Below are 144,179 nucleotides of genomic sequence, written 5' to 3'. Positions count from 1 at the left end.
ACTTTAGAACAGAACATTCATATACAAGTAACAATTTCTTTGACACTGTCAGATATCATCTCAAGTTACACTGATTTGCTTTATCTTAATGTACAACATAGGAAAATTGCTGTTATATGGTGAGTCACAAGCAAAATATTTCTAGTTACCTGTGAAGGAGAGTACTACCCCCGTAAACATCAGCCTGGAACTTGCAAACAGAACAGCCAATTAAGGAGATTACCTGATCCACCCTAGTGACTAATTAAACAGGAAGGGAAACTGAGTAGGAGGAGGTGAAAGGGCCTGGGTTGAAATAGGGAAAGGGGAAAGTGTTAGAGGTGGGACAGTTGTTGTGACTGTGGTTGCAGTGCTGGGCAAAGATAATTCTTTCAGTGACGGGAGAGAAGTTTAGGATGCCTATGGTGATTGTAGGACCCTAATTCTGATTGCAATCAATGGGAGTTAGTGGCTTAAATATCATCGAGCAACTGGGTCTGGGTGCTTGTAATGCTTGATTTCCTCCCTGTGAAAGTGCCTAGAACACAGGATAAGTGCTTGGAAGTCTTAATTTTTTAAGAAAAGTTTTATACGTCTTAAATAGTTTTTTAAAAAGACATTGGTAGGTTTAACTCTTAGTGGCTTAGATTCTGCTCTCATTTGTTCCCATATAACTAATGCCATGGACTTCACTAGAAACCCACTGGTTTTGCTGAGGGTTAGATCCACAAAAAGCCTTAAGTTATAGTTACACAACCCGCAGTAGCGAGTCTCAGAACCTGGGTTGACAGACCCCCACCCTTAGGCTTGAGAGCCTAAGCCACAGAATCTACACAGCTCTTTTCAGCTCAATAGCATGACCCCCACAAGAGTGAATCTGTTGACCTGAGCTGTGAGACTTGCTGCTATAGACTGTACTCACTGTGTAGACATAACTGCAACTTCTTAAGGCAGAGTCCAACATGTAGGTGCCACTGAGCTCCTTAAAATCTCTGGTGAGCTACCACCTAATTCTGGAGGCACCTAAAATCCCTGGGTGCTTAAATTACTTCTGTTAAAATCCCGTAGGCCTGTAAAGGCTTGTCTCTAGGGGACACGCAGGAAAATTAATCTGAATTAATTAAAGGTATGATTTAAAGTAGATTAGTTAAACTGCATTGAGCCCTTATGTGGACACTCTCGTTCAGAACAAAGTGGCCCTTGATCCACTTTGTGGATCTAGCATTTCACTTTGGAAGTGAATTAAGCTAAACTGAATTAATGCCACTTTAATTCTGAATAAGAGTGTCCACATGCGTTTAATACAGTTTAACCAATGCACTTGAAATTCACACTTTTAGTTAATTCGGATTAATTTTCCTCAGAGTCCCGTGTAGATGAGGCCTAAGTTTCAACATGCACATGGCCGCCTCAGTCTAGGTGCCTGGGAATCTAACTCACAAGTAAGACCCAGCAGGATCCTCAGACTAGGCATTCCCCCATCTGATCCAGTAGGCAGGCTCAGAGCATTCCTATACCTACACAACACAGCCAGTGATGGGCCTTCCACTAGAGTACCCTAAACTCTGGGGTGTGCAGTATCCTGGTGCAGGCCTCTCTCAATTTCCACGGTCAATGCTGTGTATTTCACTGTGTATAAATAATTAAATATTCATTGGAGAACCTGGGTCTCCTACATTAATGCCTTAACCAAAGGGCTATAGACTCATTTTCACTCTCTCTGGCCAATGCAGTCTCCTGAGAGGGGGAATCATGAGGTGGGAGACCCAAGTTCAAATCCTGTCTCCACAGCAAGTAGGCAGGAGGACCCTGATGCTATTCCCCTACATCCCAAGTAGGTGCACTAAAAGATGTTAGGAGGCACCACCGCCACCTCCTCTTCCATTTCTTGAAAAAACAGCTGAGGTGCCAAACTCCAGGAGAGGGTTCAAGGCTGAGAATCCCATAGTGCCTCCCTCCAGCCTCGATTTGGGCACGTAAGTACCTTTGAGAGGCAGGCTTAGGCCACAACCCACACATTTCCTACTGGTTAGCTTAGGCGGTTCCCTGCTCAGTGTGCTGGCTTTTGAGGATCCCAGTCTTAGGTCCCTAACTCTTCCCAGGCATTGTACATAAGGAGCCTAGGTGTCTAACTTGGGGCATGGATTCCACTGGGTGGCAAGGTGCCAAAATTTAGGCCTTTCAAAGCCTAAATCCCTTTGTGGATCTAGCCCTGAGACCTTGCCCCCACCCACATGAAGCTCCATTGCTATTCGTGGGGTTTGTTAACATAGGTAGGCTAGAAGGATTCTAGACCTATCTGCACCCCCAGAACTGCCCGGAATATAACTTATATACTTGTGCTGGGAAATGATTTGGTGCCAAGGCCAAAGGCTTAATGTTAAGGATGTTCTTTGCTGCATATAACCTATGGGGCTGATGCACAGAGCATGGAACATTTACGCCGGCCTTAGGGAACTGCTCTGTTGTACAATTGAACCATTACCCACCAGTTTCCAGGAAAAAGCAGCTGTTGGCATTTTACCACTGAAAGAAGGTTGTGTGTCTTCCCAGTTCTGTTTCTTATTCTTCAACCTAATTGTTATTCTAAATGTGATTATTCCCCCAAAGCCTGCTTTATAACAAAGTAGTTTGACCTTGGGATGCCATTTATTTTGACCTGAATTGAAGAGCTTACTCAGACTTAATTTATAAACATCTGTTTCATATAATCAGCCAATAATTCAGGATCTGCAATAACTCATGAGTATTGCCCAGACATTAGCTTTATCAAATCATAATCAGCTTCTAAAAAGCTAGTCCCGTTCAACCCTTCCATTATGACCATTAGTATGGTCATAACACACTCTGCAAGCTGATTATAGTATAGCATGGCATAAACTGCATAGCATAGCAGTACTCACATATATTATAGACGAGGTAGGCTATGGGAGAGAAAAACTCCAATGAGGAGACAACTTGGATGTAAAGCAAACATTGAATGAAGTCTGGTCTCCCAAACTTCAAGTGCTTGATCTTCCATTCCACAGAAATCATATTGACTTCAGGGAGAATTCCCTTCATGGGACAAGGGAAGTGACAATGTAACCAATTGACTCATCAACAAACACTGGGTCTCCACAACCCAGGAATTTTCCAGTCCTGGAGAATCCTGAGGTGGTGGTGAGTTAAAGCAGCTTCACAAGATATGTCTACACTTTGGGGGAAGGGTATATCTCGCCGCTTGAGGAGACATATCTGCGCTAGCTCTGTTGAGCAAGCATGCTAAAAATAGAGTGTCGCTATGGCAGTTCAAGCGATGGGAAGGGCTAACCACCCTGAGGAGCACAACGGAGCCTCAGTCTCTTTGGCAAACATCCATCAGAACCTTATGAAATTGTCTTATTGAAGGCAGCTCGGACTCACAAGCTTACAGGCAGCTAATAACCTTCCCCATGTGTCTCTAACTACAAGAGATTGTTCTTTGTTCTAGAAAACACTTTGGGCCTGGTGCTCAGCTGACGGGAACTGCTGTGGGACCATTTAAGTGGAGGGTCTGGTTCTTTATCTTGAAGTCTACAAATATATTTAGGCAGGCGGCTCCGTCTGCTGATTCCCTTCTGAGAAGCGATGCCTATATAATGCCTAATATCATGAGGTGCTGAATACTCCATCCCTTGCTGGAGTGAGTGGAAAGCATTCAACACCTAAGGGTCAACCCGTTAGGTTCAGTTCCTGCCACACACCATGAATTCACTGAGAGACAGACAGTAAACTAGATTTTAAAAGCCTTGGACAAACCATTGCTGAAAAAGAGGCTGCTCTTCTAACTACTTGGGTATACTAGAGTAAGAAAAACACTCAACAGAGAAGATGGTTGGGCAACCTTCCTTGATTCATATTTCAAAGGGGAAATTGAAAACACTCACAAGGGATGTAGCCATTTATCACGGGAAAGATGTTCTTATAAACAAACTAATACAAAACATATTAACGTCGTGCTGTTCTTGGGCTATTCCAGATCTTCCAGCCTATCACTAACTAGTAAGATATCAGAATAAACAGGGGAGTTTGGAGTGTTTTCCATGCAGTTTGGGGATAAAAAAGAGAGAAAGAGAGAGAGAGAGAAGGAAGAATAGCACAGCTGTAGCAGCTTTCCTTAGCTTTCCACATATAAGAGCCATGAAACAGGTATTTCCCATCAGCAACAGGTGCTTAAGGGACTCTAGCACAGGAATTATATCTAGTGGCATGATTGGAAATGTGAAGGGCCAAGAAAAGATTATTTCATTTAATGGGCAATTAAATATTGATCATCCTTAAATGTACTTCAACAACAATTTCTTCATGCAAATTCAGCTGCAAAGATAGATTATTAACAATGAAGTAGAAATCATTAATGAAATCATTTGCAACAATGCTAATATCTCCATTTGTCTTCTTAATTGCTGGCATTCTCATGATTTTTCCTTTGCTTATACACATTAATATCCTCATCCTCTATCTACTGAGCAAGGAATCTAAACAAACTAATAAGCCAGATTCACCACTCTTATTCCAATTTTACATGAGTGTCAAACTCAGGTAAGGCAGAGGTGAATATGTTACCCAGTTTTAAATATTCTTGGAACCTTCCATGTTAAATGCTTTAGTTGACTTTAAATTCTACTTGGTATTCCCTTTTGTTTTCCCTCATGTTCAAAGAGGTGAGGGGTACAGAATTATTAATGGGCCGTGTGCACAGTCCTGAAAGGCATAATTAAAGTGTCGTGTGTACAATCCTGAAGGGATGTGTGCATAAGCCAGAGTATCGTGTGCATAGTTAGAGGAAAGGGTGCAAAGGCAGGAAAATAAGAGCACACTGGATTGGCTGGGATTTTTGTATCTCAGGCTTTCAGCACCACTCACAGATGCTGTCCACCCAGGAGACAGCCACGTGTTCCAGTTTCATTGGATCAAGAAAGAAGAGATTGTGTAAGAGCGAACCTGTCTACTGTTCCTGCTCGTGTTCCCAATCGCGTTCCCACTTCATCCATTTCAGCCTCGAGTCTGGGTCCCATGTTCATCTGCTCAATCCTGTGTGTCCAATCGTATCTCTGCATGCCTAAAAGACATAAGGGACAAAGACTTCATTTAGTTCATGTATCCCTTTTACCGCATTTTGTAAACTTTAGGCCCTTTGGGTGCATGGACTTGTGTTACCATATTAATAAATCATTTTATTTGTTTCACTAATAGGTTTTTTGGTGTTCCCTGGTGAGTCCCAGACCATAGAAGCCAGAGAGGGTGAAACTGAAGAGGTCCTTTGATAGTTATTTGGACTCAGTTATCAGATTGGTTTTGGTGGGTAATAAGGACCATTAACTCTGGGTGGGAGCGAGGGGCCTTTGTTCAATCCTAACCCCTTTTCAGTAACAAATAGAGCCTGATGTCTCCACTTTCCTATCATTCTTCCCTGGGTTTTGGTTCAGGCACTTAATTATTTTCACTTAGTTTTGCTTTAGCTGAATTCTAACGTGAACTAAACGTTCTATTTCTGTTTCTGCTTTCGTTCAACCCTAGATGGAAATGAGCCCTCTGCTCCCCAAAAAAGACAAGATAATGACTCCGGGCACATGTGTTTAAGAAACAAGATGGACAGGACATCTGAGGGGTTACTTGAATGGATCCAGCATAGATGAAATGGACTGATGGGCTGGTGTGCATGTTACAAAGAATATTAACTTCCAGCCTTAAACTAAGGAACAGGCAGGAATAGACGCGGAGGTACCCCTAGGAATGACCACTCCAGTTCCTGGTGAGGACACATTAGTGGTAGGCATGGCCTGGAGAAAGATTGCATTGTATCTGTTGAACTTGTTCTCAGACTTTAAGGTCAGAAGGGACCATTATGATCATCTAGTCTGATCTCCTGCACAACACAGGCCACAGAACCTCACCCACTCCTGTAATAGACCCCTAACCTATGTCTGAGTTACTGAAGTCCTCAAATCATGATTTAAAGACTTCAAGGTACAGAGACTCCACCAAAGAATTCACCACCAAGTGACCCATGCCCCACACTGCAGAGGAAGGCAAAGAGGAACTTCAGTCTCCACAATAATCCTTTCATAATATTTCATTAAAAATATATGCTCAGCACAAGCACAGGTTATTGAGATCAATACAGGAATTAAGAGATGAAATTCTATGGCCGCTTGTATGCAGGAGGTCAGAGTATGTGTTCACAATGACCCCTCAGAACCTATGCATAAAAATAAATATTCAAATGCAAACTTCAATATTCTTCTCCCCTCTTCCCTGTAGCTATATTTCCATGAACAGAAGCTTAGGTGGCTTTTTCTTTACTGTAGGGCAAGAGGCAAGTGTGTTTAAGAAACGCTATGCTATAGAAAAGGAGTGAGAAGCTTATTTATTTAAAACAAATACCCAGAGACAAATTGGTTTTTATCACTTAACATCTGTACAACAGCTGGACTTATCCTGGGCTTCATCCACCCATTATATCTTGTTACTGGACTTTCTGTTATTTGTAACAAGCATTAGAACTAAAATCAAGAAAACATTTAGAAATGGAGGGGCGGAGATGCATTTGCTAAAGCTGATCAGTCTGTGCTTTGGCCACCTTTATACTTTGCACCCCTGGGGAGCCAAAAGGCAAACAGTAAAAGCCACTTGCTGGAGATGCCATGTGAAGTTTATATGTTTCCATGCCCATTAATTCCATGCTGTAGAGACTTTGATGTGATTCTGGTTGATTCTTTCTGGGCTTTCCAACTGGAACAGGAAAACATCCATCAAAATTTACATTATTCACAGTCATTCCTCCAGGTTCTTGTACTGGACTCTGCGTAGGCAGCTTTTATTCTAACCACTCTTGGAAACAGGGTTTGGGTTGCTGTTCACGACATTATACGTCATCTTTTGTTAGTGTGCTTTTCAGAGACTCGTGCTGGAGGACAAACATATGGGGCCAAATCTCCAGCTGGGGTAAATTGATGTAGGATCACTGACTTAAAAGCAGCTGCATCAATTTATTCTAGCTGAGAAGCTGGCCACATTTATTTTATTCTACAATGAACATTGAGGATCCCATTCAAATGCTGAAAATTGTACTTACGTGTTCAATCATCTGGAATTTTAGAGAAAGAAATCCTTTCCAGGGAATGTATTCAGGTGATCCATACACCAAGTCTCCCAAAACGTAATTTTATTAACTGTCTTTCATTAGGAAAAGTCCTATTAAAGTGAAGGTCTCATTTTAAGTGGTAACCTAGCCAAGTTAGCTTAGGGACTGCAATATCACTGCCGTTTTTACTTAACTGATATACATGGCTGAGGCCCACAGGTGACCCGGGAAGCAGAGCGTGTGCCAACCTCCATCTGGTGAGCGGACGTATAGCCTCTGTGGGAAGGTGGGCCGCCCATGCATTGGGCTCTTTTCCCACACTACAGCCAAGCATCATTGACTGACTTTGTTGTGTTTCCTTTCCTCTCTCAAGATGTTGGATGGCCATACATACCATACAGGACTAATTATACAAGCTCACCTAGATATTGAAACAAGACAAAAAGGTTCCTATGATCACCAGAGAGATCATGACTAATAATTACACCTAGAATTATTATAATCAAAGCCTGAGGAAGCCCAAATGTGTGCATAATACAAGACCCACCTCTTCTCAAAAGCCAGAACCTCAGTAACAAAGGCTGAAGAACAGCAGACATCATTTCACCTAGATAAATCGTGATGAAGAGAAGGAGGCAACATGTCCAAGGGGACTAGACGAAAAAGACTGCAGTGACAGCAGCTGCAGCACATTCTGAAGAAGTGTAGAGTCCTTTTTGGACACTTTCAATGCCATTCTTAATTTTGTGGCTGATGCTATGATACTGTGGTGGGTGCATTGGACATGACTGAGATAGAGGAGGCAAGAAAGAGACCAGAGCTGGCTGGAAAATGAAGAAGTTTCCACAGAAAATTTTGACCAACCTCCCCCCCCCCCCCCCCATTAAAGTTTTCATCAAAATTTGAAGACAAACAAATGTGGCTAGGGGAGGCAGTGAATAGTGGAAGCGGTTGTCTAGGCAGGAAGCCCAGCTCATTGAGAATGAGGTCATGAAGCAACTGAACTACTCCCATGCAGCACTACAACTGCATTTCCAAATTGAAATAGTTTGGTTTTCAGATGCCATATTTTGAGTTTTGGATGCTCAGACTTTCAAATGGAAAATCAAATTTGCCTTGAAAACAGCCACTTCTCACCAAAATATTTTCCAGCAAAATGAATTTTAGCCAGCCTCTTGATAAGACATCATTATCACAGTAGGCATAAAGGCCATACAAGTGACGGTATATTTCTCAATATTCCTTTATCTACTGGATACATCATGCTCTGCTCTGCATTGACCAAAATCCAGTTGTTTGCCTCAGGCTCATGGTTAATGAGCTGAAAAAGAATCATAAGTGACATCTGCTGGAGCAATGTTACGGGTTTGCCCCAGCCTATCACATTTAGGGAGGCACTACCAGGAAATCTGATCTTACTTCCTGAAAGTACAATAGGTCAATACTGATTGATATTGTGTAACAAAACCCTGATAGAAAAAAAATAGTACATAAAACAGTTAAGGTCAAATATGCTATACATAATTACTTATTATTTGCATTACATTGTATCTATGCACAAGCTCTTGCCATCAGCTTACTTTTTAAAAGTATGGGGAGTTTCGAGCAGAAAAAAAGACAAATTTAAGGGAAAAGCTTGAGAATCTGTCATGGTGATTTGATAATAACTGCGGGTTTACTATGAAAATGCTGCATCTCACTCTCCTGACCAAGCTGTGATTCAGGATCAACTTCCCTTGGCCCAGATGGAGTTGAGCATAAGTAAAGGGTCAGTAAGAAGTGATTAACTTCCCTGCTTTGTCTGGCTTTTTTCTCTCGTGGCATGCTCATTAAAGAATAGTTTAGTTTCTTTGACGAAAACTGTTCATATTTGGGCACTGCTCTTCTGGGCTCACATGTATCTGATGGGCTGTGACTTTTTTATTTGAAGATATTGCCATCAGATGTCCCAAATCATGAAGACTGTGTTGTAAACAATGTTAAAGAAAATATTCTAACAATTTTCTTCACCACTGTCTTTCTTGTGTACCTCCTGCTGGATCTTTGCACCCCACTGCCCACCCCAACTGTTTTAACTGTAAGTTAAAAAGCAGGAAACTTTTGTCTCTCTACACTCAGGTTAACACAGGCAGAGTAAGGCGTTGCTATCTTTAGCCCCCTTGCTTTCCGGTTAAGAGAAAGCATCTCTACAGAACCACTGTAATGCTAGTCCACACTGGCAGATGGCACTGGTAGGCAGTTTTCCAGGCAGCAATAAAGCTCTGTCTGTTTCTTTGGCATGTTACTTTAATCAAATATCTTTTGCCAGTACACGTTCATTCTTTGTAAAAGATCTTCCTATGCTCCCTTGTATTGTTACCCTCATCGTAAATATTTATACACGTAGCTCTCAGCTACAGCCTTTAACCACCAGCTGCAGTGGCAACAGGAGAACACACTGTACTGTCTGGAGACTGCCAATTATCTGACTAGTTTGCTTTCATGCCCTATACCTACCAGCCAAGTTGAACACTTGCCTTCAATCAGAGAACATCCCGCTTCCCATACCTCTGTTCGATTCAGAGTAATAAATATCCAGTAACTATTGCATGTAACGATCCAGGATGCCTATGTCACTGCCGGTTAAAACACTGAGGTGTTATTCATGGCATCGAACGACGAGGCACCAGAATTTCTGCTTGGGAAGCAGTCATTTCACTCTGTTGATGCAGTTTCAAGAGACCAGCTTCCTAGCCACATCACCGGTCCCAGCAGATGGGTTTAGTTAGGAATTAATGCAATTACAAATAGGCACCACCGTACCCGCAGGGGAGGGATACGCTGTAGACAGTCAGCCCAGATCCTTGGTGACTCAGGCCCTGATCCTGTCTCATTTAAGTGAATGAGAGTTTTGTCAATGGAGAGGCCCAAACCAGAAACCCAGTCAAACAAGCGAGTACAGTCAGAGATACTGAAGGTTTAGTAAGTGCCTACGATACAAGTGGCACAAAAATGGCAAGCAAGGAGATTTTTAAAGGTACAGTTACAAGTTAGAAGCCCAACTCCTATGGGCGTTGAATTCAATCACATGTTACTGCCCTCTTCATAGTCCTCCATTTGTGATGACTGTGCTTAGACAATTTCTCCTGCTCCTTTTCTTTCCTTCCCTGCCTCCTCCACACAGGAAATCAGTTAACGCCCCCCCCCCTTCCGCCCTTCCGTATAGTCTTCATTCTGTAAATGGTTCCACAATCGTTTAAGATTGCAAGTGGTTCCCTTGACTTCCATGAAGTCTTACTCTCTCAGGAAGGACAACTGAAAAAAATCAGGGTGGTTAATAAAACGCACAACTCCAAACAGGACATGGACACAAGTTCCACGTCGACATTCAGAAGTGAAACCAGGACAGGCTCTGGAGTGTAGGCAGGATTAAAAGTGCCACCTATAGAACAGAGGAATGCAGGACGGCAAGCAACACCCTAACTTGTGTGTGGGGAATTCTCATTTCTAACCTGTTGGATGAATTGGGGAGGAGGGGGGTGATTATTTGCTGGGAGTCAGAATGCATTTGTATATGGAACCTGGAAACAAAGACAAAGAAAGCGACCTAATCAAGAGACAAACAGCAAATCAGAATGTGTTGGAGAATCAAGTATGACGCTGTCCCTGCTAAAGTAGTTGCTAACAGACATCAATCGCGTATCAAAGTGACCTGATAAGAAAAACTAAAGAGCTGTTGTCTTGTAATACCACTGAGGAAAACCGGAGGATTGGGACCTTTGGGCTCCTGGGTGTTCTAGGGACACAGATTTTTTTCAAAACTCAAGTACACGTGATTCCAAAACCGGAACGTGATATGTTTAGATTTTATCATGTTTAAGTTGATCTAAGAGACTCCCCCCATGCCACTTTCCTAATCCCTCTAAAAGCTCCAGATCAAGGCACAGAACTCCAGTGGTGGACCTATTACCGGGGCCAATTTTACAGAACGTTTCCCTGGTTTACGTGAGGTCAGCCACAACTGGGCTGGAAAGGAGGTATACACTAACAAAACCAGTCAAACCCAATAAAGGAAAACTAGTTACGAAGTCTTCTGAAAATCTACAGGTAGCTTGGACGATTAAGAGGTCCAATGCAGTTTCTTCTGACATGAAATTATGGGTCTGTTAAAGCAGCACTCTGCCAGCGCTCAGCAGAGTGGGCAGAGAACTATGATATTCAGCAGTGAGACAGCTTTCCCCAAACTATGCCTCCGAGCTGTATCAAGCTCATTTTTCCAAAGCACCTTCCTCTGAAGACTGCTAAGTGGATCAAGGTCACTCCAGCTCAGGACTGGCGACGGCAGTTCAGTCATCGATGCTTTCGGCTTGGAGTCAGGCTGGGACCGAGCTGATGGAGATGCAGAGAAGAGCCCAGGGAGATAAGTCTGCCTCATGAGGACTGAAGCAGTGCATGGCACCTGCAGTCCCAACCCACCGTAGAATCTAAAACTGGATGGTGCAGTTGTAAAAATAGGCAAGGCTTGCCAGGGGAAGGGCATGGTCTGATTGCCTGGGTGATGCACTGAAGCTGGCATAATCCAGGTAGCCTTCCCTAGCTTCCTACGGAATCCAAGCCACACCTTCACGCTTAAATGTCACCAGTAGGTGGTGAATCCTTGCTGGGGTGCAATAACCTAGTTTCTTCCAGAAGATGAAAGTTGCCTTTCTCTGCTTCAACTGGGATGTATCAAAGCCAGAGTGTTTTGGAGCCGTTACTTAGAATACAGTTACACAGCTTTATGATGTTCAGCTGCAATTTTGCACCCTCTAGCTTTTGCAGGCACAAACCTTGGATTTGTGCTTGCAATTCCATGTGTGCATGAAGACCAGGGAGTTAGACATCGAGACAGGCATGCAACCTTGGGGCACACATTAAAAGGTTGCCTTGAGACCTGTTTGAAAATGTATCCGAATAAGATGGATCGCTACTAAATCTTGAATGCACGTCTTTGATAAGGCCTATCTGTACCTGTGACATTTTCAGTTCTGATCCTGGGTCCATCCTACAGTCGGAACGCCTATGAGAACCAATGGAACTGTTTGGTGCACTATACATTCTCATTAAAAAGGAAAGCCAAGATTTCTGGGTTTTTTTGCTTTTGTCTTCCACTAGTTTTCATGCAGCCCTATTAGGCATGCTCGCTACCAGTCACATCACTACATTTTCAGGTCACAGCAAAGATCACAAGACAGCTTCCCTTCTACAAATAATAAAGCAAATAAACACAACCCGTGCCTTATAATCTAGCACTGGTGTGGGGAGAGACGTGTATCTATAGGGAATTACAGATTTGTTTGGAAGAAGAAGAAAAAGAAAAAATTTGCTCTCCCACAGGTAAAATTAAAATTAAAGGAGAGAACCTATGTATTCACACTGTCCCCGGCCTCCTCTGCAGAATATATAAATGGATTCCTTGGGAATAATAATAGGAGCAGATGGAGCCAGCTCCTTTTAAACACAGATGTTTTTGTTTGAATCTTGTAGATCAGCAGTGCAATGTAAGCATGGCACGCCCCCGAGAGAGCCTGCAGACACAGTGGCAGCAAAGTCTATTAATTTGTGAAAAACAGCTGATTACTGCTGCGCCGGTCTGCACCCCGAACCTGGTCGCGATGAGTCAGTGTAGCTCCGGGTGCGGGTGAGGGGGCTGTATGCAAAGACGGGAAGTGTGTAAATTGCAAGGCTTCCCCAGTTGTTTTTAATTAAAGGCCAAGATGACAAAAGGCTGGAAGGGAGGGTGATAATAATAAGAAGGGAAGGGGGAACATCAGCCCGGCGCGCTTTTCAGCTTCGCTCCGTGAGGCGCTGATGAAAGCTCAGCATCTGCCAAGATTACAGCACCCAGAGGAGAGATATATAGTTCTTGCCCTTCCTCCCTGTGACCCGCCAGCAGCCACCACCACGGGACTTGCCGCCATCTGTTTCATGTTCAGAGCAACTCCCACTGGTGCTGCTGGGCTGGAGGCTTTCAAAGGCCTTTGTGTGTAATAGAAACATCCCTATATTGATAGATGTGTCTCCTGCTGCGAAAGAACCCATTTATGTGGAACATGCAGAGAAGTCAGCGGCGCACAGATGCTGCTTCTCCTTTCTGCGCACTGCGGCTTTGAGCATCCTGAGCTACTCTGCTCGGCCACTCGGTCAGTTTGGAAGTGCATTCACGTGCAAGTAGCCCACACTGTGCTCTCTCTCTCGTTCTCAGCCCCCGCCCCACCACACACACACACACATACACATTTATATCTTTTTTTTTTTTTGCTTTGTTGTTGCTTTCCTAACTCTCAAATTAAAACCAGCCAGCCAGAATGAACATTTCGCTCTGAATATGGGAATCCAAACAATTTGCATTCCTTGGGGCAGGAGAAAAGTCCTAGTCCTTAGCAAGGGGGTTGTGACTCCCTCCCGCTCAGATGGAGATGCAGATTTGTTCCCTGTGACAAGAGGTGTGAGCATAAGACCCCCACCGAGCCTGGACAAGGAAGTACAAATACACATGCACTACACACCCGTTCTGTTGACTATGTCCCCAGTCCACTGGAAAGACTCATGGTGATTTAAGTGGGCACAGGACCTGGCCTTTAGCTTACTAAAATGGTAGAAGAGCTGCTGCTGTCTTCTCTGGAGAGGACTTGTCTTTAAATGCCCGTTTTACTTGAGACCAACAATGGGAAATGCATCGTACGGTATTTTATAGTGGACGATGTTCACGGTGAAAGGTAAAGCTGCCATGAGTCCCTCGTCCTCATATTGTTTCAGGGAAGAAGAGTCACGCACTGCCTGGGGCCCTCAGCTAGTTCCCAGCATAAATAACATGCCCACAAGAGCCACAAATGGCGAGTGGACAGAGTGGGTGTGAGAGAAGTAGCCTATTTCAGCACTACACTAAATCACACGAGGGAATTCTTAGGGCACCCAGCAAAGTCTATGTGGGCCAGTGTGCAACACATTAGAAATCACACCCCTGTAGTGTGCATTGCCACATGACGTAGACAAACCCTTAGGGTTTCTCCCTTCTTGAGCTGCCCAGGACCCGTGGGGTAAGAACAGGTCAGCGCCATGTACACTTGCTAACATCCCCATGCCAGCACGGCTCACAGCTCTGTTAGGAATGAATATTTATCCTAGAGCTCACAGTATGTCTTTTCTCTGCACGCTGGAAAGACTCCAGAGACGGAAAGAAGAAATCTGTTAGTGACTATCAAGCCCCAGTTCCTGGAAAGAGGCCTCCACCTGCCCTGCTTTTCTAAACTGAAAAATAAAATTCAGCGTTTCAGACCCAAAACCCCGTATGCTAATTACTGAATCAAATGCTTGGAGCTAAACGCTTTCCCATGCACATGGAGTCCTCACTAACGCTCGGGTCTGAATGGAGGGGTGAGGAGCAAGCTGGAGAATAGGAACAAAAAGCAATTTAGGGCCACCTAAGTGGCAGCAGAGTCCTGCTCCAGGCCCACTGCCTGCCCAGTTAGTAACTCAGCCAGCTAGAGAAAGAAAGGGAGAGCTCTAAAGCCGCTAGTAAAGGGAGAAGTAAATAGCCACTGGTGAGGAGATTCAGTCTTTTAGAGCAGGGGAGAAATAAAGGTCTCTTCTCTTTGGAAGAAACAGGAAGACAGGGGTTTGCGGTAGGACAAAGCATCATCATAACCTCACCCCTTTTCTCAAACAGCCCCAGGGCCCAAGCATAATTTTTTCGGGCCCAGTACAAACTTTTAACATGGGCCCCCCCCACACACACATACCACAATCCCTCATCCCACACATACATTCTCATGAGCCATGAAAAATTTTTTCCTCATGGTAATGGGGGTTGCAGCCTGGGCCGGGCCCCCCAGGCCTCTAGGCCCCAGAAATGTGTACCCTTTTTTCTCTCCATGTGGGGGCCTGAACAACCCCACTGGCTTTTGAGGACTGGCTTCCCATTCATTTCGGTGTCCATTTCAAAACTGCCCTCATTGTTTTCACAAAACTTCTTAGACTTACACCAGTCTTCTTTATGGTCCTCTTTTCTCAACTAGCACAGGCTTCCTCTGTCAGAGATTCTGGTCCTGTTGGTACAAGAGCGTCTGCTCTGCAGCTTTTGCTGTCTGGAATCGCTTCCTCTTTCACTGACTCTCCATGTCCTTTCTAATTACAGCAGAAAACTTTTCCCCACCTTGCCGGTACTGCACTTGAGTTTCTCACCCACTCCTCTGCCATTAATCATTATTTAAGTCTGACACTTAGAGCTGGTAATATAAATATTGTCCGTGGGACATTTAAAAAATTGTCCATTTCTAGAAATTTTCCATATACATTTTTCAGTTTTTTCAATAAAAATCTGAAAGTCATAAGCATTTCACTTTTTGACAACTGCTTTGGGGAAAAAAAACTGTTTTTAAATCAATAAAAACCAAAATGTGAAAACGTTGACCAAAATGGGAAAAAAAAGTTGGTCAAAAAGCCATTTTTCATCCAATAAAAATGTTTTGTTGAAATAATTAAGGTGATCTGTCCCACCAGCGCATTACGTAACTCTATAACAGTGCTTTGGGGATCCAGTGTTTGCATGAAAGCCTATGGTTGTGAAAAGAAGGGGTCAGATTGGAAACAAAAGCTCTTCTATCTACAGAACAACTACAATGTACATTGGATTCCCAAGAGCACCCCACCACTGACCTTCAAACTGACTTGGATTGGCCAAGGCACGTTGGTCTCTAGTCCTTGCTGCTTTCTGTACAACCTTTTTCTTCAGGAGAACCTGCTTAGTTGTGCCAAAGTCAGCTGAATCTGACATAGTTTTTCTCCACTGAAGGCTGTTGCCTCCTAGGGATTGGATTGAGCCCAACCAACATAGCTGACCTGAGACGTTGGGTCAGCTCACACTGGCACATACACGACAAAAATGAGAAGAAGGAGGAACAGATGTACCTTTCTATATTACTGCACACGAAAAGGCTGGCCTTAGAAATGCCACCAATATTTATTTTTCCAGTGTATGAATCACTAATATTTAGCTTTTGGCATCATGAATCTGTGGCTCGCTAATATTTACTTTTTATAGCATTTGACTGATCTTGCTGGTGGAGGAGCTAATGGAGACACCTGTTGTCAAACAACTAGGGAACCCTCCCTGAGCAAACTTTTTTGGTTGCCATTTCAACTGGTCTGCTGGATTCTTTTATACCCCTGAATGTTTAATGCTACAGTATATTCTCTCCCAAGGGCTCTGCTGAGGCAAGACTAGTTTTAAATCTGGCTCTCACAGCAAAGAAAAAAAAAACGCTTTTTTTTATTGGCAAATCTGTGTTCAGACTACAGGAGTTGACTGCAAGTGAGACACACACAATTTCTTTATTAAGGACTGAGCATTAGTTTTTTACCTGAGGTCGTATATTATCAAAAGTGTGGGTGTGCATGAACTTTGACCCGATCAACACAAAATGTTCACATAATTTTTCATCAAAAAGTTTGACATCATCAACAGGTTCCTGCAAAACAATTTGATTTAGTCAAATCAGCCGTTTCCAACAGAAAGCCGTTCCGTTGGAAAATTTCCCACCAATTCTACTTATAAAGCACTTCTCTTTGAACAGCCCATCTGTCCTCCTTGACCCATTTAGCCTAGCTTTATCTCACACTTTCATCTTGAAAGGAAAACACATCCTGGGTCCCTAGCTGGGTCTTTGATGCCAAGATTGTTTTCTGTTGAGTAGAAAATAGATTTCCCTGCTTTCTATAAAAAGTTTGTCCTCAATTTCATTGGGACGGTGTTAATTCCCTGGCACTCTCAGCTGCTTCCTCCAAGCTACAGACATCGCACTCTTGGATGGGTGTGGCAAACGCATAGGTGGGCAGCTGTTAAAAAGTGGTCCCCACGCAGCGACAGGTACCTTGCTCTATGACCTCTCTTTATATCGCTCCCAGGCCATTTGTTAACATTTCAAAGAAGCAAACATCATGCTTTTTTCCAGGCTACCCCCTCATGCCTGGCAAGAGCATCCACAAAGCCATTCATGTTCCTCTTGAAAATTCTCCCTTGCCATGATGCCTACAAAACATCTTGACCATGGCTAGCCTGCCGGTGTTCTGAGCCACTGCTTCCCATTCTGACTCATATTGTCTCATTGTTTCTTTGTGCTTCCCTTGTGTGTCCTCAGTCTGTTGTCTTTCATCTTATAGTTGGTTTGTAAGCTCTTTGGGGCAGGGACCAACATTTTTAGACTGTTTCTGTACAGAATCCAGCCCAAGGGGGTCCTAGGTGCTACTAGAATACAAATAATAATAATTTTTTAATCTGCCTTCATCCCTTCTTTGGCACTTTAATAATGACTCAATCCTTGCGCCACCCCTGTGAGGTGGGTATTTGCCTCAGTTTACAAAGGTGAGCCAAAGAGCTAGGCCGCTTGCCCAAGGCCAAAGAAGAGGCAGTGTTAGGACCAGGGGGGCCCCTCAGGAATTCCTAGTTCTCTGCTCAGCATGCACTTGTTCCCCCAGGGCCAGATTTTTAGAAGAGTCCCAGCTCTCACGCTTGTTCTACGATGGAGTGACTGGGGGCTGCGCTCTTTTGAAAATCAGCTCCTCTGTCTTGTTGGCATGGTACATAAGTCAGCTGTGAGAGTAACACAAGCGTTCCCGTCGTTATCTTATGGTGTATCACACACCACGCACGGGACTGACAAAAAAGCGGCTGACATAAGAACCTCGATGTTAGAGAATTTGGCCCACCACTTCTTAGTAATAGATTCTGGGTGTTTGTCTGCCGCTTCCTCCTTGACTGATTTCCCACAGCTGTTAGCAAGAAGGGTCCTGGGCCCGTGATGGACAGTGTTTTTGTGATATCTGCAAAGAGCTCCTAAGTATTTAGTTGGTTTTGTAAGCTTGGACCTCGATCATCTTTAGTTCGTAGCTATAATGTTCCTTCTGCACTCTGACTTTTAACCCCACCATAAACAGGCTTATATTTAAATCTGACATTTAACAGCACTGTGATGTGCTTGGCTCTGAAGGAGAGGGGAGATGAGGGAAATTGCATGCAGCATTTGACTGCACACACACAGCGCAGCGTGTGATGAGCAAACACTCCAGAAGGGGGGTTGTATAAGGGATACCTTGCCCATTGAGTCAACTTAGCAACCCTATTTTAATCACAATTGAGAAGATGTGGAGGCTGGTTTCCATTTACACTGGGGCACCTTTACACTGCTCTAAAGTGGCATAAATGTCTTTTAAGGGCCTTAAAGGGAAGCTTTAGTGTCAATGAGAATCAGGCCCGTAACTGGCAAAGTGGTTTTGAAAACCTTGCCCAGCTACAAATCATTGCAGGGCTCAGAAAGAACACACTTACATAGGGACGCACAGTGCTTTATATTTATAGCCTCAGAGTATTTCAGCACATTATGAAAAAGAAAGTCATGGATGGTTCAGAGACACTGCAATGTGCCATGGAGCCTTTTGCGTTTAGACTGCCTGTTTGACTCAAGCCCAGAGAAAAGCTTCTACCAAGGAGTCACACCCCCTACGACTGCAATTTAGTCAGCAATCTCAGCACAGGTGAAGAGATGATCAAACTACAGAAAGTAATTATCTTCTTACCCCAGAGGGCGGGTGACACATTCTGGGATGTAATCCAGACCCGTGAGGGGTTGAGTCACTGCCTGCCCCCAAACTTGGGTGTCTTGTAATGCTTTGCTGCTGTAGCTCCCAACCTGGGCCACTCACAAACAGTTTGCCAGCATCAGGTCACACCCTGTGTATAGCTAAAACCCTGATCCAGCAGCAATGACCCCAACAGCCTGTCAGCAACACTCCAGTCACACTCTGACTTCCACCAGCCTTGGCTACTCCTTGCAGGGTGACCCCAACACACTCCCAGTCCTGGATTTTCCCCAAAACATGTGTTCTCCTCTGTTCAGTACTTTCCTGGAGAGTTCAGACATGAAAGGTCCGTTGTCCCTGTAAAGGGTCAACAGTCAGCAGTTTGCTACTTTAACTGGAGTTACCCAAACAGTTCAATTTAAACACAGCACTGGGTTGGTTTAGATTAAAACAGTGAAACAAATGTATTAACAAAAGAAGATACTTGATTTCACTTAAAATCCTATCAGGTATTAAAGTCAGTAATGGTTACAAGAGAAATAAAGATAAAACACTTTCTAGTAGCTAAAACTTAACAAGCTAGATGTGGCTAGAGGTAAAATTCTTACCATGTGTTCCCAGCAACAGGGCTGACCAAATTCTCAGGTCAGGATCTGCCCCCCCGAGTCAAAGGGCTGCTTTCTTTGTTATCTTAGAAGAAAGAAAGAGAGAGAGAGAAAGAGCGAGAACCTGGGGTGTTTTTGCCCCTCGCTTTTATAGTCTAGTCAACCTTTGAAATGCATTTTCCTGAGGGTTGCCCCTAGATAAAGTTCATTCCAGTTGTGAGGAAAGAGACATGGACAAAGAGATCCTATGTTGTTGCTTGCTCAAATGCAAATTGATTTCTTCCTGGCCTCCCTTTGGTGCCAAAAAATGGCCACTGGACCAGTGATTGCCAATCAACTTTGATAACAGCTGGCTAGAGGCATCAGCTTGTCTTTTGTCTTTGAGAAACCAGCTTACAGTGGTGCTTTCAGTCACAGGGGTTGTTAGTTTTCTCTTTCAGTTTGCTGAGCTTTCAGTTTTTAGGTTCAGCTTCAAATAACCCTAGGAACCAAAAGGCCAACTTTTTTCCATTGTGCATGATGACGATATGAGGAAACATGACGAATCAGGAAAATGTGTTGACTTAGCCATCTACACTGTTCACAGCATCCTATCCTGAATCACATTCATATAGATTCGCTCCACAATTCACATATCAACACTTACCACCATCTTCCATAAAGCCCTCAGAGTAAAAACATGAAACCAAATCAACATAGGTTCCTGGCAAAAATTCTCCCCAACAACCATTCTCTTCCCTTCTTTTTTGACCTGTGGATTTTGTCCCAGGGCTTTACTCATCTGGCTCATACATACAGCCCTGAGTAATAGGCAGAAACTATGTAGAACATGTATCTTAAGCAGAGATAAGAAGACAGAAAGGCAGAAGCTCAGTTGGTGCTAGTTGTCATAGCTTCATTGAAGGCAATAGCAACTGACACCAGCAGAGATTCTGGTCAGAGATATCAGTGAGCGAGTCATAAGACTACGGACAAGGCCCTGGGTTCCCCCCTATGGCAAGCTAGACCTCAATTTTACATCAAGGGCCTTGGGTGTTTTCCAGTACCCTGGTGCAGCAGACAGGAAGTTCTACAGCAGCTTCATTTAAATGAAGAAATAGAGGTTTTTTTAATGGATTAAATATAGAAATGATTATTCCAATCCACATGGTAGCCCATGTGTATTTATTTTGCTATTACACATTCAATTCAGATAATCCTGCCCACATTTTCAGTTCTTGGCATTGACCGTAGGTTTTGGGAACGGAAGAGGAGGACAGTCGGGGCTTTTGTATCTGGGAGGCATAGGAGGCAGTTTGGGATTGTGGAATAAGCACATTAGCTACCAGAAGTGTTTTGCTAAAATAATGAGCATTGAAATAGTTAATACTGTTGATATTTCTGGTGTCATTTTTTTTTTAACAGTAATAGCCCATAAAGATGATTGGACAATTCATACCTCCCAGCGCTACTGTGTCAAGCTGGCTGCAGACTAAGACAAACTTCACTATGGGCTTGTCTACCCAGGGCACTCAGGAAAATTAATCCAAATTAAGTAAAGGTGTGAATTTAAAGTGGATTAGTTAAACTACATTAAGGCCCCTGTGTGGTTGCTCTTTGGGCATGTCTACACTGCAGCAGCTGTCCCTCTGGAATGCCAAAGTGTAGACATTTCCTACAGCAAAGGAAGTTTGTCCATCAATGTAGGTGTGACACTAAGCACATTACTGTAATAATCTTGTACAAAATATGACGTAAATTATCATTTGAAAACTAATAACTCACTGATCATTAATATTTCTGTATGATATATGTACGCAGTGGGTATTAAAAGTTATGGGTATCTGCTAGAATTATGACTAAAGTGTGTTTAAACAAGGCATGTCAGGGGAAGTTGGTAAACAGGTCTGCCCTAGACAAAGAAACGTGTGTTTGATTCTCTGACCAACCTGATCTTCAGGCAAAAAATGACAACAGGCCATTTTTACATTTTAAGTAAACAAAGCTATTAACCTAACAAGTGGGGGAAGAAACAGCATGTAGCTTCTGTCACCACCAGACTCCATGTCACCTTCCTCACAGCTTGAATAGTAACCTCCAGAAAAACCCACTGCCAAGGTTGACCCGTCTGTAAAGGCGGGGGGGGGCTGAACCTCAAGTGATACGCAATTGAATCAACCGACTTATACACTATGACAGCTTTAGAAGAGTGAAGTCTTTTCTGAACGCTAATGAAACACTGATGATGAATGTCATCGTGAAATGTATGTGAATTTATATATATATGGATATATATAAAAATAGAAAGACGTTATGTTTTAAAGTCTATGGTCAAACGGAGAAACAGTTTCCTGCCCAGACAGAAGAGAAGACAGCAGCTGAAAGTGTCCTCCTGTGGAGAAAGAACTAAAGCTGCGATCCCTAGAAACCAGGAAAGATTCAGCTACCAGTTCAGCAGGTGCAGAATGACTGTTCAATGTGCTTTTGGAAGATTTAAAGGAAGCTGGCAGTGTTTACGCCCTAGATTAGATCTCAGTGAGAAAAAATCCCAATGGCTGTAGCTGCCTGTTGAGCCCTGCATAATATCTGTGAGGCAGAGGAGCAGAAGCTGCCTGCAGAGTGGAGGTGGAGCAGCTGTCTGCTGACGCTGAACAGTCAGACACAAGGGCCATTACAAAAGCTCAGTGAGGAGCAATGCAGTTGAAGGCGGCTGTGAAAGGCACTTTAATGGTTAGCCACGGTCGTGTTCTGTGTTGGAGTGTTCTCTGGGCCCGAAGCTTTGGGTGCTGTGAGGAACTGTGTAGTGCTCACTGAAAATTTATAAGCACGACTGAGTTTTACTGCAACTGTGAGATAGGCAGTGCTTCCCGTACGTTTATAAATACGGCTGGGTGTTTTCTTGAACCTACGCGTTCTTTCTTTGGTGCTCTACCTTTACAAGTTACTGGGTGTGTGGGGTACTTTCAGCTGATGTTGTGAACGATCTTTCAATTTGCAAAAAATAGAAATGTATTGCGTGGCAAAAACAGTGCAGAAAAAACAATGCACAATTAAAAAACAAAACGGCAGGTAATGCACTGCAAACTTTTAACATAGCTTAATGGGATGGGACTTTGAAATTGAAAAGGCAAAAATTTCTCTCCATGTCAGTGCATATACAAGACCATTGTGGCTCTCACAGGTCCGTGTATGTGCAGCAGTGGTTCTCCTTGCTATCCCCCGGGTGGTGGGGTAGGGTAGGGATGTGCCTGGGACGTCCTGTGGAATGCTGAAAGGAGTAGGGAGCTACTACCACGGTGTTCTCAAAGGACAGAAAAGGGTGGCAGGTCTGGGATTTTTGGACCTGACGGTCACCCTGGGTCTGCTGCATTTGGGTTTGCTGCCTGAGAAGCCTCATTATGTCCTGCTGCATCTCCTCCTCCCATCTTTCCCACCTCCTCCTCCTCAGTGTTCATGGCTGGGGTCTCTGTCTCAGGCACCTCCAGGGTATCCATGGTGGTTTGTGGGGTGCTGGTGGGGTCTCGGTCAAGTATGGCATGCAGATTGTTGTAAAGGAGGCAGGTCTGCATCAGATCAGTTGTTGGCCTCCCTGGCCTTTTGTGACATGCCCTTCTGCAGTTCCTTCACTTACATGTGACATCACTGCTGATCCCTGTCATACCACTTTGCCTGCATCTCCCATGCAATCTTTTTTGTAAACGTCTTCATTTCTACAGCTGGTCCATAGCTGACCTAGCACGGCCCCTTCTCCCCCACAGGACCAGGAGAACCAATAGCTCCTGTCCACTCCAGGCATGAATGTGTCTAGTACAAGGAGCTGGCATGGTCAGTCAGGCTGTTGCACATAACAAGGGAGCACTACTAAGTATGCTCTACCAACATCGGCAGTCAGGAAAAAGACATTTCAAAAACACATGGGAGGTTTCCAAGGGAGCCTGTGGGTTCCGTTTACACCTGCGGACAGAGCTGATGGACAACCGTTAGAGTCGGGACGGGTCATGCAGAGTCTACATTTACATTGTGGCGACTTAGGTAGGCCAACTAGGGCTCCACACCCTTCGGGAAGGTGGTTTTCCCGCATTGCTGCAATGGGGCGCTCATGTTGGCTGGAGATAAATTTGAGTGTAGACACAAGTCAATCTAATTTTGTAGTGTAGACCAGGCCCATGTACTGTATTTACCTACTCTTCAGGGTGTATTACAGATTCATAGATTCCAAGGCCAGAAGGAACCATCGCGGTCATCTAGTTGGACCTCCTGTATTATACAGGCCACAAAACTTCCCCCAAAATAATAGAGTCCCCTCTGTGCCCGTTCCACACAAGATGTGAGCCTGGTACAACCCCAGCTACACAGCCTGACCTCTCAGTTCAAGCTGTAGAGATTTATGCATTCAGGTTTGGAAGTCCCTGGTTCAACCTACAGTATGCTGGCCAAGATGGCAGCTGTCACATTTGCACAGCACGAAGCACGATAGGGTCTTAATTGGGGTGTCCAGATGCTAAAGTAATATAAAGGCACAACCCCGCCCCCCAACATTAGCTATCCCAGGCTCAGCTTCCTCAATAAAGCCACTGAACAATTAAACATTAAAAGCCAGGAGTTGGCATTTGGTTTTCGGATAGGTTTTGTTCCAAGCACAATTCAGAAACCAGACCAAAGACTTTTTTTTACTTTTCTGCATTTAGAAAAAATGATAGTTTTACAAACAAAAATACAGCCCCAGAGAGATCGTGTACAGGCAAAACCCATTTTTACAATACACTTTTGCGCATAGAAAGTAGTAAAAACAAAAACCCGTTTTCCATAGAAAAAAGCAAACACATGAACTGTAGGCTGAGGCAGCCTCTGGTCAGTGTCTATTCAAATCAATATCTGCTTCAAAGCCAGGTCAGAGAAACAGAAATGCAGCTAATTAGGAGGGGTTTTTAATGACCTAATTCCCAACTTCAGTTGCTTTATAATTTAGATGTGACACAAAAATAAAAACCAAAGTGACTTCTCTTTTGTTTGGGGGGGCAGGGGGTGTTTTTCACACCCCTTTGCTTTTGTCCCATAGTCACACTCACCATAGTGAAGAAATCAAAATAGGGGCTCAATTCGGACACACTAAATCATGCTGAGTAGCACCTTACTCTGTTAATGGTCCCATTGACTTCAGGTACTATGCGCCAGATTGCTTCCAATGCATGTTGACTTCAGTGGGACTACTGATAGGGTCCTGATTCAGGAAAGCATTTAGGACAGCATTTAAATAATTGCTTAACTTTCAGCATGTTCTTAGATCTCATTGTCTTAACTTTAATCATACGCTCAAGTCCCAACTCAATGGTCCTGAATCAGGGCTGAAACGAGGAACTATTCAACTAGAGGGAGGATGTGGGACAATAACCCTAAATATTTAGAATGCCCAACCAACAAAACCTGAAATGCTGCAGACTCTTCCCAGGATGCTGGCTGAAATGCCACTGATTTCTCTAAAGAAAACCAAGTTATCTGCAACAAAAGGCATTGCACCACGTACCAGCGAGGTGAGAGACACTTAAATCAACATGGCCTCAGTGTGTGCAGGCTTTTTTCTGTCCCTCTGACCAAAGAACTAGTTATGTTCTCTGGAAATCCAGCATGTGGAAATGGATTCTTTTCAATGGCAGTTGTGTGACATGATGTTTCTCATTGATTTTATTGGTGCTGAAATGAAACTTACTAGCCAGCAATGATAGTCTAATGAGGCCTCAGTTCAGTAAGGTGCTTAACGCCGAGGTCTCCTGGGCCCAGATTTTCCTAAGTATATCATGCCAGACACCTGCTGATCTCAGTGGTACTGTACTTAGGTACCTAATTACCTTTAAAATATCTGACCTCAATGAGGCTACTCACATGCTTAAAGTCAGGCATGTACTTAAGTTCCTTGCTGAATCAGGGCCTAAATCAGGACATTTGATAACATAAAGACAAGGACACACTGCACCTTAAAGCTCTATTGAACCATTAGATTGAAAAATGCTTTGGTAAAACAGAGGTAAAAATCAGTAAATATTTGGCTAAAAGCAGAGCCTTTCCCACCTAAATATGGGCAGCCGGTGTATACCATAGAACATAACTAAAGATACGCGACCCTTCCTAAATATGCTAGAGATATTATTTAAACTAATAGCACCCAGGACCTCAAAGAACAATTGCTCTTCGAAGTCTTGATTTATCAGTTGTACAGGATACATGAAACTAAACAGAGCCACAGATTTACATTAATACCAGTTACCGAAAATCCAAATTGTTTGGCTGAAGGTTATTCGAGTTACCAAATGATTAGATAATTTATTTTATAAAACTTAACTTTTTTGTGTCAGGGTATTAACTCTTTCTCCTTCCTCTTATGTAAGAAAGATACATTCCAGGTCAATTCAATTTGTATATATGCTGCTTGATGATTCTCAGATCTTCCTGTTACTCTATTCCAAATTTCTTTCCATCCTTCTACTGCAAGGAGAATGATTCTCACTGACAGAGTAATGGAGCAATGATATTCTACCTTGACTGGGATATACAAGACAACTAAACACGAGCCCAATCCAACACTCATGAAGACAGGCCATTGACTTCAGTGGACATTTGATTCATCCTTATTATGTTTTCCAGTTCTATCCTCTGCTATTGAAGGTGTAACTCCTATCTGGCCTATGGAGGCCACAGATTCATTCTACAAAACTTGGTAGGATTGAACTGAAGTGTTTGCTATTATATTATTCATAATGGACAAAACAAGGAACCTGACTTATCTCATTGCCAAAATTTCAGTCATTTCCAAACAGGTACTTTTATGAGATCCATTCCAGTTGTTTTTCACATCAATTTACCTTGAAAATGTATCTGGTTTTCCTTATAATAAAACAAACGCAACATACCTTAAAAGAGCACATTAAATAAATAAGAATGTGTGTTAAATTAATTTACCGTAACCATTCCAAAAGTAGGTTTGCAGTGTGTAACTTCTTGAAAACGTGCAAACCTGGTTTTAAATGTTATGAAAGGTCGCTTTCTAAACTCAGATTTCACAAGGAATGGAAACCTCAGTTATGAAACAAACAGACTGACACATGTAATTTCCTTGCTGATTTCAAGGGGTTTAAAAACTAAATAAAATAAGTGCTTATCCAGATAATGCTATTGATCTACATTTTGGAATAGGTTTATAGCTGGTTTTCGTATCCCTCTAGATTAAATTAAATACAGCCTGAATATCGAAAGGCTATGGAGAGCCATGAAAAATCTGTGTAATAGATTGGGTAAATAATTGTAACAGTGTGTGAAATATTTCCCATATGTTACCTACTACAATCGAGTTACTGAGTGAAGGGGCTCTCTCTTTATATCAACCAAAGAGCTAAAGGTTCTGCTGCCTTCTCCATAGTAATGGAAGTTACTGTATGTCTCACCATAGAGGGGAAAATAGATTTGTGCTTAGACCAATGCTACTAACCATCTAAAAGTTGGGGAGCCAATTAGCTTCAACCATAAATCACAAGATTGCTATGTTGTCTTACAGAGCAGTTTATGCTAGCCTGATTCTGTGGCGAGTTTTAATTCCTTCCAAAGCATTCTATGTAATTTATTTAAACAGCTGTTAGGAGCAGAATAACTCAAATTATTAAATATAAATTCATTAGAACACACATACATTTTAAAAACACAACACTTTGGATTTCAGATGCTCACAGACACAGTCATCGTGTTGGAAGTTAAGATCTGTGTATGATATTCATTGTGTGCAAGCCAACAATCCAGTCCCATTCCGTACATTTAAAGCCTAAGAACTGTACAAACACAAAACTTCATAAAAAGATAAAGTGAACACGCTTTATATAGATGCACCCATTTTAAACAAAAATAAGATTAACTTTTTATCACTGCTTAACTACTACAAATAAAACCAGCACTGCTGAAAAAGAACAATACATTGCATTTTACTGTAAATAAAAAAATGGTGTGTAGCAAAATACAGAGATGTGCCAGAACAGAAGCCCTAATTCTTCAACTTCCCATAGGTAACCCAACTTCCTAACTATCTGCTAATGTTTGGCCAGCAAACACCAACGCCCCATTTTTGGTTGGCTGGGGTCATCATTTTTCATGGGTGGGGATCTTCACCACCTTTTCTTACTTTCACCACATTTTCCAGACAATCTCATCTCCGGGAGTCCTTCAGGCAGCCACGGACATCCAACCACGTTACGTCATGACACCACTTGACCTAATGCAATATGCCACAGACCTGACTCAACGTTTCCTAGGCACACGCGAGCTGATTAGGAAAACAACAAGTTTTTGCTCTTAAAAATAAGCAAAAAAACAAAACAAAAAAACTAAGCCGCTCAAAAAAGAGTTTGAAAGAAGTCGTATTCCCCACCCCACAAAAGGAGCAGCGTTAAAACTATTTTTTTAAATGGGCCGACCATCCGCACAATATTTCACTACATATTCCACTTGCCAACATGGGTTGGCACTTCCCTGGGAACAGGTACTTCAAAACCTAAAGCACTATTTGTGGGCCGGCTGGGGGTCCCGATGTTTGCTGTAAATCAATCCACACTCGATGCTGTTCACCACACCGCTTTTGGAATTTGAAGTTACAACAGTCTGAATGCCCCAGAATTTTTAAGAAACTGAACTGATACAGATGTGATGTGGACATGTTGAGTCAGAGATTGTTGTCATTTTTTTTTTCCTTCCCTGAAAGTAATTGGCCAGGAGAGTGTGTCCAGAGCAGATGGCATCTAAAGAATGTCCCCGTCTCTCACCATCAGTGGATTGTTCTCCAAAAGAAACTTGCACCTTCCTCGGCAATTTATTGCCTCACAGAAAAAATTCGGAAAGCCTTCCCTTCGCTGGGATTCTTCAAGCTGAAAAAGAACATTCATTATGAGCCATAGAGAGGTGCAGCAGTCGTGTCGTTCCCCCCCCCCCCAACCACCACCCCCAGTCACTTCAGTAAGGAAAATCAGTGGTTTCAATTATTTATTTGATTTGAATGCGTGTCAGTTTCCACATCTGCATTCGGAATTTCTGAAGCACTTGCGTCTCCGCTATTCCCATTACCACACTGAGCCCTGACACTTGTCATTTTCACAAAAATGCACTGATTCATAGGTGGTGAAACTTAAGAGTGCATTGAAAAGCTACTCCCACAAGATCTAAGATGGGAGACTGGTGAGCTGTCACCGTGACAAGGGAATCAGCCAAAAATCAATGCAAGCGGCAAGGAGACAAGAAGTACCACAGCAAAACCAAAAGCATAAAGGTTGAGGGGCATCACGGGGCCTTTCCAGATGGGTTGTCGTCCCCTTGGAGAAAAAGGCAGTGGGGTAATTCCTTTTGAGTTTACCGAACCCAAACCTTCAAGGGAACTTGTCCTTATTTAAAACAAATACTGCAGAATATTACTGAAATGACCCCGGATACTGCAGTTTCACTACCGCACAATGTCCTGCTTGGGATCATTACCACCAGGTAGTCCGGCACTTTATAAGGTGAAAGCGTTGCTTCATGGCCACCTGTCATGAACTGAATAATGCCAGGCTCAGTTCACAAATGCCATTGTGAACCGAACACTGCAGGGCGTGGTGCAGTTTTAGAGAGCGCAGTTCTAGTCCTGGGGTCTGGCTTTAATAATGCAAGTTAAAGGGCAGATGCAGCTAAGACTAAATTTCTGTGTGTGTGTGTGAGAGAGAGAGAGAGAGAGAGAGAGACCAGAGCAAAATTCAGCAGAGAACAGATTTTTTGTTCCCATTTAATTTTTCTAGGCTGCTTAATGCTTTTGGCTTCCCGCAGGTGCACCGTGAGCTGCTTGCATAAATATCTTCCCCCTGGGTGCAGAGACAGAGTACACAGTATGATAAAGAAATAAAGAGAAGCAAAGAGAAGAGTCAGAAATCCATGTTTATTTTATCATTTGCAGCCAGCTCTTCAGTGCTGGTGCCAACAACTCAAGGGAGCTAAGCAGTAATGACAGCGATGGCCATTATCCAAAGCCCTCTGCAGCAGTTTATCTGGAGGTTAATACACAAAGGGGCGTGCATTTTCCAAAGAATAACGCCCTTTGTCTGTTGCAGAGAAAGCTGACAGATTCCTTCTCCAGGAAGGGTGACTCCTGGAGTTAGCACTAGTGCAGTTCAGGTAAAATGAGGATGGAAATGAAACTCCATCCATAACCTGAAGTCCAGGTTCACAGAGGCCCCCCATGAGCTTTTATTCTGATCTGTTTCTTACTGCCAGTTCCTGTTCCCAGCTAGGGTTGGAAGTGAAACCCAAGGAGAAAGGCAGAATTTATGTATACCCCAACCAGAATCAGGAAGTACAGAAAACCTCATGAGAACCGCTGGCCTCCACTTCCCTGCAGTATATTTTCTTTCGAGTGCTTTGTCTGAGGTAGGTTTCAATGACCCAACACTTCAGACTTCCACCGCTTCTTCTCAGAGGCTAGCCCGCAGTCTACCAGACCTCACCATTAGGAAAACATCCTGGCTAGTCAGCCAACATTTTCCTTTGCATAAATTCATTGTGTGGTTTCCCAGTGCAGTAATTTCTTCTGTTCCAACCCCCTACTAAGCCAGAACCTGGTACTCAGATCACATTCCACCCCATCGTAGGGTTTATTATCAATAAGACCAACTTTTGTCATCCGGTAAGTAAAATTATGCTAGCAATACAATAGATAAATGGCGGGAGATTAGTTCCTAAATACCTTTAAAAATCTGGGTCCTTTTGTCTTCTTACATCCTTAAAAACATTGACCTTAACAGAATTACACTGCAACGTAATGCCTAAAGCCCATTGGTCATGGCTTTTTCTGTGACTTGTTCTGCCCTCCAAGGTTAATTTAGTAAAGTAAAAATAGCAAACTGTTTTGGAATCTGTCATTATAATTAAAAGAAGAGAGACTGGATGAATCAGAAGACTGGGATAGACAGCCTTTTTCTCATTTACAGCTCAGGTCCAGGTAAAACCCAGTAAGTGGCCAAAAAATATCAACATCTGATGGCTGGGCACAATGGTTTATGTGAAATCATGATTATTCAGTGCTTCTGTGAATTGGCTCCGATATCCAGTTCCTCGTGGACAGGTCTGAAAAAAAATATGTACCTCAAATGGCATAATTGGTGACTGATATGTCAAGGCCTGAACTGAGACTCAATTTTCCCTTTCTTCAGAGGTGGGTTTCTCTTAAAGCATGCTCAGGGCACTTGGGTGGGTGTTATGGGTGAAATTTGCACTGTCAATGTCTATGCTGTCCCTGTTGTCAGGATAGAGAAGTCAACTGTCTATTTATCGCGCTTACATGCCCCCATTATCGTAGTATCTAAGCATGTCACAGTTTTTAATGTATTTACCCTCAGCACCACTGTGAGGCAGGGCTATTATACCCATTTTACATATGGGGAACTGAGGCACAGAGAGACTAAGTGACTTGCTCAAGGTCACGCGGAAGCAGGGAATTAAACCTGCCAGTCTAGAGAGTCAGTCTCTCTCTCTTGCCCAACAAATATTTAATTATTTATAGGAAGTAGAAAAAGTCCAACATCAGAGAATAAGATAAATCCAACACAAAAGAGCCAACAGCCTGGTGCGATTTGGGCGCTCCCCTGGGAAGTGGGAGACCCAGGTTCAAATCCCTTCTCTGCCTGATTTGGGTATCCCACATCCCAGGTGAGTGCCCTAACGACTGGGCTCCAGATTATTTTGGTCTCTCTCTATCTCTATCTCTCTCTCTCATTTCATCCTGAAATTTCTCACAAATTCCTGAGAAACCTCCCAGACTAAAGTTTCATTGAAAGCGATCCTTTCTCACAAAAAGTTCCTGTTTCAACGAATCCGCATTTTCTGAGGAAAAATTCCCAACCAGCTTTAGTTGGGCCGTCACTGGCAAAAGAAATGTACAAATTGAAACAAAAAATGTTTGCACAGCATAACTGCAAAAAAATGTATGCTGAATGATAACTGTACCCAAACTGACTCCCAGGTAGCTCACATCCCTGTTTTAAAAAGATGCCAGCTTTATTCCATGCATCTCCTCAATTACTTTGTAATTGAGTCTGTGGCATACACAAGCAAAGTTGGACCAATCCCCCTGCCACCTCCCCCAAAAAAATCAGGAGTTCTCACATGACGGTTCAACCCACTATTCAGAAGTTCTGTTTTGTCCTCTCATGAGAGTGTGCTGGCAGGTTGATTGACTTAGATTTCTTTCAACAAGAACAGAGAAATTACTTCTAGTCAACAAATTCAGGCCACTGAATTTGAGCTAAAGGAACAACTGGTCTGACACAGTATGGCCATTCTCATGTTCTTATGTTATTAAATATATTAGAGTTCCCAGAACGCAGTGGAATTCCCAAGTGAAAACTACAAAGCTGACTGTCTGATGAAAGATGCAGTCCATGTGTTTATCTTTGCAATGGTGTTAATTTGCCAGAATTTTTGAGAAAACAACTCATGTGAATCCGCTCCCCCAACATTAATTACTAATGACTTTGCTAAAAAACCAAAGTAAATTTTAAAGTGTGATATATGCAGTGACATTTATTAGCAGTGTATTCATATTTTTAATAATTTAAACTAATTTATAAACTAAGGAGAAGCTTAATAATATTAAATCCTTAATATACAGAGTCCAAAAGTAATGCATTCAGTTCCAAAAGGCAAAGAAGGGATGCCATACTCTTCTGTTTTGTTTGTTTGCCTCTCTGAGTTTAAAGTGAGATGTTAGAATCACATACCTTGTGTGTGTGTGTGTGTGATGTGTATGTATATATGTATAAGTATGTTCAATTCCTATCATCCACAGTTTCTGACTGACATTATCATGAAACTGATGGGGAAAAAAAAAAAGAAAGAAAAGTGACTCTACCTCTCAGATTGTACGCCATTCTTCAAAGAGCCAACATAGTTTTTCTTCTTGTCCACGGACATTATATCCACATAACCCCCCTCCTCGTCTTTAATGATGCCAGCATGCACAGCCGTTTTGCAGATACTGGAACTCTGAAAGATCATAAAGTACATGGATTTAGCTGGGGTTCCAAGACCTTTTTCTGATGACTAGGAAAATAAGGAAGAAAGGAGACTTATGTGAATGAGGGACACATGGGAACGTTCTGTTTGTCTTCCAGCCTGAGCAGTGAGAAAAGACTCTGCCCATCACAGAACCATAGAATGGAGGGCTGGAAGGGACCTCGAGAAGTCATCTAGCCCAGCCTCCTGTGCTGAGGCAGGACCAAATAAACCTAGATGAGTTCTCACAGATGAGGCATTGCCCCTGCTACTAATTGCAAAGGTTGAGAATCCATCATGGCTGGTACCGGGAGGTGTAATAAGAGCCCTATGGAGGGGAAGCAGCATTACCACTGCTCCTCTCCATGGACTTCTGTCAGCAGGCTGGTCAAACTGCCCATTGGTCTCCAAAGAAGCTCTGCTATTGGGAGATTATCCCCATAGAATGGCTGAATCAATGGATTTACCAGTCACCCAGGCCCTGTCCGCTTTACAGCCAGTGCTTCCTCTTTTGTTGATGCAGTGGCACCTCATGACCGCTTCAACCCTGCTCTTGTCCACATGAGACGATCTCAGCAATGTAGCAGAGGCTCTGCAACTGTTTGCTGGTGTGAAACAGCAGAGACCCTTGGTGAATTTGGACTAAAGAAATAAATGACCATTTGCCTGAGACGCATTAGGTCCCATCTTCCCAAAAGCTAAGGTGAGCTTCATTCACCAATGATCTGGTTTTCAGAGGTGCTGAGAACCCACAGCTGTACTGCACTCGCCTTCTGTTTTTATTTTATTTTGTTTGCTGCAGGAACACAAGATACCAGCCACTGATGATTAAGCTACAAAAACATCCAGGAAACAAGAGAACTCGAAGGCTCAATATAAACTTAGACGTGAACCTTTTAAAGGATTTATATGCTGGTAGGTAGAACAACAAAAAATAAAATCAGCTCTACTACCAAACACTAGAACAGGTGAAAATCCAAAATCCACAAACTTCTTGAGCTTTAAAAATCAAACTTCCACTGCAAAACCTGCAGCATCACTGTGAGTGCCAAAGAAACCCATTCCGGTGGCATTTGTGTACTATAGATCATGATCTCTCTCTCTCCAAAGCCATAAAAGGCAGGTTTTCCCCATCCCCTATATATTTATCACTTTGGATTGCCTATCTCTTGGCAGCTTTCGCAGTTTTAATTGCCAGTTTGGTTTTGCTTCTATATATGGTCAAGACTGCACGGGAACACTTTGTTTGGAAGATATGCTTTGAATTTGCCCTAGTATGCAATGGGAAATCTGTAAATCTAAAATTGGCTCATAAAATTAAACTGCACACGGCTATTTGCAATACTCTCCACTGGGACACATCCTTAATCATGTTCTTTCCAAAGCATTCCTTTTTTCCAGAACTTGCTGTTCTTCTGTCTGCTCAGTCTTTGGCCATTCTACTTTTTACACACCCCTTCTCCTATCAGCCTATTGGTTTCCTGTCCTCTACCTTGCCAGCGAGTGTTTGCAAAGTGCTCTGAGGACGGGAAGCACTCGGAGGAAGGAGGATTTCTCTCCCAAAACGAAGGGCACTAGCACTTCAGGGATCACACAGCAAAAGATAACCACAGAGGAGGGGCTCTGCTTCTGCCTGAGTGCCACTTTCTTGGGATGGATCCTAGAACGTCTGGAGTGAGTCCCTCCCTGCAGAACTGGGATCTCTGAGACACACTGCAGTCATGTATTCCGAACGGCCCTGTCTGGCACCAGCTGCATCAAACTATTGGAAATGAAGCAGGCCTACAAACTAAGGCCTGGTCTACACTAAAAATGAGGTTGACCCAGCTAGGTCACTCAAGGGTGTGAAAAAGCAACTTAGTTAAGATTTCTTCTGTTGACCTAGCTACTGCCTCTCAGGGAGGTGGATTATCTATGCCAACAGGAGAAGCATTCCTGGTGGCATAGGCAGCATCTAAATGGAAGCTGTGCCGCCATAGCATTTCAAGTGTAGACAAGCCATAAGTCACCCTTCAGGTCCCCATTTAGTGTGACTAGCCTGAAAACAAAGCTGTGTTTCTCTGTGGGGGCTCAGCAAAATGCGGTGGTTTCCACTGGTGATAAGAATCGGCCTCATTATGCAAGCTTCCTCCTTCAGGAAATCTCTCCCCAACTAATTGCCTCACAGATGAGACTAAACTACCTTTATCTCACAACAGCAGAGAGCCAGTCTCTCTCTCTCATCTCCTCAGGGTTCCTGGACATGAAGGGGACGCAGATTTCCCTTTCAAAAGCAAGTCTCCCCATGAACCAAGCAAGAAGGCTGCACAATTAGTTATTTATACATTTCCCAATGTTCCTGTGCTTTGTAAAGCTTAAAAGCTCTCCCAGGGCTTTGATAAAGATCCCTGCCTGATACACTGCCCATAGCCTCAGAGACATTCCTCTCAGCATTAGCAAGAGTTGCATTTTTCTTCACTGAATAAACAAAAGTGCCGAAGAGAACAGTCAACTTTTTATTTTAACCACAACTAAGAACCAAGCCAACATTTTCAAACCTGGGCCGACAGCCATATTTGGCTTGGGACACCAGTCAGAGAGTTTAAGGCCAGCAGGGACCATCCAGTTCATCTAGTCTGACCTCCTCTATATGACAGGCCACCAACACCACCCAGCACCCGCACACTAAACCTGTGTCCCTCACAGCCACGTCGTTTTGTGGGGAGAGGATGGCGGGTTAAGTTTGCGTCACTAGAAAATGCAGCTTAGCCATGTTTCTGTCTCATCCCACAACAACTCCCATCCCAAACCTGACTACCCAATCAGGTTTTGATCCATAGTCAATTGGCTTCTCTCTTAGACGAGGAAAGAGCCTTATGGGGCCCAACATCTCAATGACATCCATTTATTCTATTTCACTGGACAACCAAGCATCCATTACACTGATGAACTATAAAAGATGAGAATTTGACCACTGCTTATACCAGCTTCACTGTGCAAGACGCTCAGTCATCTTCCCTCCAAAGTAGCAAGACTGTTAGACATCAGCAACTGGTGGGTTTTTGAAGCAGTGCAAGATGGAGTTTTTTGGCTACATGGTTCCTGCTGAAAGAGTATTGGCAGTTGCTCCGCCATGTTCCCGGTATACCACTTGACTCTGTAAACCTAGTGTAATGGAAGCTCTTCCAAACAGATTGCTGAATTGACTGACTGTTCTTAACCCTTCCATTGCTTGGACACTTGACTCTTTGAGAGATGGACCTGAGCTGTGAAGTTTGGAGCCAGATCTGAACATTTCCCTACATTTCACTTATGATCTATAAAACATGAGAATTTGACCATTGTTTATACCAACTTCAGTGTCCAAGATGTGTCCCAACAGCATGTGCTCTAATGCTTTGTCCACTCTAGTTTTAAATGTCCCAAATACTAAGGTTTCCATTTTATCCCTGAGGAAACTATTCCATCATCCTGCTGATATCATCATGATGGATTTGGCCCTAGTTTTGTAATTAACACAATGTCGGCTATTTGCCCATAAAATATCAGAGATGGTCAGAAGATATCATTGTTGCTTTGCAAGATATGCCTGGCTTTCCACCTGTCTTGCATCTGGTCACCCTAGAGTCACTTGTCTATTTTTAACCACAGAAAATGTCCTTCTCTCTTCAAGGTCATGGAACATCTTTTTCTACACTGAAAAAGACTTTTAACAGAACTGTAGAACATCTGGATTTGATGACCAGAGTTTGCCTCTTCCTCCTTACTGTTTGCTTCCTCAATTTATCATGCACTGTTTAAGGCTCTAGCAATTATACTTCCGCAATGCATTAGAGGCCTTATTATTTTGTCATTGATCATGAGTACCTTGGCTTCTTTGTCTCTTTGGCTGGTTTCCAAAACTATGTTGACCTCACTTCCTAGAAACATACCCTTTCCAAGCCCTTGACATCATGCAACCTAAAATAGCATTTTTATTTCTATGAGAAAAAACCAGAAACTTCTTTAAAGCTGTTAAAATCCCATGACGCAAAAGCTATTTGGCTCCTGGGTCTCTGGACAAAACCAAAGTGAACCAAGTTCAGAAAAAATCCTTTCTTCCTGATGTCGGCGCTTTCTTCTCTGTGGTAAAACAAACTTTCACATGTATCCTGGGATCATGTAAACATCAAAGCTCTCCAAGGCTAATCAGAAGGTTACAAGTTCATTGACTTGGATCCTGCTACTGAACTAGTCGTGTATTTATGATAATGCCCACAGATTATTGCCCAGTAACTCCTCTGCTGCCAAACCATTTTGCAGGTCAGGGTTTTGGATGTGCGGCTAACATGACAATGGGTGCGAGCGTGCAAACTCAATGGGGGAAAATACTCTGTTTTCTTTTAGTTAAACACTATTAAAAAGGACAGAGTCTGGGACACACATACACAAGTCCCATAAAGGTGCCACTTTGTGCCCCGTGGATTCCCATCCATTCCAGAAGATTAGCACATGTCTAGATTTGTTTGTTATCGGTTTTAATTTTTCTTCTAATCCATGGTTTATGCTAGTTCATTGCATGCCTTCTTGGAGGGCATTCTACACATGCAGTACTCTCTGTGGGAAAGGCTTTGGACTAAATTCTCAGTGCACTGAATTTTTGCTTATTTTGTCAGTCTTCCAGTCCTCTGAATTTATCATTAACGCAAAGAACTTTTCTACTTGTTCCCTCACTATGCTTCCCATCTTCTGTCACAGCTTCCTCAAACCCCTTCTTCTCTACCAGGTCTAGTCCTGTCTTTTCCTGCCATTCTGCTAATGCTCCTTTCAACACATTCCTAGAATGTTAGACCCTTGTCATCTCTGATGCCTTTGACATTCTAATTGAAAGGAGACCTAACGGAGCCTTTACAGAGCAGTAAAGTATTTTTCTTTTCAAATTACATTCCATGTCCCAGTTTACATAATCAAACCCAGAGATTTGCAGGAAGAGGGGCTTGTGATCTGAGTCAGTGTAAATCATAAAATTACGCAGGACTGAGATGGTGGCACTTAACTAATGCCTAGGTGACATCTTAGTGGCAATTGAGTTCCTGGACGTGCTATCTTTCAGACCAGATCCAAAATTGAGTTCTTGGGTGCTTGTAACCTTCAACTTCCTCATGACATTCTTCACCAGTCCTCCTGGTTCAGATCTAGCGCGGACAACCACATTCTTCCCACTACAACTTTCCTGGCTGTTTCTACTGGATAGTACTCTTTTCTACTTCCTGTCCTTATATAGTATTCTTCTGTACTTGACTATACATAAAGAGCAAAGCTATAATCCCCAGCCCGGTGGCTGTATCTCAGAGATACGTGAAATCTTTCCTGGCTAAACACTTTGGAAAGAGTGTGGGAGGAAAGGTGTTCTAGCAATGTGATATTTTTATTATCACAATTACATGTCAATTTCTGACTTACTATATATTTAAACAGGCAACTAGCAAGCTTTTTTTAAGCTTGTTAAGCAAATCTTGCCCTAGTAGATGAATAGAGTAAACAGAAAATTGGCATGTGATTGTAATATGACTTTATCCATATATCTATATAAATATATAAACAGCTGAAATATTTGCATGAGGTTCTTCTGATGAGTTAATTGACTGATAATTCTCCAAATGAAGTTATGCTTAGGATTCTGCAGGGACAATCTTATTTAACCATGTGCCACATCAGAGAGGAAACCAAAACTGACACCAACTTCAAATTCATCTGTTTTTTTCCTAACGCTGCCTCTGATCACAAAGGTAAAAAACAAAAACAAAACCCACCAGTAACTAACATCAACAAAACAGGCAGCTCTCCACCAACGTCCCCGAACTCCAGAACAAATCTTTAATTCCCATTTTCTTTCTTTATTGAACTGGATAGACATAATAAATAAAAATGGAACCTAGACCCGCCCCCTCAAAATTGAAAACTCTCTTTCTAGGTGGAAGTTTAGCATTACCGAGCATATTATTATATATTCTAGTGATCCTGCTAGGAATATTCTTTGAATATGCGCTAACCACTTGAAAAGTACTTGAGTAAAAAGTCAAAAAATGACTCTGCACTGACCTTCACCAAGCCACCAACAAACAAGTGGAGCCCATTTTATAATTTCTTAGGGATTTGAAAAGATGTTTGCACCTGTCCCCATATAGAGATTGAGCCGTAAGAGCAATGGGAAACTGTACAAAGCCCGTATTGTCGGTGGATTTTAGATACATGCTATCTCTAAGTGGTGACAAAGAATGTCCCCTTGCATATCTGTCCATTAGGGGGTTTTGTGTATGTGTGCGCCATTTAACCTCTGTCCATCCACATCAGCTCTGCAGCTGTTCACAGAGCTACAAAAACCAGCCACCCGCATGGTTCATTTCCACAATCACTGTTCACCAATCATATCCTACTTGCAGAAAAGAAGGGGAAAATCTATTTTGTTATGTTGAGCCATAACAGAACATATGTAATAATAAATGCTCTTAGCTTTTCATCTGTAGATCTCGAGACTTTACAAAGGTGGCCAAGCATCATCCCCATTTTACAGGAAAAAACCATGAGAGGTTAAGTGACTTTCCCAAGGTTGCAGAGCAAGTTGGTGCCAGAAATGGGAATGCAACCCAAGTCTCCTGACTCCTAGCCTGGTGCCCTACCCACTGCACCATAATGTTACCTCTTAAGTACGACACTGGATACATTTAATCAAAGTGTCCAACTAATGCAAGTGACATTTCTATCCCATGTGCTGGCAGAGTATTTCCCTGTTGTTTATAAGGACTACACGTAATTCCAACCTTCCTAATTCATGGAATATGAGTCTCTTAAATGACCATGGGGACCCAGTCATTTCAATACAGCCACCTGGTCTTGTGGGGACATAAGGGAAAGTGGAATACTCACATCTGCATAAATCTTGGTACCAAAGACCGGTGCCCAGTGTGCTGGCTCAGCTTTACAGTGGGCTGGACAGTAAGCCCTGAAAAACAATGTATTCATATCTATTCACTGCATTAAGAAGCAAGAGGAAAACAAGCTGTATTCTTAGGTCCTTGGAAGCTTTCAAGTGCCTGCATCTGGTTTGCAGGCAGCAGCAGCAGCTGACTGATTTTTTTTCCTCTCTGAGGAAATTTGGTAGTGACTACACAACTGCAAATGAAGCTCTTTTAGGCCACTGAGACAGGAGCTAAGCAAGGTTTTTGAGCCCAATTCTCCAAGCGTCACCTCCATCCCTGTGCACAGCTCTGCCCACTCACTCGTTTGCAGCTGGAGTTTTTTGCCCATCATCATTCATGCGTGCAGCTGAGGGAATTTACGTGAGCAAAGCTCAGTCACATGCTAGGCTCAAGAGGTTTATGTGTGTAAATTTCACCATTTGGATGTACACATGATCGTGTCCCAAACCTGCACACACAAGGGAATGAGCAAAGCGTGCAAAGTTGCACATGCGTACGTTGAGGCCGGTTTGAGGGGATCCTTTATTCGGACCCTCTCATATTACTGAAGCATGTAGAAAACTCAGTAAGAAACCAACAAAAATATGGATGTTAAATCCTGGTATTTGTTTGCATGACGGTGTTGAGGGGATGCCCTTATGACAAACGTTTGTGAAAGTGGGCAGTTTTGTTTATTTATTCATTTAAGCTCTACCCAGTTACTCTAACGTATTCTATATCTTTAGTTTATAATCTTCAAATTTGAAAAATTCAGTGTCTCCAGTCCTTCAGCTTTTCTTTCCCTTAACCCCGTACAGGTCTAGGTTTCAAAGGAAATAGTATTGAAGTTGAGTTACGCAGCTTACCTTGGGCAATGAGTTGCTGGCTTTTTGAACGGACACAGTTCAGCTACGGTGGTGTAACAATCCAACGTCTGCACTGTGGAAATCAATACGGAGAGAGAAATTACAAGGCCAAATAGCTGGTTCTCCTGCAGTAAACAGAAGTCTTGCATCACGTCTGACAGGACGCATGTCCCGCTGATGCAGCCAGAAGAATAACTTCAGTGTCTTCATTAAGAACAGCTTGCACCGCAGAGATATTTTTATTAGGATTTATGCTGAAGTTCTATTAAATTGCTAGGAAATCCTTTTCCAAGGACCATGGCTTCTTAAAGAAAATAATATCTGAGAAATGGAGTTGTGTAATTCTGTTACAGATCTTTTTTGACTATGTAGGGGTTTCCCTGGCAGGTGTTTTAGAACAAATTCTGAGTCTAAATAACTTGACGGTGTTGCTTTTAACTCTCCACTTGCCAACGCTAGGGGATTCACCCGAGAGCCACTCAAGGTAACACAAGTCAAAATTAGGTTTTATTTAGACTGAGGTATTATTCAAATGGATTGGAAAATGGGGGAAATGTTTTGGATAATATTTCTTTTGTTTTTCCTGACCTGCTCTAGTTATAAATAGGAAGATGGTCTCTTTGCTACACAATGTTTTGACCATTTAAGTTTAAAAAAAAAAAAGAACGTGGCTATGGAATGATGATGTCAACGTATCACAATAAAAAACTAGCACCATTGACTTCTTCTCAACATTATCATGATAAAAAGGGCATTTCAACTCACCTGTGACTTTGGAAACCGTGAATGCATTTGAAGGTTTATGTTTGCTGAAAAGCAAAAAAAAAGAAACGGGTATAAATATTTCATTGACCTTTGAAAAACAAATGCCCTGGAATTACTCTAAGATCTACTGCTTGTAAACAATGGCATATGTGGGACAGCAAATTATTGTACAAGCCATGGTCCTTCACACATGGAGATATATTTTCTCAGAGAAGAATTACCTTAAAGACTCAATGCCATTTCTTGTAGACTTGACAAAAAGGGGTGATCTCCCTTTTCTAGTGATGTCAACCAGACCTCCTTTATCATCTAGGACACCATAATGAATTGCAGCGCGACATATGCTGGATGACTGGAAAGTACATAACAAATAGTACACTTTAATACCAATGTTTCCTAAATAGTTCTAAGCCAAAAAGAACCATTTAATAAACATACATGTACAAGAAATACTTAAAGGCCAATAGACGTTTACACACACTTACGTTTATTGAACAAATGCCACATCGGCTCAACCCGCTTAATTTTATTGATACAAAAGATGGGCATTTATTTTTATTCTAAGACTTATTTGATTTAAGGACTAACATGGATTTTTTTTAAATGATCAAATATAGAATTTAAATGTAAACTATAAGGAGAGCTTGTTGGAAATATGTTTGGATTTTTTTCCTGAAAAAAATTCTGAGTTTTCACCAAAAACATCAAATCTGAAACATTTCAGCTAAAAACCCCTTGGTGAGGAGAGGTGTACATCACGGCAGCTGAATGGCTGTGATGCATCATGGGAGATGTAGGCCGGTGGGAAGCTCAACCCACAGAATAAGATTAGGGCACAAAGCAACTGAACTACGGCTCCCATGAGGAATCTGCAGCAGCATTTCAGATTCAACATATCTGGGGCTTTTTTTTCCCCCCACGAAAAAAATCAAAATTTTCATCAGAAAGGAGACACATTTTGTTAACACAAAATCGTTTAATCAAACCTCCAGTTTTCCATTAAAAAACAGGTTTGACAGGAAATTGGAGACCTGCCTTAATTATAAACTATTTTGATAATTCAAGATTCAATGAGCCATCCTAAAAATAAATATCCAGCATCCTGTGAACCATCCTGAGAAGCAATTCTCATATAAAGTTTCTCTTCCATCCCAATAGCTCCCTGTACTGTGGGATAGATCCTGAAAGATGCCGTGCATTCCTGTGAAGTACCAGGGCTGGCAACTTCTGTTGAGTTTAGTGAACATAGAGGGTACTCAGAACCAAAATCACGCTCTGAGTGGATACTCTTCACAGCAATGATTTTATCCCATAGATGGGGAAAACGCAGATTACTTTGTTATATAAATTAATACAGTTCACAGCACCAACGTGGGAGGGCAGAAAATCTAGCTTCCATTAGAACTGCCAGCATTTTCAGTTTCTATTACTACCATTAAAACCCCAATAAATGACATCTATAAGCCATAGCAAAGTACTTACACTCTCATAATAGAACGTTCCAAAGATTTTTGCCTTACTGTTCACACAGCCAGCTGGGCACAAATACCTAGTTAAAGATATATATATTTGTGGTGGTGAGTGAGCAGTGGAAGACTTTTATGACATTTAATTTAGTAGCGATCCCATTAGTGTCATTTAACTACTTCATTTGAAACCAGCCTCGCAAAATAGCCACATTTTCAAATACCTTTTCCCTTAAGGGGGAGATCAATATTTAGATTCTGTGGGTTTATTTTTTCCCAAGTGATATACTTTAGGGTACTTTACTGAAACCTTAACCAGAGCGCTTAACCAGCTGGGTGGGGAGAAGCTTTGAATTAATGATCTAAGGCTGGACAGGAACGTAACATGAGAGGGGTACAAAATGACTTTCTTAAGGTTTACTAAATGGGTCTGGCCACCTGGGAGTTGTGGGTTATCGTAGCCATTCACCATTTCAAGCATGAAATAAACTGAGCCACTTTACTGCCAAACTTGGCTGAATAATTTGCATGAAGAGGAATGAAAGACTTTTTTTCAAAGGGATTGAGGCAGCATTTGGATTCTAGTCACAATAAACAGAATACAGCCTGCTCCATGTTTGCAAAAGCCAGCCAGACTTAAAGGCAGCCATTCCCATGTCCACTGCAGCAGAAATCAACAAAACCCTACCTGTTGCATGTTGATCCTTTGCATTTGTCCCTCATTTTGGTGTCGCACTTTATGACTTGTGCTGGAAAAGCAAAGAAAAAAAGGGAGATGTAAGGGACTAGAATGCAAGGGGAAAAGTGCCGTAGACATAAGTGGGCGACTGCATTATAGTGATAACTCAGGTACCTGACACCAGAAGACTTCAATTTACGGCCGAAAGTAGGGTGCCCAGATAGCAAGTGTGAAAAATCGGGACAAAGGGTGGGGGGGGTAACAGGCGTCTACATAAGAAAAAGCCCCAAAATCGGGACTCGCCCTAAAAAATCAGGACATCTGGTCACCCTGGCCTAAAGACAGTACCCAGCGCTCCCACCAGCCACAGCAGATAGACCTGAGAAGGATATGCTCACTCCCCTCAGCTCACTCGCTCAACTGTAATTTAAAGGGTGATCTGCTGTATTATAGTGATAACTCAGGTACATTACATTGCCTTCAGAGCACCCGGCCAGCAGCCGCTGTTCTTTGTCCACCCAGCTCTGAAGGGCTCTGGCTGTCTGCCATGCACAGGGCCACGGCATGCACAGCTCATTCCCTCCCCTCCCCCATAATAACCTCGCGACCTCTTGGGGGTTCCCGACCCCCAGTTTGAGAACCCCTGCTCTAGGAGATCTCCTGTGTGGGAAGATTGAATTCTGATCACAGAATGACTGAACATTAGTGACCTTCTAGCTCAGAACAATATGCCAGAAGCAGTTTTAGACCAGCCGTTTTAGCCATTCCTTTTATCACACAGGTGTCTTTGTAAATAGCAACTTGGAGAAAACACTTGACATCAGAAGGCTTCAATTTACATCCTAAAGACAGTACCCAGTGCTCCAATCATCCACTTAATTACAGACTATCTACATTCCAGTAGACAGACTTGAGAAGGATATGCTCACTCCCCTCGGCTGGCTTGCAGTAGATCACTCTTTAAATTACAATGATTAGAAACCCTTTAAAGAGATACTATCAGCTCCAATGAGTATTTCAGAGGACCTCACCAAGAAGAGCCGGCCCCCTTCTTCCCTCTGGACAAAACCCAGAAAGGACATCAAGGTGATGAACACTGAATTTAGAATAGTTAAAACCAGTAAAATAGTAAATCACAGCCAAGATTTTCTAAAGGTGCTACTGGAAGGTTGTCAGATACTACGATGATCAGTGTGATAGAAGAACCAAAACAGACGAGACTAGACTAACTGGTGATTCTGGGTGCCTCGATTCTTGGGTGTCCAACCTGAGATGCCTTAAAGGGGTCTACTTTCCAGGGGTGGGTACTCAACACTATCTGAACTATCAGGCCTCAAGTTGGACACACAAAAATTAAGGCATCCAAAAAATGCTAATCACTTTCGAAAATCCTGACCCACATTTCTACTTGGGTTCTTTTATAATTAACAGCGCATCTATACGCCCTCCCTCCCACTTGCAAAAAAAAAAAATCCAATTATTTTAACTGGCCCTCAACAAAGGTCTCCGCTGGAGGCTTCTTGGCATCTCATTCCACACTCCTACAGGGGTATTTATAGGATCTGGAAGACAAAGAAGCTCACTTACTCATGAAACTGTCCGTGGTTGTGGTGATTTTCTTGGTCTTGGTTGGTTTGGTTGGTTTGGGCACCCGTTCTTGCACCCACGTGTGTTTCTCCTCTGTAATTTGTGGGCTCTCCACTTCGTTAGTCTCATCCAGCTCAGGTTTTTTTGCGTAATGGTCATCTTATTGTGGGGGAGGTAAAACAATATCCTGGTGTTAATGGTGAGGTTAGACAAGCTGCAAGAGGACTGACATTTTGTAGAAGATTCTCTTTGGTTTGACACAGATCTGCTTTCTAAACGGTTGGAAACTCAACAAAATGCAAGTTAAATACAGAAGGGGCCGCTCTCCTAGGACGGGTAAAGTACCAGGAAAGGAAACCTGGTTTCAGAGCATTCATTTACTCTGCATCTAAATCACCGCTTAAAGAACTAAGCAGTAATGGGTTGAAATGATCTGTTACCATGCTGCTGAGTGTATGCTGATATTTTATTTATCGTGCCATTTACCAATACAGCTTTCACTCAGGAGAGGAAAAGGTCAGTCCTCCAAGACAGTCAGGTGTATTCACTGGAGACATGTCAAGAGAGGATCCTAACCAGTTAAATGGTCAGGTGGCTAAGACCCTCCAGTTCTCACGCAGGTTATCTTCCTCAGAACTACCTTCCCCGTCCTTATCACAGCTTCATTCGGTCCACTCTGAAATGAAGGTCTTGGTAGAGTATCATCATTTCTAGGTCAAATCAAGCTACCCAGCATGCACTACTCATTTCTCCTTACCGTGCTGCGAAGTTAATGCTCCTGTGCTGGCTGAGGGTATATCTACACTGCAATCAGACACGCGCGGCTGGCCCATGCCAGCTGACTGAGGCGTGCAGGGCTTGGGCCGTGGCGCTGTTTAATTGCAGTGTAGACTTCTGGGCTTTAGGACCGTATGGGGAGAGGGTGCCAGTACTTGGGTCTGCCCCCTGAGCCTGGAAATCTACAGCAACAATTAAACAGTCCCCCCAGCCCAAGCACTGCAAACCCCAATTACCTGCCGTGGGCCAGGGGCGGGATTTTAATCGCAGCGTAGACATAGTCCATAGCTCGGGAAAAGATTCCAAAGTGGTGTCAGCTAAATCCACTCCACTTAGCCAGTCCTAGATGAAACCTCACTTTGCTGACATCCTCCAGCAACGAAAGAGGAATGCTACTGACTAACAGATGACTCAGGGCTGATCTCTGAGAGGAATTTCTCCCCCCAGCTGTACGGCCAGGACTCTCATTCCACTCTCTCTCGTCTATTCCATATGGAAATAGATAGCACACCTGCACTCTATTTGCTTCCTCAGTGCTCAGACTACTAAAAATGAAGCACCAAATTGATTTTGGCCCAAAATCTTTGCTGCTGAACAAATCTCCAGGGAATGTGGCTGCCTCTATGAAAACAGGCTCACTCCTTCACAGAGGAAAAGGCTTATGTAGGTAAAGAAAAAAAGATACCATCAAACACACAGCTCCAGTAAGTTCTGTTTTAAATTATATGAGCAATTTCACTGGTGGTTTTAGAATTAATAATAGTTTTCAACTCACTATATACAGCACCATTTATTCCGGAGGATCCATTAAACCACAGCACCTCTCTGAGGTAGAAATTCCTATATTCATTTTATAGATGGAGAAACTGAGGCACAGAGAGGTGACAGGATCCGTTCAAAGCCGCACAACGAGCAGGGCATAAAACCCACAACGCCTCTCCTAAGCACCAGAGAACATTCCCTTCCAAGCAAACCCAATGAAGATGGGATTGCTTACACAAACAACATACACAAACCTAAATGCAGGGGGCCAAACTGATCTCAGTTACACGGGGGTAACCCAGAGTAACATCCTTGAATTGATGGAGTTATCCTGGACTTACCCCGGGGCAGATAAGCAGAATTTGATCTCTAGGTTTTAGGGAGTTTCCCGGCATTTCTGCTGCAGACATTCTCATGTGCTACCTGCTTCACTTTACGCGGTATGTTTCAGAGGTAACCGTGGTGAATTAATTTTAATTAATGATGTAGGCACCCTGTACTTCTGGGGCCTCGGAACTTAACTGGGAGTTTTACAGTGAGGAAGCTCCTGGGAGAATACAGCTCCCATGATGCCTTCCAGCAGGGCCAGGACTGCAGACATTTGGTTGGGCCAACTCCAGATTTCCAGCTTGATACCTGGGCTGAACTGGTGCACTGAACCCACAGAGCGCTGTCTGCTTCAGATCTTCAGGCACACCCACGCAAGCAAGAGGTTAGGGCTCTGAACTCTAGGGGACTGCACACTCCGGAGGTGGGGTAAATAGTGGCAGTGTAAATGCCAGTTAGACAAGTTTCATTTCTTACTGTATACCATTTTTAGTAATTGATTTTTTCAACTGCCCCCGTGGATTTAAAATAACAGTGATGTTTAATTTCAGTCTGTGATGCCGTATTTTATTAATTTGTTAAGTAAAGGTGTGTTAACTCTAATTTCAGTATATCGGATGTTTAGTTTGCATCATTGCAATTGTTGAGTTAGACTATGTCTCAGATTATTATCATTATTAGACTAGGTTTAGTCCTGGAAGCTCCCAAGGCCCGCTATTGAGCGTGTGCAGGGGCCAGCCCGGTGGAGGCACCGCCAATTTTAAATTCCTTTAGAAGTAAACAGACTGCAGCAGAGGGGTGGATGGAGGATTCCCACCTATCCTACATCATCACTGGGATACTCAGGATCTCCTTTGTTGTTAGCAACCTTAGGCGCCTTGCACACCGGTGAGTGTTGCCTGTTCCCAAGTAACCCAGAAAAAGAAAGGGGGTTACAATTCATTAAGCTTTTCATTAAGTTTCCAGGAAAATTTCTTTAACAGTTTTTCCATATCACAGGGAAAGGAACTGGGTGAGATCATTTGCATTTCCCCGTGAGGCTCTGAGCTGAGAGAAATAGCCTATTGATCACCTACCTTTGTAACAGAGGTTGTCCTGGCAGCTTCCTCCATAGCTAGGTGGGCATTCAGAGCAGGGCCTGCCATTTTTATAAGGAGCTTCTCCAATCCAGTTCCCCCTGACAGGGCAGAGGAGAAATGTTTTTCTGTTAAATAGCCTCTATGCTGCTGCTGCCGCCACCCCTCCCATCCCCCTCTTCCCTTACTCTGCTTCCAGGCCTGTGCCTGAATCCCGCACTCCTTATGCCTCAACGCACTGAGGAATTGTGGCAAAGGAACGTTTCCACTGTATCTGTACGTGGCTAGATGGCTGTAAAGGTGGAAAAGGACTGATCTCTCCATGAACAGGGCGCACAGCTTTCTCACGATAACTCAGCAAACGGAACACGGCCCAGTAGCTTCCCTTCTACTTCCCAACTGCTTAGTCACAGACTGGCCTTTGCCTTTGGCTCTCTCGTGTGTGTTCTTCGACGCCATCAGAGCCACAAGTCGACCACTATTCCTTTGCTCTCAAAATCATTCGGACACCTACACCAGCCAGCCTGGAACACGCTTCTTTTCCATTAAAAAGCAGTTCCATTTTCCACCTGGAACTGCTTCCAAACAGAAAAATATAGGGCTAAGCCTGAGACATCAGAAACAGTAGTCATGGTGAGTTCTCTGGACAACTGGCTGATGGCTCCAGACGACTTGTCTGGGAACATTACCCTCACACCCTCCGTTTTCTAATGACTCAAAAACCCCCTTCACTTTTGCTTCTGCTGCCACAGCAGCATCCTCCATACTTGTTGTGGTAATCACTACAGACTGGCCATCTCAGGCAGCTATCTCACACACAACTTGGAAGGGTCGCCACTGTAAGTCTGTTACTCTAAAGCAAACGTTTCACCTCATTTCACTTCTCCAAGGCTTGTTTCATAAGGGTGTTTGTGGAGGGTGGGGGAGGTTGGGAAGGGGTGTATGTACAGACACACACATATATATGATTTTTTTACTTTTAAACTAAAATCCTATGTTGATTCTGTATTCATGCTTGAACACAAATAAATCAACTATGAATTTGTTCTCTCAAGAAATTATCAGCTTTGCAGAAACAAAGACTCCATCGCCTTTCCGATTTTGCAAGTCCCCACCTATGAGACTAGGTGAGGAAAACATCTACTGAAGTCTGAGAGGAGGGATTAAGCAGAAACTCCAAAAGAGCCTTATATTTTAGTATTTGTCCATTCACCAGACCTGAAAGGGTGATACGCAAAGCCGTTCAACCTTCCGCTGAGAGTCTGCAGGACACTTACGGTACAATCCTGCATGACGATGAGTTTCCTCAAAGCCACTCAATTTCTTAGGAGCAAAAGGTACTCAGCATCTCATGGGCAAGGATGGGATTATTGTTGGACTATATACTCATACGATTCCCAACGGATGTCACCATGGACCATGACGACTGCAGTCCCCCCATCTTAATCCTCAGCAGAACCCAATGGGGTTTGTAATCAGAGTGCCTTCATGTATATATTGACTTCTTTCTCTGGATCTCCCAGTGTTGTGTTGTCTTAAGGTTTTAAACATAACTTCCATTTCTATAAGATGATCCGCCCAGGACTGGCTCAATCCTGAATGCTTGAGTTATGTAACTTTTTTAAAAGTAGTTGTAAGCTCTTTGGGGCAGAGACTGTCACTTGTTATGTGTTCGTATAGCACTTAGCACAATGGGGCCCCAACTTGGTTGGCATTTACATACTATCAAAATTTAAATATTTAAAAAACAACCACCACCTTAACCTGATTGAAATCTCTGCACCAGATTCTATATTAGTTAAGCAACTTGCCAGGATGCAGTTTTAAGAGTGCGGGGAGAAAAGAAACATATTGTGTCTTCCTTACTTAGGAGAGTAGTTGCAGACCAGGTAGACGGCATTCTCCCAGATTTCTCCCCAAACACTCATCTGCTTGCAGACGTTTACTGCACAGCCAACCTTGTTTGTTGTGGCCCAAACGATCTGGAAGCACAATACAGGCAAGTTAAAACACAGAATGCCACAAAGAGTACGTTAGTTCAAGTTTCCAGAGTATATTTTCATGACTAGTATCTACCAGGGTGTGAAGGCATACACCAAGTACAGACACAGGACTCACAACTTCATTTCCTTCCTCTTCCTTACCTGGGTATAGTGAGTGCACATTGCTCCAGAGCATCTTTCTGGACACCAAGGGTCACATTCGTGAGGATAGGGGTAAGTATAATCTTTAACTTCATCGTACCAAGATTGGACATGGAAGTTTGGAGAACGATACCTGAAAGACCAAAGATACATCACAAGCTAAATCATTAACTAGAACTGTAGGTTTTCAACCCAGCATCAACGCGCCTGGGTCACCTTTTGCTAATACAAAATTCTCAATCGTTCAGCAGAAGATAATTGTAAAGTAGTAAAGGGAGTTCAAGTGCAACGTAGTGCCATCTGGTTAAGTAACCATGACTTTAACAAATGGAGAGATAATAGGAAATTGTAGAAAAACCCAAGGTCATATTTTGATCAACGACAAATCTCTGCTGTTTTACACACAGCAAAGTGTTAGAGACTGTTTCTTTAAAATCCATGACCCAATCTGACATTCTGGAGTATTTATAGGTTTAACTTTCTCTTCAAAAGCTGTTGACCTGAAACGTCCCCTTGGCTTTTCCACTCAATTACAAAAGACTTCTAGTTTGGCAGAAGGTTGTATTTTGAAAGTAAACTTCAGCTCAGGGCTGCCAAAACATATTAAACTGAAAGTCATGTACCTATTTTACCACTAGACAATTCGCTACATCTGGAACTACACTCATGTCTTCCGTAGACCGCAGCCGTGTAGCAGGCACGTGCAGTATATGGTTTGTGTATGCAGCACACTTCTAAATGCTGTTTGTGGCACAGTGACCTATGCTTCTGTTGGGAACGTCACCATAATTATTTAGACACATGCTCATATGCATAGCGCATGCTATATACCATGGGACTGGGTAGCCTTTCATCAGCTGTAACTGACAGTACATCAAGAGGGGATGGAGCAATCTATCTGGGATGGAGCAACCTGTGACCTTTACATTCCATTCAAATGCTCGTAAATGAGCAAAAGACCGGAGTCACCGACAGGTCATTATCAACGATGCTTTACTCTTTCATCATAACCCTTGTCTGATGACCTCAATGTGCTTTAAAACCATTCAGGAATTCTGTCTCTCAGTATGTCGTGATGTGGGTACTATTGGCCCCATTTTAGAGATATGAAAACTGAGGCGGACAGCTTATAGACCCAGTCCCGCACACACTGAAATCAATGGCAGTTTTTGCATGTTTTCAATGGAAGCAAGACTGGGACCTACAGTACGTGATTTGCCCAAGGTCACTCAGGAAAAGTCTGTAGTGGAGCCAAGGTTAGAACCTGGTCTCTTGACACCCAGTCCTGTATGTTAACCAAGAGACCCCACCTCCTCCTTTGTTACTTTAATTCATCAAAAAAAATTGGGCCCAATTCTGATATCACACCAGTTTTACACTGAAGAAACCCCATTGACTTGAACTGAATTTTTCAATGGGCATAATCACAATTAGGCCCTTAAATTAATGATGAAGGAAAAAGATTTGCTTAACAAAACACAAATGATGTGCTGACTCTGCTAGCTCCTTTGTTTGTAGGAACAATAGAGATGTTAAAAGAAACGTTACATTCACCCTTAACATCTGCACCAGAGGAGCACCAATCTACCAGTTGATAGAGCTCACAACAGCTTGTGTGGACAGAATCCAACCTGGTTCATTAGGCCAGCCATGCTCAGGAGAACGACAACAAAGAAATAGATTGCCATTTGTTGCGCATCCTCAGTGGAAAGCCCCAGCACGGTTCCTCTCACCAGGAATTGTCAAAGCAGTCCACGTGGTGGCATAAACACAATAATTTCTACCTGGTCTAAAGCCCTAGGTTAATTCCCTCCCCCACCCCCCAGGGCCCCCAGGAGTATAAACCATTTGCTCCCTCGAATTACACAGTCATCAGAAAGCAAATACAATGTGGTTCTAATAAAGATAAATTGGGAAGTGAAAAGGGACATGTGGTGAGACACACTCAGAGGATTTAGAACAGTGTTCAGCCTAGTGCTAAGTGGCCAAAAATGGTTCCTGAGAAACTTCCCTGCTGGTTCATGGAGAGAGCAAGGCTTCAGGAAACAGAGGACTTGGGAGTCAGGATCCTGAGTTCTGTTGCCAACTCTGCCACCAAGTCTCTGTGCGATCTTGGGCAAGTCTCTTCACTTCTCGGTGCCTCATGCCTCACCACACAGTGAGGTTTAGTGAACATTTCTAAAGCATGCTGGAAACTGCTGGTTGAAAGGTCCAGTAGATGTTATTACTGCATCTTTTTTACAGAAGCAACAAGAAAATATAAACCACTCCCCCCCACACACCCATTTTCCCTGCTAGTCAAGATCTTTTTACTAAATGTTGACAAGAAAATCCTCCCTCATTGTCCAACAAACCGAGACTCAGAATGCCGCTGCTGACAGATATGGTACATTAGCACTCCGCTTTCCAACGCTTACCTGCCCCAATGAACGGCCAAATTCTGACCAATGGACATAATGAGGCTGGCAGGTCCATGATCCCAGATGCACTCCTGGGCCCAGGCCTCTGCTGATCTTTCCAGCACATCATCCCAGGTCTGCGTGAGAACAGAAGAACAGATCAGTTGACAAATACTCTGCAAATGTCTTACAAACACCTCACACTGAGGTTATGCCTACATTACACATCACTGCCGGCAGGCCGGGGTCCAGGTAGCTACATGCCACAGTGAAAACCAAGCTGCTTCCAAACTACGATGCGTGGCTGCACGTATCAATGGAAGGCTCTGGCAAGGAATCAGCCTTTCTTTGCTGCCTCCCCTCCAACAGTGGGCTGCTACATTGCTAAAAACATCAGCGTAGACAGGGAGGCCTGGCTCGGATGGGTAGCGAGCCATGTAAGATATGTACTCAGGTACATACCCGCACCCTTCAAGAGTGTCTTCGCAGGCCTCCCCCATGCCTCACGGACGGTCTGCACTGCTGTTTATACCCAGGCATGTATTCCACACACCACTGAAAGAAGCATGGAACGTAGACATGCCCTAAGAACCAAGAGAAGGGACCCGCAGAAGTTATGAGTTAAGACTCGCACACGGTCCCTAGCCTAGCCTTCCAGACCTAATATTATGCTATGCAATGCTGAGCCCTGACCTGGGAGTGAATTCCCCATCGTGCGTCCCCCTTTACTAAAATGGAAACGTATGCTCACAGCACAGAATAACCCCACTTCTCAAAGTCTGGCCTTGCACTCCTTGGGAGACACTGCATATGATCCTCTCTAGTTCTCAGCTGCTGATTCTTCAGGGCATTGGTGCAAATGCAGGATGAGCGTCCAAACTTAATATCAGAGCATACCTCTGAATGACCCTTTTGTCCACAACTTCAGTGAGGAGTGTGTTGTTCGTGGAGGTGACGAGTCTGTCACGAACATATCTGGAAACTTTTCTTAAAGGTAGATATTTGCACACAGCAGGTAATGCTGTGCCGGTGTAAAGCCCTTGCATTGTTTAATTATTGATAGCTCTACCGACCACAGCAGTACGGATGGGAACTGTCATTGGGATTAAAATGTCGCTGCACATGTCTATAAATAAAATAAATCAAAGACTCCAGAGACAGAAAAGACGTAGCAGTTCATACCTAGTCCACCCGGCCAACGCAAGTGTGTTCCCTATTGAACATTTACCAACGTTTTGGACGGGCGAGGCTTTGAATGAAAACATTACTTTTTCTTAATGTTCCATTTAAAAAGAGCCTTCTTAAAGATCCTTCCATTTTCTTCCTATCTTCACCAAGAAGACAGGCAGCCACCAGGCCCAAACCTGAGAGGATCTTTGCTCGCACAACTCTTGTCAAGGTCAATGGAAGCTGAGGGCACTTAGAGAGGGATAGAGGCCACGGCCCTGGTCATCTCTTCCCCTTTTTGGGTGGCTTATTGACTCAGAACAGAGATTGCAACTGCGGCTGGCCCTTGTACATGGGCATAAGGCTCCATGTGGTCTGTCACTTTACGCAACACCACCCTTATATTCTGCCAAGGCACATAAAGCCCTTGAAGCTGTCACAAGATCTGAATGTTCCTAGGACTTCAGAGCTTTCTACCAGAGTCCTCCAAACTGCAGCCTCAAAGGCAGTTGCTTTCCAAGCGTCCTAATTTAATGCAGAGACCATAATATGATATGAGCAATATGCCACTAAATGGAAATTGACATGAACATATGTGCTGCATCTTCCTCTGGTGTCTATGGATAAAACAAATACAGACAAGAGCCAGTCAATGAAAGACTGGGAATGAGCTATGGTTTTTTGCATGGATTCATCCTTGATTAGGAGATGCTCGTTTCTGCCGGCATCACATCACAAAGCCATGCTATTTAAATTAGAGCTGCCATTTGCTTCTCTTTCAACATACAAATGCTGCCAGGAGACCAGAACTATTCCAAAGATCCCTTAGCATCAAATACTCAAATTAATATCTAAGATCAATATTAAAGCCAGAACTCCACTAACCATCTACACTCACTTCAATTTATTTAAATTCACTCTTTGGCAATCTGGAAGAGCTTGAGTCTAGCAATTTGCAGGGCAAGATGCAAGACACATTAAAGGTTTTAAGTGTCGGCATATGTTTTTGTTTGGTTTTTACTTGTGTTCAGATTTTCTGTAACGTAACTGCCGTAGCAATAGGCAGCTGTAACCCAGGGAACGTAAATACATATTATATATTGGTGAATATGACTACACGAGTCTTCATTATGGTGGATACTGTCCAGGAACTGGTTTAAAATGTGCTGGCAGTCAACCTGATTCAAAATGATTGTGTACACTTTTTACTTGTGGAATAGTTTTTGAATGAAGTGAAGTACATAATTACATACGTAAAACACATGCGTAGTTTTCATAAACCATTGTCGCAATTTGTACATGCAAATACAATAAAAGCATGCACAATTAGGCTCCCCCGACTTGTTTGTAAATCCGACATGTGGGTTGGAATGCTATTTTAATTCACACAAGGAATTGGCTAATCTCAACTAACCGCACCATTTCCATATACGGAGTGTGACTGGCACTGGTACTCTACTCTCAAGAGTGGAGTGGAATAGGAATAGCAGAGATTCTATAAAGTGAGATCAAGGTGCATTTGCAGAATCTTGGACCAGCTTGTTTGACCTACCCAGTAATATTATCCCCTCCGCATTCATGATTAGTAATTTCACTACTTTTAATCACGTAGAGGAAGGACAGGCTAACTCCACATGCAAGGGAATGGACACACTTTCCTTCTAGAAATACATGTAACCCATAAATCATTTGTAGCCTGTTAATTTGTTGGAAAAACCGATTGAGAACAGACTATACATCCACCATTCAGCCCCTCTAGGCAAGGTGAAGTTTTTGATTTTCATTGCTGCTGACTAAGCCAATCTAAAAGTCACTGGTCTCTTAAAAACCGATGCTTATTTTTCACTCTAGGTTTATAACCACCATGGAGCTTGTTTTGTTTTGGCCATAGTCCATCATCTTACTACTGTTCTATAATGAAAACATACAATGGAAGCGTATGTACTAAAGTTGCAAGGTGGTTAGGGTAATTTTGTTTCTGGCCAGCCTCATCTTGAAGAATGTACACTGTTCACATCTGGCCTATAACAAAGCCGGCCAACAGGGAGCCATGAAACTTATTTTCCATTAACACTGAATACCATTGCTAACCTTGAACTCCATTAGCCTAACATAGTCAAGCAAAACCACTTGTATTGCACTAGACTGTTTCTTTATTGAATTTCTATTCTCTCCCCACTCTACCATTATTCCATCCTCAAATACTTTTTTCCTTTTGCTTGAATCATTCTTTTCCTTCAGTTATATGCATAATTGCTCTCTATTGATAAGAGTATATGTTGCTCAGCATACACGTTATTAAACTTCTTACATCGTTTATCTGTTATTATCCAACATATACCCACATTAATGACACAGCAGATTAATATTTCCATTTCCCGGAAAACATTAGCTCTCTGTACAACTTAAGGTAATTTAAGTGCATCAGATGGAGACCTGGGATAATGGGCTTTCACAGCCAGCACGTGGAGACTATTAGCCAAGAACCCATGTTCTACCTACTTATCCACAAATTAATGCCAAGTCTTCTCCTATGAACAGTTTACTCCCTGCATCAAATAAAACAACAACAAAAAGTAAGCCTTTAGCCTCTCTCTTTCTGTACAGTACTAAAAGCAGCCCATCATCAGCAACGGCTAGGAAGTGTTCTATTTAAAACAAAAGATTAAAGTTAACTTCATGTTCAGAACGTGTGGATGGATTTCCAAGGAATATTAGATCAACACGAACACATGAAAGACTGATTGTGGTCTTTCCAAGTGGCACCATTTTTCTTTCTTCACAGCATACAAGTCTCTTTCATTTGCACAAAGTCTCTCATAAAACCACTAGAAAAGCACACTGAGCAAAGACGAACGTAAAACAGTAACCGTCCTGGACAAGTAAATAGAAGTCAGCCAGTGAACACACCACAACTGAAGCACTTTTAGCTCCCCAAAGCCAATGAAAATACATTTGGCTTTCTTGCACCGCTTGGTGTTTACTTTCTTGGAATCATCCAAGCCACATCTTCCCATGCAGTACGTTACAGGGAGCCTGAAGAATATCACAGTCTACTGAACAACAGGGATACAAAATAGCAATTCTTAGGAAGGAATACAATTCTCTCTAACTGACAAAGCAGCAATGACTAATAGCAAGGAACAGGGCACTCTTAAGACATGTGAAGAGCTGGTGCAATATAATATCGGTCTTTAATTTTACCTCTTCTCCCTTACTCTTCCTCTCCACTCTCTTAAGGCAGACTTTTCCATTCAGAGCATTCAGTTAAATGGAAAAGGTATAATTAACAAAAGATGCCTTTTAAATCACATGGCTCCTTTTTATACACTGTCTCCATTAATAGCTGACTGCATCAATCCAGAGGAGACAGACTGTCAAACTGGCACTATTTTTGCAGAAATAATATTTGCATGAAAGATAAATGCAGAAAAATGATTTCCCTCTATCATTCTCTGATTCCACAATATTTTGAAGACATCCCAGAAATAGCTCAAGGTAGGGTATATGGCACTGTGTGGAAAGCTGTATAATAAAAATGTATTCACCTTAATTGCTGCTGGTAAAGATATACTTAATACTTAGACTTTTCAAGGACTCTCTCTGAAGTGAGAGTACACATTGAGCAAGAGTGTATTTTGGTTCCTTGCGCTCAGAAAGAAACAAACGCCACCAATACATCTCGGACTGACCTCAATGGGAGTCTTTCTAAAGATTTTAATAGATTTGGGCCTATATTGCAGATGGAGAAGTCCCGATCCTCCAAGGTGCTGAGCGTCTTCAACTCCCGCTGAAGTCAGTGAGAGTTGGCAGTGTTAGCATATCCCCGGAGGCACCGGGCAGCATGCAGGACGGGGCTGTAACTATGGCAATCCAAAGAACCTGTCTGCAAAGGCGTGATTATTGTAGGTGAGTCAACTCTTCTCCGAGATCACTGGTGTAACTGCCCTGTGCAGGCTATGGCATTTCACAATGCCAGGGTCTTAATCAGCTTAAGCTTCAACAAGGAGAATGTAGATTAAATGTCAGGAAAAACTTGATCCTTGGATGACATTTAGATAATGGAATAAGCTGCCAATGGAGGTTGTGGGATTGCCATCAATGGAGGCATTCAGGGACAGACTAGACAGTATTGAGAATGTTTTATGAATAATAAATCAGTCCTGAAACCATGGAGTGGGGTGGACTATATGACCCAATAATGGCCCATTCCAGCAAAAACAATTCAGTGGGAGAAGATGGCTCCACTTAAAAGCCACTTGAGAAAAACTTATAGCAGAATTTGTTACCGTTCTCTCACCACAAGAAAAACGAAAGTGGTCATTCAAATTTCAATCCCAACAGTTGAACTCACCATATATTCCATATTGGAGGCTGAAGGATAGACTTGACCTCTCAGCTTGTTATGAAGATTCAAAATCTCCTCTTTGTCTGATCTTGCAATGGCTCTCTTGGCTCTGGAATGATACTTATTCAAAATGCCCTCCAAGTAAGTGCCATTGGGCAAGAAAAAGCTTTGTGTTTCATGCATCAAAACTAGTAAACATCCAAGAGGGAGTAACCAAGACAGGACAGGACTCATGGTCATTCTGTACTCAATGGAAGTCGAGATGAAGGAGATGGAAGCACTCTGGTTTTCTCAAAAGCAGCTCTTCTGCTCTGGTCAGATCTGGAATTCAGATGGGAAACAAAAAGTCACTCAATCAACCACGAAAGAACATCTACAGCCCATAGAATTTCCCAGGAGTCAAGAAGCTTTGGATTCAGATTTTTGCACAATAAAGGAGTGATGCGAAACGTAAAGTTTAAACAAATTATTTTGAATCCTGCACAGCGGTGATGAACCTCCATGTTTACCATGTCATGGCTAGGATATCCTATTTCCCAGATCATCACTCAACTTCTTAAATTAGGTGTGACCTAGAGTTTACAGTGAAGTCTCTCTTTTTCCATAGTGATCCACTTCCACATACCATTAGTCAGTTTGCACGTACAATCCCTGGGGTTACATGCACTAATTAGACGTGCAGTTGCACATGAGTTTTGCATGGCGAACCTTTTTTCCCTGCACTTCCTTCCAACATACCCATCCAGGAGGGGAAACGAGGGTTGCATCCATGTTATGTGCTCAGAATCCCTTTGCAGACCATTCCACAGGCACAATCTAGAGGGACCCAGTACAGCTCCAAAAATGAATGGAGCATTGCCAGGACAGCTGCGGAATGCTCATAAAGACGGGTGGGGTTCAAAAACTGAATTTCCCTTTGGAGCAGATAGTTTCTCCTTCGAGGTGCAATGTGTATCCATCAGGGGGAACCAATGCCCAGGCCCTTAAACTATCACAAACTCCAAGCTGCGTCTTTTCACATATGCCGGGGGAGAGATGACACATTATTTCTTCCAAGTGTTGTTGTTCAAGGAGGAGAACAGATCTTAATAAAAGGGAAAAGCAAACTTCCCAAGCAACCAAATCACAGAAGTCAGGCACGAGCTACAGCTATTTCAGAGGCCAGAGCCAGCGAGCAGCTGGCATGTTTATGTGAAATGTCATCGTAATAACAGAGCAATCAAAATTCCCATCTGCAAGTGACGCACCGGGGTGTTCTTGCTGACGCTATTACAGCACTTAGCTGGAGACAGACATGCAGCCAGCTATGTGAATTATTACATATTAGGAGAGGAGACGGAGTAGATTTCCTTTCCTCATCTTGAATAGGAGCCACTTCTGCACTGCTCAGTTGCCATGAGTCAGCCTGCCTTTATGGAGAGGCTTAATCAGGGCTGAATGCTGGCCGTAAATTTAAATGTGCTTATTTGATGATGGTTTGAATCTCCAGTTTTGATAATCCCTGCCCTCAACTGCAAGGCCCCCCCTTCTCCCTCCTCCTTCAGACTCACCTGTAATCTTCAAGCAAATCCTCCACCCTGATTCTCATCATTAATAGTCCATGCTTACTCCCTCACTCGAGAGCCATTTGTCTTGTCTGGTATAGATCCTATGCGGTCTCTTACTAGAGGTTTGTCCAGTGGGCTCTGATCTCACGGGGGGAAAGCGGGGACTCGGTAATAGGAATAATACGTAATAGGGTTTAAATATTCACACGACACATCAGACAATGGAATTATCGAGTTCCCGCGTCATAAAACCTAAGTGGTGACTAAAGGACGTCCAGGGTTATTCAATGATGCTTGCAATCTGGGAGCACGGGAAAGGTAAATGGAACCACCCTGCTGATAGGAACAACTGTATAACAGGGACTATGCCAAAAGATGCAGCCTTTCGTTAGTCAAAACTGTCCCTAATACTGTCATTTTAAACATCCTTTCAGGTGACAGCTGTTAACCCCCTTTCCTGAATAGACCCCCCAAGTATTTTCTTTAGGTGATGGTTCTGCTGATTTTACTATTTAAATTTACAGCACGGCAAATTACCACTACGTCTTCCCCAATTGGGTGTTTTTAAAGCAGGGGTGTTTCCAGCTCGAGGATATTGTTAAGTATGTTTGGAGTAGGCGATTCATTTTCTTTCTTGCAGAAGTGTTAGGTCTGTAGGGGGTGCTTTGATGGGGCGGAAACATAGATCAGACTGTGTTACAAATTTAAATCCCTGCATGTTTGTACAGTGTCTAGCACAATGTGGCCCAAATCCCGGACTGAGCCTTCTAGGTGCTATTGTGATACAAACAAAAAAAACAACTAACAATTGCTCCTAAGCAAAATGTTCAGCGGTTGAGCTGGGGTTTGCTCAAGCAATGGAGATCATAAGATCATACAAAGAAAAATGCCTTAATTACTTCACTAAAATACCTCCTTGCTTTAGAGAGCAAATGTAACACACAAATGTCATCCCTATTCAGTGGTTTATTGGTTAAGCAGAGGTTGAATTGACCCAGTAAGATCCTTAAAGGCATCCCACCACCAGTTTCCTAAGGGCAAATATTGTTTTAACCTCATTCCCTTCTCAGGATTGTTTGCTGTCACATAACCCTCCATAAATGAAGTCTAGCTGGCTGGGGGAGGGTCAGGGGAACAATTTTTGTAGACTGTCTGGACCAATTCAAGAACAATTCCTACTTTCAGCCTCTTCCCTGAGAGGTTATATATATATAAATGCTCTGCCATGGCTATTTACAATGTGGCCATTTATTATGAGCACATTTACATTGCATTTAAATGCCGCCTGCTTCTTAGGTACGGTGGGCAGAAGCAGACAGCTGGCATAGGCTGTCATTATACCTACCAACTCGGATCTACTCCCTCTTCTCACCAGGGGCCCCGTCCACCACACACTTAAACAGTGAAGGCACAGAAATCGCAACTTGCAAATCAGCTGTGCCATCTGACAGCCCAGAGACATACCAAGCTTGTTACTATGCAGCGAAGTCAACATGTCAAGTCCTCAACGGACCCTTGGCTACTTTCCTTAAGCCCTTGCAGCAGCTAGTCAACACTGTAACAGATAGGGCATTATTCTCTCAGTCCTCTCCTCTGCTTGTGAATTAACAGCATTATTCCCTTTCCCCAACTGGGTTGCCCTGAAACTGTCTTAGTTTTAATGTTGGTGGATAAAGTAGTCAGTCCCTGCTTCAAGTGCTTGACTTTCAGGTAGGGGGAACAGCATCATCTCTAGCTCTCTGTGCTTTTAGACAAGACAAATCATCCATCACATCCTCTATGAACGTGCACTCACAGGATCATTGATCTCAATTAAAAATCAAAGTGAGATTTGATATTAATGTCAATAGGATTAGAACTTGGCCCAAAGACATCTTATAAGTGGGGTAACTGATGCAGGCAGGTAAAGGGTGACATTTCCAAAAAGCCATCACTGATAGGACCAAGGTGTGACCAGATTCCCGCAGATGCTCAGCACCATTAATTGAAACAGTGGGCGCTTAGCATGGCTGAAATTCAGGTCCCAGGCTGACTCAAGCTGGGCACCCTAACAACCCAGCACCCAAAATCAGTGATAACTTTTGAAATTGCTGGCCCTACCGTGAGATACTCGAAGCCCATGTTACTTCCGGGACGCATGCAGTGGCTCTCCATACCTTCTACTGTTCTGAAATAATGACTAATGATGCTAAGATTCTAGCTGAACCCCCTTTCTCTCTCTCCCCCACAGCCCCTACACACACTTTTTCTTTTCAGTAAGAGAGACGATCTCAAGACACACACAGACTCCGTCTGGACTTACACCGATTCAGTACTACTGTCCAAAAAAAGAGGCATCCCATGGACAAAAGGACAAGTACTTGATGTCTTATTTCATGGGGATAGTAGGGGGGATGCAGAGCATTACTGGAAGAAGGAGCTGTTGCAGGCCTGAGACATCAGGGAAACTAGTTGCAAGCATAGCAATTACCAGACTAGCCCAGAGCACGGGTTCATCTTATCCAGTAGCCTGCCACTGACGGTGGCCGGCACAAGATACCTCCCAAGTATTTAAATTAAACAGGAGATATTGGCCAAGACACACTTTACTACGGGGTAAACATGACACTCCTCTGTATACACTGAAATCCTATGAATGCCATTGGGAATTTGGGTGGGCAAAGAATACACAAGCAAGCCTTCAACTGGGATCCCCATGCCCCAAAGTGACCTTAAAGCAATTCTTAACAAACCCAGCCCCAGTTCAGCAATACAGCTACGTGCCTATTAAAGTGAGACCCGTGTTTAAGAGCTTTGCTGAATCATGGCTCCAGATATTCAGCCTTCTAACGTCTCCAGGCTGCACAGACCATCTGCATCCCAGTCGTGGAAACTCTTCTAAGCTTGGAACGCACATTGTGTGAGAGTTGGAAGTCGATAGCTACCTCAGACGCTGTCCCAGAGGAGGAAACTTTTGCTTTTGTTTAAGGAAGGGGTCGGGGGAGAAAGCATCTGACCTCTTTTCAAACAAAATCAGGCTCACGGTATCAATGCCATGTTAACGTCTGGGACTGATCAGATACCAGTGAATTGGCAGAAGCTGCCTCCTGAATGTTCAGATATGAAGGCCCCTCACATGCAAGATACATTACAACTGGGGGAAAGTATTTTCGGAGATCTGAGGAGATCATATTTAAATGGGCTTTGAAAAGATCATTCAGAAAAAGTTATTTCCCAAACTAATGGAAAGCTTCTGATTTCAGAGGGCAGGAACGTGGACAACCTTTAGAAAACGCTATGCCAAGCTCCCTACTCCACCTACCGATAAACAGACAATTCAGTCTCAGTATGGTGTCCTCACTGACCGTAAAGATTTATTGTTATTAACTATTAAAATGGTTGGATTATCCCTGGTTATACATGATGTCATGGCAAATATATGCAATGCCATGGGATATTATACACAGAACAGGCAGAGGAAACCTGTAAGTGCAAGAGTTAACATGGGATGCCAGCAACAAATCAAAGCTGCAAGGCAGAGCGAGGGCTGGAGCAGATTTTCACTCACGTCAATAAACTCAGGATTCAAGCACTCTGCCCACTGTATATTTTGGGTATGCAGCCGTGTCTTTTTTAGCCCAGATGCACATATTTGAGGCTTTAGAAAGTTTTCCCCTCCAGACAAAATGCAAGCAGAATACTCAGAGTGAAATTACAAATTCCGTGACTCAGACCATGTTCTCTCTATAGCATAAAACTGTAAAATCTGTGTTTTCAAGGTCAGAGATAAAACTTCTGGATCTACCACCATCCACTCTAGTGTAATACAAGAAAGAGGGCGAGTTTCTATCCAAAACCACACTAGAAGTTGTTTTTTAAACTGTTAACAAAAGTAACCTGGTCCTACTAGGATCTGAAAGTTTTGCTAAATTCACTGTAATCATAGTTTAGGTTATTTATAAATATAATAAATAGTTTACATAGTTTATAAAAGATAAAGACAATATTGTAAATGTTTTAATAAATGGTCAGTAAACTGTTAGAGGTTATAGCATCTAACATGTCTACTGATTATAATTATCTGACACCTTCCACTTATATGCTTATAACTGTCTATACCACTAAGACTATTTATGTTTCAAAATACTAACAACATCTATTAGTTCATAATGGGTTAATAAAGTATTTAGAAGTGGAACTTTAATATTAAAGTGCAATTTCGTATACACATGCCATCTTTTGGCAAAGTCAGTAAAACTCTACGTCTGTAAGGGAGATTTCTGTGACACACAAACAGACAAAGATGTTTACAACAGCAGTGGAAAAAATGGTACTAAAACTGAACACTTACCTCTCAAAATCTGCAAGTCCCCAAGAAGTCAAAACTCCTAAAAAACCTGCTTGTGGAAAATAAATTATATATTTTAAATAGTCAAAAGGGGAGTGAGAAAAATGACAGCTACTACTCGGTGCAATGAATGCTCGGGTCTCAGCTCGGCTGGTAGTGATGAATGCTATTCTGGTGGAGCTGCCCCAGGGATATTTATACTCTCCAGGGTTGTGATCATCTCTTGGCTTTCTGTGATCTTGGCAACTGCTCTTTATTTTCTGAGGAAAGGGAGAAAATAGAGGGTGTCATCCAATCTCTCAGGGCAGCAGAGATACCATCCAGCCCCAGAAAACGGAGAATCGCCCTACCAAATGGCGTAACACAAAACACACACACACACACACACACACACACACACAGAGGGGCGGGCGGAGATGCGGCTGGAGGGGGCAATGGGGTGGAGGAGGAGGAGACAGAGACCGGCGCTGGAGAGTGGAGGCGGGACGCCAATAATTAAAACCAAATGATCATTGAACCAGTTTCCCCTGGAACCAGCTACAAGGTTGGGGCCAAAGCGACGGGGCTCCGGCCTGGCGTGTGACATGCAAAGACATCGGCCACCCCGGACCCCAAAAACCCAGCCCGCGACCTCGTCCATGTCCAGGGCTCGGTGGAAGCTGCTGCAGCTCCAGCTCCGTGTTGCTGGCTGCCAAGCAGAGCGAGGAAAGGCGATGCCCGGCTAAGCAGCAGCCTCCGCTCCCGGCCCTCCCCGAAAGGGGCTGGGGGGGGGGGAGCAAAGGCAAGACATGCATTGCAAATGTAGATCGCAGCGCCGGGCGACTCAGACCCCGCAGCCCCCTGCCTTAGAGACAGACGGGGCTGGGCCCCTGCAAACCTCAGTTAACCAGCCGCACCCATCGCTGGGGGACATTTTTTACACAACCGCTCGAGTCCGTGTCCTCCGAGAGACGCCAGGGGGCGCGCTGCGGGCCCGGCCAAGGCAGGGCAGCACGCCTGAAACTGACAACTGGCAGCCAGGCTCCGGCTGGATGAGGCGCGGGGCGCTAACCCCGGCTCTTGGTCTGGGAGCGGGCAGCTGTTTCTCATTTCCCCCTGGGCGGAGGGCTAGATGGCACGTTGCAGACGGTAAGGTGGGTGCCCAAAGCGCCTTTGTCCTGGGAGCTAGAAAGAGGCGCTGCCAGGCCCAGCTCCCTCTCCTTAAAAAAGTAGAAGCAGCAAAATAATCGCGATGGATGGATGGCGAAGAAGCCAGCCTGTGGCCTGTAGAGCTGCTCCACGTGCATTGGTGCAACAGGGCTTTGGGGGCTGTCCAAGGGAGTCGTTTGGGCAGAAGAGAATTTGCTAGGGCTGGAGAAACCAGTGAAATTAGTACACCCCAGTTCATTGGTTGAATGGGGGTCCCTTAGTTACTCTTTCCGTAGGCATTCAGACACATTTCTGAGAGATCGAGGGGACAATTCTTGAACATGTACACACACATACAGCCACGGATACACACACAACAGAAACAACCAGGGTCTTTTTCAACAGTCTGGATAATTCTCTGTTTAAAAGCTTCGGATGAAAGTCCTGAGAATGTTCTTCTTTTACACAGTAAATAGTAAATCCAATCACTGCTGGTTTGAAGACTACAACTTCCCAGGACATTCTTCAAAGAATTATACACTTAAAGCACAGCAAAGTTTGCCAAAAAAAAAGATGTATCATATTTGGTATATGGATTATTAGAAACCCCATCTTCATTAAATAATAAACAAGGCCACAATATTTATCCAGTATAATGGCAAGCCACCACCACCCCTCTTGACGTCTTTGCTTAATCACTGGAGGCTTTTCACCATTTTTCAAAGCTAGGCTTTTTTAGAAGTGATATCTTGTTTTATAACCTATCTGACTGGATATCTGTCTGCATTACAGAAACCCCAAGCATGGCTTCTAGTCTGCATGGCTTTTTAAATAATTGGGTCCACTGGGAAGTTTTATCAATATCTTTCTTTAGAACAACATGGATGCAGAGCACTGTGTCTTCTAAAGAAAATCTAAGCTGAAGATCATGATATATCTACAATATTATCCATTCTCTCTGGCCAATCCTCTTCTTGGGTCATATTCTGCCATCTGTATTTGCATGACAGTTCTGTTTGTTTCAAAGGAGTTTCTTTCATATGTGAAACAATGATAGAGGGCCCCTTAGCTGTAGCCAACAGCTCTATCTTGCTTATAGAAATTCAGTGGAACTTGGATATGTGTCGATGCTCGGATGCTATGGTGACCAGGACTGTATAAGGACGCTAGCTAGACTAGAGTGGTAGACAGTTAGCCACAGTTACTTTGAAGTTACAGGACTGTCTTTCATGAGTTAATTTTCCAGCTCCACAGCTTCTTCCAGGACTGAGAGTTCTGTAAATTCGCAGAATAACAATTTTCCCCCAACTCAGCAATATTAAACCCATTGACCACTTTCTAGTTCTCCCCTACAATGGCAATCACTGTGAATCATGCAACTCCAGAGACATAACCAGGCTCCAACTCCCAAGGCAATATTACTGTCTCTGAGCAGGAGTCTCAAGTGGTACAAACCACACACAGCTCTGGTGCAGTGAGTCATCTGCCTGTTGAAGATGCTGCATCAGCATTACCCAAAAGTCAATTAGTTCATTTAAACACCATATATAGTTTTCAAATAATTTCCAGATCCAGGGGGAATTTGCATTTTGTAATTCCCACACATCCCTACTAGGAATTAACTCTTTCCAGTGATTCATTCTGAACAGAATTTGCCATTTCCCTATTCTTGATGCTTTAAGGGATTTATTCCTTTGATATGTACAATTAGCTCGATCACCCAAATCCACTATATCCAGTTGGGCTGTGGACTAGGATGAGTCTGCTAAACTTCTTATCACTTGTGACCTAGGGCCCATTTCAATCCAAATACGAAGAAGGGGAACAATATTTTGTCTATATCCTTCTATTACTGGAATTCTGCTGAGTATTTTTGAGCTATATAAATTCAGTGGATGAAATTTGTCCTTGGTGTAAGCTCACTGAAGTCAATGGACTTAAATCACATGAATTTGGTCCTCTTTGGGTTCCATGGAACTGGAATGACATGATGGTAAACAGACACGTTTATCGTAAGAATCAAAGAGAGAAGACAGTTGCCTAGTTTGCATCATGTTCTGCAAATATCTTCCCAAGAGTCCAAAATATTCAAGTCTCTTTCGTGGCCATGGTTAAACCACTAAAAGAGGCTGGATTTTTGTACTGTGGACAAATATCCAAACATATCTGATTCTGAAAACAAATGTGCCAGAAACAAGACTATCTGATGCAGATCAGACCTTGATTTCTTTGTCACATGTTTGCAGCTGAGCCTTTATTCATTTCAGATTAAGAGATGATTGTTCTGGCTGTGGGAAGAACAAAACTGACACTTCACACGTTATGTTTCAATTTTCGTTTGGTCTTCATTCAGCTCTTTCAAGTCCTACCTTCAGCCAATGCCAGAACAAATTGGAAGTTACTTTTAACCACTCACCTCAAAGTTATTATTGTCTTATTGAACTTCTCTTGTTCATATGCGGTAAAAGCCACATAAAGGGACTGAATATATAAAAGAAACCTTTTCTGTAACAGCCAACAAATAGAAATAAAGACAGATTTCAGTATTTCACTCCCAATTTAACATGCAGACAGCATGGCTTGACTTTAGACTCAAACCAAATTACACTCTAGGTCTAATTCAAATATGTGCTCACATAGGTGGCACATGTAGGTGGACTGAAATGGGTTATTGATTCAAGCCAGTCTATTTCTGTTCTCACTTTGTGCCTGGCAACTCCAATCAGAAAATCAAGACCCCATTGTGCTAAGCGACATACAAACGTGTAACAAAGGGGACTTCCCTTCCCCAGAAAGCTTATAATTAATGGGTCACAGCACACTCAATATACCTATTAACCATTCTCAAACACATGGCAGCCCCAAAATACTCCCCCTTCTTCTGATCAGTATGGGAGAGAGCAATCGAGAGCAGAAACAGCTCCTCAGTCAGCAGAATCCCCTCGACTAACCTGCAAGAAAGTCTATTTTTGTGAATTTACATTGCAATTTTGTAGACACAAGAAGTTGGGAGAAGCTTCCTTGACTCTCCCACCTTTAGGGATCTTCCCCAAAGAAGGGCGGGGAATGCATTTCAATCATACCACTGTGCAATTTATAAGTTTGCTCAAACGTAAACCACTGTAAGTTCTCCCCTGCTGTTACCAATATCATCAAGATAAAATAAAATGCACAATTACCCACAGATCTCTCTGTAATGTATAATGCAAACAACTTTTTTAAAGTCAGTTTCTATTCAAAATGAAAATGATTGAATGGAAGATTTCTTAAGGCAAGAACTTTGTGTAAGAGTAGCTATTGTTTTCCAAGTTACGTGGGTTAGAAATTTTCTGCAGTAGTTTTAGAACTTTAGTAATAAACCATTCAGCACATATCACCACTGCACTCTACTGGATAGACTCAGACCTACACAGCTGTAAACCCTGGACGGTAGACTGCGAACAGCTGAAGGCACAGATGATCTGTTGTCTCTAGTGGTATGGCCTGCAATTTTGGAACAGGGGGTTCTGTTCCAATAGTCACCATGACATTCCAAATGGCCCTGGTATGTGTGAAGTCCTAGGTTGCAACAGATTAAAAAACAGGAAATGAACACAACCCAAATCCAGTAAAAACTGCAGATGTTTGGCAACTGGAATATGATTAGCCAACTTGGCTACAACATCAGAGCTAGCACACCTGCTCCTCAGAAGGGTATCAGGGGATTTTTAATGGCCAGGAGTGGTTAAGCCAGGCATTTTTCTTTTTTTATAGGAATGATCACAGCTTCAGCAACACAATGCCCTTATTACCATGCTGAGGTATTGGTCTGGACTTACTCACATGGAAGACTCATCAACACTACTTCAGCATCCTGGATTTCCCATGGTAGCCTCCTACTAGAGGAATGGAGAAGCTCATGCTTAGTGTGAGACTGAAGAGCGTGAGCTCTATGGCATGGCAGAATCCATTCAGAATTGCTCTGTACAAATATTTGTGTATTTTTGCTTTGGTCAATTAAAATCATTACAAAAACTCTTTAAAGTTTTCCATCAGTGATTTAAAAGGTTTTGCATGAATGGATTTACAACTGACAAATTAGGAATTCAACCCTAAGTCTTGGAAACCAGCAGAAGGTCGTTTTAGTGAATTAACTGGTAGAGAAAAGTATTTATTATTTGTTCCTGGTTTTCGAACCACAGGCTAACTTTGGTACCTGTGTGCCCAAAGCCACACACTACTCACTGACTTTCTGCAGTTTCCATTGTACAAATCCCTTCCAAAAATAAAATAATAAAATATTCACTATTGGTATTAACTGCATGTATTAAAAAGCAAATCACTTAACTTCTGTCCCTCTGTCTGCAAATAGGGGGAGATCAGTACTGAGAGATAACAAAGGACCAGTCTGGAACTAAATTCATGAATGACTGGTCTTGGATGGATGTGCCTATAAGAGAGCGAAGTATTGTAATTAAAACACATAACCAAGATGCTACCCAAAGACTGTCTGAAATAAAAAAAACTTTCAAACATGCTTCAAAAAGGACTAATTGTGTGGTTTTCTATAGTGCTCTTCCAGGTACCTTGAAAATTCTGGGCCTAGGCATGATGATATAGGTAGCCAGCCTATAGAGGTAGCTAAATATTTCACAAAGTAATGATACAATGAAATGTTGTGTCAGCTATTATGAAAACACATACTTACAGCATAGCACTTATCTGAGCTGTTCTTGATTTTCTTTAATCAATACTCTGATGCGCTGGGCTTTTTGACTGATATACTATTGGTGGAATTTTCCAAAAGTGACCGAGGATCTCCTAAAATCCCACCTTTTGCTTCTAGACTACTACAGCTCTTTTGAAAAATCACCTCCTAGATAGCCCATTTCTGGCACGCTCTGATTGCTTAGAACAAGATTTTCAAATGTATGATTCAGACGCTCTGTTTTCAGGCTTCTGGCTTTTTTAAATCTTGGCCTTTATGTGCATTCAAGCCAGTTTTGTTTTGTTTTTCTCTCTCTAAGGTTAAAACCTGTTTTAAGAACATCAGTAAATAATTACAACACTTAATTCCGATGCATTTGACATTATATCTGTTACAGATAGAAAGCAAGGACATACACACTTTGTTCAAAAACAAAGAGTAAGTTAACAGAAAATAGAAGTTGTGGTTCTCTGATGTCAGATCTTGCTACATGCTTTTCACGGATTTATTTGAGTAACAATGCACAGGTTGCATCAACAATTGCCTGTGCAATATCCTTAGTGAAAATAAAATTTAAAAAGAATACCAACTGAACTGTTTATTTCATACCAACAGACATTCAAGATTTGTTTTTACACTTGATCTTAATCACTGAGGTCTTTAAAAAACAATTTGTTTCTTACAGACTTCTACTTCATCTCTCCTTTTAAGTTTACCAGGAAAATTATAAAGGGGAGAAGTTGGGACCTAAAACATGAATATGCAGAATCATAATGATTTCATTTTTACGTTGTGTTTGTAATAGGATTTCCTCTTTCACAATTTTCTTATCACAATATTTTCAAAAATATCACTTGACACAGTCCCCAGTAAACCCAGCTAAAGGCGCTCCAAATTCTTATTTTACTACTTTTGCATGACTGATTTAGAGTGCAGTTTTTGAGAAAAGACTTTAGCAAGTCTCTTATAGCCTTGGTTTTATATAATAATCTACATTATATAAATAGAATATAATATACATAATATATAATAACCTACATTATATAAATGTATACCTACTAGAGGCAGACTATATATATAGAAAATGTCATGAGCTAGATATTTAAAATAATACAAGAATCACCACTATCATCAGACAAAAGGAATGTAAATTTACATGTCTGTTTAAGGTTTCAACTTCTGGGTTTGTTTCAGATTTATTTATTTGACATAGGAAAGGCTCAGTGCAGGTTTGTGAGATTAAAGCATATGTTAGTTACAAGTGTGATCTACAAAATATTGTTAGTACTAGTGTAATGGTCTAAACCGGCACCACTATCATCATTTGGAATTATATCAGTCTTCAAAGGGAGCGTGGGTAGGGACATAATGTGTGAAATGGTATATACGTATTTAATGTTATAATGGATGGATTGTGATTGTGGTGTGCTCTTATCTTTAAACCTGTGAAATAGTCACACTGCTTTGGTGGATCAGGTTTTAAGTGAAATGAGATTATTTTCTCTGTGTGTCCGCAATTCTAATAACTTCATACTAGGATGACTAGTGTCAGCATGGAACATTTTGTAACCACAGAACTAATGGTTCAGCCTGCCTTTTTTTGGTTTTAATGTCACTATAGTTTATGTGAAGGTTAATTATAATCAGTAGAAATCTTTAAAATGATGGAATATTTTGTTTCACAACATTTTGAAGTCTCTTCACCATACAGACTCCGCACATTTGTTATTAACCATGGCTCAACAACTTAAAGTGCTTTGTTTTCATTCATTTTGACTTTTTAAACATAGATATCAAGGAAGTGCCCTGAGTGAGCACAAAAGTTGTCTCCAACATCTTCGCCTGCAATTTCCTGTTAAATATAAGTTTAAAACCTGGGCGTTTAGAGTACCTTTGCCTGTACACATGTACAGTGCTGAGGATGACTTTCAGCATTAGAAAATAGAAGACCCACATAGGAGAGGCATTACAAACATGGTTTCATCTTACTTTTAGGGCTATATCAACATTTAAAGTTGCTGATATAACTCCCATAGGAAACTTCTTTATCCTGCATACGCATCACAAAGCCTTTCTTGGACCACAAGACACCCCCCCTTTGTGCCTGTTAGGGTATTTGCACTTCATTGCAAAGGGAAGTGTGTTTATAGCACGGGTAGGTGTACTATGATCTAACACAGGTCTTTAGCTAGCACTAGTGTAACATGCCAGCGTAGGTGTCAGCCCGGGTTATCAACCAGATTACAAGCCTGCTAGGGACCTTGGGTGTGTAATCTGGTTACTAGCCTGTGGTTGCTCAAGTACGTACCCAGGTCCTGGGCAGGTGGGGCTAACTCATGCTGGTGCCACAGCTTCACCGCTCATTATTTGGGCTAACTTCGATCCAGTTGGTTCAAAGCTAGCTCATGTATGTCTACACATACTGCAGTCACACCTCCCGATTGCAGCACAGACACACTTAAAGGCAATGGGAGCAGTCTAAGGAAGAGCCCTCCAACTGGATCCTGTGACTTGTATGCCAATCAAAGGACATGGCCTCCATTCCTCACAAGACCCTTCTTCACAGAGGTGCACTGGCTTATTCCTATTCCAACAGTCACGCTACAAGCGCCTTAACGCCTAGATTTTTAGAAACGTGTATGTGCAATTGTACAAATAATGTGCTCATGCCTCTGCCGTGATGAAGATGTTTGACCATTTGCTTGCCTGCAACCAAAGCAACTGTAGTTGCAAAACACAGTAACTGAAATCTAAAAAGTTAGGTCTAAATAACTCATGTGCAGTGTAACTCATGTTTAAGCGTAAATAGTGGAAAGTTACCATAGGGCTACACGTTCCAAAGTGCTCAGCACTCAGACAATGGGACATGTTGGGCATTGAGCACTTTTGAAAACATGGCCACATTTAGGTGCCTAAACGGGAGCTAATTATGTGTGTACAATTTCAATTCTAAAAATCTGAGCATTAAATACTTGCCGCCGTAGCTATGGTTAGAATGAGAACACTCCTGGCTATAAGAGCATCTTAGAGATGTCACGACACAAGAGGCCAAAGTAACTGATTCTTTCCCTCCACCAAACGTACTATAAATGCATTACTGGCTTGGAGAGCCTTACATATTAGTGGTAATAAAATGGGAGTTTAATAAGCATTGGAGTTGACCAGAGAATAATAATTTCATTTGTCAAGATTTCACAATTTGGTTTTGTTGCGATTCTGAATGAAAAATCAAAATTTGCAAAATTATCCATCAAACAAGAACATTTTCTGCCCATCTCTAGGGGCCCAGGCTCTGGGGCAGTCCACCTGGTACATGAGCAGACAGGAAACCTATCTGGCAGGTCAGGTTCCATAGGAAAACTGCTTGGTTTCTGGTGGTATTTTGTCAAAATCAAACTGTCTTCACAAAGCATGTAGGTTTTGATTCAGCAAATTCTGAAGGAAAAAGGTTTCATCAGAACTTTTCCAACCGGCGCTAACAAACATCTATATAGCAACTTACGTACAAAACACTCACCATTTATGATATATAAATTATATATAGGGATTGTAAAATCTTGGATGGGAGATGCCGGCGGTTGAACAGTGCACCACAATTCCTTCCAACAATTCAACACAAAATGAGGATAATCCAACTGAAGCAACAGTGCAAACTCAGGTAGGGAGAATGTGGTTACCCAGATGGAATTTGGCCAAATCATGGGGCTAACTTCCAAACTCCTTGCTTAAAATGTTACAGGATAAACATCCAAGACTTGGTTTTATAGCATCCAAAATAAGGTTTTCTTCACATTTCACTGAATCTAATCATATGACTAATGATTTTTTTTTTACAGACACTTGCAACTAATGAAATATATTTTGACTTCTTTTAATGTTTAAATGGAAAAAATATGTTAAAAAGTATGAGGATCACATTTGAGTGTACACTTATTCTTATTAAATCACTTTCAATCTCTCCTATTCAACATCAATTTTCCTAGTATCAGGTAGACTTAAATGACGTTCGACTGAGAGACTACCATTGTTTTCTCAAAACTAAATTTTAAGGCTCCTCATTGAATGACATAAGAGGCTGATTAACTTCCACGAAAACTGAAGATGTGGTCACTTCTTCGGATCAGCCCTTGATGAAGAGATTCTGAAAGCTGAAGCTGTGATTAAGACTTTCCTACGATTCCTCCTCTGTGGAGTGTAGTTGCCAAAGCCCCTTCTTATTATAAATAATTTGTATTATTGTAGTGCATAGTAGCCCAAGTCCTGGACCAGAATCCCAGTGTTGGGCACTGTTCAAATACAGTGAATTGACTTTTAATGAAAAAGTTAAACGAATAGCACAAAAAGGTGATGAGATACCATATTAATACTAATAGCTATGAACAGCTTCGATTGATTAAAAAGGCAAAAGGTCAAGTTCTTTCAACAAAAAGTAAAATGTAGCACAACCACAGAGAAGTTAGATGGAAAACAACACTCTTGCCTATGCCAGGAAAAGAGAGATAGTAAAAGGAGATATTTCGGCAGCTTAAGGAAACGCTTCAGAAATTTTCTGGAACATAAATGCTGAAAACTATAATGCAGTTACTTCATTTTAAAAACGAAGGGAAAACAGTGGGAGAAATACACTTTTTTCCTGCAATTTACTTTTGTTTTAAATGCAAAACTCATTTGATTGAGTGGGCATGGGGTTGCCTATTTTTTAAATAAGGTAATGATTATGTTTTCGTGCCTCTGAGTGGAGGGAGCCAGCATAAGGCATCAGTTAAATCCTCAAAATAGGGCCTAAATGATACATAGGTCTTCTGGTGCCTTCTGCATAGGGGTGAATAGTGCCATTTTGAATTAGAAAATGCATAGTAATTCCAGACTAGAGTTTCCACTACTGAAATTTACACTGAAATCAAAGAAACACAACCACACAACTTTAAACCAACTTTGTGACTTTTATTGATGGGCGACAACTTTATACTCCTAGATATCACTAAACTGTGTACAATTAGGAACTCAACATTATAGGAGAGCAGACAGCAAAATTAAACAAAGCCGACTTAAAGAAATATCAATCTTCATTATTTTGCCCATTTTTTTAAAATCTCATGTACACAGAAGCATAAATGCAGTTTGAAATTTCAATAGCAATAAAGTTACAATCACCCATCTATATAGACTAACATTTTAACTCCAAATATTTGATCTGCAATGTGTACTTAAGCAGTTTCTCACCGCACAATTATTAAAATGTGTTTTTTTCCTATTAGGAACCAGCAACTCTGCATTTTGTACTTTTGTACATTGTTTTGAAGCACATAGAACCATTTTTTTCCTGATATACACTGGCTCATGTTTTACCATTTATCAAAAACTACTGGGGGAGCAGAGAGAGCTTTTTTTTTTTTTTCTTTTTTTTTTTTTTGTAATTTTTTTTATTTAAGTAAAGATAAAACTTATTTTCACAGAAATCTACAAGTTTGTTGCTGGTGCAGGGTTTTCTTCTACAATGCAATTTGAAAGTGGGAATCAAATGCAAATCCACTTTATCATCTTAGGATTCAGCATTAACTCAAATATTTATCTTTTTGTGATTAGTGAGACAGTCTTTCAACTAAATGACATCATTCTGGAAAGCCAAAAGTCAACACACAAACTATGTTGTGCACAACCCCCAAAAGATAGTTTCCTTTTTTATTCTATCCCATAGTTGCAAGGGAAAAAAAGGATTCACTCAAAAGAGCATTTAAAGGAAGAAAAAAGTTAGTGATAGTTGGCGTTCTACAAAGCAGGTATCTTGCACACACAGCGTAAAGAGGGAAGTTTCACAGCAGGTCAACTCGGCGATAGTACAGGAGGTAGGCTGTGCGTTCAGCAGACGGCTTCACCACCTGGTACTGATTTATCACTTTTACTGCCTGGTCATCAATGCGTAACCAGCCATTAAGACCAATTTGGAAGACGTCTGTAGTGTAATGGCCACCAGTTGCGCTGTTTCCATGATGATAGACAACTGCAAAGAAATAAGTTAATGTTTACATTCCACAGGAATACAAATTCCCTACAAAGTTGCTTTGTTTAAGTTCATAATTCAAACAAACTTTCCAATGCACATTAGATCAAGAACATATTTTTTTAAAGAAGGTTTAATATTATACAGGAGGTAAAAAATTTAGTCTACAACGTCAACTACATGCTGAATGGCATGTTTAAACACTATCCTGCACTGAAGTTATACCTACATAGTGGTCACCACTAAAACTTTTATAAATGTCTTTGCAAGTACTTAAAGTTATACCTGGATTATCTATATGATAGCAAACACTGTCATAATTTTATCTACTTACAAAGGAACTAGCATTACAATACTAGTTTTATGTTTCACTGGCAGTAAACAAACTCGGAAGTCTAAAGAAGTGAAAAATAATTTTCTTAAAATCATGTGTCACAAAGGTCTAAGACAAATATTTTTAATTTACTACAGGCCTTTCAGGGAAGGGTTGACTTCACAGGAAAAGACCAATGGGACTGATAGACCATCTTCCTGAAACAATTCAACAAAGCTTTGGAAAACTCATTTAGGGCTGACAAACTTAGTAAATAGTTGAGAACAAACAACCACTTGAAATCTCCTAGATGTCCAATTTGTTGCCTTTTGTCATTTTAAATCAAAAGGATATTAAATTACCTACTTTAATCTATGAACAGTTATTATGCAGAATCAGACATCCCTGTGACTTAAACCAGAAGCCTCTGAGTCAAACTTCTCTCATATCTAATCATAAAACCTCAAGTCTTTATATACAAGACATCATGAAACTGTATAATATCAGAACTCTCTGTTCAAAGTAATCTCTATTACAAATAGTCTCTATGATTACCTCTAACCCATTTAATTTTGCTTGAAGTATGGTTCCGCCCTACAAAACTGATTCCATAAGAATAGCACTGAGGGGGTCCCATGCTTATCTCTCAACTTGCATACTGAATGTGCTCAGTATACAAGTTAAAGTTTTGTGAGTGCCAATCCTGCAACCTCAACATGGAATGAAGTTGGATTCTTTCCTTTGAGTGTGTCACCACTTGCAGTATGTTCTGCAGCAAAATTAGGCCCATTTGTTCCTGTGCAAACTACACCCCATCTTCAAACTGCGCTATCAGTTACGTGTGTGGATTTTTACTGCCTTCAGTGGGGTTGCACAGGTAACTAGATTTATGCTGGTATATAATTTTGGTAATAATGCACAAGAAGGAAGAGAATCTAGCTCATTCTGTTAGCTATGTTTGGCTCTGCAATGCTAATAGAAGTAAACAAAGCAGTAAAAACATGTCTTTTTGTCACTAAAGTGACAAACTGAGTTTTGAATACACACAGGAAGCAGTAGGAAAGTATCATTTTTACAGTCAATCTTTCAGAGTTGAACCACACTTTAAACTTATTCTGATTTTGTTTACACTTCTATGAAGACAAATACATTTATGAGTACTGTAGTTAAGCAAAGTAGACAGGTATGATTTACGGTATATGCACATTCTAAATTATATGTATATTTCAAGAGTTCTTTAAAATGGAAGCTATCCTACAAGATTTTCTAGGGTGCAGTGTTTGTATTTTATCTTACTGCAGAATATTAAGGCAAACCTCTGGTTATATTTCTAATTAGAAATATCCTTTATTCTTAAAAAAGATCTCTAATTCTTTTTTAATCATTAAAATTTTGTACAATTAGAATGTTGTGTGTGTAAATTCTGGATTGACAACACTGGAGACTGAAATGATGTTTGTTTCTACAGAACTGTGGCAATGCAAGTTTCCTCATACTGGCTCTCCACCCCTGTCCTGGAAAGCCCACAGCAGAGGTGAGAATTGTTCCACTAAAGTAACTGCTGCCCTCTGCTAAGATTGCCAGTCATGATGGTGCTTTATGTAAGTTGGTTATCCTGCCTGAACAGAACAGAATCCAAACTACCATGTCACATAAGGCCACCAGAGCTGGAACCAATCTGATCCAGGGGGCCAGATGCAATGCATCCAAAGATGCTGAGGGAGTTGGATGATGTGACTGCAGAACCACTGGCCATTATCTTTGAAAAATCATGGCGATTGGGAGAGGTCCTGGATGATTGGAAAAAGGCAAATATAGTGCCCATCTTCAAAAAAGGGAAGGAGGAGGAACCGGGAACTACAGACGAGTCAGCATCACCTCAGTCCCCAGAAAAACCATGGAGCAGGTCCTCAGGAATCCATTTTGAGGCACTTAGAAGAGAGGAATGTGAACAGGAACAGTCAGCATGGATTCACCAAGGGAAAGTCATATCTGACCAACCTGATGCCTTCTATGATGAGATGACTAGCTCTGTGGATGTGGGGAAAGCAGTGGACGCATATCTTGACTTTAGCGAAACTTTTGATACGTTCTCCCATAGTATTCTTATCAGCAAGTTACAGAAGTATGGGTTGGATGAATGGACTATAAGATGGATACGAAGTTGGTTAGATCATCAGGCTCAATGGGCAGTGATCAACGGCTCGATGTCTAGTTGCAGCCAGTAACAAGTGGAGTGCCCCATGGGTTGGTGCTGGGGCCGATTTTGTTCAACATCTTCATTAATGATCTAGAGGATGGGGTGGATTGCACCCTCAGCAAGTTTGCAGAAGACACTAAGCTGCAGGGAGTGGTACTATTTGGAGGGTAGGCATAGGATACAGAGTGACCTAGACAAATTGGAGGATTGAGCCAAAAAAATCAGATGAGGTTCAACAAGGACAAGTACAGAGTCCTGCACTTAGGCTGAAAGAATCCCATGCACTGCTACAGACTAGGGACCAACTGGCTAGGCAGCAGTTCTGCAGAAAACAACCTAGGGGCAATAGTGGACAAGAAGCTGGATATGAGTCAACAATGTGCCCTTATTGCCAAGAAGGCTAACGGCATTTTGGGATGCATTAGTAGGAGCATTACCAGCAGATTGAGGGAAATAATTATTCCCTTCTATTTGGCACTGGTGAGGCCACATTTGGAGTACTGTGTCCTGTTTTGGGCCCCCCACTACAAAAAGGATGTGAAAAAATTGGAGAGAGTCCAGTGGAAGGCAACAAAAATGATTAGGGGGCTGGAGCACATTACTTATGAGGAGAGGCTGAGGGAACTAGGCTTGTTTAGTCTGCAAAAGAGAAGAATGAGGAGGGATTTGATAGCAGCCTTCAACAATCTGAAAGAGGGTTCCAAGGAAGATGGAGCTAGGCTGTCCTCAATGGTAGTAGATGACAGAACAAGGAGCAATGGTCTCAAGTTGCACTGAGGGTGGTCTAGGTTGGGTATTAGGAAAAAGTTTTTCACCTGTAGGGTGCTGAAGCACTGGAATGGGTTACCTAGGGAGGTGGTGGAATTTTCATCCTGAAGAGGTTTTAAGATGCGGCTTGACAAAGTCTTGGCTGGGATGATTTAGTTGGGGTTGATCCTGCTTTGAGCAGGGGGTTGGACTAGATGATCTCCTGAGGTCTTTCCAATCCTAATCTATGATTCTATGGTGGCCTAGAGGTGAAAAGCTCCAGTCCCCTGCGCCACTCAGCTCATCTTTTTCTTCTGATGCTAATGCAAATTAGCAGGTGCAAATCTTACTAATCTGTGTATAATTTTAAGATGCATAGAGTAATGTAATGTTTTGTTTAATAATAAAATGCTTCTGAATATTTACACCAGCTTCCATTGTTTAATACCAATATCAGTTTTTCATCTGGTACTTTGATATACTTCTAATGGAAAAATGTCTTTTCGTAACAGCCAACTCAGTAGCACCTTTATTTCACATACAATATGCTGTTCATACATTGCAAGAAGTGCTCATCTTGAGAGATATATTGGAACTGGAAAAGGTACATAAAAGAGCAACAAAAATGATCAGGAATATGGAACAGGTTCCATATGAGGAGAGATTAATAAAATTGGGACTTTTCAGCTTGGAAAAGAAGACTAAGGGGGATATGATAGACATCTATCCAATCATGACTGGTGTGGAGAAAGTAAATAAGGAAGTGTTATTTACCCCTTCTCATAACACAAGGACTAGGGGGTCACCAAATTAAATTAAACAGGCAGCAGGTTTAAAATGAACAAAAGAATATCCTACAAATCAGTGATGTGTCAAATATAGCTTTATTAAAGTTGTAGATGTTCTTTTGGCTGTGCAAGATGTATGTACTAGTCAAGTTGCATGTCTCCAACACCAATTTGTCATCAGTAACAGTTATGCTACACAATTTGTATTAAGTGTCATCATAAATGAATAATACTCACAGAAGAATTGATACTTAAAACAATCTCATTGAGAAAAAAGGAATATTGATGTACACCATTTGAGACAATACAGATCTATACACATCTTAATATAAGCTTTGCTGTCTGCATTCTTTCACTGAAAAGCAAGTATCTGTGTACATTTTGTACGATGGATCTGGTACAGAACTGTGATCCTATGTTACTTAGACAGAAGCTGATACAATGTGACAGGTAATCACAAAATAGGAATATTCAGCACTTGTGTCACTTTACACTAGAACAGGGGTGGCCAACCAGTCAGACACAAAGAGTCAAAAAATAGATGTAGATATCGCAAAGAGCCACAGGTCTCTTACCCTCCCGCAAAAATTCACGCTGATGCATCAATTTCGGCAGCAGCTGGTCAATTTCACTTACAGTCTCAAAGGGCTGCTTGCGACTTGGCATTTATATAAGCAAAGAGCTGCATGCGGCTCGCGAGTTGGTCACCCCTGCACTAGAACTTATTACCCCTGCAAGTTACTTCACTTTAATTTAAAGTTTAAATTCAATTCAATTCAAGTTTAATTTTATAATCCAAACTCCGGAACTACAAAATTTCCACAGCCAGAACTCCTATATGTAATGCAATATGTTGAGCTAGAGCGACATAAATGGCTACATACCTGCAAAGAGCCGGTAGGTTCTTTGGCCTTTAAAAATCTTGCTTTTCACACCTGGAGATAGTAGCTCTGAAAAAGCAAAAGCAACACTTAACAAGTTAAAAACTTGTGTTAACAGATGCCAGATGAATATTTATTCCTGAGACAAACAGAGAGAAAGGGTAAAATAGATTTTCAACTTCCTACATCAGCTGCAAAGAAACAAATGAAATCTCAGCATGCTGACACCGAAAACACTGATTTTCTGTTGTGTTCTGTTTCAAGTTTCTTACCGCCAGAGAGCACTGGCCTTTGAATATGGGGTTTCAAGCAAGAGTACTGTTCAGATCTACCCCAGAGAATCAGAGGAGAAAGGAAAAAGGGCCAGATCTAAGTTATCTCCCCTGCCAAGCTTCTTTTTGGAAGATGAGAGGACCAGCCTGTAGACTCTCAGACTGTAAAGGACATAGCAGTTGCCTGTCTTGCTTTGACCAAAGTGTGTAACACACATTTTACAGATTTCAACCCCTCTAGTATGTCTTAAAAAAAAAAAACCCAAAACCCACCAAGATCAAATCATACTCTCTTATAAAGTAAATACATCATTTATAATGTATTTCTACATAATTAGCCTTATGATTTCAAGTTTTCTTGGAACATATTGCAGACAGCATAAAAATACTGAACTACTTACTGGTTGACTGAACAGTCATAACGTGTCAGAATAAAAAAAAAAGGTTTCTCATTTCTCTTCACCAACCCAATCAATGGCTTTTATTATGATGCTTTACCACCTCTTTGGATAGATTCCAAACTGAAGTATTATAATTCATTATTTGATTATGAGCAGCCTTGACTAGGTACTCCAATCAGTTAAGGTCACTGTCTGAGCACAGTACACAGTATTCCTCAGCCCTGAACATCTTACAATCTTAGGCCCCAATTCTACAAGTTCCACTCGGATGCTGGACCGCATGAACCCCCAGTCAAGTCAATGGAGCCTGAAAAATGTTCCAGGATCTGACTGCATGGAGTTCTTTGACGGATTGGGGTATAAATCAAGATAGTACAGGCGGCAAGTGCTGTAAAAAAAGCCTGAACACATTAGCTCAGAGCATCACTGGACTGGATTCCCCTAATCCACAGCTAGCATGGACAAAAATAAGGCACACAAGATAATAGTACATTTAGACGATGAGAGTTCTGGCATGTATATAACCAACATGAAACAGAAAAAACAGGTCTCTCCTGTACTGAGCTTGCAAAAATTGACTAATACCCTTTGGAAATCATTGAAAATTCTCTTTTCCTGAAAGCAAAAAGAAATAAAGTTCTATTAAAAACTTCACCTTTACTAATTTCCAGGTCAACAGGATACTCAATATTCTTGATAAGCTTCTGACATCCACCAGTTTTCTCATATACAAATCTTTTGAGGTGTAACACAAGAACAGGAGGGAGCTCTTCTAGGGTCACCCTTCGGCTGATCTCCACCTAACACACAGAGAACACAAACATGCATTAAAATTATATCTTAATTTTAGAATCAGTATATCTTGAAGTTAACCCTTTTGAAAATAAAAGCATGTGAACATGATTAATGTGTACAGAACAGGAATTTTATCTAAAGCATACTGCTTGAAAGTTTGTCTGTATTGTGTTAGTTTTATGACAAATATCCTGTTTGCGCACTTTAAGCCTCTAAAGCACATTGGATTTTCCCACTGAAATATTACCTTCAAGGTTCTTTCAACGAGAGGATTTTAAAATCTAGGGACTAACTATGTATTTATGAAGCAGAAAAAAAAAGCTGCAGGCAAATAATGGAGTTCAACATTAGGATTTAGAAATACATTTTCCCACAAATTCATTTTGTTCCTGAAGTCTATTGTCCGACTCTGCAGGATAAATTAAGGCACTCCAAAGTCCTGGAAATACTGGCGCCGATGCTAGGACACATCATACACAGACCAATTGCATATTATGTCACAGCACATAGATTAAGCACATGAGGATCATGACTGGATTAAATTTAAGGCACTGAGCTAGTGAAAGGAGGTAGGGATTGATAACTGTAACATAAGGTAGGAATAAAAAAGCCATTGAAGGTTTTTCTGATGCCTCCTTTATGCTACAAGACTCTTGCCTGCATAGTACACAGCACTGATGAACAAGTTACGAACAGCCATAATTTACAGATGGCAGACTGAGTTCCATCATGAACACATATTTAAGTATTACTGTACTAGTACAACATAATACTTGGAAGCTCTGCAACAATCTAACCAGAAGAGGGTTTAGGGCAGTGGTTCCCAACCTTTTTGGCTCAAGAGGCCACAAATACAATTTTTACAACTGTGAAGGGCCATCTCTCTCCACTCCACCTGCGTCCCTAGGCAGTGGCTCCCTTCTGCAGCCAGGGGGATGGGAGATCAATGCTCCCCTCCCTATGGCTCCAGCAGGGACCCAGAGCCTAGGGACCCAGGCAGAGCGCTTTGCCATGCTCCCTGCTATAGGGAAAGGGAGTGCTGATCTCCCGTCCCCTTGGCTGCAGCAAGGAGCCGGCACCAGCAATGCACTCCATTTGGGTACTTAGGCAGCGGCCTCCTTCTGCAGCCAGCAGGAGGGGAGCCACGGGCCACTCTGAAAGACCCCGCGGGCCACCACGGGTTGGGAACCACTGGTTTAGGGTAATATTTTCTCTTCTCTCTGAATAAACTTCACATGGTTACACTTCATGTTCAAATCATACCCTTAATGTTATCTGGTCATAATGACTCACATTCTTTCATTTATTAATTTTGGGTTCGTCTTAAGTTTTGACATTCTTTCACTCCTTATATAAAGGCATATCATCATCAAGCTTGAGGCTTCTATTAAGTAGATGGGCACATTAAGGCTTAACTGAGCTTCGTACACTGCTCTGTTCTTCTTAAAGCATAGTAATATGGCACCTTCAAAACCTTTGAGACTTACTGATGTGGCATGATAGCTCTGCATAAGTTTCAATAACTACAGTTTTTTCAATCCAAATATACTATTTACCATACTTATATTCTAATGCCTAATCAAAGAGGTGTTAAATTGTAATGCCAACTACTGATAAAAGCAGTCTACTATGAATTCTCACTGATACCATCATCATCCCAGATAGTGTCTGCTATACAGATATTTCAGATGGTTAAAAGGTGTTAAAAACAGATTTATAAGAGCAAAAAATTAGTACAAAATTTTGAAATAAATCAATAATTATTTTTTAAATTTCCAACAAAACACTGAGATTTTCTGCAATCCAAAGAGAAATTCTCCAAAGCCTCTCACTTCTACAATAAAGAGTGTAAACACTCAAATCTACATTTATTTTTAAACACTTTATAAAGTACTCTATATATAGATGAAGCTAAGTTTTTTCTCCTGTCTCATAATGGCTTTGATAAATGGTTTGAATCTTGTATCATTTCACAGAAGCACCTGAATATGCTTCTCTATTCTCCACTGAAATGCTAGCTCCAACAGCAGAACTCTTTCTTCAATCATAACAGGTATCCTTTCATCTTTCACAGCATCAGTATGCTGAGATAAAATGCTTCCACTTTCTCACCAAAAAGAAAAAAAAATCACAAAATGCTGTTCCTTTATCGAGGACTCTCTAAAGCCCTTCCCTACACTGATACCTTCAACCGCTGCACATAAAATGAAGACCTAAAAAAGGTAACGATGAATAGTGTACTGGATCAGTGCACTGTACTGAAATATTTTCTGAGTAGATTTTGTGTTTCTTAAAATGAGGCTGAGACAAGCAGATTTTGTGAGGAAAAGAGGTAGTTACGTTCCCTGACGTATATGGGCTGACTCAGCTTATGAGGTGTAATGCCATGTTTAAAGCAGAATTGGTTTGTGCTGACCCAGAGTTTACTATTACTTTGCTCTGTCAACGTTTATGTAATTCTGAAAGGTTCAAGATATGTCTTTTTGATATTGATGTGTCTAAGAATTTCTTGGATGCAAAAACCGGCAACCTTCTGCAAGCATAAAGGGAGATTTTCTGTGCCTTTATCATTGGGATTCTGCTCCTATTCATACAAAAACCTGGATGAATGGGCTCTGCTTAGCAGTGCCCACTGAATTCCCACTTCTCATGTGTCTAGGAAAAGGTAAAAAGAAGTGACGTGCCAAACCTGTAATACTCTATGAAAGTACTAAAAAATGCCTTATACAACTCGTTCTAAAGCCCTTTCTGACTCCATGAGGCAGCTACAGTCTTAGTACAGTGGAACTATGACCGCTCTTAAGGAGACTATTGAGAGACTTCATATGCAGAAATAAAACATGACTTTATCCACCTAATTATGATGGAGCTGGAAACATTTTGATCTTTTCTGGGATGCTTCCAAGTCACAAGTGAGAAGCCCTAGAATCTGAGTGGACAAGTTTTATATAATGAAAACTTACAGGCTCTCAAGCCATCACCCAGGATCTGGGCCAAAATGTTTACAAGATCCCTAACAGAGGGGAAAAAGAGTAAATTATTTTTAAAAATATAACTAACATTGCATTTTTAACAAGATTTGATACAATTTGATCTGTGAGATCAGAAGGAATCTGAGCTGCAGGCATTCTAGTTCCCCTGTCAGTGACACCACAAGTTATGCTTATGGTAGACAAACAGCATGAAAGAGCTATTTCATTCTCAACTCCTATTTTCACTCTGAACATAATTTTATTTTTAAAAATGTTCCTTTTTTGGACAGAAATGTAAATACTTAAATAAGTACCTTGCTTTTCTGAAGTGTTGAGCACCCAGCAGCTGCAACAAGACAAGCAGAAAAGACCATCCGAATTTTGTTTTAATCGACACATTTTTTTCATAACTCAAAAATGGTTTAATCTTTTTTAAAAAATGCTGCTAGGCCTGTAATGCCTTTAATGTCAAAATTTTAATTTCAAAAGGAAAACTTTGGTGACTGTTAAGAGGGAGTGAAAATAGGAAATCAGAAGGGCAAGCTATATTTATGATGTGTGGTTATCACTCTGAAACCTGAGAAACCACAAAAAATGTAGCTCAAAAACCTGAGAATCTGAGGGAGTTAATGATGCTTTCACATTAAAGTAAAAGAAAAATCATATCTTAACACAGAATGTTGGGTAAAAATTTAAAACTATATATAATACCATCTTTCAACCTGACAATTACTTTAGCATCCTCACCCCACTACTATGTGGTTCCTGAGGATTTCAAGAGAGAAACTCCAGCTAAACAGTCCTGAGCTTTGCTTAACTAATAATACTTTAAGACCAGTGAGGTATAAACACAGGACATGGATCTAAGAATTCTTAAGCACTAATCTTAACATTGACACTTCTTCTGGTGTCGTTTAAGCATGTCGGTTTTCTCCATGTAAAAAGTGTGGGTGAAATACTTGCCCTCCTCATAATGTTTTGAGAAAAAACATCTGTAAAGCATTATGTATACATTAAGAATTATTAAAGTTGAATATTTTCACAACATGTAATACAAAAACTGCTATTTTTTCCTCAATCTCCTTTGAAAAGGAAAGATCTAAAAGGCATTTTGTATGCTTTTATTTCCACTCAGACACTGAAGCAAACCAAAGTTCTAGCACCTAAACCAAACAATTAATAATTAGTTCCAAAACACTGGGTTGTCCATAAAGGGGTTAAAACCATCTGCAGCAGAAACAAGTGATTAGCAAAACAAAATCCTTGTGATAAATAATGATGAGTTTGCACTGCAAATGTTCCTTCCACGAGACGAAATCCTTAAAACCGGAATATTTTCACACTTCTACTCCTACTAGAGGACTGGATATATAATCCAGACAAAGGTGTTTGTCTGTCTATAACTTTCCGAGGAAAATAGTTTTCTATCCTTTCTCCAGTCACAATTATATTCCGAACTGCAAGGTAGGTAAGATATATAGAAACAATGCAGTCTGTGAAGAATTTCCCTAACTTCAAAGAACCCTTTTGCTTGCTTGCCTGTTTAAGGTTATAATGAACACACACTGCACATGAGATTTTAATCTCAGCAACTTCTGGTGACCATGCACAGATGTGATTATACAGATATTAATTCTTTACAGGCACACTGTAAATAGACCGTAAGATCAGCCAACAGGAGAAAAGGGCAAAATATAACATATCCCATCATTCAAGACTGGAAATTGCCAAACTTCATTGCACAGAGAGCTGGTTGGGTACATGGTGCTTTCCCAGAATAGCTTTTTTCATGTGAACTATTGCTGTAATTTTCACATGGATATTATACTATTATAGTTAAATGAATCCCATAGTACAAAAAAGTTTGAGAACTCCTTTTATGGCTCGTCAACCTGCTATTCCTCTAATTCAAGGAGAGAAATCAACATAGGACAGCATTCTGAGTCATGAGACTGTTATAAGTATCTTCTTCAAAAGCTAGGAAATACTCTCACAACCAACTCACATTTTGAAGCACGTCTGTATTATTAGGAGTGTCTGGCAACACCCAGGTCACCTGAGCTTCTGTGTTTTAAACTTAGCGAAAAACTGTTTTCCTTATGACAGTACATACTACCACTTTTCAAACAGAGTGAATTTAATTTATAAACCCTCCTCCCCCTACATAAATCCCACAGTAACTATTACACCACTTCTGCAAATACACTGATTTACTGTCAATGGTTTCATTTAACAGCATTTAGTGTGTCATCTTGTTTGAGTGACCTGGACTGTACATATTAAATATGTAGTACACTTGAAGCATGCCTTGGCAAGGCTAACACTTCTTTTATTAACATAAGGATTAATGTTCAAGCAACCTGTAAAAAACCAACAGCTGTCTGAAAAGCCCTTAAAAATTCAATGTATGACTGTAAAAGTTCCAGCATACAAGACCAGAAACACACCTCCTGTTTAGTTTTTGTGGTGTAACCCTGGACAGACTCTCTTGCCACCAAGGTTTCCAATGCATCCTGGACTGTGCGTATTTTGTCAGACTGGATATCCAGTTGCAGAGTGAAAAACGGCTGCAGAGTAGCAGACTCCTTAGAACTCTGCTGGTAAACCACAGATCTGCAGAAATAGGAAACGAAGTTGAATACTACATTTATTGTCATCTTTTGAAATTTAACAGTGGAGAATCTACTAATCAGGGTGGCTAAAAATTGATTTTTTGGGAAAAATAAAAAAATTGATTTTTTAAAAATTTAAATCAAGATCTTTTTGAATTTGTTATTTAAATTATATTAAGTTTTTCTTTTTAAAAATAAATCTGTTTTAAAATAAATCTGAATTTTATATGAAATATGATAAGGCCTAAACTTATTATAATCTCTTAAAACATTTCAATAAATAATAAATATGCTGAATACCTACGCCTCTATTAAAAACTTTGAGTTAAAAGCTATTTTTTCACATAAAGAAAGAGTCAGGGGGAAAAAAATCTAACTTTTGAGGTCAAGTTTTATAAAGAAGGTAAAACAGGTCCATATATTGTATTAAGAGCTTTTTGCTTCAATAAAATATTTTCAAATGCTGCTTTGTGTATTTAATTAAATTCCTGTTACCATCCTAATGCAGATTGACACAAATAATGAACAAAAAAAAAGGTTGATTATCTAGTACATAAGCAATATATAATTCACCATTTTCTAACATACTAAACATATACAATTAATAAGAATCTGAAAATATTAAGGTACATAATTGCTTAAATAAATGTTATAATGTATCTTCTTACGTAGTGCAATGTGACAAATCAAGGGTAAGGGATCTATTTAGTTGTACATCAATATGTTTTAATGGGTATATGAACCAATGAGACTGCGTCTTTCTTTAAAAAATAACTGAAGTACAAATGGAAAAGTTGATTAAAATCAATCATTTAAATTGAGGCTTTCCACTTGCTGATTTAAATAATGATTTAAATCACTGATTTTAATTGCCTTGATTTAAATCAATCCACCCTGCTACTAGTAAGATGACATTGAAATGAATCTATGAATCCATCCATATATTCTTTAATCAACAAAAAATCAACACAAATATCAAGGTTAAGCATCAATTTCAGCAATCTGATGCACTTTAATGCAATTTCAAGTAAAATGATTGTTTAATATTTGTTAACCTGTATAATTGGTTATTATATTTAAATCAGTGTATTTATGCATGGATTATTTGGCAAGACATCAAACACTTGGAGGACCACATGATCACTCCATTTGTTTTCATTTTTCTTTTAAAGAACTTCCGCTGAGGTTACTATGTTGCTCCAACAAAAGCCAGAGGTACCAAAGTCACCTAAAGGTGCTTGTGGAATCATCCAATGTGACAAGGAGGGGAGGGGGGAATCTTTGACAAAATCTAAACGAAGAAAATGATTCTGAAGTATTGTGTTTTATAATGTATTATGTTTAAATCTACTCGTCTTTTGTTAGTTTGGGGTCTGCAAAACAGTTAGTGACATTTTTCTTTACAAGTTTTGCAGTATATTCACCTACTTCCCTCCACAGCATAGGACAGTAACAGCTTGATTTATCAAAAACTTCATACAGTGGGGAACAGTTATGCAGAAAGTTAAAGTTACACTGATGATACAGGTACCTACAATACAAAATCAGATCTGTTGTATAAGTTTTTCCAACCCTATTTTCCAAGCTGTCTAATAGAAGCTTGAAAATAAAATTACATTATCTTCTCATTGTTTTCTCCACTTGGCAAATGTCATATATTGCTATGTTGCTAACGACAAAAGAGCCAAGATGCCTCAGTTTTGATTACTTCTGTGGAACATGGACAATTCTGGGAAAGTAACTGTTGCTACAGAGTAGTGCTTATGCAGAAACTCAAAATGGTGACAAACATTTTAATTTCTCAGTGATGATGCTAGGTTTTTGAAACAATAAATGTTCTAAAACAGATATTGAGAACTGGCAAATACTAATGGTTATCAGTTTTGTAACATTGCTGTGAGAATTAACTGAATTCAGTTAAATCATAATACTGTAAAATTTAAAATCCCATGGTTTCTAACAATATATTCCAGAATTGCTTTGATTTGTTTTTACTCCAGTCAGCTTTTTGCAGTCAGGCTTTGTTCACTTACTGGTTTGTCTTGAATATAAATTGGAGTCTTTTAGTGTTTATGCTTTAAGGTAACAGAACCAGCTTCCTATTTATATTTGGAAAGTTAAATCAATTTCAGCCTTTATATGAAAACTGAAATATATGGTTTGATGGTAGTTTAATTGATTGCCAAAGACACTGAACCAAACGGTTATTTTTTAAAATTGATTTTCAGCTTGCTTGAAACTTTGTTTAAAATATATCTAATCACAATGTCTTAGCATCCTTTGTTTTGAAGATGGTATTTTTAAAAAGTACAACCTAGAATGTGTTATTTGCCGCTAAATAAGTTATTAACTTCCTATATTGTTTGTCATGTTACCGTCTTTCAGAAAACTTTGAACTAGCAAGTCTTAAAATAACTACAATTCAAGTCAACTATGTTGAACTCCCATGCTCATTGGCTAAATATTAACATGGAAATTTAATGCTAGCTCTGCAAACTTGTATTAAAAATAGCTCCTCTGATTCAGGCACAGCCATGAAGCACCAACATAAGGCCAATCCATCTTTATATTAGCTCTGTATATTCCTTAGAGTGAACAGAATCTACCAAAGACATTGGCAACTTTATTTCAGGTTAGCATTGCCTTCTTGGCTTATATTTTAAGGACCAAATCTTCAACACATGTGAAGGTTCATGTTTTCTAAAACCAGATTCTATACAGTAAGAGTTGTGCTGTTTTTGAGACACCTTCCTCCCCCCCTGCCCTCAAAGAGGCTTATTATTTAATGTAATATCCTACTGCAAAGTACAGTACACATAGTCCAACCAGCTAAATCAACAAACACAAGATGAGATTAATCTAAAAATACAGCTAATATTCCAAAATGGTATTTCCAATAGTAAATGTTTAAAAAAAAACAGAATTAGAAATACAAGTACAGCATTTTTGCAAAGGTGCATAAAAGTACTGCATTTGATAGCAACAATATTGCTGGACTTTAGGTTGCATAAAATTTAATGTACAAAGCATTTTAAAGCAAAGCAAAGCATTTTAAAGCAACTATAGCAAAAGTTAGTCACAAGGAAAAAATGCAACATAGGACATTTTTCAAATACAAGTTATTGGAAGGATTTGAACAATAGTATGATTTTGGGGGAACTCAAATATAAAAATTCTTCATAAAATTTCTTATGAAAATGTATGCTGTTCATCACTTCCTTGCTATTGTAGGTGTACTAATAGCATTTACTGAACTAAATTGGTAGAGCTAGTGTATAAAAATCAGCTCTTAAATTTCTTCAGTCTTCCCATGCATAAGCACACATCTGAATTTTTCATCAGACTATCTGAGAAAAGTTAATGCACCTTTTGTGCAACATTTTTGTCAGACCTCTGACTTATGTGTATGCCAAATTTGCATGAAAAATATTTGAAATTTGAATGACAAATATTTGAAGTTTGAACAAACTATAAATGCAAAAGCACTCTGTCATTGCACAAAATCAGAAGCCTAATGAAAATGTGGACTTTCAGGTTTATGATTAAAAGTTTATAACCACCTACTTTTTTCTTCACAAAAATTGTTTATAGAAATGATGCCTAAGTAGGAATGAAACAAACCAATTAAAAAAACCTAGAGAAGAGGCTAAAATCTCTCTAAGCAGAAAGGTGACAGTTCAACCATGTTTTCTTAGCTGTCTTTTCCATTTGATTTTTCTATGCTTTGATTTCTGATGCTTTGATTTGGTGGACTTATACTGGCAATTTTGCCAGTAAATCCTTCCTATCCCCACCCTGAGTCTCAGAGGAGGAAGCTTTCCAACATCTCAACATGGAATACTGTTTCTGCGGTCTATTGTGTGACCTACTTTGCAGGCTGAATAAGATGGGTGTGGTGAAAGCAGACAACAGATGTGGAAATGGACCTTTTGGTTCTGCTGTTCAATGCAAATTTATCCCCCTTTTCAGTAATCCTTCAAAATTTCTTATTTCCTGTGGATTTCAACAGGGGACATAGTATTCACCCAAAATCCTTAATTTCATTTTAACTAATTTACAAAACAATCATACTGAGGTCTAAACAGCTCTGGCCATGACAAATACCAGACTTCCAATATACATAAGGGCATTTGACAATGAATATGTGGACATGCCATCAACAGGGGATTGTGCCAGTAAGTACAGACATCTATCTCTCTGCCAATTTCATGGAAAGTGTCTTATTTGCCAGCTGAATGACTCAAATCTCTGAAGAATAATTTCAGGGTTTTGCATATGAAAGGAACCAACCAGCATTATTCATACCTCTAGACTGCATGCTGGGCAACAGAAGGAGTGTAAAACTAGCAATTAAATGTCTGCCCTCCACATTAAAAATAATACTTCATACTCTAACATTTGTTGGTTTGGAATATATTTCCTTGAAGTATTTACTGTGCATTTATAGTCTACATGGTTTATTTTTAAATGATTTTTTCCATATCCCTTTTTTGCCCTAGATATCTTGTACTGATATCTAGGCCTCTACTAATGTCCCACATCACTGCAAGCTGTTGCAGGAAATAATTATTTAATTGAAAAAAATCTGTCTGGTGTGTAACATCTTTTTTCTTTTTTAATAAAAGCATAGCATAAAGCTATGGCTACACTAGAGAGCTTACAGTGGCATGGCTCTCCAGTCAGCTTAGTTACTCCAGGCCCCACAGGTGGCAATAGCTATGTCAGCGGGAGAAGCTCTACCACCGGCAAGCGCTGATATAGATAGTGCTATATGTTGGTGTCACTTATGTCGCTCAGGGGGGTGGTTTATTTTCACTCCTGAGCGACATAAATTATGCCAACCTAAGCTATAGCACAGACATAGCTTAGACTTTCTTGCTTCTGGGGAAGCAGTATTGTCTAGAGAACTGATAGTCATGTCTTCTGAGTTCTATTCCCATTTTTCTCCATTCACTGGCTGTGTGACATTAGACAAGACACTATGTCTCCGTTAATCCACCTATAAAATGAGCTAGCACATCACAGGAGTGCTCTAAACCTGCTCTATTTAATTATTGTAAAGTCCTTCAGATACTATTCATCTGCAAAGTATACATATATTTCAACTTATAGTCCATAAACAATCGTTGTAGATATCTATTCTTCAAGCCAAACTTTGCTCTGTAAAACATATTACAAGATTTACCTATTATGTAACACAGATCACTAATGGATTTTTGAGAACTAACCTACAAAGTGACCTGAAATCTTTTGAACCCTCTCTTCTGGAACACTATTCCATGATCAGAATTAAGCTCGCCTGGCCTTTTTAGACTGGTCACCCTTCCTCTTTTAACCAGAAAAAAACTGGTCAAGGAATAATGTTGTAGTCTCTGGTGGCTGTGCATCTTCTCAATTGCAAAGCAATGGAAAAATGTATAGACAATGCAGCCCATGCCTTCACACAGCTGCAAAACAAGTATAATTTATTTTACTAAAAAAAAAAAAAATAGTCTAATAAAAGAGACCATACCTTATGTGACCACCAAAAATATCAGTAATAAGAGTCTGAACAAAGTCAGCTTGTCGAGTAACTAATGATTTGTTGCGGGGCCCTACTTGTTCCCATTCATCCTCACTGCCTTCTCCACCTTGTTCATCCTGATTCTCCTCTTCATTTACTGATTGTGTCTCAGGACCATTGGAAACAGAGATTTCTTAAGGGGAAAAAGAAAAGAGTGCAGATATTGATTTATACAAATAAAATAATACCCAAGTGTTCCTTAAAATGGAAAGAGAGCTGGTAAACAACAGGATTATCTTTAGTGATCAGCAATAGGTGTCTGAAGTGTCTGATGAGATAAGTATAGCTTTAAAAACACACTACCAAAAGTTTTGATTCAGAACTTGTATGATATGGATTCAAGTTTCTTATCCTTGTTATAGGAATAATTATCAGAAGATTTTACCTAAAAAAACTTGTGAATAGTTAAGTTTGAGAGAATATTCTGCACCATTCCTTGAGCATTTTGCAACTGGGAATACTCACATGCTTAACAGAATGCAGTTTATCTACATAACTGCACACAAACTACACATGAAAAGAAAACAAGTAAGTTCTATGTCATTTTAGATAATTAACCTTTGGAGCTGTACTTTAGAAAGTCAAGGGTGTTCTTGAAGAATTAAACCTTGGCTTATCCATTCTTAACCAAGATACCTTTGTTGCCTGGGTATTTTACAGTTCACACATGGTTTAGCAAAAATTTTTATGGGTGCCAAACATAAAAGTATGTACTTAATGTAGCTACTGTAGTAGTTATGTTTTATTTTTAAATTAGCAACCATCAAACAAAAATAAAACAGTTACTATAAGATAAAGTTCCATTTTTAAGTTCACTGTAAATCCGGTCAGTTCTTTCAACCTAAGATGTGGAGTTTTCAGTTTGTATTTTTAAGCGCTTCGCCAACAAGGCACTAGTAAAACCAGTTAATATATTCCATTATAAATGGGTACAAAATAATTACAAATTCTTTGCCTAAATGGTTTGCAGTATAGAAAATAACAAGAGCTTAACCAAAGGTTGATCAGAGGTCACTGACATAAGCTACACTGTTCACTATAACTCAACCTGGGGGGGGGGGGGGAAGAGGAGAGAGAGAAATTGTAAACAACCATATTCCGGGAACTATAAAAAGTTGGAAACCACCCCCATATTTGGTAGACAAATTTTGTTTTAAAGTAAATCATCCTGGGATAGTTTTGATTACTCTCTCACTTGAGTTGGGTACACTTATAATACAGAACCCAGGAGCTAAGGAAGAGAGTTCATACCTTCAACATGCAGCTACTATGTTATCAGATCAAGTCCAATATGCCTATATAACCAACGTAAGTGTTAACTGGGAAGCATCTCACTGGTTCAGTAGTTTACATTGTAACACCTGACATCTTTGTCAAAAAATGCTCTCAGGGATTCAATTTGGCATAGTATATTGGCATGTATGGTCCCATTCTATCAATTTTCACAATAAAAAACTGTAAAAATAAAAGCTACAGATGTCTGTCTTTTGTGCGAGTTCCCACCGGAGTTGTTGTAACTGGCATGCTCCTGTTCAAACCACTCTCAGAGTTAATACATCCTCCCTACTTTCACCCTTCTGAAAAAGAAAAACCTTTACAGGAAAGTATTTGAAAATTAACCCAGCTTGCTACAAGTGATCTTACTTTCATTGTGTGGAGAGAGAAGTTTCTTTAGGGTCAGCATTTCCTCATGTAGTCCATTTAAGATAAATCCCAGGTATTCTTCAGCATCTTCTTGTCTTCCCTAAATAAAAGATTAATTTTTAAAATGATCATACTGCTCTATGGTGTCTACAATTTTAAGTGGATTCAGGACATTATCCCCTTAATTTTCAGGTAATTTAGTGAAACTGCAAGGCATTTTGTATCTAACAGCACTATCAGTTATGACAGAACTGAGCGCCTAGGAGGGAAAAAAACTAACTGTGAAATACAGTTTTTTGTGAAACAAACACAGGACTGATTTTATGGCTTTTATTTTACAGTAGACACGTTTCCAGCAACACCTTGTAAGAACAACCGCTATTTATGACCAAATTTCTCCTTCCATAAGCAACCACTACTTATGACCAACACTTCCCCTACTGTGAATTGTCAACATACCCCATAATAGCAACAGCCGCTTAGGAACAACATAGCAAAGGGCACCAGCATGTTGCTATTAATGAGAGTCTACTGTATTAAAAAAAGTAATTTTTAGAATACTGGAGGCTTTGAAATGCAATTTACTTTATGTACACTCTTAGAGACAAGCACTTTAAATATTTTTAAAACAGCACCTTTTCTGACAGGCTTGACTTGATAACTGTCAGCAGCCTATAGATGTATGTGGGTTCAAAGGCAGCTCCAGGCCGGATGTCTCTAACAATTTTATCACCTAAAGCTGCAAAGCAAACAGAAGTGTCATGTCATCAAGATAAGCAATACTGAGGAGGCATGAAGTGGAAAGCTTAAGAGGAAAGCTAGATTGTCACCATAGCTTTAGGTAATTGATAAACCATAATACTTCACCAAATAGGTATATGATCAAGCAGCTGAAATAAACCATGCTCAAATGACATGTTATGAACTGTTTTACCAAAGGAAGACTGTTTGGTTTAAGATTTAATTTTTTATGTTTTCCAGAAAAATTACTGAAGCGTATCAATGACTGAGAAATTCAATGTCAAAAAATGTTTCAAGAAATGTGTTTTCCCCTTTTATAAGAACATTCACCGCGCTAGCATAAATATATTAATTTTACTCCACAAAACCTGCCCAAACAAAAAGAACACCTTCATTCTCTGACTTAACAAAAGGTGTGTGTGTTTTTTTTTTTAAACAAACATGTTTTAGTATAGCATTATATTAGCTACTATCAGCATTAACAAAGTGTCACCCGCAATATTTCACTATTTTATCCAGTTAGGACATTTTACCTAGTCATGTTAAGAACTGAACCACACACAGCTTTTTTTCTGTTTTACACCTATTACACAGGCCTCACAGATCTTAAATGGCTTTTGGAATCCAGTTTTAATTGTTAAATAGTTATTGACCAACTAAGATTCAAATCAAGCTTAGAATCTCATCGATATAGCCTTTTCTTCTGCAACTTTCCTCAAGAATCACGTGTCTACTTAAATCAGTACATGGTCCAGAAAAACTAATACCAAATCAGCATTTTAAAAGAAGTTAGTTTCTTGCACTCTACCAAGTGGAGCTGACCAGAAGATATGGGAAAATGAACAAATTTACAATTCTGGAATTTTTTTCTTCCTGTGTCTACTTTGTACTCAGAGAAAAAGAATAGTTATGTTCCTATTTAGTAATGGGTCACTTGATACATTATATATTAGCTAGGAAAAAACCATAAAAGTTGTAGATGCTAGTTGTTCAAACTAATGAAGGCATCTGGCCTCAGAAACTACACTGACAAATTACTGTAGGTAGTGAAAATGACCTAAAAAATGAATCACGTAAGAAAAAAATTTATTTTACAGAGACAAAAACTAAAAGACAAACCACAGAAATGTATAACTTGTTTGGAAATCATTAGAACTAATGACTCCTCTCAATGGTGCCTCTTTGTAGTATGAAACACTATAATTAATTATCTAACCCAGAATAACATTACAAATGTACATAAATTCCTCAAGTAAAACTACTTTTTTTTTTTTTTTTTGTAAATGCATAATAAAATGGATTAGTTTTAGGGATAAAATAAAACCCATCTTAATAACAGAGAAATGCTTTCTCTTTTCTTATGCATGTGATGGACCCTTTTCATGTAGGGCACAAGTCATATTTGGAAAATTATTCACATTGCAGTAGTGCTTTTGGACTCCTATCCCCATTATCTCAGGCACTACACAAATACACAAGAATGGAAGGATCCCTCACCCAATGAGCTTATACCATTTGTTGTTTAACAATCTATTTTGAAAAAGCTTTTCCCCCCCACTCACCTTGTTTTGCTTTAGGAGGTACTGGCATATTAGTGAACTCGTTCATTAGACGAACACTGAAATAGAAAGGAAAGAGCAACTGGGCGTCATCACCATGTTAGCCTATCCCAAATAAATAAATAATTTTAGTTATCAGGTAAATTAGTCAAAATATTAAAACAAAAGTAATCCCTGACAGGCCAAAATCAAGCTAAGTACATGCTAATAAAGTGAGTAGTATTAGGTTCAAATATGTGAAAATTAACATGATTACTGGCAGTCTGCTATGGTAGAAATGGCTAATTTAGGTCTTGGAGCTTTATTACAATCTAATGTTGTAGTTTCACTGCACTTTGGTGTATATAAAGTGATCTTCCTGAGGGAATCCGATCAACATTAAAGAAATACTCTCCTCCCTTCATTGTCTAGCATAATTAAAATCAGAAGCTGACTACGAAAGCAAAGTGTCATTAAACAAACCAAAACCCATAGCCTACTAGTCTCAAATGAATGATATATCAATTTTCATCAACTGCAATACTATAGTGGTTTGTTAGATCTCTGTGTTCAACTACTGAAAACTATGACACTAAACACTAAGATTTTCCAACATGTTACTTACAAACTGTCTATCATTGGTGTTGAGGTGCATGGCCGCTGTGATTTTGAATACACTGGAATTGACTTCATTAGGTGATACATTGGAGGGCAAGCAACCAAAGCCTGCAGTGTCTATCCATGGTATTAAGGAGCTATTCAGAAAATATAGTCTAGATTTACATTAAAAATCCAATCACAAACTTTATGCAGAGCAGAAAGAAAAATCCTTTATGAGCATACAAAGGCCTAATCCAATAATCACAATGAAACTGACTAAAGGATTTTCCTCATCTTTTTAAAAGATAATGCTCCTGCTTTCAATTCACAAGAGTCACTTGAAAAATAAACCTACAATGTGGAATAAAACTATATCATGCTAGTCACATGTTTTAACATTTCAAATAAAGACAAGCATGCGCTATAGATTAGGAAAAGGAGAGGAACAACTTCTGTAAAACTTCCCTCTGACTGTTCCCAATAATTAAAAACTCAGCAAGCAATAGCCGAAAGATCTTATCTGAAAAGCTGGTGGAGAGGGAAGCTACAAGATAAAGCAAGATAACAGCTGAGTCTTGGTCGTCAGGCCTCACATGGTATAAACTTTGCTCCTCACCCTCAAAAAAACCCCAAATAAATGAACAAAAAATCCCATGTTAACAATAAAGCCAAACATTCACATCTTAATGTACCTATTTAATCATGATCTCTGGACAGATAGCGTCTAAATTGATTTTGTATATACACCACTCTTTTCAGACTGGAATGAAGTAGACCATCTATTAGGGTATGATATGGAAGACTAGTTTGTTTCTGTCTGTCCATCCCTGTTTGTCCGTCCCCGTCTGTCTCTCTTTTTTAAAGTTTACCCCAAAACCCCAATTTCTTTTGGTATACAACTGTAAGGACTTTTGCAACATACACTAGTCATAGCTGAAGAGTACCATTTTTTTTTTAATTGTATGCAATACTGGTAATCCAGACAGTTAATGCAGCTAATCAGAACCACATTGTCAATCTAATGCAACAGGTCTATTGTGTATTCTGGACAATATTGACAATTACCATAATGTACAAATTAATGAATATAAATTAGATTTCATTTCCCAAAGGTAAGGATACAGCGTTGATATAGCACCAGTTTCCTTTATTGATCAGCCCTCGTGGTTGCAAAGATACTGGTTTATGTATTAATTTTACATTCTCCAGTAATTCTGTAGAATTAAAAATAGTAAATTTAACATCAAAGAAATGTACACAGTAACAACCAAACCAAGTTAGTTCAGCTATACAATGCAAATCACCCCTTTAGATTCCTACGATCAACATATTTTTCTCCCTCAAAGCCTTTTTTTTTTTTTTTGGTTAAACTAAATACTGTTGCACTTTTTAACCCACACAGCTAGTCAAAGTTTGGGGCCCTACAGATGTTCTACCTGGAAGTAGAAATTAATGGAGTCTGGTATTTTCTTTGATGCAATATTATTTATTTGCAAGTAATGTACGAAGTCCTGCTTCTTTGAACACAGGACGAACCAAAAACAAAAGAAGCAGTTTCTTAGCTTATAGCCCAAACTACTTTAGCCAACAGACCCAAAAGAGCTTTCTCTCGCTTTTTCAAGGATCACACTGTGCTCACCATCTACTGGTTTTGCTTTCTTGGTTTGTTTTTTTTTGTCTCTGCCTCCGCTCTCACAAACACAAACAATACTCAGCAAAAGCCCTCCATCCACTCAGACCAAATTCCAGAGCAGATTCACAACACCCTATGTCTTAGGTTGGGGGCTTCTGATTAATTCATCCTGACAGTTATGTTAACTGAAGGGTGTGTTTACGTTTGTGATCGATGCAGTCCCCAATACTCCTCAACATAACAGTGTAATAACAGACATCTTTTTCAGTGAAAGATTATCTTCCGTTTGGGTGGAGGTGAGGGTTAGTATCAAAGCTTTAATACGGCTTTTCCTACTCCTCTGATCTTAGAAAACCATGACAAGACTTAGGTGTGATTATTTACACATTTCTATACAGGTGCATAGGTTATATATCTCCATTAGTTGTAATCCCCTGCAACCATTTTTATTGAATATTGGCAAACTTCTCTCTTGGTTTGAATGGAACTGAAAGTGACAGTTGTTTCAGTTTAGAAGTTTCAACTTACACCATTTTGTGCCCAAAATATCTTGTGGACCAGCATGGATTGATGTTAACATAATGCATGCTAGTTACTGGCTATTTCAGAGCAACAGAGGAAGCAGGACACATTGATCTACATAGATACTGGTTTGTGTCTGTGGGTGTGTATTCCCCTACGTTTTAAAATGGGGCTAAGATCTTCAAAAGTGCTCACCATCCATCATTAGGGCCACCTTTTCAAAACTGCTTAGCTCCCATTTTGGCTTCAAAATAAGGCGGTCAGATTTGCAAAAGTGAGAAAAACATGTGATGAGCACTTTTGAAAAATATAGCCACTTATTTAAGTACCTAAAAAGGAACTGTTAGATATGAAGCCCTTCTCAAAATCTGATCTGAAATGTTTAAAACCTGCAGAACACCCACAACAAATTTAATAAAACATACTGGAAACTACCAAATAGTTAAATCTTTCAACCACGCAATTAACAATTCGTTTAAGAGGCATCAGGAAACAGAAAGGTCCCTAAAAATGTACAAAACTGTCTAGATGGAAAGGTTTTAGCTTTTACAGTTTAGACACTATCACAAAGTCTTTATTGGGAATCAAAGGAAGTATAAATATATCACATTTTGATGCTGCGTTATGTATAAATGTTTAAACATTTCAAAACAAAGATAATAAATGAAATATTTAATTTAAGTGTATTTGCTAAACACATTATCTTCCCTTAAAGCTGAGAGTTTATGTACTTTGAAATTTCTGGTACAAGTCTCTATTAATTTCGTTTATTGCAAAACAACATAATTTACACTTTAAAAACTACCTTTTCATAATAAAAAAAAAATTATTTCTATATCAGATTAAAACACCAAAAGTTTCAAAGTAGTAAGAAAACAGAAAAAATGCTTCCTGATATTCTCTGAACAGTTTCAGTTTTTATAAAAGCTAAACTAAGACTCTGCCCTAGCATGTTCTGTTCGAATAACAAACAATACTGAAGTTTGGAATTTGTGAAAAATGTTTATTTCAATCCCTACCATTACCTTCTTTAAAACATAAAATAAACTTAATTTGTGTTTGTTTCTCTTACATGACAGAAGTAACCTGAACAAACAACCAGTAATGCTAGGATCTTTAGCATCCTCTTGTGGCTAGAAAGCTGCTTTTGGAAACAATGTTTAGATCTAGAACATCTGCAGGGAAAGCTTTTTATTTAATGTCATCTGACCTGACATTGTCATAACTTATTTCCTGCAGTTATGCATATTCACTTAAGAGTTATTTCAATCACTCAGCAGAAAAAGAGATGCACATACAAACAATAAAAAACACTCTTTTTAAAGTGATGGATTGCTGAGTGGATTTAATTTGGAGCAGGAGTTCTTAACCTGAGGAAAGTGGGGTCAGGAGGAAGAAGTGGGATTACAAACACCCTCTTCCCCATTCTTTATTACTAAATAGGTAGGAGAATATTGGTAATTTTTATGTTCTAACATAGGGTCATGGGATAAAAAATTGAGAACCACTGATCTAGACAAATAATCTCAAGCAAAGTGGAATTTATGTTTTAAAAAAGCATGTAGTTTTGAGGATCTGGTTGTGATTTCAATCCAATTGCTGGAAAATTCATCAAGTATTAACTTGTGCGATGTGTCTATTTCTAATTCGCTCAAATCAATACCATCCTTTAAATAAGAGGTCAAGTTCAAAGTTTAACATACTAGTAAAAGAGAAGAAACAGACACTTTACAACAATGTGGATATCCTCTATCCATAACAAAAGTTAATATATGCTACTAGGTAGAGTTAGCAATCCATTTTAAAAAATTTTTAAAAACATGCTAAATATTGATTTTACTACATCTCCTTATGATTAACGATATAACATTGAAAGCTTCAACGGCAAGTATTACTGAAGTGGACAGGCAAACATTAAAAGTCCAAGTGGGACCACAATCATGAGTAACCCTAAAATTAAACCAGTGTCTACAAGGTATGATTTATTAAGAAAACACATTTCAATTCACATCTATTGGCTTAACTCTGCCATGCTTCATTTCTATTACGTTCCTAGGCTAGCAGTCGCTGTGCCTGTGTCAGCCCTTGTAGCGAATTAATTACTTCACTCAACAAGCAGCACTGTCTGAGCTCTGTAGAGCCTTCTTCTAGAAGGTCAAAGGTTAACATCACACAAGCCCTACACGATTATGCAAAGATACTTTGACACTACTTCAGCACCTTCCATCTGAGATCCTAAAAACACTTTACAAACTTTAAATTATATCTCACAGGTGACTTGTGAGATATAAGTCCCCAATTAATAGTTGGTGAAACTGAAACACAAAAAAAGTGACCTGACCAAGGTCACACACATTTCTATGATAATGTTAGAAACAGAAGCCAGATTTCCTGATTCCCAGTCCTATGTTTTAACCACAAAATGTCAGAAAGGGGATATTCTCAGAGCTTCCTGGAGAACTCAGAAGACAAGACAGAAATAAAAGTTTGACAGAATGAGTATACAGGTATGTCCACCTAGGGATAAGAGAATCAGGACCCTAAATGCAGCACAGTAGAGCTAGGCCCAGGGTATGAATTAGAAACAAAATGAAATTGACAAAGCCCTGGCTGGGATGATTTAACTAAGGTTAGTCCTGTTTTGAGCAGGGGGTTGGACTAGGTGACCTCCTGCGGTCCCTTCCAACTCTAATCTTCTATGATTCTATGAAATTATTTTTGTATTTTAAACATATTCGTATATCTGTATACATCCTCCCCAACAGCATCTCAATGTATTTCACATCCATAAGAGTTTTTAAATGTTTAGAAGCACTTTTAACCAACAATCGATATTAATTATCTTTTCCCATGAGATCAGAAACACCACAGTGATTAGGAGTTTTAACAGGGTATTTATATTTTCACTTGAACAGCCATATGCATACAGACGCTCTCTCAGTTACAAAAATCACTTTTATTACAGTTAAGCCAGCTGTAACTAAAGGCTGCTTCTTTTTTACTAGAAAATTATCTATATTGTGAGTTCTTCCCTTTGCAAAACACAGTTATCAAAAGCTAAGCTGCTAAAGAAAATTGAATATAATCATATTGTTATTTTGTTATATTAGAAACACACCCACTACAAAAGTTGTCTCTGCTCCCACCTGGTGGAAGAATAGTAGTACAGATTTATTAAAAATCTTCCTGCAGTAATTTTGAAATAAGAATGAAATAGCAAAGGATAATTTAAGAATGGGGATTTTAGTCTCATAATAGTTTATTTATAGACATTTTAATAGTATTCTAATGATAATCAGTATGCCTAAAGCTAGATTTTAATGTAAGGTCACTTGTGATACAGCAAGATAAGTTCTTATTTGACTTAGCTGTTTTTGTAAAGAAAATAAATCTTAACAAAATTAATGGAATGAAAATTTGTTGGAAAATTAACCTAAAGGTCTGTGTTCTTGCTTTTCTTCAGATGTCAGGAAAGGTGGTAAGATGAGTCGGCAGATGAAAGTGCCCGTGGAAGAACTGATCCCACAAGAAGCACCATAACCAAACCTATTACATCTCCATTGAGACTATTACCAGCTTCAGACCAACATATTTTGTTGATGTAAGTTCACTATTGCATGATGCATACTAGGTGGCTCATGTACACATATATGGCACAATACGACTAATATTATATGAACTTAGCTGGTTATACACAACCAAAGCCACCATTATCTCAGCACATGACATGGATCCAATCAGCACCAAGACTGAACGAACTATCCTCTCTCCTCTCAATGTAGTCCGTTCAGATTAGGGTTGATTCCCAGAGATACAAGATCAACACACCAGTTTCAGCTAGTCAGGTACTTTCAAGAAGTCTCATGATTTTAAAAGGATATTGTTCTAATTACTTTAAAAATACTATTAAATGATTCCTACTCTCCAGTCTACACAATACCCCCTCAAAAGGAAAAAGATATTTGAGGGGAGGGGTTGTTTAAAAATCTTTGTTCTACAGATTTCTTTGTGTGTGTACTATCACTGATTTTCTAGAAAAGTTATTTCTGCCAGAACAATACATTGTTTTTATGAGAAATATTTAGAATTCAATGTAACTTCCCTATGATATTGTAACAATTTTAAAGCCGGTCAGATTTTTCATTAAACTTCACAATAGTGTTACATTTTAAGTGGATTTAAATGCCAAGACACTAATGGGCCAAGTTATATGAGGTAATAAGTTGATGAACACTTTTACCTTCCACTGAAGCCAGAACTCACCACCATGCCAGACTGGGCCAAAAACTGCTAGGTTCTAGAAAAGCCTAATACAAATATTAAGATCTAATTATAACACTAAGCTTAAAGCATATGAAATATTATGTTGTGTTATTTTTTGACTGGTTGCACGACAGATTTAAAGGTATAGCATCAGGTTAATTGAGGCCCCAAATTTAGATTTGTGTTTTTAGAACATTAGAGAACCTAAAAATGAATAGAAAATTTAATATTTTAACATTAAAAGATATTACAACTTTTTTAGTGACGTTAGGGATTTTTTGTTTAAGTTTTGGTACATACATTTATTTGTATTAATGAATGACAAAACATTAAACTTATGTATGTGTAAATATGACAGACATACATATCCCACCATCTACTCGGCCATATTCTATGGTCTGGCTGACAAGCACAGAAAGCAGATCAGGAGCTTGCAATAATAGCAAAACCACTTGTATCTCTATGTAGGTCTGACCCCGCTCCCCACAGAACAGATGGAGAAACCCCAACACTGTTCTAACTTACTCCAGCTGCTAACAAAGAGCTTAAAACAGGGGAATTTGTTTTTCAATGTTTTTTAACTCAACTATCCTTTTAAAGTGTTCAATACATAATTCCAAAAATCACATCTTAAATAATCAAAGTTAAAAATTCAGTTTCATAAAACAATATAAACTTTAAATCTCACTATTTTACAACACAAGTAATTTTTATGAACTTTTAACAAAATACATTTTTTCATCTTTTTTAAATAATGAGAGCTTAATGTTCATTTGCTGACTGTCACCCTAAAGCCATTGGTATATTTTAAAAAGATTCCAAAAACAATTAACTGCAAACTGAAAATGAAATGATATATTCCTCAATGGACCTTAAGGCACAGGGTCAGAATTGTTCTTCTCCCTTTTCCTACAGCAATAGCCCTCTTAATTTTTAAACGTATTACCTATAGCAGAGTTTATAACATTTTAAAGCTAACAGGATAAGAAAACCTCAGATAATATATAACCAAAGTATAAGTGCATCTTGTGATAAAATAAATACAGAAGTAACAATGTTGGTATTGAGACAATAGCTGGATGCTCTGGGTCAAATGTAATCTAGTCACATAGAAAGTAGTTTCAGTCACCTGTTTAAGTCCCCTTTGCCAATTTTGCAGTTTTATAATTTTTTAAAAAATACATTATTCTCTTCCTTATGTGGGTGAAAGACTCATATAAGCTGGGATAAACTGAGTACCTGGTTGTAGAGAAAACAGTGAAATGATAAAATATGAAGTGCTCTCAAAAAATTAGACTGAACTGTAATTTTAAATTTGACAGTTTCTCTTTAAACAGCCATTTCTGTGCTGGTCTCACTCTGTCTGATCTCATCTAGTTTAAAAGCAAAGCAGAGCTGGGCTAGGTCACTACCATGAGATTCCAAGAGCCAAATACTGTTTGTCTTCTGAGTAGTTGCATGTAACCAAATAAGAATCTCTGTGTGAATAAGTCAGGCAGGATTTGCCCTCCCCCTGAGGCAAAACTATGGAACATAAGTATCTTCAGTGAAAGACTACTACATACAAGTGTCAAACAGAACCACTACTGACAGGAAAAAATATAAGACTATTTTGCCTCCATAAGTACTCCTGTTGGTTTGGGGTGGAAAGCCCCAGATCAATTTCTGGTTAGAAACTGTCCACACACTAGTTTCCAGTTTACTTATAGATTAGTTAATGGCATATCAACAAGATTTTGTGCAAGCATTTTTACATAAGACATTCTACTTTGCAGGTTCATGTGACAACATTTGACAACACCTATGAACTGAGTGACTTGAAGGAAAATTAATTGGGTTCATTTACATATTTTGCAAATTTTTACTATTCAATCTTACTAGAATGTACATTTTAGCATATTTCATTATAGCTATGCTGTGATAGGGGCTTTGCCCAGAAATGCTATTTTTTATAATTTATAACTTTCCCCACAAAGTACCATTGGGATGAGGTTTCTTATGCTTTTTCTCAGGTCTGCTGAACGGCTACAAATAAGAGGTGATTTTTTTATTTTATAATGTTTGAAGAAAGTTTCACCAGATTTGGGGGATCAGATATTCACACAAATGCACTTAGGGTTTTTTGACTGCTTACTGAAACACACTACATTTTCTATTTTTATTTAAAAAAAAGAAATAAACAAAACCAAAGAATTATGTTAATGAAACGTTATAGCTGAAACATTAACGTTAACTGAATTTCTTAACTAACATAAGCAATCTGAACATTCTCCCTTGAACATATGCATTATAACAAGATCACAAACACTGGGAAATGAGACATACTATTTAGCAAATACAATTCAACAGAGAGCAAATACTTTTTTCTAAACTAATCCTCTAGTAAGACTGTTAAATTCTGTACTGTACTGTTACATTTAAACCACGCCTTTAGCTTTAGTTGCTTATATGCAGCATTTACATTACTGTACTTTTGTTGCATGATCATATAATATATTATTGCAATGTTTATTCAAAGGACAGTTGAAACAGCTACCCAATTTATAACTATATTAATTTTCTCAATTGTGTAATTAAAATCAGCCTTAATGTTGCATTAATGTAATTTTCTCCTCTCTCTTTCAATACTGTACACTCTTGTTTAAAGGCAAATGTGTTAGCCTTCTACTATAATGTCCACTCTAATGTGTGTTAACTATACCTGCAATCTTTATGGCTACAGGATCCTCTGAAACTGGAACAGGCCCCTCTTTGACTTCAACCTGTTTTTCAGGGACCAGAGTAGTTGTGGCAGGAGGGGTATACTTAGTCTCAACATAGGCCACAGGTGTGGAAGCAGAGGGCTTGGAATTGTGAAAAAGACTAGCCCACGACTTTGCAGGCTGACTAACAGGGACTGATCCTGAAACCGGGGCTGTCGCCTCAGTAGTAGGTGAAGCATCCTCGGGCTTAGCTTGGTCTGAGTCAGTGCTTTCCACAGTGTGCAATTCTACCCCATTGGCAGCTGTGCCCTCACCAGAGGATTCAAGTGTTTGTCCATTAGTAATGCCAAGATTTTCAGTAGTATCAGTACCAGCATAAGGCGGTACAAGAGCTGTCCTTAAAGGGCTATCTCTGCCAGCCTCTGAGGGGATGCAGAACTGTTCAGAATTGGTAACACTGCATACCTCAGGCTGCCCTGCAGTCCTGGTATTGTCTAGTACACTAGAAACAGAATCATCAGACACAGCTTCACTAATGAAGTCCACAGAATTTTCAGGGCTGTTACAAGTCCTTGGTGTGGCTGATGATGGTATATCTCCTGTAAGTTCTGTATCTTCTGTACTTATATTATTCAGTCCTGATGAATTTGCATGGCCATTTACAAGAGCCTCTGTAGGAACAATGCCATCACTGACATCTTCCAAATAATTGTAGTATCCAGGTGGTCTTTTTTTCTTCTTTTTACGCTCCCGTTGTCCAAGACCCCCAGATAAGCTATCATTTTCAGCATTAGAACCGCTATCCAAAGCGAGGGCGGGATCAGTGAACTGGCAGTCTATGGAGTTGTAGTTAGTTTCATTAAGAATGTCATCAGGAGTTTTCTGAGTTGATGCACAACCAAGAATAAATTCTGGAGCCTGGGGATTCAGAGTGCTCGAAATACTGTAGTCAGTGTTATTCAGCACAGATGAATCTGTCTCAATAACTTCATTAACACCAAATTCAATTCTCTGATACTCCTCCCCTGGGCAAAAAAATTAAAAATTTCAGTTAATAAGGTCCAGTCAGAAAGATACAAAATCAGTAACAGACAATTCTTTTTTCCAGAAACTTAAGTAGTGTGAAGTACATTCCTCATACAAACAAATTATCCTCAATGTCCATTCACATCTTGGAAAAGAATGGTTTTTAAAGATTTTAAAATGAAATAAGAATCCAAAGAGCACCAAAGTTTTCCTTCAACACTGAGTAAGCCTTCAGTTTTAGAAAACATTGGCACAGATCCTGCAATAAACATAGATGTACCCTTTCAGACATATGGAGTCCAAATGACTTCAATGGTAGTCTGCGTGGATACAACTGCAGGATGAGGAACATAAGAGTATGATGAAAAGAACCATCTTTTTCATACTATTGCACACCTTTAAAGAAGGTCTTATTGTCTATGACAATCTATAAACTATTTTTTTTAAAGTAAAATAATTTCCACCTTTCCAATTGGTAAGTTTTTTTAAAGTTAGGAATATTTAAAACACAAATCACAAATGACAAAGATATTTTACATTATAATCATCTGGAAATGTTACAATTTCAGGTTTTGGAAATCCAGAATTATCAGAAGTTTAAGAATGAAAAGATATGATATTCATTTTTAGTATTATAAGAAATACAACTGATGTGACTGGATCAAAGCCAGACACACTACATTTAAAATATAAATTGATTGATGGTGAATATATGAACAATGAGAAATAATTTACCTCAATAATTTCATAAACAACTTTCAAGAAATGTTAAAAAAATTTCTCATAATAGACTGAAATATATAAAAAAACATGACAGAGCATTTTGAAAGGTAATACCCTAACTCAACTCCTGTTTCTAAAAGATATCAAAAAACTGTATGTTGCAAGTGTATGGAACTTAGGTGGCTACATCATATGTATTTTAGCAACAGAATACAAAACCAGTAACACTGCATGCCTCTGGCTGCCGTAACATTTAAATTGTATAACTGCTACAGAAATTTTCATGAATACCAACAGGGGTGTAATGTAATTAAGATTATAGGATTCATGCTGTTTTTTTTAATTCCAGTAGTTCCCAGAACAAATTTTCATTAATATATAATCAGAAAACAATTTTATGTGATTTTCTATGGTACATACATTAGTCCTTCCATGAGCTTGAAAATATATGTATTCTGTTTTGCAAAAGGAAAACAATGTTCCTAGAAAGTGAGTTTCAGAGCATCCTTTTCCTACAGATTTCCTATTCACAACACAAGTCACTATTTCAAAATAAATACTTATAATGTGGTGCACTAATCTCTACATCTACAGGTTCATCTAGTTTACCTAAATATTTGCTAACAGCGTAACACCATTTTGTGCAATTTATTTGTGCATATGGTGTTTCAATAGATCCACATTAATCAGTGTCATGAACACTTGTTTTTATTCAAGAGAGCATAACAGAGTTGATGTCAATCACCGTATTTTTAAATTTTTGGAATAAGTAGTGTATTTTTAAGACTTGTTGAAATCTCCAAATCTCTAGTTTAAACTTATTAAAATTTGAAATCAATCAAGCATAGGATTTTTCCTAAATTCTTATTAGAAAAAATTGCTTTTGGACTAAGACTTGGTATACTACATTCTAGTCTGGAGCAAAATTGCACCTGCTAGCTATTAATCCCACAAACCAGGGGATCATTAGCAAATGAAGTTAGTCTATTACCTATAGCCAAACTGCAATGAGAAAAAAATCTTACTTTACAATAATTGTAAAGTGAATAAAATCAACCAAAAATGATGTAAGACTTTTTACTTCTTCCTTAAATCAAATCCCTGAAATATCTCTAATTTACAGGAACTGTGAAGGTTGGGGCATAACACTCGTTTCCACACTGTCACTAGTTTTTGACAGAATCTTATTTATTTTAACATTTTATTTAGTGCCTTTTTAAAGAAAAATATGAAAGAGACCAACTTTCTTTTATGGTTATTTTTGTACCTTCCACTTTGCTTCCAGTCACCTTTGTTTCAATCCATTCCGTGGTGTTTCGAGGATCTATTGTTGCATGGATTGAAATGGATGCACCTGAAGGTATGAAGAATACTGCACATTGACAAGATACCCTTTGAAGATGTTATAATGTATCATGTCAATGCATTTTAATGAAAGCTGTGAATGCGTATTAAGAATTAGTATGCACTTTGTATCATGCAGCTTTTTAGCCAGAATGCAATTATTCATAATATGCATCAACAGCTCCTCCAGCCATTCATTGTAGATATCATTACACCATTAAAAAAAGCAACATTTTATACTATAGTTATGTGATCAATGGCTCATCTCAGTGTTATTAACAAAACTTTGCCTGAGTATTTCTTTCTATTTTAGTTTCCATTGCTTCCTTTTCAGCCATCACTATGATATTACACATGCACATTACAGTGCAGCCTTGTTAAGACACATTTTTCAGGCAAAGTTTGATTTGCCATCATTACCCCATTTCAAGGGAGTGAGTAGGTTCTTAGGGTCTGGGGAGGATCTGAAAAACATTTACAGAAACGAACTTTCTATATAGCTTGTGTTAAACCACACAGAAAATCATTGGGTAAAAATCACAGGTGTTTAAGGTCAGGCACCTAAATCCATATTTAGGCACCTGAAAAAAATTCCTAGATATCCAAAGGTGCTGAGCACCCACAACTTCCACTGACTTCAGATAAAGTTGTTGATGCTGAACACCACTGAAAAGATTAGCTAGGTACCCTGAGAACCTTTGTTTAGGCATCTAAGTTTAGTCACCAAAATTTGAAAAATTATGGCCAAAGACTTTTATCTGGACATGTTCACACTTTCCCTAATGTTACCTTGTGGGTTTTGTTCTTTTATGAAATTTTAATGGCTATTCTAAAGGCTGCCAAATTTAAAACACCAAGCATATTTTTAAGGAGATCTGGGTTCTATTCCCAGTTTTGCCACAAGCTTCCCAAATACCCTCGGACAAGTCTCAACTTCTCTACAACCCTGTTAATTCAGCTGTAAAATGACAATATTTATCTACTTTGTAAAAGTATTATGCAGACTATCATAAAGAACTGAGATCCTCAGATGGAAGGTGCTATGTAAATATGAAATATTATATCATTATGAAACCAGGCAGGGTTTTTTGTCCCCCAGCCGCCCTTTTTAAGCTGTGGGGAAAAGGTGTGCATGTGGGGGGCAAATAGTGACTGCTTTAAATCAGAGCTCAGTAATACATTTTTACATTGAAGAGTCATTCTTTCTTTCTCTCCAAAAAAGGATTATCCAGAAAACTAGCTGAGCTGCACAGAAACAGAATGTCATAGCGAACATTGAGCAGAACACTGCTCTGAGAGCCATCTTCAGGCTGCAACTGCCAAAAACACACTCATGTTGAGACTTTTACAGAGGGGGCAGTAAAAGTCCACAGACAGTTAAGTGCTATCCAAGTTATTTGTTTTAGTTGCTCCTTGGTTAAGAACTCCATACTAAGTTCTAGCCCTAAGCAATTTTTTCATCTGAATTCTAAAAGCTTCAACAAGAAAAAGTTTTTAATAGAATTGTTACAGCACAAACAACCGCAGTGGAGTAGTGAGCATACTTACTACAGTTAGCTAAAGAAAAAAGTTAAAACAAGATTCTCAAACATTCTTGCAGATTTCAGTGGCCTAGCAAGTGTTGAAAAAGCAGCCTGCCAAACACATGCACATAAACATGCTAATCAACCTGAACTAGACTAATTTAAAGAATCTGTACTACATCAGGACACTATGGGGAAAGCCCCACAACTTGGAAAAAAAGTTAAGTAAAAGAAGGAACGGTTTCTTACCATCATGAAGCTCACCTGTGGACTTAATACCACAAGAAACTGTTTCATTGTATGGAGGAAGCTGCAAAGAAAAGAAAATAAGATTTACTGATAGGCAAAACATCTCTTCAGAAATAACATTTTATGTTCATTTAATTAGAAATAGCTAGATCATTTAAAAACAACTGAATGATATTCATCACTCTTTATATCCAGTTTTCCAAAACAATGTCTTAACTTATATTTATATTTTTATATATTTTTTCATCCCCACACTATAGTATAGTCTCTGTAGAGTGTCAATTTACCATAATTAGAGATGAGAGATAAAGGCTAGGTTTACACTGACAGCGGCAAATTCGCTGCCATCAGATCGATTTTTCCAGTTTGATTGAGCGGCAGTGAAGACATGCTCAATCGATACAAAAGTCGATTTACTAAAACCACCTCCTTAAAAAGCATAGTACTGTGTCGACGGGTACGTATTTTCCGTCGGCACGGTGCAGTGGAGACGACGTGCTAAATGGAAGTTACGAAGTCAACAGGAGTTACGCAAGCTACTCTGCGTAGCTTGACTGACTCTCGTCAACTGCCACTGAATTTTACCGGCAGTGTAGACCAGGCCAAAAACTACCATCATCTTGAGCTACAAACTCTAGAATCACGAGCTTATCCTCTAGTTCACTTCAGGATTCTCCACGGACAGCAAAAACATACCAAGAATTAAAGGTATGGGAACACCCATTTTTCAGACAAGGAAATTGATGGACAGACCGAGTAAGTGGCTTGCTAAATTTCACATCAGAAGTCTGTAGATCATAACAGAATGCAGGCCTTTTGACTCCCAGCACTACTTCATCCATAAGTAATATTGCCTTTGAAAGGTTTCAAACACTATGCTTAAAAATACAAAGGAAAACTTAAAACAGCTATTCTGGATCATTTTATTTTGTTCACAATAGCAAAATCAAGATTAGCAGCTTCGCACCATCAGCCTAAATAGTGCCACCACACTGCAAGGTCACTATCTGGGTAGAGAATCAAACACTTTGGAGCCAACATTTTATACCATTACCTCGAGTTGGTGAACTAACGTAACCCTTTCACTACTTACATGAAAAAAGAGTATTACTGTCTATATATATTGGTTTACCTCAAGTATACTGAAACTGAAAGGATTAATAAATTCCATGATCATTATTTCATATGAAAAATAAGATAACCCGGAGCTTTGCACCTATAGCACTTTCAATGGGGGTGTTAAATTATACACAACTCTTTAGCTTCTTCCGCAAAGTTTGCATGGTGGTCTGTAGACAGTATAATGTGTTGCTGCACATAGGGGCCCAAATCTGAGTTGCAAACATATAGTCATACATTTCTTCTTGAAACCCGCTCTGCTTCAAGAAATCTTAGGATTTTCTACAGAACCCATCACCATATTATACGTGCTCTATAGCTAAATTAGATCTGCACAGCAAGTTTCTTAGTGAGGCCTCCTGAAGTTCTGTTCTTCTCTTTTTCTGGTTATAGAAGGCTCTGGGTGGAGGAATATATACTGGAAAAGCTTTCTCGATCAAAAGGTTCTTGCTGTATACTCAGAGGATGATCAACTTTAGTCTCCTCTGGAAGTTTCATTCCACAGCTGAACATCTTAATCTGCTCTCATATATTCTGCAATGGGGATTGTAAATTGCTTTGTTCCACTGAACAGCTGTCTTGAAGGCTCATGGAAGGAGATTTGGTTGATAACATAACTTGGTCTGCTTTGAAGGTCACGCTTATTTATCTTGATTTGGCAATGAAAGCAGACTGGGAATCAATGGAGTGATATAGCACAGTGACAACTCACTGAGAAGAAAGGCTGGCACATCTTCCACAAACTGGAACCTCTGCATCACTTTCATCTTCAGCCCAAGATATAGTGAGTACAGTAATCCAGTTTGGAGATAATGAAAGGATCACTGTGGCCAGATCTTTTTCTGGGAAGCAAGGTTGAAATTTATAGCAAGCTGAAAGTGAAAGACATTTTGCATAATGATGGTCCTTTTTCAGGAAGAACTAATAGCATCATGTGCTGAACACTTTGAGAAATGAGTGCAGATATCTTTAATGGGGTGGGTGAGATGTACTGCTGGCAGCACAACCCATTGAATCTCACCTCTCCTTATGGTCTCAAATAGATATTGAAGAGGAGGGAGGAAATAATAGATCACTGCAGGACTCAGGTGAGGCATATTCTAGTTTTGGAAGGAACTTGCTGTAACATAAGGAGTTGGTGCCAGAAAGGAGGAGGAAGAGATAAGAGGATAGAAGCCCTAAGGAGCCAAGGAGATTTTGGGGAGTGAGGAAGGAAGAAAACCCACTACTATCAGAAACTGACCCTGAAATTGATTTAAAAAAAAAAAAAAAAACAATTACTGAGTAAAGAGTCATGGAATCTATGGGTGATGGCTCATCTTTGAAAGTTTAGCCTCAGTAATATTCTAAATGGTGGCAGAGAAAATAAATTCTTTTGTTTAAGTTTAAAAAAATATTGAAGTCTATTGTACTAGAAAACTTCCTTTGATGATGGGCTAAGCTGGGATAACTAAAAAGAAAAAAAAAAAAAAAGGTCTATTGTAGATCTGGGGATCTATTTTTTGCTGTGTGCATTTGCATTTCATTATTTGTACACACGTTCCCTGAATCCTCCCTGTGAGGGTTCAAACTGCACTCGGTTGCAAAAGCAAACCAAATCTGAACTATTCAACAAGCAGATATACGTCTTCCTTTGTTTGAGCCACTGTTTGCTGTGTAGACTTGCTGTCTCATTCTTCCCAGCCTCTCCCCTGTGCCCTCCCCCATGAATAAAAAGCAATCAAAGCCCTCAAGTTTGCCACAGAAAACACAGGACAAGCTACTATGCAGATAATTGGTACCATTGTCCTAAATGCTAATGGATTAGACTTTGGAGTTTCACAAACATTTATCCATTGAATCTGAACCTTTCAGTTTTATTTAAACAATAAACAAAATACTTTCCTGTATACTATCATATAAAATTATTTTAGGTACAGTAAAGTATCATACAAATGAGAAAATTTCTGTATTCCTAATGAACTATTCATATTTTAGACATTTTTTAACTATATAAACATCACCTTTCTTGGATCGAAGAGAGAATGAATGGATGGAGTAATAGGAAGATAAGGAGAGTAAGGTAGAAAACAGACTACAGCTTAACAAAACAAAAAATGTACTTTTTCTAGATCTTTGAGTAACTACAGGGCTGGGTGACTGAACAAATACAAATAGACAAAGCATGACAGATGTTCAAACTCTATTCCTCAGTCAAATAAAAGAAGTATAAAAAGTCTCACACATTAAAAATATTAAATTCACATCAAAATACCTGATGTAGTTACTCTTTCAAGGCAATGCCTTGTGTTGCTCAGGCTATTATGAAGATTTTAGTAAAGTACCCTCTATGTTTAAATCTTCAAATTTAGGCGCCTAAAATACATTTAAGTGCCTAATTTTAGGCTCCCACATGTTGATTTAAGTATCTCAATTTTGCACATATATTTGTAATGACAAATTTCGGTGCTTACCTGTATGCACCCAAGTTTGAAAATTCATCTCTGTATTACCAAAAGAATCCAAGGTGATCATGGTTATAAAGTCATAATTCTCAATGAAGTGATGAAAAATATCAGTTTTACTGCATATTTGCAGCTCACCAATGCTCAGCCCACTTTCCTGACATGGTCACGGCAGCACAGATTTGCTTTGCAAAAGTCTATGTTCAGCTGTGAGATTTTCTTTTAATTACAAAATCCATTCTAAACTATTCCTGACATTTTGCTTCCCTCATTACACACCATCAGTAGCTTGAAATTATTCAGCATCATCCAGAGTAAATCTACATACTCCAGGAATTTATGCCATGACTCATGACTTCTTTACGAACATACATACACATTTTTAATTTCTATTAGGGTGACCTTATTTTCAATAAATCAGGGTTCCTTGAAACTGGGATACCTTATTTAATTTCATGGGATGTGCAGAGGCAGGAAACCCTGCAACAGTCCCCAGCCCAAACTGTGGCCCCACTCCCAGCCGGGTGGGGCATGGCAGGGGGCCCAGACAAGAGTAAGGGGGGCCCACAGGGTAAAACGTTTGGGGACCATTGCTCTATCCTAACAGAATGTGGGGTCAACTGCTTCAGGGCTCATCACCAAGTGCAATTTTGCTTATCACTCTAAGTGACTGATGAGCAGACTGACAAAATCACAGTTCCAGCATAAGTGGGTTAGGTAAATCTTTGCAAACCACTGGGAAAACAGTGAATTAAGGCTTCTGATATTTCACAAGGAGCCCTGATGATCATTTCTGTTCCTTCTTTAGCTAAAGTCCTTAGAGGATACTCTCATACTTTTTCAGTAAACTTAAGCATGAAAAGGCAGCTTCAGGGGAGAGTTTTAAAGGGCCAAATTTGGAGCAGGAGGGTGACGTTATATTTTGCACAGTAACTTCAGGACAATATAAAAAGACCTGATTTCAGATATTAGCAAGCCAAAAGAGCAATCAAGGGCTTAGAATGAAAGCAGAGGAGATGTGATAAATATCCCTTAAGGTGCGTATTTTTTCTGACCCCTTTGGAGGATTTTACATATACACACAGCCATTCTTTATTTCTACTAGAGTGACCTGATTTTCAATAAATCAGGGTACTCCGAAAGTAGGATAGATATATAAAATAAATATAAGATATCTCTGAAGGTGCATATTTTTATATCTATCAGGGTGTGGTGGAAGCTTGATGAGAGCAGCCAAGAAGGTCCTGATACTTCCTCTATTTTTTTATTTTTTTTTAAATTAACAGAATTTGCTGGGTATACCAATCACGTGCATAAGTCAACTTCATAACTAGCTTGCAGCAATAGGCACTATGTGTTTCCATTTATTCTTTATATCCATAACAAGACTACCAAGGATACAGGAATGTTGCTCCTGCGCTCTATACTGGAGGAAGTAGTAGATTTGGACATAAAGAACTGAACAGTAACCAACATTTCGTACTCCTGTGCAGTCTTCGCAGAGGAGACAGTCATCCATCACTCCAGGCTGGTGTCCTCTAAGGCTGCAGAAACTATACTTTAATCTAAAATTTGTTTTTGGAGTAAAAGGACAAAACTTTGGATTTTGTGAATCCAGCAAATGCATTCATTTTCTCCGATCTGTCGGCAATAGAAACATTTGTATATAGCTTTAACTTACTCACAAAAGCAGGAAGTCACTACCTACCAGTTAAATTCTCTTTATGCTGGCCTTGCCTCTCCTTTTTTTGCCTTCCTCCCCCTACACTTTGCATGCCCTCAGCCCCAACCTATTTTTTCCTCATCATCTTCTTCTAGTATCCTTCACATTCCTTCATGCAAGCAGTATGAGAACCTACCAGGGCTTGTTAGCTATGCACCCAAGAACATGATAAGCAATGTGATAGTGAATTTCCATATTCCACAAAGAACCTGAAAATTAAACATCTACAACAGAACCTTACTAACTCACATTAATAACAGACAACAGAGCTTCCTTTATATATTCATTCTGAGGGAGGGAATTTTTCCTCCCATATACATACAGTTGAGGGTGTTTGTTTTGTGTAAGGGGATGAAGGGGAAGATCAGAGGAGGGAAGTGCAAATTTAAAGGTATTTACCACTTCCTTACAGTTTCGTCCATCACCTTGACCTTTATGGACCATTATATCCTACAGGGATCTTGGAGGGTTTTGGTCCTTTCTTCCGGACCCAGTAAATACATCCTTCCACTCTCCAGTGCTATGAGACTCCAGCAATGAGTCGAAAGAGTACAAAACTCTGGATAACAGATACCAGGAAGCAGAGAGCCACATCAGGCACTGTAGGGAGAGTGCTACTCTTCTTTGACTCAAGAGATCTGGGATCTCACCTACAAACAGGAATATTGATGAGAAGTTGCTACCACATCCCTTACTGAACAAGAGATCACTGCTTAGCAAGAACTATAGCTGCCACATCTCTGGACAGGAAAAGAATTGAAAGAGTGAGAAATTAGTGTGTGATCAACATGAATGCAACTGAAATTACATCCCAGGGAAACCTACAATGAATAGTTGAGTTTTGTTAAGTGAACTATAAAAATAATATTGATTATTGTATTTTTAATTATATACTAATAAATGTGCTACATTTATGTTAAACAATATGCATCACATCTTCAGGTAAAATATTGAAAAATAGTTCTTACCTCAACAGAGCATCGAGGAGTCACAAAGAACTGATTAAACTCATCAGGGCTGAACTCCCCAAAGATATACTAAAAAAAACCAAACAAATTGTTATGAGGATTTACACTTTGTGTCATTAGCAAATTCAAGGTAAAATGATTTATTTTATTTATTAAAGAGCAGCAGTACTTTAAAGGTCTGTGCATACCAATGAGAACTAAAACTATCATCTCTGCATCACTGCTCTCTTTCAGATTCCTTTCTGTTGCCCTGAGCTAGTTACTTAATATTTATAGACTTGTCTACAAGCTTTTTCTTAAAATTCCCACTAGAGCTCCAACGTAGACTGACAGTTTTACAGAAGGCCCCCATCACTGTGAGTATCGATATAGAATTTACAGAAAATGGACATAGTAAATGGCAGGAAATCCCCATGGAGATGTCTAACAAGTTGGGTTTCACAAGGCTCAGTGCTGGGTCCAATTTAGAGACTAAGAGCTAGTCTACACTTCAAACTTACAGCGACACAGCTGTTACAGTACAGCTGTGTGCTGTAAGAGCGCTTCTGCAGCCGCATTATGTCGACGGGCGAGAGCTCTCCGGCCAACATAATAAAACCACCTACATGAGCAGTGGTAACTGTGTTGGTGACATAGCACTGCCCACATAAACACTTATGCCAGCAAAACTTATGTCGCTCAGGAGTAAGTTTTTTCACACCCCTGAGCGACAAAAGTTTTGTTGGCGCCACTGTAGCACGCGGTGAAGATGCTGCCTACGCCAATGGCCGACATGCTTCCATTGGCTTAGCTACTCCACCTACCCAGGAGGCGGTAACTATGTTGATGGGAGAAGTCTTCCCATTGACACAGCGCTATCTATGCTGGGTGTTAGACTGATATAACTGCATCGCTCAGGGATGTGGCTTTTCCACACCCTGAGCGATGTAGTTATACTGACGTAAGTTGGCAGTGTAAACCAGGGCTTTGGAAGTGTAACTAGTAATGGTGTCCAAATATACAGATGATACAAAGTAAGGCAGTTGGCACAGTGCAGATTATTAAAAGATTGCATGAGAATTTTAATAAACTGAGGAAATAGGCAGATGACTGGAAAAGGCTAGTTTTCAATGTCTGGAAATAAGAGGATACAGACAAAGTAGTCACAGAAATTGTTGATGAGGGTCAGAGAGGGCCAAAAAGTGGGTGGCGTTGCCACAAGAAATATGACTACGTGCTTTTTCTCAGCAACTTTCAATGGCAACAGTGTAGTGGTTGGTCACAAATTCTCTCCCATCATCCACCCCTCCCTCAGAAAACCCAGATGGACAACAACAATGGTACCAATGCCTACCCTTGCTCATGGTAAATCCCACTTTGGCCATACGTAGATGTACATATCCAAGTCTGGAGTTGTGTTACATAAAAAGAAAATTATCTGAGAGTTGAAAATGTGATCTCTAGTGGGCTGTTTCATCTGTAAAATCAAAGGCTGGGTTCTGGTAGGTTATACAGCCCTATTACATTTTATATTTTTAACTCAGTTTCCTTTCCTTAAAGAAATAATAGTTGGATACATAAACATATGTATTTCCGCATACATCAAACACTAGTAAATAAAAAAAAAGTTTAAGCTGCAGCTCTAAGCAATTGCAAAAATATGCATTAAACATTTTTGAACTTGGAGTCTTTGAACATGATTAAAAGTATTTCTAAATATAAAACTGATATACATACAAATATCTTCAGTTCTCACTACTTTACATAAAAGCCATGCATAAAACCTATTATTTCAAGACCAAAACAACCGTAAGAGCATAAACTACACACAAAGAAATTTATCCACTTGAAGTAAATATCAGCATATGAGAGGATGAAAACAGTAGGTCCTTTAAGGATTCTTTAAGCAGCTGCTACATGCCAGCTATTCAACACCCAATAGCATTTCTTAACACCTGAAGAATAAAGTCCTTAAGACGTATTTCAGCAAATTGCCTCATATCTCTTAGGGCAAGTCTACACTTAAAATGCTGCAGTGGCACAGCTGCATCTGTAGCACTCCAGTGAAGACAGCACCTACGCCGACAGGAGGGGGTCTCCTGTCAGCATAGTTAATCCACATCCACAAGAGGCAGTAGCTATGCTGCCAGGAGAAGCCCTCCCGTCGACATAGCGCTGTCTACACAGGAGGCTAGGTTAGTATAATTGCATCACAATCCACATGCCCCTGAGCAACAGTTATACCGATGTAACTTTATAATGTAGGCCTGGCCTTAGTCAAGGAATAAAGCTTGGTTTACGCTTTCAATTAAAATGCAACTTAATAGTGATTATTCTCTGATAATGTAACTAGCAGTTAACACCTCCCAAAAATGTTCCTATGAAAAACCCTTGCTGAATCATAATTTCTGTTTTTATGAGACACTTTAGATGTAGTCATGCAAAAAGCAAAATAAGAAACCTGACAATACATTTTAAAAAGCTGGTATACAAATTACACAATAATTCTCATATACAATCCATTCTTCTCTCACTCTTACCAAAACTCTAAATACATACAAGCCCAACAGTGCTCTCTAATGCCATGAATAAAAATAAATCCACTGACTTCAACAGAAAAATTATCAAGACCTAAAGGTGCTATTTTATTATTAGGAAAAACAGAACAAAATTAAACAAAACTAGTATTAATACTATCCTCATGGAATCCCCTTCCTTATAGTTATTTTCTTATAGCAGTGTTTACGTGAGGTATAACACTTCTGACTATTGCTTGAAACAGGATGAAGTGATGCATTAAACCCCAGCTAGCTAGACCATTAGGCCGGGGAGGGATAGGGCTGAAGCTGGAATGCTGCTGAAGTTGGTGCTAGTAATGCAGTGCAGATGCAACAGCTAGTTACAGCTCAGCAGCAGCAACACATCTAACCACCTATGTGAATGCTCTTTGGAAGTGTGGTCACTCTCACTCCAGCTAGGCTAACTGTGCAGTTAGCTCTAGTTAGTACACTCCAGTTAACTGTGCTGGGAAGACAATACTCCACTGCTCAGATACCCCTTACTGCTTGGGTCTGAAAAGAACAGACTACTGCCTTGTGTCCACATAGTTGTACTGTGTCTACGCTTACATTTGTCTCCCACAGATGTAAGTGCCCCATTACAATGACGCAGTAACACCACCTCCCCCAGTGGTGTTGAGCCACAGTTGATGTACTGAGGTCGACACAGGAAGAGGGTAGAAACTGCATTACTTATGTCAACCTTAACAATCCTCCAGCAGCTGTCTCATAATGCCCGACAATGACCGCTCTGGTCATAATTGTTAACTCCACAGAAGGAAGTGTGTTAGACATATCAGAAGGCCAGAGAGGCCAACAGTTGATCCGGTACCAAGACATAGACCTATCGCTTTTACAAAGAGCTGCATGCCATGCGTGGCAGAGACCCCATCACCACCTTGCAGACCACCATAGATACCTCGAGGAAACTGAGTCACAGCCCCTGGCGTGAACAGCAAGGATGAGGAGGTGCAAAAGGAGGATGGGGACATTGGACTGAGGGCATCCAACTATGCTGTGAGCCAGGACCTGTTTGAGACTACACTGCAGTCCAGTTGCTCCTGGCAGTCGAGCATGGGCGAGCCCAATGCAGATGAAGGAACCTCAGGTAAGTATGTAATTGTACTTCCCATTACAATAATGTACTGATGGGGCCCACAACTTAATAGGACGCAGCTATCAACATTTCATTAATGTACTCCTACTAGAAGAGATAGCGGGACAACAAAGAGAGGTAGTGTTGTGATCTGCTTTTCATTCCCACCTACAGCTAGGCAAGGTGGAGCATGTAGAGCAGTTTGTTTATGTACACAGGGATGTCCCTTGAATCCTCCTGAGAGATCTCAAACTTTCATGAAGTTATTCTGCAATCTTCTCCCAAAGGTTTCGAGGGATGGCAGCCTTATTTCTTCCTCTGCCGTAAGACAATGTCCATGCCTGTCGGCGACAACTTAGGCAGCCACCACTCCAGTACACAGGCTAGCAGCATATGGGGGCCCTGGCAGCTGTGGAACACCAACAGCAGCTGTGCTCTCTTTGCCTTTGTTACCCCCAGGAATGAGATATAAGCTTTTTTGCAGTGACTTTCTTTGCAATGATATGGGCTAGAAATATAACTGTTTCTTAAAAAGAAAGCTACAATTCTGCAGAGGCTGAAGGGATTTATCTAGGAAAGAATCCTACTAGTTCTCTGAGAGGGGATTTTTCAAGCTTAGCTTGCAGTAGAGTGTGTATACTCTAAATAACACAAAGTAAAAATACAAAAATCCATAACTTTTTCCCATATGGACAGTTAAAAAAAAAAAAAAAAAAAAAAGGAAGCAGATGTATTTATTTTCAAAGAGAAATCTAAATAAACTACAACTACCATGGCTCCTGCAGGTAATTTGTTGTTTGTACATTAGTTCACCCTGCACTGCTATAAAAGTTAAAATAAAGCTTTAAGAATGCACACAGGTGCAGCATATTAATTTATGAGAAAAGTATTTATAAAGCTGCTTCAGAACATTACATTTCAATAAATGTGGTTTAAAACATGCTCTAAATGGGATGTTATAGTTCAAATAAAATGAATGCCAAAAGCTTTGCCTTCCCATCAGCCACACTGCATTAAAGTTTAGATTAATGTCCATTTATATATAAAAATAAACACAAAAAAGTTATAGACACATTAAATTAAGACTCACTTAAATGGTAAACAGGAATCTGTCTTATCCCAATTTTTCTAGCTAAGGATAATTAGTTATTTTATTAAACCAGTTACTGTTCCTGTAAAGAAAATACAGTAAGAGAAGCCATCCTGGGTCTACTTTTTACTTACAAGGAACATGAGAACTGAAGAATCCAGAACCTGTGACCACAAACTACTTGAATTCTGGTATAGTAAGGTCCACAGAATGCAGTAGTGCAAGGGTATTCATTTTCAATACAATTTTGACAACATTATGATTTAAAGACGACTAGCTGGGTACTCACGTTTCAAAAAGGACATTTCTTTTCAGGAGATTTTCTATTTACAAAAATTTTGTAGAGTGATCTTACACTGGCAGAATTAACCCTCGGTCCCTCCTTGGCACACAGTCGTTTAGTCTCGAGTGCTGTAAAATTTTGATCTAATTCCAGTTGTTGGTTTGGTGTTGGGGTATTTAGTAGCTTGTGATGAACAGAAGGGCAGACATGATCTGGGATCCTTTCTGACCTTAAACTCTAAAAACCCTGATACTGAATCTGAATCCAGAATATAAAAGATAGTTAAGGCTAAAAGGAACAGCCAAAGTGTACTGGAGACTAGCAGATAATCATTGGGAGCTAGAGAGTATGTAAAGTGCCCAAAGGAGTGGGAGAAGAAAAAGGACTGAAATAGCATGTAATTACAACCTATAAAATTCCAAAGGAAAGTCATCATTAGCAATACCTAATCTACTAGTCAATTAAATTGGTTTAAACACTCAGCTGACTTGAGCTGCAAACATATACGGTTACTTATGTTGCAAATAAACCTGAAGAACTCCAGGTAAGCTTGAAAGCTCCTCTCCCTCACCAACAGAAGTTGGCTCAATACAAGATTACCTCACTTATCTTGTCTCTCTAATAAATCCTCAGAGTATTAAATATAAATATTTAAAAATATTTACTTGTCACTTTGCTATAATTATGTTTTATTTCTTTGAGCTTGGACAATGAAAGTGAATTTAGGCAGTTCAACTTTTCTTCACAGGGCTTGTCTCTACACTCAAAACACTGCAGTGGCACAGCTCTACACCACCTCAGCTGTGGTAGTAAGTATCTCCTGTCAGTGTAGGTACTCCATTTCCCAGACAGGCAGTAAGCTAGGTCAATGGGAGAATTCCTGCCTACTTTGGGGTTAGGTTTGTTTAACTGCATCACTCAAAGGTGTGGCTTTTCACACAACATAGTGACATAGTTATTCCGACCTAATTTCCTAGTGCAGACCAAGCAATAGTCAGTTTTACTTTTGGGTTCCTAAGTACTGCAGTTCCTACTATCATTTGGGTATGTCTGTTTTAACAAAAAGTTATGTTTCAAATGATCTTAGACATATGAACTTTTCTACTGATCTTAGATGTTTTTCTAAATTTTAAATTGAGTCAAAAAGTTGAGCGTCTCTTTAAGAGAAGAGTTTGGGGAAGGAGGGGAGATGTTGGGAGGTGTGTGGGTACGCTTTTCTTTTTTTTCTTTTTTTAAGCTTTAACTGGTGACCTGATAACCACGGAATTCACACATGCAATTTTCTAAAGTAGGAGAACAGTTACTATGATAGATAAATGTATTCATCTGCACATACAAATGCCTCATTACGCAGGAAGTTGTACACAGAAATTTGGCATAAAACTACACGTGATTTTTCAGAAGCCAAGCCTTACTTTTGATGATGTTTTAGGAGAAGGGAAGAAACACACACTTAAAAATACTAATGAAAAGTTTGTATAGAAAACACACTTAAGAGAAGTTGCATTTCAAGAAGATGTTGACCAAAGTATAGTTGATGGTCAAAGTATCATGCTTTCACAATTCCATAAGGCGCTCGCACAGAACTTTTCAAGTGGACATGGAAAAATGTAAGTGTCATGACAAAAGAAAAAAAGGTAAGCCAACAAATGTTATGTAAAGCATTTAAATCAGCGAGAGCTAAGTTCTCATTTCTTTTAAAGCATTATTTCAAGATTTTCAAATATAATATATAAAGTATAACAATATTTCATTAAAGCAAATATTGTTCAGCTTGACATTTCCCTGTTTTGTTTTGAAATCCTCAGACAAGCAACAAAAAGAGTTGCTTGAAAAAAATGTACTAGATACTTAACAGCCACAGTGATAAAAGATGGCAGAAGCCCCTAAACTAGATTAAGGGGCAATGCTCAACTGAAAAATAACCAGTGCTCTTCAGCTACTGGAAACATGAGAACTTCCATCAAAAAGGTACTGTCAGACTAGTAGGTGCCTTATACATGTGAATTCCCCTCCTCCCTTCTTCATCTTGCCTCCATCCTATACACACATTCTTTGTTCCTGGCTGTTAGGAGGAGCTCTGCCCTCCCATTTTAGAGAGGTTTCAAATTCTTCCCCCTTCCATTCCCTTAGCACCTATTTCCTTATATAAAACCCATCAAGCTTGCCTCAGTTACTATTTAAAGATTTCCTAAACAACCCCAAAGTGAAAATAATAATTCTGTTCAGTTTCTCTACTGACCAAGTCTACTAAAAACTAACCTGAACCTGACTAATAAATTGTCAATTTCACTAGTTTGTAACTCTATGAGCAGTAACAGATAATCCACTCTTGAAGGGGGTGGTATGGAGGAAATCTTTGGGAGTTATGGGAAAGAGACTTCCCTTCACGTCTTTCCACTTTCCAACCATCTCTCTTTCTCAAGGCTCCCTGTCCACCCACTCCAAATCATTCTGAAGAGCAGCAGAATGCAACTGCCTTGCAATTAAACTGATCAGCCTCATCCATTTTACTCAACTGAAAACTGTAACTCAATTCAAAGCAGTATCTTCCCTGACAATACTCCATGCACACATTAATTTCAGTCCTCAGACGGGTAATACTATTAGTATCAGGCAGAGTCATGTTTAATGGAACCATTAGCAGACGTGTTCCTTTCATCCAATCATAGCAAACACTGCTCAACTTATCAAAATGTTTTCCCCCTTTCATGGCACCATCATGTATTGATTGTTTGTCCACTTACACCTACCATGTTGTGCAACCTTCTGTATCCAATGCATTTTGGGAAAACCCCACACAACTATCTCCAAGTTGTATGTACTTTTAAAGCTTCTTACTACAATCTCAAAGTTAAGTGGAGGGTTTTTTTTAAATGCCTCTTAGGCTTTCTGGAAATTTTCAAGTGCAGTCCTTGAAGTATTTGAGAATGGTACAACCACTGCTAGAATACTGTGTCCAGTTTTGGTATCTTCACTTCAAGAAGGATGTTGATAAATCGCAGAGGATTCAGAGAAGAGCCACAAGAATGAGTAAAGAATTGAAAAGCCTGTCTTATAGTGACAGACAGAAGGTATGCACACATTTAAAATACTAGAGAAACACAGCTGCGTCACTGTAGCGCTTCAGTGTAGATAGACACTACAGCAAGGGATTCTCCTATAGTTAATCCACCTCCCCAAGAACAAGAGGCAGTATCTAGGTCGACGGAAGAATTCATCTGCTAACCTAGCACTTGTCTACACAGGGGTTAGATCAGCATAACTACAGGCTGGTCTACATTACAGTTTTGTCGACAGAAGCCGACTTTTGTCCCTAAGCAGTGCTGGTGTACACACTGCAATCACCCCTCCCCCCCCCGCCTCCGCTGACAAAACTGCTGTTTTTTCAACAAAATAGAACCACCTCGACCAAAGGTATAGGGCTTTTGTCGGCTTAGTTAGGGCAGCACAGTCTCAATGTAGACACCCCCTTACATCCTGGTGGGGCTGTCATTCTTGTCAATTTCAGTGGAGCAGTGAAATTGACAAGAAAGCACAAGCCCTGGCTGTTGCAAGCAGGGGCAGCTGGTGCAGGCTGCTGCAAGCCAGGGGCAGCTGGATCCTGGATCCTGGCTGCGAGCTGGAACAGGAGAAGCGGTGGGCAATTGGATCCTGGTTCTTGGCTGCGAGCCGGGACAGGAGAAGCCGCGGGCAGCTAGATCCCGGCTCTTGGCTGCGAGCTCGGACAGGAAAAGCCGCGGGCGACTTCTCAGCCAGTTCCTCACTGGGAGCCAGGCAGCCTCTCAACTTCACAGTTCAGCTCCTGGCAGGAGCAGGTGGGGACGGGGTATGGGGAGGCGAGAAGCTGGGAAAGCTGAACCCCACTCCTCAGGGGCAAGCAGCGCTGGGCTCCTTCCCCCAGGAACAGGAGGGTGGAAGCCCCTGGCGGCTTCCCCTGGCTCCCAGTGGGGACCAGGGATGGGGGAAGCTCAGGGCTGGCTCCTGGCGGGGAATGGGAAGGTGGGGGAGAGGAAGCAAGAGCGCTGGGAGCCAGCCTATTTGGCTCCCATCAGGGAGCTGAGAGATCGAGCTCTCAAGCTCCCCACACTGCCCCTCTTAGGTCGGTGGAAGTGCTCCCGGTGAGGACGCACTCCACTGACATAATGAGGGAAGCGTGGACATCAGCCCTGGAGCTGTTACTGCCATTACTGGAGTGGAACATGTCGACTTATTTTTTTAGTGTAGACAAGACCTATGTCTCTCAGGGTGTGGACGTAAGTTTTCAGTGCAGAACAGCCCGCAATCTATACAGCTTAAAAGAGAAAATTAAGAGGTGACTTGATCACAGTATAAAGCACCTACCTGGGATACATATGGCTCTTCAATGTATCTGAGAAAGATATATCATGATCCAATGGCTGGAAGCTGAATCTAGACAAATCCAGACTGGAAATATGGTGTAAATTTTTAACAGTGAGGGTAATTAACCATTGGAACAACTAAATAAATGTTATGATGCATTTTCCATTACTTGTAATTTTTAAAACAAGATTGGATATTACCGTATTTCCCCATGTATAAGACGCTCCCATGTATAAGACGCACCTTAATTTTGGGGCCCGAAATTTGAAAATTAAGTATTACGGTACATCACCGGTAAGTACCACTGTATAAGACGCACCCAGTTTTTAGACCCCAAATTTTTCAAAAAAAGGTGCGTCTTATACATGGGGAAATATGGTATTCTAAAGATATGCTCTAGAAATTATTTGGGGAAGAGTTACATAGGTCAGACTAGATGATCACAAGGGTCCCTCCTGGCCTTGGAATCTATGAATCCAAGAATGGATGTTGTCTTTTTACTTTCAGAGAAGATAAGCAGGGCTGAAATGAGACTACAAGTTGAGGCAATCTGAAGCAGAACAGACAGCTTCCACACACACGTTTACAGCTCATTTGACAAACTGCACAGAGACAAGATAGTAAACCAAGCCCAGCTCTATCCACTAGTTGTGGGATACTACTGCAATAACAAATGGCTAATGAATTTTTGACTGAACAAGCCAACTTTAAAATATCTTGTGGAGCCAGCCCTGACACTGCTGTACTAGAACAACCATCTGTGAGCTTCATACTTCTGGACAAGAGAATTCCAATGCCAACAATGTGTTATTTGGGTTGGGTACCACTGCTTAACCTATTTGCTATGGTCAAGTATGCAATATGGTTATTGTGTTGGAGATATGCCAAGTAATATAGTTATGCAGGACAGTCACCACAGACACCCAAAAGGAAAACAAAGGAATTTGAACAACAGGGAGGCTTTCCGAAGTATGGATGAGCTATATTAGTGGAATTCACTTTTCCCCTACTCTACCCCAGTATACAACAAAAGAAGTTTTGCCTGATAGTACTTGCTCACTGATGTTAATTTAGGCTGCAGGACAGACTGTGGTTAAAAATCTGATTTAAAAAAAAACATTTTATTTATGTACTATTTGTTCTTTACTTTTATTTTAGAGTTAAGTTGCTAAAGAGGATGTTTTGTCCTTGTTTTTGTTTTTAAGACTTTCTTAATTGTTAGCAGAAGTTCAGATTTCACCTAAGAGTTTTCTCAACTAAGAAATTATATTTACACACAATGAATCTGAAGATTCCAACCCTGCTGATGCTCCATTTCAGTGTCAATATGATGCCAGGTAGTGAAATATCTTTACTGTCCTGGACAACTGGATTCTATCCCTCTGTCACAGAGTTCCTACCTGATTAAACCAAAATCTTCACAAGTGGTCACTAACACTATCCTGAGTTCTGATTTACAGAAATGTGCAGTAGTCACAGCAGTAACTGAAGTCAATAGCAGTTATGCTCTGACCAAATGAAGCACTATATAAATGCTAAGTAATGATACTAGATGTTTCAAATTGGGAACCCCAAATTCATGGAAACTTCTGCCTTTAGTACATGATCACGTAATTAAAGACTACCATAATGTAATACCTACCAGGCAGCAAATTAAAGTTATACGGGCAATTTAAAAAATCCCAATTTTAATAAAATACATGTTTCTTTATAAAAATAAACCTATTTAAAATTAAATTTGATATTATGACAGCCTATAGTAAGGTTAGACCTCAATATAATCTATTACAATAGTTTAAATTAAATAAAAATTTTCAAACTATGTTTGCTCTGCTTAAGTTTTAAAGAAAGTCAAACCACTGAATCGGTGGAAGTCACTGATAAAGCATCTGGAACCAGAGTATGCTGAAGTGCTTAACCAACTTTTGACCGCAGTAATCTCCTTGCAGGTGCAAAGGGACTATTTTTCTCATTTCAATTTATTCAACTAGTTCAATTCAACGACTAGTTCACTGAAAAACTGAGAAACCAACTGGGAGTAGAAAGACCAGGAAAGCTTGTTTTCCTTCTTCCTATTCATTCTATGAATAAAAATAAAGTGAAAGAGGATGAGATCTACCAGTTCTAAAATACTGAAGGATGTGGTGACCAGAAATACATCTGCCCAATTCACTAAATACACATAATACTCCCTTAATTTAACTACATCAGTTAGTTTTAAATGCAAACATGTTTTGATAAATTTGTTTTTGTCAGATGTCTCTAGAACTTAAGGTAGTTTATTTAACTAATAAAAACCTTAAAATGCAGTTTTGTGCTTTTTAATTGAATTTCAACTTCCAGTCAAATGCAGCTTGACACAAATCATGAGCAAGAACTTAATCTAATAAATAAGAAACATGTCACTCAATTTTCCAGTAATAAAAAAACTAATATTAAGAATCTGAATAAATATACGTTAAGCTATATAATTATTTAAATAAATGTGTACAGATAATAGTGGTATCCTCGCTGGTGAACAACAATTAGTACCAAACTATATCATCCAATGAGAATCAACATCTATTTAGGAAAATAACTAAAAATTATGAACGCAAAACAAGATTAAAATGTTAAAGCAAGGTTTCCTACTTGTTGATTTAAATCAATACACACTGGCATTTCCTAACTTTTGCGTGCATACTTGGCTGCTTGCATCGGAACTGCACACTCACCAAGAGTGTTGGTGTTGATGTAAAGCACCATGTACCACAGGTTGGTAACCCAGTATAGCAAACACTGCCATGCAATGCAATGCCTTTTGGGACATTTTTTAAATATTTTGTAGTAAAGTAATGACTTGCCCAGCAGTTTCTGGGAGCTAGCAGTCAAGTTCCCAACATGCAATTTTCTCCATGCCATAATGTCATTCATATCCCATAACTGTGTCACCTTTTAAAAAAAAAAAAAAAAAACCCACAAATTTGCATGACACTTTTTGGTCTCTACCACCCCGACACAAGCATGAATGTTGCAAATACAGGGCACACAATTCTCCTGTGTTTGTAGGCCCTCAGAAAGCACCTAAACAACCTGGGCTTTGAGGACTTCTTTTAGGACAGTTTGTTGATGGACACAGTGAAAAACAATTCAAGGTTGTTGGTGGCATTCATGGCATAGTTGCAAATGGTGGAGCACCACTTCTGGGCCTGAGAAATGAGCACTGATTGGTGGGAATCGCATCAAAATGCATGTTTGGGACAAGAAGTATCTGCAGAAATTTTGGATGTGAAAGGTCACATGCCTAGATCTGTGAGCCGAGCTCACCCCAGCCCTCCAGCGCAAGGACACCTTAATAAGACCTGTATTGATAGTGGAGAAGTGAGTGGTGACTGCATTCTGGAAGCTTGAAACATCAGATTGCTACCAGTCGGTGTCATTTTGGAATTGGAAAATCCACTGTGGCGGTTCATTGTCATGCAAGTGTGTAGGCATATTATTCGTCTCCTGGTATGCAGGACTGCGACTCTCAGCAATGTGCAGTAGATCTCGACAGTAGATGGATCTGAAACAATGTGGTTCCCAAATTCTGGTGGGGCAACAGATGGCATGCATATACCTATTTTGGCACCATATTCTGGTTGTGCAAACATTGGCAGATCACCAGGGACGCTTCAATGATATCAACGTGGGCTGATCAGGAAATGTGGATGATGCTCACATCTTTAAAAACAAAGGACTGTTCAGAAAACGGCAAGCAGGGAAATGCTTCCCAACCGTCAGATTACCACTGGCAATAATCAAACGCTAATAGCAACTATGGGGGACCCAGCCTACCTCTCACTTCCCTGGCTCAGGAAGCCCTATACTGGTCATCTCGACAGTATCAAGGAAAGATTCAACTATAGCTCAACAGGTGAAGAATGACTGTTTAATGTGCTTTTGGTAGACTGAAGGAATGCTAGCAATAAATACTCACTAGATCTCAGGGAGAAAAATAGCCCAATGCCTATAGCTGCACGTTGCCTCCTGCATAATATGTGTGAGGCAAAAGCTGCCACTAGGGTGGAAGTGGAGAGGCTGTCTGGTGACTTGGATCAGCCAGCCACAAGGGGCATTACAAGAGCTCAACATGAAGCTATGCAGTTGAGGGAGGTTTTGAAAGAGCACTTTAATGGTCAGCCACAGTAGTGTTCTGTGCTGGAGTGTTTTCTGATCTGGAGCTTTGAGTGCTGCTAAGAATTCTGCTTGCTGTATGTTTACAAATATGGCTAGGTGTTTTCCTGTGGTCCTTGGTGGGCATTTACTGTTTGCTTTGACCACTGCTATATATTCTGCAGTATCTGTTGTGAACTAATAAAGATAATTTGATTCTCCAAAAATAGAACTTTATAGAGTGGGAAAAAACAGTGCAGAAAAATCAATGTACAAAAAAACTTCACAGAATGTTATACAAGTTTTTAACAAATGGAACAGGGTGAAAAATTTAAAATTAGAAAGGAAGTAAACATATGTTCATTTGAGTACACAAAGGTGGTGCATTGTAGCTACACATACACCAGTTGTGGTTCTTGCAGGTCAGTGTATGTGATGCTGTGGCTTTCTTTGCTGTCCTTCGGAGTGGAATGGTACGGATAAGAATGCACCCCATGATGCCACGTTATGTTCAGTGGTGTAAGGGAGCAGTAGAGTAGAGTAAAGTAGCAATAGAGTAGGATCGTAGAGTTCTCCCAGGACAGCAGAGGGTGGAGAGTCCAGGATTTTTGGACCTGCAGGTCAAGCAGTGTCTGCAGCAGTTGTGTTTGCTGTCTGAGAAGCCCCATTATGTCTTGGTGCATCTCCCTCTCCTTGTCCTGCTGGGAATCCTAAGCCTTTTTCCTGTCCTTTCTGTCTTTCTCCATACTGGCAATCATTCTGGACCCTTCCAAGTCCTTGGTTTACAGTTTGATTCAACACTGGCTTTCAGAACCTCACGGAACAATCCTCCCTAGTCCTCTTCTTTCTCCTCTCCAGGATCAGGCGTTCTGCAGGCATAAAGGGGGCACCCCTCAAGGCTGCCATGCCAGAAGCTGCTAATAAAAACAGACAGACGTACCATTGGACTCTCAGTCACAAGGGAAAGGGAAAAGTTTCAAGACTCCCTTCCCTTATTTCCTTAAACACTTTTAATAAGAAATGCTTATTGACACTTCAGCTTTGGAGCAACTGAACACTACCGCTCTCCAGCCCCGCCATGATTAGTATGTCTCCCAGTGGCAAAGGGAGGGTGGGGAAGGATCTTCTATTGCTTGAAGCTATACAATTTTGGTCCCTATTGCATGGGTATGTGTACAGGGCAATGGCACAAATATTGGCACTATTTTCACAGGTGGTAGTGGTTTTAGCTGATATCTCACTCCCGAGGGTCACAAAGGCACAGAGAACAAATCTGCTAATGGCATCCTGAAGCTGCCAGGCCCCATATGTTGCTAGCCTGTTTACTGCAATGGTGCTAGCCAAACTCAGAGTGGTTTGGGAAACTCTCCTCCTATGAAGGAAGAAATAAAGCAGACATTCCTAGAAACCTTCAGAAAAAAACTGCAGAGCATCCCTATTAAAGTTTAATCAAGATCTCTCAAGAGCATAAAAAAGACATCCCTATGTACATAAACAGCTTCACATGTCCCTCGCCCCACCTAACCCAAAAAGGGGAATGAAAAGCAGATGCCAACTCTACCACTTCTTGTAGAAGCAAAAGAACAAACATTTGATATCTTGGTCTTGTTAATTTGGGGTTCGGCTGGGCACCATCTTTAAATTTAAATACTGTAAGGAAAAATGCACCACACATTACCAGAGTTCCTTTCCTCTTCATCAGGCTCATTAGCACTTGCCTGGAAGGATCAGCTAAACTGTGGAGTCTCAAATAGGTCTTGGCTCATTGCATGACTGAAGTCCTCTGATGCATCTCCTCCCCCCTCTCCAGCCCATGATATTCATGGTAGGGAGTCTGTGTCTCAGGGTCCGCCAACATATTCACAGTGCTCGCTCTTCAGGGTGCTGGTGGAGTCTCTACCAAGTTTGGCATACAGTTCCTTATAGAAGAGGCAGGTCTGCAGCACAGCACAAGATCTATGTTGCATCCTGGCAAAAAAAACTCCTTCGCCTTCACAAAACATTGCTGCTGATCCCTGTCATACCCCTTTGCCTGCATCCTCTGTACAACCTGCTCATAGATGTCAACGTTTCTACAGCTAGGCTGTAGCTGTGCTTGGCACCGCCTCTTTTCCTCACAGGTCCAGGAGATCCAATACTTCCTGTCTATTCCAGGCAGGAATGTGTCTAGTACCTCTCTGAGTGCATGGCTGGGCAGTTTCACACAACAAAGGTAAACTGCTACATGTGCGCACCAAGGTGAGCAATCAAGAAAAAACATTTAAAAAAAACACACAAATAATTTAAAGAGGGAACGATGTCCAGTCTCCAACCCCTGGGCAGCAGAGGTTAAAAATGTGACCAGAGCAGTCACTACTGCAGGAATGGGGCATTGTGGGAAATTTGCTGGAGGACAGTTTGGGTCGACACAGGTATGCAGCATCTATACTCACACCATGTTGACCTCAGTAGGTTGAGCATGGCTCTGCACCATTTGGGAAAGTGGTTTACTGCGTTGCTGTTAAAGGGTGCTTACATCGGCAGGAGACAAATTTGAGCATGGACACAATCACAAATAGATTGACACAAGGTGACTTACATCTACCTAACTTTGTAGTGTAGAGGGCCTAACTATTATAATGTATACACTTTGTAAATTAAACTTTCCTTTACTTTTTTTTTTTTTTAATACCAATTTGTCTTGAGGTCTTTTCTATTTCCCTTTGCACATTCTAATAAGAATGTAAGAGTGGAGAAGACTAGATTTTGGAAATGCCAGACAACTCAGTTAATTATCTTTATGAAGTTTAGCTTCTCTTCCTTTCCTCTGAAATTATACGAACTTACTAAAATGGTAAACTCTAAAATGCTATTAGTAAAATAGTCAAAATGCTCCAAAGTCATAACATCAGATTTCTGGAGATTTTAATCTGACTACTGTGAAATCAGCATAGTCCTCACTTTAAGACAGTTTACATTAGTTAGCACATTACAGAAATAGCTACCAGTGTGACTACATAATCCATTCTGATTGCTAGTCCACTCACTGATATGAAAAATGAAACCTCAGTGTGCCTTAAATTGTATTTGTACGCTGTTTAAATAAGGTGTAGAATAATATGAAAAGTAGTAAGAATCGGCAATATGACAGCTGAAGAATGCTTCTGACAAAAACTACATGAAGTGAAAATCAATTGAAAAAAATACTTTCAGAATAACTTAATTAGCGTTCTCCACCATGCTGCTTTCATGCTTGGTATCAGTAACAATTCTGCAGAACCTTTTTTCAGAGGATACAAACAGACCTCAGTAATGACCATAATAACCCTTAATGGTCTCTGTGTCATAACCACAAGTACTAATCGTAACAATGATCATTATTTTTACCCTAACTAAGCAAACTTGACAACGTTGTATTTCAGGTTGGACACTCTTCTTTAGAGGTGCCTTTGATAGGCAGTTCCATAGCAAAACTGAATTATTAAGTAGCAGAGGTGACCATCATAATCCAGTTTTGTTTGTGAATAAAAGAAAAACTTGACAAGACAGAGAATGGGACGTGGCTGACTGAGCAAATTTTACTCTTACAGTTTTTCTAATTTGAAACTGAACTATTTCTTTCCACTCTTGTATCATTTCATTATGTACTTTATTTTTGTTGTTGCTTGTAATCTCAAAATGATAATTTAGTCAGTAAAATTAGTACTTCCCTACTAAAATACAAATACAAAAATATGTTTAAATTACCATGTAAATGTTAATTAATGAACATTTATTTAATGTCTTAAGCTCTACTAGTTGAGGGTGGATGGGCACATAACTAATTTAAATAATTATTTTAAAAGATTTGTAACTTTAATTTGACTTTCAATATACCTTACATTAGGATTATCTGCAATGAATTGTAGTAGATCACACATGAGAAATTCAAACAGCAGTACTTTACAATATTTTGGGGGAGATGGGGTGAGACGGAGGATTTCCATTCTACAGGGGCATTATTTCTCACTTTCTCTTATTACCAGTTCAATTAGACATCCCTATTAAAGGCAGCATGGTCCAGTGGATAGGGCACTGGACTGGGACTCAAGAGACCCAGATTCTATCCCCAATTCAGCCACTAACTTGCTGCATTGCAAGTCACTTTACAGCTCTATGTCTGTGTTTCCCCCTCCCTTTGTCCAGCTAATCTATTCAGATTGTAAATTCTTTGAGTTGGATACTGTCTTTTACTGTGTGTCTCTACAGTGTCTATCTTGGTTGAAGCCTTTAAGTGCTATTGAAATACAAATATCATTACACAGGAAACTAAAACAAATCTAATCTCCACCTTAAAATTAAGCAATTCACTTTTCCACTCTCTCTTCACTCCACCCCAAACTCTTTCTGGAATAAGGTGGTACTTCTACACCATGCAGAAATTTACAAATACCTCACTTCCCATTTGTTTGTGTTCTACTCCCATTACCTCCTGCCTCACAAGACTGGAAGGGAGGCTGATTCTGAATCTCTTCCTCTATTCCAGACTTGTACTGGGCCAGACAACTGGCCATGAGGGCAGATAAAATAGTGCATTTGTAAGAAGTCAATCCTGTAGTGCAGGATCCTACACCTTGGGGGCAAAAGCAAACATAATGGCTTTAAAAACAAAAGCGTAGGTTTCTGGTGAACACATACTGAATCTAAAGCCTTGAATAAGTTGTATTAGTATTTTGTTGAACTGTTAAAAATAAAAGCATGATGTGGATAAACAATCTAAGTTTCACAATATATAAAGATTAATGCTCAGACTATGGCAAAACAGTAAAGTACACATGTTATGGAAACAATGGCCTTTTCTTTAAGTACTGCTACACATGAAGAATGGCTTTGATTCCTGGAGAGAAAGAACCACCAGGTGTTTTCAACACATTGGTTTTCACCACAAATAAGTTCTCTTTTTCCTTGTGTGAAGGATGCACAGTTTCTTTTCTTCTAATATGCACTGTAATAATGCCAGTAATATATGTAGCTTTCAAAGGAAAAAGAACAGAGTTAAAAGGAGGTGCCCTGACTCTGTGAAATCACAGCATTAAGTTGTAAGTGATGTATGAAATAAAAAATCCTTTTCACTGCACTGAGGGAATACAAATCATACTGCACTACTGCTGTGGTTCTAGGATATTTAGCCCAGTTCCAATAAAACAAACCCCAAAAAGCATCTACCATACACAATATTATTGGAGGGAAATCAATATTTTAGTACATTTTTTAAAATGTTTCTCCACACATTACCTTTAGTGGAAGCTTGGAAACTAGAAATTTTTGTACAGAGAGCTTTCCTGTAAAATTGTTCTCATCCCTCTTTTTGAAGACCTCCAAATCCTCTTCCCCACTTTAAAAAAATTTAAACACTAAAACTTGTTGTACTTTTTTCCCTTTATCCGAACTGCTAGTGTTTCCCTAGCTGCATGATGTTCTGCACGGGAAGATCACAACAATCCATTCAAATTAATTAACCAAATATCCAAATTTGTGGCAGCAGGCAGAGGTACCCAGGTAACAAGATACAATATTGAACTGCAGACTGGCAATTCTTTTGAAGTTTATTATCTGAATTCAAAAAAAGTGAGCCAATCTCCAACATTTATCAAAATAAAAGATAGCTACAGAATATAGAATTATTATTGACTCCAAATTAGTTAAATTTGAACAGTACATATAATAAAAGTGATTCCACAACCAAGTCCTTGGATTATAAACTGTAAGGACTAAAACTAAATTTACATCGCTGCTTATGTGATTAATAACTTCAACCAGTGTCACTTTTACAAAGTGCTATTAAACATTTATTTCAATTTTTACTACACTACAAGAAAAATCCATAGAAGGCTCTGAGCATACCTGACAATCTTTTAAAAATGCATTCCTGAAAACACAATACACAACAGCGTAAACAGAATTTTAATAAGCCCCTAAAAGACAATCTTCCACCCAAGGATCACGCAACCTTTCCCATTTCTGTATAAGCCAGGAAGAAAAAGATAACATTGAGAATATGCTGCAAGGCCTAACAAACTTGGGCTATTTCAGCTGCAGAAAAGTAAAGAACTCCAAAATATAACGCTGATGTTATGATCAGATGCAAATAAACTAGGTGTTAACACTGTTGTACCTAAAAATCAAACACACACTGCTGTGCTTCATTAGCACAATAACTGTTTGAACTAATTTTAACAACCAAGTTTATAGAGCCAAACTTTGAACACATTAGCAATAACTTTGATTTGTACAAAGTTACATTTTTAAGTAATCTAAAATAAATTTTTAAAAATCTAAAACTATTCAAATGAAAAAATAAAAGGTTCTATCCCTCCCTCCCCTTTCTTCACCCGCTCCAGAAAATACAAACCATCACTGATAATATCACCCAAAAGATCTGTACAGTCCTATTCTCTAAAATAAGAAACTAACTGTACAGAACAGAAATATGGATTTCTAATCCCAATTTAAAAGTATCAAAATATCCCATGAGGTTTTTCTACTATGAAGTATCTTTGTTCTGTACAATGTTCCTTAATCCTAGATTGTATGTTAAATGGTCACAAATAAAGCACTTCCATTAAAAAGAAATGCTAGAACTGCAGTTTGTGTAATTCTTTGTAAATGAACATCTACATTGCTGAAATGGCATTAAAGTGACAAATGACTATAATCCAATGGCCCAAGGCCAGCAAGTTCTATTACAAACAGATTTGTCTGTTTGTATGACGCAGCATGCAACACATGTATCCCAACAAACAAGAAACTGAACAGTATACTTTACATATATGCAAAAGTACCACTTTACCTCTCTTCAACTTTATAACTACTTTATTAGGTAAATGAATGGAGGTATCAGTGTGTCTAAGCCACAAACAGGCTTCCTAACTGACACACTACAAAATCTGGATTCAGTATATAAGCAAATTGCAGTATCAATTCTAATAAAAGGTCTCTGAACCAGTGCTGTAGTCTAGTATTTGGGAAGGGAGAGAGGAGGGAGAAGAACACTGGAAAAAAGTTACAAACTTTCCTTCTAGTTACTTGTGTGTTATAAATCAATGTGGCACTCAATTAAACTGGTCAAACAACAAAACAAGCAGAAATGATTCATCCCACTTTTGTATCCCTTTGTTTTCACAAGGTTTTTTATATCTATATATATATATATATGAAGTTTGTCATACAACTAATTCCACCTAAAAGATAAAAAAATGAGTAGAAATAGGAGCTGTTCATAGTATTCATGACTCGCATGGTATATTAATACTTCCAATGAAGAAACTTCTAACACTTACTGAAGTAAAGAATTAATACTTTATTTTAAGAGTAGGATTTTTTTAAGCTGTCAATGTAATAGTTGCAAACATAGCTAATGTTAAAACAAAGCTTAATACCTGTAATAGTACAAAAGAATCAAAAGTGATACAACAGGTTTATCTGAAGTTCTGTCTCTGACAAGAAAACAATAGATTTTAAATGTGCTCAGAACACACCCATAAACACTGCTGTCCTTCTATTATGTTTAAGTGTTTGATTAAAATGATTATGAAATAGTTTCATGATATAAGAAGCCAGAAGTGACTAATATATTTGAATTACATTCAGATATTCTGTAAAGCATGTACAGATCATTGTCAAAACTATCATTTCAAACTGCTCTTTTAAAAATTTCTCCACTCCATTGAAGTAAACTCTCTGGATGATGATAATGCTCTGCTGAAAACAGATTACATGCTCATGGTTCCCAAAAGTCATCATAACAGAATAACTTTTCCTTGGAGACAAACATTTCTCAATCAAGACACACTCAAATTTAGTTTATAGTCACATGGAAAATAAATGCTCTTATAACTTTACTGGGTCTCTTTCATGATCACATACATATAACATGTTAATAAATTAGCAATGTGGTATAGTCTCATACTAACAGACAACTATCAAAACACACACACACACGCCATTTCATCCCAATATTGTCTCATCTTAAAATTATCAAAAAACCCATCACATCTATATCTAAAATTGCATTAAAATACACAAGGAACTTTTTCTTTTCAGCTTCTCCTTTTGGGAACTGCAGCCCTGAGGATGCATTCAAAAATTTCTTATCTTCCAAATAATACCCTCTTCCTACTTTAGCATTTAAAGCAAGTCTTCCTACAACACTGTCACTAGACAGTGATGCCAGAATAAAAAGAATACACAGAACTGGATTATAACATAGTACACTTTACAGATATGTAAGCAAAAATTAAAAAAAAAACTAGAGTACTAATGTGAGTGACAGTGAATAAACAAGTATCAGCATGTGAAAATTGTAAAGTGCCAAGATGATTGATTTTTAAAAATCTGCAAGTTCATTTTCTGAAGGATACTCAAACTTTGTTCCTGGTCCTGCAAAGACCTACTTATATGCTTAGCTTTACCCAGATACTACTTACTCATAGTGAGTAAAATGGCCTTGACAATACTCACTATCAAAAGTGAATATTGGAAAAAAGAGCAAAGGTGCTGCTACAACATAAATGTAAATTATCAGCTGTGTTCTTTTCCTCTGCAGAAAAAGGTGGAGAGACTTAATGAATTAAGCATCAATACAAAAATATCTATCATTCTCCACCAAGAAAATCTGAATTTCTGTCTTTTGCATTGGACCCTGATAATCATCACACAAAATACTCCTTATTTCACTGATGTGAGGATGGGGTATAAAGGAGCCCAAAAATCCTTAAAGCTTAACTTTGAAAACTTCTCTCAATTTTCATTATGGTACGTGTTGTATTCTGTCAGTTAAGTATCATACACTGATCAATCATTTGAGAAACAAAACAACATTAAATTCCATAAACTGCTTACAGAGGAAGTTAAAGTTAACATTTTGTAAGCACTGTTTTATTACAAATATTAAAACCAGACAAACAAGCCACACAAATTAATTGCCACCAGCACTCATGTCAACAAAATCAGCCATCTCAAAATCAAGCCTGACAGTTTTGATCAAATATACACTTTGCTTAAAAAAATCCACAACCATCAATGCACTATTTTTACTACATATACACACTTTGATGAATGACTTTCAAAAAGTATGACAACCTCATGCATCATCATCATCTTGCTTTATATGCTTTCATTTAATTAAAATATTTTTCCAACCAGTAAAACAGCATACTATTTTTATTATGCTTAAACTGATCAAGCATACAACTTTGTTTTTACAACCACACATCTGTCAATGCAGCATATTTATTCTTTGCCTGATTGGGGACAAAACTTGCACACACACAGCAGTGAATGCTAAACTTGTCCCATTCAATCATTTGCCTTTTTTTTTTTTTTTTAAACACACTGGAGGATGGACTAAATAATCGAGCGTGATGTATTACTACTTTCCTTTCGAGTTCCTTCAACTTTCACACGACAGCTCCCATGAATGCAGGATTTTTATTCCACGCACAGATACCGTGGTTGGTTCCCTACACGCACAGTGATTTGCACACCCATCCCAAGTGCAGGATTTTTCGTCCATGCACGGATACCTTGGTCGGTTTTACCCCGCGCACGGGAATGTTCACACGCACATGGCCACGCATGTTAATCTTGGAACGCTCAGCCCTTTGCACCATCATGCACTAATGTGTGCTTTGGAAAGGGGGGGGGGAGGGAAAGGAGGAGACACACAAATTAATCCCCAAACTCCCAGCACAGAACCACGGCTCCTCCCCCGGCCCCGGCTTGGAGAGAGGAATCGTTCTCAACATCCCGCAAAAGGACACCAGGAGGCCGGCCCTACCCGCCTCCCAACTCGCAGTGAAACCCCGGCGATGGAGCGCCAGGGCCAGCGCCCTCTCCCCCCCTCAGAGGCTGCCGGGAAGGACAGGCTGCCGGCCCGCCAGGAGGGATTATGGCCCCCGCCACCCGCCCTGAGGAGATTCAATGAGGCTGCAGAATCGCCCTGGGCCTAGTCCCGGGCAGCATGCTTCCCCTGGGCCGGCCGGGCGACGGGGCCGAGACGCCGCTCAGGGCCGGGCAAGGCTCCCCCTCGCCGCCCGCCCGGTCCAGGGCTGGGCTAGGCACTACCTGGGCGCTGTTAAAGGCCATGGCGCCCTCGCTTCAATGGGGAGCTCGGCGTCCGCTCGGCTCCTCACGCTGCTGCCCCCGCCGCCGCCATCTTCTCTCTCTCTCTCTCTCTCTCGCGCGCGCGCACACACACACACACACACACCAGTCAGCCAGCCGGGGCGGGCCGGCGGCAGCCACGGCGCCTGCGTGCAGGCCCTCCCGGGCCATCGGCGCCTGCGCACAGGCGGGGCGGCAGCGCTCTGCGCAGGCGCAGCGCGAGCCCTGCGGGCGAGGGCGGGGCTAGTGCGGGCTGGAGGGGCTGTGGAGCGGGGGAGGGGTGGCGTGGAGAGAGCAGGGAGCTGGCAGTGGCAGGGGGGGGAGGGTTGGGCTTCTTCAACCCAGATAGGCCTAGGCCATTGATTGTGAGGGATCCAGCGTGGTTTCTGTCCCTATGGGGGGACTGGCTACACAGAGAGCCCATTCCCCTTCAAGGGGTGAAACTGGGCTGCAACAAAGACAGCCTCAAAATCCACCCCACCCTGCGCCTGCTAATGCCAGCAAGGCTGATGCTCTGCCCTGTAAGCTTCATAAATGCTGTCTGCACAGGTGCACAGACACAGCTGGCCAGTGAAAAAAAAACCTCTCCCTCCCTGTAGCTGCCATGTGTCCCGCTGCTGGGAGAACTCTGCTTAGCGCAGGCGGACTCTGCCTTCCGCAAGCTCGCAGGCAAGATGTTAGCGCCAGTCCCAGGAAACATCACCTCATGGCATCCAGCTTTCATTAAAATGTGTCACACGTGATGGAGCTGTTTGCCCAGCTGGAAAAACTCAGAAAGATGATGTTTCCATTAGCCACAGAATACCAAAGAGGACACGCTATTAATGTACAGTATAAAATCAGTTCCTTAGTGGAGGCAGTATATCTCATTAATGAACATGCATACATACATAATGGCAGTACATCCTGAGAAAGGTTACCTCCAAGAAATTGAAGTCTTTATGCTTTTCAGTGTGACTGTTCCAACCTCTGCTGAGTTGCAACCAACCACTGTTTTTGGCTTTAACTTTACTGGTCAGCCAATTCATTTCTAAAGCTTCCCCACCCCAAATGCAAAATGTCTTTTAACTTCTTTTTAACGTGTTTCAGAAGTAGTCACATCCTCTACTTCAGTTCTCACTGTTTTCCATGCTGGGACCCTCCTCTGATTTTGTAATATGGGAAGGACAGGGTGATCACAACTTCCACTATTGCCAATGCTTAAGTTTAATTGAAAATATTTTGCTTAAAGACCATGCTCATAGAATCATGTTATGACTTGAAACCCTCAGCTGTAATTCTTTTTTTTTTTTAAAGTAAGTTTCTAAACCTCATGATGCAGAGAAAAGTTTGAAAATATGGACCCTACAGCCTCAAACATCAGAAAGCAAATTAAAAGAACTCAAAATTTGTATTTGACAAAAAATCTCAAATGTTTAAGCCAATCTAATTATGTTGAGGGAGTTGATTCATGCTTTTTGAATGCTTGAGGTTGGCACTACTTCAACCTCCAGGTTGAGAATCCACAGTATACTTCACTAATTAGCCCATCTGTGTGAAATGTTTCTGCGCTGTATTTGTTCCTTTAAAAGAAAAAGCCCTTACTTACGCTACTAAAGCAGAGCTGGAGTTAGAGTCTGATGGTCAAAAAATCTGTGACTGTTTTGCTATTTTCAGAGAAAAGGTCATGGAGATTTTTTTGTGGGGAGGCTAAGAAAAAATATAAGGGGGTGTAGTGAAGAAAAAAGAAACATTCATGTTGGCCTTTTCTTCTTCCTAGAGATTGTGAATTTTGACTAATCTCTTCCAGCTGAAATTAAAAAAAAGAAATCCCAAACAAAAAATAAATCTGCCCTTTTTTACCTGAATGGAAGTCTATGTCGTGTAATGAGACAGATCCAACTAGTGAGGATGAAATAAAACATCACACATGGAAATGTCTGACTCAGGAAAGTATGTGATTTTGGTTTAAGAAGCTAAAGCTTTTTTTAAATGGGGTCACTGAAAATGAAATGAAATTCTCATCCCCTTTGCTTTTGGTAACAGGGTTTACCCGCAATCTATTTAAGGTGAAGTTGTACTCGAGGCATTTGCTAACATATTGGCACTCACAATGTGTGGAAATCACACAGCTTAATTTCTTAGTGAATAATTTTTCTGGGTTTTTTTTTAATTTTTTTTTTTAATGTTTCCTTTTTCTTGCCACACACCCTCTCTCCATCACTTGCACTCTTTTGTTTCTGGGAAGCGTAGCTCTTCTTCCCCAAACTGAGAGAAGCAGAAGTGTTAAAATCTTAACAAAATAGCTGTTATTGTTTTGGGCATTACATACAAGGTAAAACACTAATGGGTCTTTAGTTTGCAAAGTGAATTGGAGTATTAACCCATGGGAAACTCATCTAGTTGAAGTCAGGGTTCACTTCAGCCTAGAGCATTGCCTCCAGTAAATTGTTAGTGTTCATTAAGGAAACGCTGACTGTATAAATGAGATTCTACAGCCTGGTGCCACCCACCTGAGCTTTGGATAATGAATTATTAATATAAACACAGTCATTGATGGGAGAACATTGGGATGTGAATAAAAAAGTGATGCAAGATGTAAAGGAGTTAGTCTGTCAGAGATTAATGAGAGGAAACTCCCAGAACTGAGCGCCAGCCTTTAAAACATTGTAATAAGAGAATGATTTTGTGAGAAAGAGTGGGATATTTATAACAAAAGTAAGGTTTGTAACTCGAGATGCTCCTGCAGTGTACTGAAAGAGTGCAAACATCACAAAACCTTGTGAAATCAGAGTCAGAGATTAAATCTTACAGCAAGAGTCTGGAAGATTACATTGACTGATTCCAATTCCTGATAGCCGGTGGACACCAAATCTAACCATTCACTGCATTCAAAATGTCCACATTGGGTGGGATCCGCAGAGGGACTTGCAACACTGAGCCTCACAGAGGCTATTTTTTAGGCACCTAGAACATCACAGGAACAACACTGAGATCTACAATGC

The 144,179-nt window shown here is 40.1% G+C and overlaps 2 protein-coding genes across 3 annotated transcripts; both read right to left on the bottom strand.

Annotated features, from left to right (window-relative positions):
* Positions 1–26,859: 26,859 nt before the first annotated feature.
* On the bottom strand, positions 26,860–63,807 carry CRISPLD2 (cysteine rich secretory protein LCCL domain containing 2). The gene is made up of 15 exons (XM_067540188.1): positions 63,471–63,807; positions 57,600–57,914; positions 52,097–52,215; positions 49,680–49,812; positions 49,402–49,517; positions 47,536–47,636; positions 44,594–44,752; positions 43,016–43,076; positions 42,344–42,410; positions 41,083–41,213; positions 40,862–40,905; positions 40,097–40,169; positions 39,199–39,274; positions 32,171–32,304; positions 26,860–28,166 (listed from the first exon to the last, which is right to left on the bottom strand). The coding sequence occupies exons 2-15, from the start codon at positions 57,831–57,833 to the stop codon at positions 28,112–28,114; spliced, it is 1,503 nt and encodes a 500-aa protein (XP_067396289.1). The 5' UTR covers positions 57,834–57,914; positions 63,471–63,807; the 3' UTR covers positions 26,860–28,111.
* A 10,398-nt stretch (positions 63,808–74,205) lies between these two features.
* USP10 (ubiquitin specific peptidase 10) lies at positions 74,206–141,269 on the bottom strand. 2 transcript variants are annotated; one of them, XM_067540186.1, is made up of 15 exons: positions 141,157–141,269; positions 117,590–117,658; positions 111,336–111,396; positions 109,487–109,573; positions 106,470–107,495; positions 98,473–98,564; positions 97,376–97,485; positions 96,775–96,830; positions 95,107–95,210; positions 94,472–94,571; positions 92,777–92,960; positions 87,100–87,265; positions 81,541–81,685; positions 80,216–80,281; positions 74,206–75,283 (listed from the first exon to the last, which is right to left on the bottom strand). In XM_067540186.1, exons 1-15 carry the CDS (start codon positions 141,175–141,177, stop codon positions 75,096–75,098), a joined length of 2,475 nt encoding a protein of 824 aa, XP_067396287.1. In that variant the 5' UTR covers positions 141,178–141,269; the 3' UTR covers positions 74,206–75,095. The 2 variants fall into 2 exon arrangements, with proteins under 2 accessions (XP_067396287.1, XP_067396288.1); XM_067540187.1 differs by lacking the exon at positions 109,487–109,573.
* Positions 141,270–144,179: the final 2,910 nt, after the last annotated feature.

Source organism: Emydura macquarii, unplaced genomic scaffold, assembly GCF_026122565.2.
Source record: "Emydura macquarii macquarii isolate MOO-44397 ecotype Brisbane River unplaced genomic scaffold, CSIRO-AGI_Emac_v2 contig_561, whole genome shotgun sequence".
NCBI classification, from domain to species: Eukaryota; Metazoa; Chordata; order Testudines; family Chelidae; genus Emydura; species Emydura macquarii.
Note: the sequence above shows the minus strand (reverse complement) of the source record. Positions and strands in the feature narration are given on the sequence as shown.

Bases quoted from the DNA above. Each gene is read 5' to 3' on its own strand.
- CRISPLD2 (XM_067540188.1), bottom strand. From the start codon at position 57,833: ATGACCATGAGTCCTGTCCTGTCTTGGTTACTCCCTCTTGGATGTTTA. The intron at 44,753-47,535 runs GTAGGTGATCAA...CCCCACAATAAG, and splicing joins GGACAACCTCTGTTACAAAG to ATGACCATTACGCAAAAAAA. The intron at 39,275-40,096 runs GTAAGCTGCGTA...ATTGTTTTTCAG, and splicing joins CCAGCAACTCATTGCCCAAG to GGCTTACTGTCCAGCCCACT.
- USP10 (XM_067540186.1), bottom strand. From the start codon at position 141,177: ATGGCCTTTAACAGCGCCCAG. The intron at 87,266-92,776 runs GTATGGTCTCTT...CTATTTCTGCAG, and splicing joins ATTTTTGGTGGTCACATAAG to ATCTGTGGTTTACCAGCAGA. The intron at 81,686-87,099 runs GTGTGTTTCTGG...TCTGTGTGTTAG, and splicing joins CCACAAAAACTAAACAGGAG to GTGGAGATCAGCCGAAGGGT.